Raw genomic sequence first — 144179 nt, 5'->3', positions numbered from 1 at the left:
CGTAGCAGAAGCATCTGAGCACGCAAATAAGCATTTTTGGTTTGCTATCCTCTATCTCCTTCTTGAATGACTAGACGCTCTTTGGTGTCACTAATGGAATTTATACACGACCAAAAGTTCTTTAAGTTTTGCGAAAGATCTTTAGAGAATATTCCGTTGTGGTAGGCACTGATGGCCCCACCCATCAGTCTCTTGACAAGCCAAACGCATTTCACTGAACATCTCTCTAACTGTAGTTCTCTGCTTTGATTTACAGCTATTATGTGGTGGTCTGTTTCTTTAAAAGTGTGTTCAGTGATTGCATACCATCTAGCTGTCCTTCGTCAGGAACGGTTCTACAAGGTACAAATCTTCGACGTTCTCAGACAGAAGGCATCCATTTCTAATCCAGAAACGTTGAGAATAGTAGTTCGAATTAACTTTCCTAGACAGAATTTTAGGCAGTAAATAACTATTGTAACAATGTTAAAACAGAACAATATTATGAAAATGAAAATAGAAATCCTAAATTGGCGCGGCAGACGATAATTTACATTCGCAAAAATAATGTACTAGATCAACAATTAAATTTTCAAGAATCTGCTTTCTTTTACAAGTACGCCACTGCTAAGTCACTTAAACAAGTAGATTTCCGAAACACACTTTTGCCAGTGTTCTCATTTTATATACCACAAACATTGCTATCGTGTACTGTACGCATGGTTCATGTTGTCGTAATCATAATGACTGTGTAGCCCAATCATTGTCTTGGGAGCTATCTGATTAACAACATTCTTCTTTCCTTGTCCTAGGTTTTATTCCGGAAATGTGAATAATAGTGACTACTAGAGATTTTATTCCGAAGTTTATTGACAGTACTCGGAAAACTCAACATCTTCCTCTGTGAAAATACACACGCTGGAGACTGAAATTTCATTTTGGATACATATGCTACACTGAAAGCATTGCTGTTTACATAGTTCAAATGGTTGTATGATATGCACTCTTAACGTGTTCTGGGATAACTCCTTCAGTATAGTACAATCTGTTTCTGCCCCATGTACAAGTAATGAGAGAAAAGCAGCTTCCTTTTACCATGAGAATTAATTCTGGACTTTGAGTCATGTTGTGCCAATGGGTTCTGCTGCCGTGGTTAATCAAAGGTGATCTGGCAGCAGAATGAGCAGAATTAAAAAAGTGGAGCTGTAGTCGGTAGCGGCAAAGTTAGCGTTTCATAATGGAGGCAATGTCTCGGGAACCATGAACTGTTATAATGAAAAACGCCGTGAGGGTCACTATTTCTTAATAACTACCGGTTTCGACCATACTAGCAGATCAACAGACTTCAAGCTGTAAGGTGCAGTCCGTCAGTAGTGGTAAGAATTCGTACCGCTACTGGCAGTCTCCACTTTGCACCACCAAATCTGAAGATGATCTGCTAGACCGAAGAAATTATTAACATTTAGTAATGGGAATAGCAGTCCAGACGATTTTCATCATTGTAAAGTTAGCAATGGGGTATACGACTGGACTGTGGTGAAACCTGATGGGTTGGGTGAAAGAGGTTAGAGATGCTGCAAGTCTGCTGGCCTCTGTTAAGACACAGAGTAGTAACAGGTAAGAAATTAAAAATTTTATTAACTTTGCCACAATCAGTATAAAATTAATCTAGAGACAGAGACTGAAGCAGCATGCATACCGGTCTCTACAGTTGTCATACCTTCTACACATTAATTCACAGTGTGCTGAGTAACACATATTCAGCAGCAAAGGAGACTGTGACAAAAACCAATGGAAGAGCCAATACGGGCCAACAGCTCTTTTGCAGGTACGTGTGGAGCACGCACGCAGCCCCGAGCCATTGTTGCCTTTCTTCTCTCCCAGGTTGCGTTCCCCTCCACGTACCTTCTCCTTCTCATCCTAGCTTCTCCCCCCTTCTGCGACCCTCTCTTTTTCCATCAGTGTCTCCTTATATGGCGACCCAGCCATTACTTCGGTTCCGCTGTTCCCTTTCGATCTTGTTTCCACTTCCCCTTTGTCTATTTTTTGTTTTTTTTTAGTTCCCCTTGGGATTTGATCTCCCTTCGTAAAATCTGTTTCTGTAGTGTGAGGCACTTTAGGAAGAACTCCGTCCATAGCATCTCTGGCATGGGTTACTCTCTCCCTCCCCCTCCCCCCTGTTAGTGGTGATTGCGACCGCAATTTCTATGTGGGAGAAGTCCTTGCACCATGCCGCTAAAGTGTGTGAACTGTTCTTGCCACATTCTCCTTGCTCATTTGATTGATCTAAAAAAAAGGAAAGGAATATTCAGGAATTAAAGAATTTCGATTATCTGTCCTACTCAGAGGTTCGACAGAAATTCGATCGTCACCAACCAGTGTATTTAATGTCTCTTTGCTTATGTTGCGTCCTTCATGGCTCCTACTTCCCCCTTATCTCCATCCTGCTCCAGAGAAAACCCTCTTCGCTGGGGCTCCCTTCCAGAATCCAGTCTCTTCCGTCTCCAGGACTAAAAGCCTGTTTGCTTAGTCAGACACGGTACCTGCCTTCTGTAGACCTCAGTGCTGCTCATTTCGGATCCTGTTATTGCTGACACTTGCTCCTCTCATCCTCCAAAGGAGAAGAAGAAAAAGCGTAAGTCTCGGAATGAGGCACCCAGACATCTGAAGGGATGACGCACTGTACATGTCAATTACAATCCCATCTTACACTCATAGATGTCCCTTCTGTCATCGCCGATTACAGACAATGATTCAGCACAATGACTGATTGCAGTATGTTCGATGTCCATCTGGTCTCTTGTACTATTCTCCTCCCATGGAACTGTAATGTTGACTATCGTTACCTTCCAGAATTGCAGGCTCTTCTTTCTCTCTATTCTGTGACTTGGGTTGCATTGCAGGAACCTCGGTTTGTTGGTACTCATTTGCTGACCTTTCCTAGTTGCCAAGCCTTCTGCTAGAACTGGGTCAGCCCTTCGCGAGCCGAAAGTGGTGTCTGTATGTTGGTTCATATGGAAATAGTTGGTTCCTGCGTTCCTCTTCGTACTGCACTGGAAGCAGTGGGCTCTGTGATGACGGCATGCAGTCTTTCTTTCTCCAGACTGACCTATTCTACCCGCTCTTCCTGTCATCTGTAGAGTGTTCAACCCCCCACCCCTCTCCTTCCTTCGTGTCGTCTCGTTGTCAGTGTAGGCTTGTACAATTGGAAGCAAGGAGAGAATGTTCTTTGGTGGCCGGTATCCTCTTTCTACAACACAACTGCAAGGATGTATTAACAGGTTTCTTTATTACCATAAACAGAGCTACTTATCTTAAAGCAAGCTATCGTGGTACAAGCTCTTCCATAGTAGACCATGTCAGCTTCACTGATGGTGAAGCACAAGTCCCACTATGTACACTACTCTGGTCGCTGTGTGCTGCCTGGAACTGAGACACTTTCTGTGATGCAAGTGACTGGGCTGCGACTGAGACTCGACTAGGTGACTCACTGGATAACTGTCTGTAACTGACTGGGCCCTTTGATTCGTGGCAGTGATATAAATCTAACGCTCCAGAGGTCGTTGGCGGTGCATTGCTTGAGTGTGTATTTGGCCTCTCTCCTGATAGGATCGCTTGCTCTGGTGCCTACTATCTACCTTCTCGCTACTCTTTGCCGCTTGGTGTGCTGGCAACAGCTTATGCTAGCACACCTTCCTTCACCTTGAGGATTTTAACGTTCATAACCTGCTGTGGCAGGTCGTACTGCGACCACTGACCAGGGCAGGATTGTTGAAGACCTGCTGGCACAGCATGATGTCTGCCTCCTCACACTGGAGTCCCCACACACTTTAGTATGACAAACTGCACTCTCTCGGCCATTGATCTTTATATCTGTAGCCCTGGATTCCTCCCTTAATGAATGGGGAGTTCATTATGATCTGTGCAACAGCGATCATTTTCCGGTCGTCTTGTCTTTTCTCCAGCATCACTTGACTGGATGCCCTTCCAGATGCACCGCTACTAATACAGATTGGGATGCCTTTTCCCTGGCTGCATCCCAAATAGGACTGTTGATATTTCAAAAAAATATCTAGAATCCGATATATCGGTATTAAAAAATCATTGCCTTCACACAGTGAAAAGAATATTATGTTCTACTACAGTTGCAAAAGAACAATATCAAATATTCACCAAAAAATGCGAAAAAATGTAAAATAAAATTATCGGCGTTCGATATTGCCATTTCGATATCGATGCATCAGTGAAAATAATACCGCCGATGTATATCGGCACCTTTTTGAAAAAATATCTATATCTTATCAACAGCACTAATCCCATCCACTCCACCACAGAATGTCATTAATGAGTCTGTACGGAGTTTGACCAACGCCATTCTTTTGGCAGCTGCTTCGGCGATTCGTTCTTCATTGAGTTCTCCTCGACAGAAGACTGTCCCTTGGTGGACCCTCAAAATTTCTGCGGCTATTAAAGATTGCCATTATGCTCTCCGATACTACAAATTGCACCCTCCTCCCGACGGCCTCCTAGCCTTCAAATGGCTTCTTAAACACTAGAAAGCTATTTTTTGGGAACGATATGTTTTTGCCATAGGGCTACATACTCACTCTTTGCAGGTATGGGAAAAAATAAGCAGCATTTTTGGCCGTCGTCCCTGACAGATGTCACCTCAGGGGCCTCAACATTTAGTTGCTGGGTATGGGCTTGGCGACCCCGGGGTCCCTGAGCTGGGGACTGGGAGGCGCCACCAGTCTTAAACACTGTCAGCTCTGAGCATGCTTCAATGATCACCGTAACGCGCGCCGATAGAACGTTGTACAGTACAGAGCCCGGGGATCTTGGATTAACTGCCTGGGTTGCGGGGATGGTATAAACCTTTATAAAAAAACCTCAATCTCAAGGTGTGCTGCATGCTGAGGAGACGCATGGCTGTTGAGGTAGAACAGTTGCTAGCAGGCGACCTCTGGGGAACCTGCTGCCCCCCAGTTGTATTAGGCTTACCCAGGCAAGTGGGGCTCTGTTTGGGTGGACATTCCTTTCCCTAGCTGCTTGTGGGACCACCATGAAAAGAAATACGAATAGTGTGCAAGCAAGAGTCTCTAAGAAAGGAAAGTTCAATGCTTTACAGTATGACGCCCAATCGTTCCCTTCCCTGCCCAACCAGGGGAGGAACGGCGGTCTAAATTACGTGGTGAGACATATTCTCCTCGATTTCTGGTTTGCAGTCGAACAGATGGGGACTCATTTCTAACCATAAAGCCTCAGTTTTTTGTGGAAAATTTAGGACGGGTTTGGAGAAGTTGAGGGCATGTCTAAAATGAGGTCTGGAGCAGTCCTCATACAGACAGCATCCCCAGCACAGTCACGGGCATTGCTTGCTTGTGACAAGCTCGGTGATGTTGCAGTCTTCATTATGCCTCATAAGAGCCTCAATATGGTTCAGGGACTTATTTTTCATTGTGACCTGTTGTTGCAGTCTGACGGCGAGCTCTGTGCAAATCTGGAACGCTGCAGTGTCCACTTTGTACGACGTGTTTTCACGGGACCTAAAGATAGTAGGGTCGGCACCGGCGCCTTCATCTTGGCTTTCGAGCGTGACACCCTGCCCGAGAAGGTCAAGGTGATGATACAATCATCGATGTGATGTTAAGCCTTAAGTCCCTCCTCCCATGCGCTGCTTTAAGTGCTGGAGGTTTGGGCATATGTCATCGAGATGTGACACCAACCCTACCTGTCGGGATTGTGGACGTGCCTCCCACCCCAACGTCCCATGTTCGCCGGCCCCTTTGTATCAACTGCAGACAAACATTCACCTTGCTCGTCAGACTGCGCGGTTTATCAAAAAGAACGGAAGATTATGGAGTACAAGACCTTGGACAAGCTCACTTACACACAGGCTAAACGCAAGTACGACCGACTTCACCCTGTTCGCATTTCATTGACATATGCTGCAACAGCTTAGATGTCGCCGTCCCTGGCTAGAAGCCCCCAAGCTCAGCCGCTTTTTGTGGGCCCTGCAGCCCGACCGTCTATTCCTGCCCCCTGATAGTTGGGGAACACCCTCTTCCATTGCTCCACTGTTTTCAACATCGGGAGTAACAACCCCTCCTTCTTTGGGGACTTCAGTCCCTACCTCTGCGCTGGATAACCCGCCTACTCCAGCTCCCCTCACGTGGAAGGGATCGCTTGATGCCCTCCCTTCCACGGTTACTGCACATCCAGATGTCAGTCAGTGGCTGAAAAAGCCACCACCTGAGGGCCGTAGGGCTTCCTGGTCTTCCTCGGTCCGTGAGACTGGGTCGGTAAAGCCCACCCAGCCTGATAAACCAAAGGACAAACGGGACCATACCAAAAAAAAAAGAAAAAGCAAAAGGAGGAGGACATAGACAGAAAAGGAGTTCACCACTGCATCTGAAGATGTGGAGCATCTAGCGTCCACTCAGGAGCTAGATGTTGCTCGACCCACAGTTCCTATGGAAGTTGATCAGGCTACTTCGCAATCGGTGGCGGCGAGTGCTTCTAAGGCGTGACCTATTCCCCCCCCCCCCACGGATTTTTCATGTCTTCAGTCAGATGCCATTATCCTTCAATGGAATTGCCGTGGTTTTTTTCCACCTCCTTGCTGCATTGAAACAGCTTTTGTGCCGCTTCCCTGCCACTTGTCTGGCCCTACAAGAAACTTGGTTTCCTGTTCGGCGGACCCCCTCCCTCTGTGGTTACCGGGGTTACTATAAGAACCGTGTAGAAAACGACATGGTGTCCGCCGGTATCTGTGTTTATGTTCTTGTCACTGTTCCTAGTGCCCCAGTGTCACTTCACACGGCTCACGACGCTGTGGCTGTTAGAATCTGGGCAGGAATGGAGCTTACCATCTGTTTACCTTCCCCTGGATGCGATTGTCCCTCTTGCTGACCTAGCTGCCTTGTTCGCCCAGCTCCCCCCACCAATCCTCCTTTTTGGGGGACTTCAATGCTAACCACACATTATGGTGTGGGGCCCAGATCTCGGACCAGGGTAGGAATGTTGAGGCTCTCTTGGCACAGCAGGACATTTGCCTCCTTAACACTGGTACTCCCACATATTTTAGCTTGACTCATGGTACATACTCGGCCATTGACTTCTCTCTTAGTAGCCCAGGTCTTCTTCCATACCTCTGTTGGAGGGCCCATGACGACCTCTGTGGTAGCAACCACTTTCCTATCCTGCTTTCTCTTCTTCAATCCTAACCCCCCTGACAAGCTGCCATGATGGTCTCTTCATGGAGCTGATTTTGCAGCCTACACCTCAACTACTATGGCCATTGCTCCACTTCCTGGTGACATTGATTTGGCAGTGGACGAGGTCACTATGGCCTTTGTTTCTGCTGCCGAGGCAACTGTCCCCTGTTTTTCAAGTGCCCTAAGGCGTAAGTCAGTCCCTTGGTGGACACCAGAGATTGCAGAAACTATCTGGGACCGCCGGCGAGCCCTGCAACGACACTGGCGTCATCCTTTCTTAGATAATCTGGTTGCCTTTAAATGGCTGCAGGCCCGGGCTCGGCGGTTAATCCAGCGGAGCAAACAGGACTCCTGGGGACGATACGTTGCCACCATAGGTTGTCACAACTCCCCATCTCAGGTGTGATCGCGGGTTCGGCGTATTTTTGGCTTTCGCCCTCATGCATCTGTCCCTTGCCTTTCTCTTTGGGGTACACTTTGTACTGACCCAATCACCGTCGCCGAACATCTGGCAGAGTACTTTGCTTGTAGTTCTGCGACATAAGGCTACAGCGCAGAATTCCGCGCCATTAAAGAGCAGGCTGAGCATACGCAGTTGTTTCGCACGCACCATTGGGAATGATACAACGCCCCATTTAGTTTATGGGAGTTCCAAAGTGCCCTTACGGCCCGCCCTGATACCTCTCCATGACCAGAACGAATTCACAACCAGTGTCTTTGCCATCTCTCGGCGCACTGTCAGGGTGAATTACTCGTCCTGTTTAACCGCATCTGGACCGTGGGAGTTTCCGCAACTCGTTGGCAGGATAGCATTACCACCCCGGTGCTCAAACCTGGTGCAAAACCGCTGGTGGTTGATAGTTATCGCCCTATCAGCCTTACCAACGTTATGTGCAAACTCCTGGAACGGATGGTGAGTCGGTGGCTCATGTGGATCCTCGAAGCTCAGGGCCTCCTGGCCCAGCAACAAGGGGGCTTCCGTCAGAGCCGCTCAGCGATCGACAATTTAGTCTCGCTGGAGTTGGCTATTCGTACAGCTTTTACTCTCCGAGAACATCTAGTTCTACGGGAGCGTGGTGTACGACTCAGCAGCACCTTCAACGTTGCAAATCCTCGACCCGATTCTCCATTGTGGCGTCAGACAGGCGGCAGGTGCCTTCCGCACTAGTCCGGTGACTAGCCTTCTTGTAGAAGCTGGAATCCCTCCCCTACGATTCCATCGACTATAGTTGCTTGCGTCATACATTGCCCGCGTCCATGCCTCGCCCGACCACGCAAACTGCAGGTTCCTTTTTCCATCTTCTGCACTCCCCTCCCAACGATGGCGGCCTAGGTCGGGTCTCCCGATCGTGGTCCGCGTTCGTTCCCTTCTCTCGTCACTCAAGCGCTTTCCCCTTTCTCCATCCTTCCGGCCCTCTTCTTCTACCCCTCCTTTGTCCCTCCCTCGCTTGCGGCTTCGGTTGGATTTGTTCTGCGATTCCAAGTCCTCTGTTCCACCTGCCAGTCTTCGTCACCAATTCATGGCTCTTCTAGCCTCGTTTGCCGATGCAGATGTTGTCTACACCGATGGACGCACTGGGTTTGCTTTCATCCACAGCGACTACGTTGAGCAGCATTCCCTGCCTTGAGGGAGCAGTGTTTTCACTGCGCACCTGGTTGCTCTTTATCGTGCACTCGCTCACCTTTCCACCTGCCCTGGGGAGTCATTTGTCATATACAGTGACTCCCTGAGTGGATTGCAAGCACTCGACCACTGTTTTTCTCGGGAACTTTTGGTGAGCGGTATTCAAGATGCTGTTTTTGCTCTCGCCGAGTGTGGTCGTTCAGCGACGTTTGTGTGGACCCCAGGCCACATTGGCATTCCAGGAAACGAACGTGTTGATCGGTTAGCCAAGCAGGCCACCACTTCGCCACCCCTGGAGCTTGGTCTCGTGGAAAGAGACCTCCGGTCAGCCCTACATCGCGAGGTCTGCGATGTCTGGAGCTCTGAATGGTCTGTCTTGAACACGCCAAATAAGCTTCGCATGGTAAAGTCGTCAACGGCCGTATGGAACTCATCCTTGAGAGACCCCCTGCGGGTCCAGGGATTAGAATAGGCCCGAGGTATTCCTGCCTGTCGTAAGAGGCGACTAAAAGGAGTCCATCCCCCTCACGGGGGTAGTTAGCGCCTGCGTCCGGAGACACACGGTTCCACGACCTATAATTGTGGTCTTTTTGGTTTTTCACTTCTCGTCTCTTCCTTCCTTTGTTGGTTCCTTTCTTTGCTCTTCTCCACCTCACTGTCTTCCTTACTCTTTCCCTTGACTTCTCATTGCCTTCTTCTCCTTGCCTTCTCCTTGCCTTCTTCTCCTTGCCTTCTCTGGTCTCCGCCTCGGCGTTTGAGACAGTCTGTCCTCTTTCTCCCTCTCTCTCTTCTATTTCCTCTTCTTCCTCCCTCCCTGTGCGTGCCTGAAGGCCGACCCACGCGTTCGCACGCGTAGCCGGTGACGGGGTAACGCGTAATTCCCCGCCCTGGGTAGGCATGTAAGGCACGCGCGTACCCCTGGTAAAGGCCAGGCCTGGGGAGGGGTGATTGCCTGAGCTGATACCTTCTGACCATGCCGATTGGTCCCTCCGTCTGTTTCTCGGGAGGTGTGACCTGAGGTGTAAACATTCACCTAAGGCGGGAGTGCCCTCTGAGAGGGTCCCCACAAGGAAGGAGCGCGCCATCGGAGACGCTGGCAATCATGGGGGATTCCTCCGCAATGGATTCTACTCCATCTCTCTCGACTTCTGCCCAAAAACGGAAACATGACCAGCCACCAGTGACAAACGTACTACCGCCTGCCCCACAGTTCCTCGTCGTTTCTCGATCTGAGGACGGAAAGGATTTTTCCTCTGTCAACCCTTTCGTTATCCAGAAGGGCGTAGATGCCATAGCCGGATCTGTCAAATCTTGTACCAGGTTGCGTAACGGTACCTTATTACTAGAAACTGAGAGTGCCTTTCAGGCACAAAAACTGCTTCGGGCCACACTCCTGTACACGTTCCCTGTCCGGGTGGAGGCCCACCGAACTTTGAATTCGTCTCGTGGTGTAGTCTATACTAGCTCCCTCGACGGATTGACTGACGAGGAGATTCAATCTTTCCTCGCTGAGCAGGGCGTGACGGCTGTCCATAGGGTCATGAAAAAGGTCAACAATGACCTTGTACCGACCCGGACACTTTTCTTGACCTTCGATAGTGTTAAGCTGCCATCGCGCATCAAGGCGGGCTACGAGGTTATTTCTGTTCGCCCCTATGTCCCGACACCTACGCGCTACTACCAGTGTCAGCGTTTCAATCACACTCGACAGTCTTGTTCCAATGCGGCTAAATGTGTCAATTGTGGCAGGGATGCCCATGAGGGTGACTGTCCACCTCCATCTCCTCGTTGTGTGAACTGTCAGGGTGACCATGCCGCATCCTCCCGCGACTGTCCTGTCTATAAGGAAGAACGCTGTATCCAAGAAATTCGGGTCAAAGAGAAAGTGTTCACCTCGGCTGCTCGCAAGCTATTGGCTAGTAGGAAGCCCGCGCTGCTCCCAGCAGGGAAATACAGTACTGTCTTCGCCTCTCCTCGGACTACCAGGGAGGTAGCAACCCAGACATGCGATCTGACCTTCAGCACCACGGTCGTCCGTTCGGCCAGTGCTAAGATCGCGCGGTCGACGTCTCCTCTTCCTCCCATCACCCCACAGACACCAGCCCCTTCATCAGCTTCTGCTAAGACGAAGACCCCGAAGTGAGATGCACGGGCCTTCAAGGAGGAACCATCCCGTGCAGACTTCCTACGTACCTCGACCTCCCAGCCTTCGACCGGTACTTCCACCAAACGTCCTTCCAAAAAGCCACATAGGAAGCACAGTTCTCCTTCTCCGCCACGGCGCATTTCTTCTCCTGCGCCACCCAGCGGTTGCCGCCCCAGGCCGTCATCCGTTTCGCCTGGCCGCACCGCTGGTAGCCGTACATCTGGCCGTTCACCGGCGGAGGAAGCTCCCCCTCCCGGCCATCCTCCCGAGATGGCCGATGAACCTATAGACCCAATGGACGATGACTGTCCGCCTACTGATAGCGGCGGCAGTGCTCGCTCGAAGCCAGGCCCTCAGCGGCCTTCGAGGTGACCCCTTCTTTCATCTTCCTTTTCTTACGATGGCACTTATTCACTGGAATATTCGCAGCATTCGCTCCAACCGAGAGGACTTGAAGTTGCTGCTCCGCTTGCACCGTCCGCTCGTCGTAGCCCTCCAGGAAACGAAGCTACGCCCATGCGATCAAATTGCCTTGGCACACTACACCTCTGTGCGTTTTGACCTACCCCCTGTGGTAGGTATCCCAGCTCATGGAGGGGTTATGTTGCTGGTCCGGGATGATATTTACTACGATCCCATCACGTTGCACACGGGCCTGCAGGCAGTTGCCATCCGCTTTACTCTCCCCACTTTTACGTTTTCCTTTTGTACCGTTTACACTCCATCGTCATCTGCCGTTACCAGGGCAGACATGATGCAACTTATTGCTCAGCTACCTGCACCATTTTTGTTAACTGGAGGCTTCAATGCCCACCATCCCTTTTGGGGCTCTCCAGCATCCTGCCCGAGGGGCTCCTTGTTAGCAGACCTTTCCAACCAGCTCAATCTTGTCTGCCTCAATACTGGCGCCCCTACTTTTCTTTCGGACACATCTCACACCTATTCCCATTTAGACCTCTCTATATGTACTCCCCAACTTGCACGCCAGTTTGAGTGGTATGCACTTTCTGATACATATTCGAGCGACCACTTCCCGTGTGTTATCCATCTCCTGCAGCATACCCCCTCTCCGTGCTCCTCTAGTTGGACCATCTCCAAGGCAGACTGGGGGCTCTTCTCTTCCAGGGCGACCTTTCAGGATCAAACCTTCACAAGCTGCGATCGTCAGGTCGCACACCTCACGGAAGTCATTCTCGCTGCTGCTGAATATTCCATCCCTCACCCTACTTCTTCTCCACGTCGCATACCGGTCCCCTGGTGGACCGCAGCATGTAGAGACGCTTTACGTGCTCGTCGACGTGCTTTACGCACATTTAAACGCCACCCTACAGAGGCGAATTGTATCAATTATAAACGATTACGTGCTCAGTGTCGTCGTATTATCAAAGAAAGCAAGAAAGCCAGCTGGGCTGCTTTCACAAGCACCTTCAACAGTTTTACTCCTTCTTCCGTTGTCCAGGGTAGCCTGCGCCGGCTATCTGGCACTAAGGTCCACTCACCAGTTTCTGGCTTGAAGGTCGCGAATGACGTCCTTGTGGCCCCTGAGGCTGTCTCCAATGCCTTCGGCCGCTTTTTCGCAGAGGTTTCGAGCTCCGCTCATTACCACCCTGCCTTCCTCCCCCGCAAACAGGCAGAGGAGGCTAGGCCACCTAACTTCCGCTCCTCGAATTGTGAAAGTTATAATGCCCCATTCACCATGCGGGAACTCGAAAACGCACTTGGCCGATCGCGGTCCTCCGCTCCAGTGCCTGATTCTATTCATATTCAGATGCTGAAGCACCTTTCTCCTGCGGGTAAAGGTTTTATTCTTCGTACATACAATCGCATCTGGATTGAGGGACATGTTCCCGCATGCTGGCGCGAGTCTGTTGTTGTCTGGATTCCTAAGCCGGGGAAGGACAAGCACTTGCCTTCCAGTTATCGACCTATCTCGCTTACCAGCTGTGTCTGTAAAGTGATGGAGCGAATGGTTAACTTTCGATTGGTTTGGCTGCTCGAGTCTCGACGCCTACTTACCAATGTACAATGTGGATTTCGTAGGCGCCGCTCTGCTGTTGACCATCTGGTTACCTTGTCGACCTTCATTATGAATAACTTCTTGCGGAAGCGCCCGACCGCGGCTGTGTTCTTTGATTTGGAGAAGTCTTACGACACCTGTTGGAGGGCGGGCATTCTCCGCACCATGCATACATGGGGCCTTCGCGGTCGCCTCCCTCTTTTTATTCGTTCCTTTTTAATGGATCGACAGTTCAGGGTACGTGTGGGTTCTGTCCTGTCCGACACCTTTCGCCAGGAGAATGGGGTGCCACAGGGCTCAGTTTTGAGCGTCGCTCTCTTCGCCATCGCGATCAATCCAATAATGGATTGCCTCCCAGCTGATGTATCAGGCTCCCTTTTCGTGGACGATTTTACCATCTATTGCAGCGCGCAGTGTACACGTGTCCTGGAGCGCTGTCTTCAGCGTTCTCTTGACCGTCTTTCCACCTGGAGTGTCGCCAATGGCTTCCGTTTTTCTGCCGAGAAGACGGTCTGTATTAACTTCTGGCGCTACAAAGAGTTTCTCCCACCGTCCTTACGACTCGGTCCCGTTGCTCTCCCAATCGTGGAGACAACCAAATTTTTAGGCCTTACATTTGACAGGAAACTTAGCTGGTCTCCACATGTCATATTTGGCCGCCCGTTGTACCCGTTCTTTAAATGTCCTCCGTGTTCTCAGTGGTATGTCGTGGGGGGCGGATCGAACCGTCCTACTTCGTCTATATCGGTCGATTGTCCGCTCCAAGCTGGATTATGGGAGCTTCGTATACTCCTCTGCACGGCCATCCATCTTACGCCGCCTCAACTCCATACAACATCGGGGTTTACGACTTGCGATCGGAGCATTTTATACTAGCCCCGTAGAGAGTCTTCATGCTGATGCTGGCGAATTGCCACTCACCTACCGGCGCGATATACTGCTTTGTCGGTATGCCTGTCGGCTACTGTCAATGCCCGACCATCCGTCTTATCGTTCCTTTTTTGACGACTCTCTCGACCGTCAATACGGGTTGTATGTCTCTGCCCTGCTACCCCCTGGAGTTCGCTTTCGTCGCCTCCTTCAACACCTTAATTTTTCACTCCCTGCAACCTTTCGAGTGGGCGAGAGCCACACGCCACCTTGGCTCCAGGCTCAGGTCCGCGTTCACCTTGACCTCAGCTCGCTCCCAAAAGAGGTTACCCCCGGTTCGGTCTACCACTCCCGTTTTTTGGAACTTTGTTCGAAGTTCATCAACATGACTTTCATTTATACAGATGGCTCTAAGACCAATGACGGGGTCGGGTGTTCCTTTATTGTCGGGGCACAAAGTTTCAAATACCGGCTCCATGGCCATTGTTCGGTCTTCACAGCTGAGCTCTTTGCCCTCTACCAGGCTGTTCTTTACATCTGCCGCCACCGACATTCTGCTTATGTCATCTGCTCCGACTCCCTGAGCGCCATCCAGAGCCTCAGTGATCCGTACCCGGTTCACCCTTTTGTACACCGGATCCAACGCTCTCTTCAGCAGCTAGTGGACGTCGGTTCTCCGGTTAGCTTTATGTGGGTTCCTGGCCATGTCGGTATCCCTGGGAACGAAGCTGCAGATGCCGCGGCCAAGGCTGCGGTCCTCCAGCCTCGGACAGCTTCTTGTTGTGTCCCTTCGTCCGATTTTAGCAGGGTCATTTGTCGGCACATTTTATCGCTGTGGCATGCCGATTGGGCTGCACTTACAGACAACAAGCTTCGGGCCTTAAAACCTCTTCCCGTGGCTTGGACGTCCTCCTCACGCCCTTCTCGGCGGGAGGAGGTAGTTTTGGCCCGGTTAAGAATTGGACACTGCCGGTTCAGCCATCGCCATCTGCTGACGGCTGCGCCGGCGCCGTTCTGCCCATGTGGGCACTTGCTGACGGTTCGACACATTTTAATGTCCTGTCCCGATTTTAACACACTGCGTCTAGATCTTAACTTGCCAAGTACTTTCGATGCCATTTTAGCGGATGACCCACGAGTAGCTGCTCGTGTTCTTCGTTTTATCAATTTGACAAACCTCTCTAAGGACATTTGATGATGCTGTTTTTTAATCCTATGCCTGTCAGTCTGTCTTTTATCGTGTTTTCCCTTTTAGTTGTTGTTGTCAACTTGTGCCTCGCGGTGCATTCTTAGAGTAGTCAGGGCGCTAATGACCATTGAAGTTGTGCGCCCTAAAACCACAAAAAAAATCATCCTTGAGGAGCACGTGTAGGGACTCAGTTGTTCTCTGCCATCGCCAACTTCAACGTACACAGTTGACCTACAGCTATCTCCTTCACCGTGAGAAGCGGCCCAAACGTCACTGTGATGCAGGGCTGACAGGGGTCCATCTTCTGATGGACTGGCCCCTAACCCCTTGCGGCAGTCCTTTAATTTACCAGCTGCACTTCCTTTAATTCTAGGTGACGATGCCTCTATAGCTGACTCAGTTTTATGTTTTATTCGTGCAGCTGGGTTTTATCACTCACTCTGAAAGGCCCCCTTAGAAAAATTAATGAATTCCTGTGCTTATAAATCTCTTACATTATTTGATTTTCAAACAGCTGAGCAGAACTGTACGTACTCAAACATTTCGCTCTTTACTTATTCTGATCAACACTAAACTGCCACACAATATTTTTAGCGCAACGCAGTCTGACTTTCAATAATCTCTACAAAAGAATGGCCCTGACTAACAATAACCTATACCTTTCACAAATCACTTACCTCACAAAAATCTTCGTTACTCGAACTACTGCAATACAGCGAGCGCCACTACTGCCAGCTAAATAAAAGATTCAAACTACTGAAGGCACTAACTACTGATGGGCATAGTTAGCAAATGACACATTTTCATAGAGAACAAAGAATGTATTTACCTTAATAGTGTTCAAAAGTCATAGTATATATATTATCAGTTCATGACATCCAGTCTCGCAAATTTACTGTCTCTGATGGACACACGTCCATATCATCCGCTATCAAAACTCCATTTCTCTCCACACATCCACCACTGCTGGCGGCTCACCTCCAACTGCGCAACACTATGTGCTGTTAACAGCTAACTGCCCAACACTACAATAGCAAATTCCAACAATGCCACCCAGCCACAGACTGCACACGGCACAGCCAGTGATTTTCATACAGAGCGCTACGTGGCGGTGGCGTTACCAACATAAGAACCTAAACAGCCTTACAACTCTAGTGTGGGTGCTCTCACATGATTTCTCAGGCTACACCCACTCCAGAGACTTTTAATTGTGACGTGAATCCCTAAATAGTGTCTTTTATGGTGACAAGTTGTGTTGGTACCTCTATCAACGCTTTCCAGCTGGAGGTTATTTGTTTGTAGTCGAGTGGTTGACCTTTTACCTGATCCATCAACCACTGTAGTCTGTTTTACTCTAGTCAACTACTTGCTCTGCTCCTTTTAAGTGTCCCCTATTTTGTGTTATTGCGGTGTTTATTTTAGCTCTGTACCCCCTGGTGTTCCCTCCCTCTGGGTGCAAAGGTTACGCTTTTACTGTATAGGCCTTTTACAAGTATGTCTGTTTCGAACAGGGGACTGATTTCCTCGATGTTTAGCCCCCATCAAACCCCAAAACCAACCAACCAACCTGACAGATGTCCCAGGAATTTCGGTGAATTGTTTTATCGCCACCAGCCTGGACTTTATGCCTGAAAATTTTGCTTAGAATTTCGCTCAGGCCTCACCGTCGGCCCACTATCAGCCCATATTCTGTCTTCTTAAATTATGTTTCGAATGAATCCTTTATCTTTCCTTCCCTGCTGCCTGGAGACTTAAAACACCAGTTTAGTGAGTGGGGATTCGCCAGTGCCCTTGATCTGTCCCATCATGTCTCCTGGACCGGATAGTCCACAACCAAATACTGCAACACTTACAAGTGGCTAGCCAACGTCGTATTCTTGTCCTTTCTTAATAGCCTCTGGCGTGAAGGAAATTCCCTTCCCAGTGGCGAGAAAGTGCCGTCATTCCTGTTCTGAAATTGGCATCCTTGGTCCTGACTATTCAGGACTCCCTTTTTGCCCTTGAACAATGAGGACACTTGGACTTCAACCCAACCATGGATCACTTTGGGATCCTACGGAATGAACTTGCTGACAGGTTGGCCAAATTGGCTGCCAGCAAGCCACTTCTTGAACAGGACCTATGATCAGTATTATGCCATGACATTCTAATGATCTGGAATTCGTAATAGCATACTCTGACTCTGGAAAACAAAGGGTGATAGAGGAGACAAAGAATTTGTGGAGGTCTTTCATGTGGATCTTTTGCAAGGACTTCATCATCCTCTTTGTTGGCTCTGCATCAGATATACTGGGCTGACTCGTGGATCTCCTCCATCACTAGGATAAACCCAATGTTGTTGTGACTTGTGTTTGATGGTGTTCCACGTTTTGCTAGACTGTCCTAACCTGGTCACCCTGCTGTAAGATCTTAATCTTCCTGACTTACTACCCCTGGTGTCAGTGGACGATGCTTCAGTGGCAGAGATAGTCTTAAAGTTTATTTGTGAAGAGGGTTTTTACCACTCTCTCTGATGGAGGGTACCTCATCATTGTTATCCCACTGAGAGGTTGACAGGGCGCCCTGTTGCGTTTTCTACCCGGAATATGGAGTGGCTAACTGGACTTGATGACCCACCCCATCCCTCGCCCTACCAGCTCTTTTGCTCTTAGTGTGTTCTGTTTGAGTTGGTATTCTTCCTCTCTTTTCCTGTGCTTCTCTTACCCTATCCATATTGCTCGTCTTTCCTGAGTATTGTCAAGTGGGGTGCATCTGATAAGTGGCAGGAGACACTTCCTCTACCACACTGTCTTTTAGGGACTCTGGGTGCTGCTGAGAAGGTGTACCTTGTTGTCTCCCTTTCTGTCTTTCCCCTTTTCTTCTTCCTCGGTCCCCTTTTCTTCTTCCTTGTTCCCTTCTCTAGACTATGCTGAAGTTTAGGTAGATCTTGAGATGTTCTTTCTTTGGATTTCGCGCACTAGGTCCTTCTTTGGTGTGTAGTTTTGTTGACTTGTCTGTTCCAGGCAGGAGGGACTGATGACCTCGTAGACCTTCTAGTTTAGTCCCTTTAATCATTAAACAAATAAACCAGCCGACCTACTAAACCCAAGGGAAGAGAGACAAGCTTGTAAGAAATGTCTACCTCTTTCACAAGAACACACAGTGAGGCCTGACACAGCAGTTATCAGCCTGTTAAGTGAATATGACAGAGTGAGGATACAAGCAGCCCTTATGAACAATCTCACGTCATAGCCTCATGCTAGCTTCCTTTAAATACTACAATTTCCAGCTCTCATCAGTCGATCATGGGGGTCGATGGCATTCACAGCGATGCCACTCTATTCTACGATTACGATACTGCAGTGAACCTATGTTCCGACAACACTACATTTCACAGCGTTGCCAGCACTGAACGTAAGTGCAGTAGGGCCTCTTGGGGTCCACATTCATGTTAAGCACTCAGCCGCCTCTAGATGCTGGAACCTCCCAGGTGGATAGGGAGGATATCAACCGACCATACGACTAAGACACCAGGTCATCGTAGAATTCTGAGTGGGACCGAGAACACTCCAACAGCCAGCGCGATACCAAATTCTCGTGCTAGGCACGGCCGCAGCCTGCCAGCCAGAAACACTCCGTGGCATCTTGGTAATTGACACCATCGCCTGGGCCTGCAGATGTTGAAATGACTAAACAGACGTCAGTTACAACCAACGTAGAGCTGAATGAAGCATCAGTTGAGGCTGATGCGGGACAGCAGTGAATGGTGAACACAGTGAACAAGTGACTGAACTTTAATAGCGTTTTACTAGCGTCGCGCCGGCCGAAGTGGCAGAGTGGTTCTAGGCGCTACAGTCTGGAACCGCGCGACCGCTACGGTCGCAGGTTCGAATCCTGCCTCGGGCATGGATGTATGTGATGTCCTTAGGTTAGTTAGGTTTAAGTAGTTCTAAGATCTAGGGGGCTGATAACCTCAGAATTTAAGTACCATGGTGCTCAGAGCCAATTGAACTAGCGTCGCAGGCGCTTCTCAACCTCTCAGCGGCCATCCATACCTCACACAGAGGTTTCTCGCCTCGGTGCTCTGGAACCTCGGTCTAGATGTCTCCAAAGGATCCACTGCTCTGGAGACGATGGACAAAAGTGTGCAGACAATCCAAAGAGTTGTACATTTCGACAAGACAAATAAAATAGTCCACGTTAAAATTAGTGGTTTCAGACAGATAGAGACGAAAAAGTTTCTTCTGTTAGTGAGTAGTCCTTGGAGGGGAATGTTTGAACTACGTTTTACAGAACTCCATGGGTGGGGAATACTAGGTAACTAGTATTTTAAAGACAAGTGTAGTTACAAAGAACTTCAGTAAAATGGGAATGACACTCCCGTCTCCAAAAGAATTAACATCCATCATAAAATCAAAATATTCTTTTGGTTATGATGCCATATCAATGAACTTGATGAAAGAGTTCTCATGTGAGTTGAGTTCTTAAGTTATCTCATCAGCGGAACATTTCCAGACTGGCAAAAATATGCTTCAGTTAAGCCTCTTCATAAGAATGGGGATAAAGAGGTACTGTCAAACTATCGATAAATTTCACCTTTCCTGCTTTTTCAAAAATACACTCCTGGAAATGGAAAAAAGAACACATTGACACCGGTGTGTCAGACCCACCATACTTGCTCCGGACACTGCGAGAGGGCTGTACAAGCAATGATCACAAGCACGGCACAGCGGACACACCAGGAACCGCGGTGTTGGCCGTCGAATGTCGCTAGCTGCGCAGCATTTGTGCACCGCCGCCGTCAGTGTCAGCCAGTTTGCCGTGGCATACGGAGCTACATCGCAGTCTTCAACACTGGTAGCATGCCGCGACAGCGTGGACGTGAACCGTACGTGCAGTTGACGGACTTTGAGCGAGGGCGTATAGTGGGCATGCGGGAGGCCGGGTGGACGTACCGCCGAATTGCTCAACACGTGGGGCGTGAGGTCTCCACAGTACATCGATGTTGTCGCCAGTGGTCGGCGGAAGGTGCACGTGCCCGTCGACCTGGGACCGGACCGCAGCGACGCACGGATGCACGCCAAGACCGTAGGTTCCTACGCAGTGCCGTAGGGGACCGCACCGCCACTTCCCAGCAAATTAGGGACACTGTTGCTCCTGGGGTATCGGCGAGGACCATTCGCAACCGTCTACATGAAGCTGGGCTACGGTCCCGCACACCGTTAGGCCGTCTTCCGCTCACGCCCCAACATCGTGCAGCCCGCCTCCAGTGGTGTCGCGACAGGCGTCAATGGAGGGACGAATGGAGACGTGTCGTCTTCAGCGATGAGAGTCGCTTCTGCCTTGGTGCCAATGATGGTCGTATGCGTGTTTGGCGCCGTGCAGGTGAGCGCCACAATCAGGACTGCATACGACCGAGGCACACAGGGCCAACACCCGGCATCATGGTGTGGGGAGCGATCTCCTACACTGGCCGTACACCACTGGTGATCGTCGAGGGGACACTGAATAGTGCACGGTACATCCAAACCGTCATCGAACCCATCGTTCTACCATTCCTAGACCGGCAAGGGAACTTGCTGTTCCAACAGGACAATGCACGTCCGCATGTATCCCGTGCCACCCAACGTGCTCTAGAAGGTGTAAGTCAACTACCCTGGCCAGCAAGATCTCCGGATCTGTCCCCCATTGAGCATGTTTGGGACTGGATGAAGCGGCGTCTCACGCGGTCTGCACGTCCAGCACGAACGCTGGTCCAACTGAGGCACCAGGTGGAAATGGCATGGCAAGCCGTTCCACAGGACTACATCCGGCATCTCTACGATCGTCTCCATTGGAGAATAGCAGCCTGCATTGCTGCGAAAGGTCGATATACACTGTACTAGTGCCGACATTGTGCATGCTCTGTTGCCTGTGTCTATGTGCCTGTGGTTCTGTCAGTGTGATCATGTGATGTATCTGACCCCAGGAATGTGTCAATAAAGTTTCCCCTTTCTGGGACAATGAATTCACGGTGTTCTTATTTCAATTTCCAGGAGTGTATTTGGAACAAATGTATTAAATAATCTTCTTAAGCACCTGACTGTGACTCATGTATAAACAGTCACAGTTTCCGTTCCATGAGGGTTCCAATACAGAGGTTATTTGCATGTACAGTGAGAATGTATTTAATTCATTAGATAACAAACTAGCGGATACCGGTATTTTCTCTGAGCTATCAAAAGCCTTTAATTGTGTGAATCCCAGCATTCTGTTAAGTAAATTAGAATATTATGTTATCGGCAGTGCTGCAAAATGGCTAGTCTTACTTAACAGGAAACAAAGGATATCGCTGCGAAATACCTGCGGAGTAACCAGTCACACTTCGAAATAATTACATGTGATGTTCCTCAAGGTTCCATCCTGGTTCTGTTGTTTTGCTTTTTGCTGTGTACCTTAATGACCTCTCGTCTCTTACATTGCAATGCTAAGTTTGATTTGTTTGCAGATTATACAAACATTGCAGTAAATAGCAAGCAAAGTACAGATTTAGAAATGACTGCTAATCAAACTTTCACTGCCCTTAATAAATAGCTTAAAGCTAACTCACTGTTATGGTTCAAATGGTTCAAATGGCTCTGAGCACTATGGGGCTTAATATCTGAGGTCATCAGTCCCCTAGAACTTTGAACTACTTAAACCTAACTAACCTAAGGACATCACACACATCCATGCCCGAGGCAGGATTCGAACCTGCGACCGTAGCGGTCGCGCGGTTCCAGACTGAAGCGCCCAGAACCGCTTGGCCACCCCGGCCGGCTAACTCACTGTTATTAAACTTGTAAATACCCACTCTATGCAGTTCAGAAACTGTAAGATTTCCTTCTAGCGTTTGTATAACTTACGAAGACATGCAGATAGAAGAAGTTGACAAAGTGAAATTTCTGAGGTTACAACTCGATAACAAATTCAGTTTGCAAGAGCATACGACATAATTGTTGAAGCACCTAAACAAGTTTGTATTTGCAATGCAAATGATATTAGATTTAGGAGATATTCATGTAAAAAATACCTTGCATATGTTGCTTGCTTTCATATTCTGGGGAAAATCGGCAGATCAAGCAAAAGCTTTGAGTGCAAAAGCGTGTAATAAGATTCATTTGTGGTGTAAATTCAAGATCATCATGTAGAAATCTGTTCAATGAACTTTGTATTCTAACCAATACTTCTCAGTGTATTTATTCCTTAATGAAATTTATTGCAAGTAATATATCCCTGTGCTGTTTGAGGCTTTCCTGCGCTGCATCTGCTTGATAGGTTCCCCGGAACTACGCCGGATAATATTGTAAAAACCGCACAATATTTCAGCGAGATAACTGCCCTCCATCTTCAGGTGCTACTGTTGCGTCGCTGAGAAGCTCGCCAATTTATATGTCGCTTCTCAGCGACGCGACAATAGCACCTAAAGATCGCGGGCAATTGTCTCGCTGAAATATTGTGCGGTTTTTACAAAATTATCCGGCGTAATTCCCGGGAACCTATCAAGCAATATATATCTATTTGCAACTAATAGCTCAATAGATAGTTTCAATACTAGGAATAAGAACAGTCTACATAAAGACCAAAAATGACTTACCTTAGTCCAAGAAAGGGGGAAAATATTCAGGAACAAATGTTTTCAATAAATTTTCAGCAACCATTAAAATTTGGTTTCACATACAGCACAGTTTCAACAGAGTTCGAAAGAATTTTTGATAGGTAACTGCTTCTTCTCTACAGATGAGTACCTTAACAGGGACTGTTAGACCGCTTAAGTAAAAATGTCTGTTAGATTTCAGTTTTTACAGAACTTCGTCATAACAATTCAAATGGTTCAAATGGCTCTAAGCACTATAGGACGTAACATCTGAGGTCATCAGTCCCTTAGAACTTAGAACTAATTAAACCTAACTAACCTAAGGACATCACACACATCCATGCCCGAGGCAGCATTCGAACCTGCGACCGTAGCAGCAGCGCGGTTCCGGACTGAAGCGCCTAGAACCGCTCGGCCACAGCTCATAACAGTGAAGATTAGGTATATTGTGTATGCATAACTAAGTTTCATTCTGACTGTATTAACTCTGTAAATAACAGCAGTTCCAGTTTACCGTAATGTAGTCACATATTTTGACAATATCCTGACAAATTATCGTGAAGTGAGTATCATATTCAAACGTTCTACGTTTGTCATGTAATACTCTGACTTGTCCCACATCCAAGAGAATCATCTTATTCTGGGCCTATGGAACGAAACCTGTATCTAATCTAGGATTAAGCAGTGTTGTGTGTTTTCGGCTCTCTGATGAAAGATATTGGCAAGGATCATGCAGTGGCTATTGGGGTAGGTTGGGTGTATTTGCTGTCCAATTGAGGATATCAGAAACACACCTGTTAATATTATTCACACACACATGATCTTACATCTCTTTGAGTGATATGACAAGCCCCGAACTACGTATGCTGTAGAATGTGTAAATGCACAGCTCCATGAGCCAAACTGGCGAAAAAAATGGTAGACTGGACAGCACAAAGGTTAACAATTTTGCATTAGGACTTTTCTATCGAAACATTAAAAGCTCGTTCTGTAAAAAGTTAGCTCATATCAATTCAAAGCAATGAAATATAAAGAAACTTTCTACAGATGTACTCTGTTAACAGATCATTTGGAAGCCAAAGAAATTGGACACTAATCGATGGGTAGCAGGTAGTGCCACATTACACGAGGACAGGGGGAGTAGCTGGATACAAAAAAGTAACAATTCAGAGCTATATACATTAGTGAATACTAGGCTCTCTGCCAGTCTGTAAGCCGCTCAACAGGAAACGTTAGCTTCATTGAGCAATTAGAGGATCTATTAAAAGATCAAGTAGAAATAATTGGGAAGTAATTGTTTGTGTAAATCTATATTTAGATTTTGTTTTCGATAGTTCTAATAGAGGGCTCTGCTTTATGATGAGATTTATGGGAATGGTTGGCTGACTGAGTGACCGACCGACTCACTCACTCCACCATATCCCCCCCCCCTCCCACAATTCTCTTTTTATTCTTTTTCCCCTCCGTTGGGGAACATGTCTGGAGTGTTATTGGGAGTGTTCTACATTCTGTCACTGACATAAGAACAGTGTCACCTTTGTTTTTCGCTCTCTTTACCTTTCTTTGTTTCCCTTCACCTCTGGTTCGTCCACTTCGGCGTTTGAGGTTACTCTTTTTCTTCTTCCTCCCTGTGTGCTCCTGGAGGCTGGCCCACAAGCCTGATGTGTAACAGATGAAAGGGTAACGAGTAATTCCCAGCCACAGGTCGAGAGATAGGATTCACATTTACCCTTGGTGCAGGCCAAGCCCAGGGAGGGATGATTGCCTGAGCTGCAACCTTCCCAAATTGCGGGTTGGTCCCTCGGTTCAGGTGGTGTGACCTGAGGTGTGAACAATCACCTAAGGTCGGTGGGCCCCCTTGTGAAGGGGGGCCCCCACTTCGAAGGGGCACACCATCACACACACAGGCAATCATGAGGATTTTTCTCACAATGAGTCAATCATCTTCCCATTAATTGTCTACAGAACGTAAACATAAGAGACTAACGATTCAAAGACCCTTCCCACTGCACCACTGTTCCTCATGGTCTCATGTACTGAAGACTGTCAGTCCTTTGCCACAGTAAATCCGTGTATTATTAAGAAAGGTGTTGATGCAATTGCTGACCCTGTGAAATCCAGCTCTCGTTTACAGAATGGCACTTTGCTTTTGGAGACTATTTCTGATTCTCAAGCACAACTGCTGCTTGCTCCCTCGCTTCTCCATGGTTACCTTGTTCACATCGAGGCCCATAGAACTTTGAATTCTTTCTGTGGTGTAATTTACACCAGGCTGCTCGACGGTCTGAGGCCGTAATCCAATCTTACCTCTGAGGGTGTCGTTGCCGTCCATCATGTAATGAGAAAGGTAGATTGCTCCTTAGTTCTTACCGTACTCTTTCTCACCTTTGATAGAGTGGTGCTTCCATCCAAGATCAAAGCAGGCTAGAAAATTATCACAGTTCGGTCGTTCATATCGAACCCGATGCGCTGCTACCACACTATAACGTCTTGCCGACACCTAGCCAGATGTGTAACCTGTGGTAGGATCCGCACGAGGGCGAATGTCAACTTCGTTCTCCCTGCTGTACCACTGCAATAGCGGCCATGCCGCTGCCTCTCGGGATTGTCCTATGCATCTTGATAAGCTGGCTGTTCAAGAGATCCAGGTAATGCAAAAAGTGCCTTACCCAGTCGCTCGCAAATTACTGGCTAATTGATAACCTTGCAGTCTCCCGTCTGATACATATAGTGCTGTTCTTGTTAACCTTGGCTCCATGAAGGACATCCCCCATCCAGCTGTGCAACAAGCCATCAAACCCTCGCGTCAAGGGGCAAGGCCACCAGCAACACAACCGGTAGGCCGGAAAGTACAGGAGTAGTATTCCCATGAAGACTTCCTCCGTCCCTCCAGCCAAACTACATCTGAGTCTTCATCTAACCGGAAAGGCTCGAAGAAGTCCATCAAAGGCAAACGGTCTCCTCCTTTGCCAACATGATACCTTAGCCCAGCCGGCCTCTGTGTCGTCGGTGCACACCAACAACCGTTTTCCAGGGGGGGACTTCAGACAGATCGCACAAGCAAGCTGATGGTTCTGTCGGCCCCCTGGAGCAGGATCCCCCTCCTGTGTCCTGCAGTAGCGACTCTTCCCTGGCTGTCATCGCCAGCCACCGAGGCTGCATCTCTTCATCATGACTGTCCTCCGGTGGAACGTTCGCGGCCTTGTGTCCCACAAAGAGGATTTGACTGTTTCTAGCATCGCAGCATACCCTAGTACTTTGCCTTCAGGTAACGAAATTGCGTCATCAGGAGGGTTGAGCTTTCACATTTCTTACCGGTGTGTCATGCTGCTCATACAGGATGACCTTCATAGTCAACCCATCTCCATGACTACCCATTCTCAACCTGTTGCAGTTCGCCTTTTCCTTCCTTCCTTCCTTCCCTGCCTGACTGTTTCCCTCTGTGCCATTTATGTCCATCAGTCATTCACTGTCACTAGGGTAGACTTCCTTCAGCTACCCCCTCCCGTTTTTGCTACTCAGTGACTTTAATGTGCATCATCCCCTTTGGGATTCTCCCAGGACCTGTCAGAGGTGCCCTCTTGTCTGACCTTTTAAATTAATTTAACCTCTTCTGCCTTAATACTGGAGCACTCACTTTCCTTTCCGACTCCTCGCACACATATTCCCATTTGAACCTATCCTTTTGCACTACCCAGCTTGCCCATCGTCTTGAGTGGTCCATTCTTTGACACAGCCACGAACTGCCATTTCCTGTGCTCTCCGTCTACTGACTCCTACCCCATCCGCATGCACGCCCAAATGGCAGCTTACTAAGGCTGACTGGCAGATTTACTCTCCCCTGGTGACCTTCGAAGAACAATATTTCCCTAGTTGTGATGACCAGGTGGACTATGTCACCAACGTTATAATTAATGCTACAGAACGTTCCATTCCCTGAACTTCCTGTTTACCACGTCGTGTCCCAGTCCCTTGGTGGAGGCATGCCGCGAAGCAATTCGCACATGAAGACGTGCACTCCGCGTTTTTAACCGCCGCCCTACGTTGGAAATCTGCATTCATTATAAACAGATGCGTGTAAAGTGTCATAGTTCTTTTGGATAGCAAAAGATCTAGCTGGATTTCAATCACTAGTTCTTTTAACAGTTACACACTTTCCTCTGTCGTGTGGGCCAACGTCTATTCCCTGGAACCTAGATCCATTCCCCAATTTCCGGCCTGACTGCAGCTGACGATGTCATCGTGGACCCTGTTGCTATCTCAAAGACCTTGGGCCGCCATTTTGCGGAAGTTTCGAGCTCTTCCCACGATCACCCTTCCTTCATCCATAGGAAACGAGTGGAGGAGGCTCTCGCGATACCCTTCTCTTCTCAGAATCGTGAGTGCTACAATGACGCCTATACTATGTGGGAACTAGATGATGCTCTCAGCCTCAGAGCCAGACGCTATCCACATTCAGGTGTAGCAGCACCTCTATCTTGTGAGCAAGCACTTTCTGCTTAACACATACAACCGCATCTGAGCTGAGGATACATTTCCTGGACGCTAGCGTGAAGCCATCGTCATACCCCTACATAAGCCCGGCAAGGGCAAAAAACTTCCTTCTAGCTATCACCCGATAGCTTTTACCAGCTGCGTGTTTGCAGGGTGATATAACGTATGATTCATGTGCGGCTGGTGTGGTGGCTCGAGTCTCGCCATTTACTAACTAATGCACAGTGTGGGTTTCGAGCGCGGCTTTCTGTAGTTGACCATCTCGTTACTTTGTCCACCATTGTCATAAACAATTTTCTGCGGATATCCCAAACTTTTGCCGTATTTTTCGATTTGGAGAAGGCCTAAGAAATCTGCTGGAGAACTGGTATTCTCCATACTCTTTGCACGTGGGGCTTCCATGGGCGCCTGCACTGTTTTCTTCAGACGTTTTTACAAGACTGACTTTTCAAGGCGTGTATGGGTTCTGTCTTGTCGGACATCTTTATCCAGGAAAAATTGTGTACCTCAGGGTTCCGTTCTGAGCGTCGTCTTCTTTGCTATCGTCATTAACCCAATAATAGCCTGTCTCCCACTGGGCATCTCCACCTCTCTTTCTGTCGATGATTTTGCCACCTATTGCAGTTCTCCACGGACCTGTCTCACTGAGCGGCGTCTTCAGCGCTGTCTTGATCGTCTCCACTTTTGGAGCATCGACAATGGCTTTCGCTTTTCCCCTGACAAAACCGTCTGTATGAATTTCTGGCTGCACAAATGGTTTCTCCCACCATCTCTCCATCTTGGGCCTGTTGCCCTTCCATTCATTGACACTACGAAATTCTTGGGGCTCCTGCTCGATAGGAAACTCTCTTGGTCCTCCTATGTATCTTACCTGGCAGCCTGCTGTACGAGGTACTCAGTGTCCTACGTGTCCTCAATGGTACTCCCTTGGGTGCCAGTCGAGCCACCCTTCTCCATTTGTACCAGTCCCTTCTCCGTTCGAAACTCGACTATGGGTGCTTTGTTTATGCGTTTGCACGCCCATCCCTCTTACGCCATCTTAACACTATCCACCATCATGGCATCCATTTGGCCACAGGCGCCTTTTACACCAGCCTGGTTGAGAGTTTGTATGCTGAAGCTGCTGAACTACCACTGTCCTAACACCATGAATCTCTCCTTAGCAGGTATGCATGCCGTTTGTCTGCCATGCATGGCCACATGCCGCCAACTTTGATGATTCCTTTGATCGTCGGTATGGGGCTCGACCCTCTTCTGTTGCCTCCTGGAGTCCTCTTTCGCCACTTGGTATGGCGGCTTAACTTCACGCTACTTGCAACCTTCCCAGTAGGTGTGAACCCTTCACCACCTTGACTTCGTGAAGTGGCCCATGTTGGCCTTGGACTTAATTTCGCTTCCTATTCCAGCCTCGGTCTATCGTCTTCAGTTTCACGACCTTCACATGGAATTTCGCGATAGTACCTTTGTATACGCTGATGGCTCTGACTGACCATGGAGTCGGGTGTGCCTTTCAATATCAAACTCTGGCACATTCCTCAGTATTTACAGCCGAGCTTTTCGCCTTGTATCAGGCCACAGAGTACATCCAGCGACACAGCCTTCCCAGTTGTCCTGTGCTCACTCTCACAGCGCCCTCCAAAGTCTCTGTGCTGTACACTGATCATCCCTTAGTGCAGTGGGTCCAGGAGAACTGTCACTTGCTCATTCTTGGTGGAGTCACTCATGTTTCTATGGGTCCCTGGTCATGTCGGTCTGCCAGGAAACGGGGCTGCTGACGCTGCTGCCAAGGCTGTAGTCCTTGTACCTCAGCATAAGAGTACCTATAGTCCCTCCAATCTCTGCGTTGCCATCTGTCAGGAGGTGGTGTCCCTTTGGCATCGCCAATGGTCCTCCCTTCACGGGAATAAGCTTCGGCTTATTAAGACTCTCCTGGCGCAATGGACGACCTTCTCTCGGCCCTCCTGAGGGGATTAGATTATTTTAACTTGGCAGCCTGTTGGGCACAGCCTTTTCAGCCATCGTCATTTGCTCAGTGGAGCTACCCCGCCGCTTTGTACGTATTTCGCCCAAATTTTAACTGTCCGGCTCTTCCTGCTGGAATGCCCTTTTTTTTTTTTTTTAAAAAACAATTTACGTTCCAGCTTGGGTTTGCCATCTGATTTATCAGCCGTTTTAGCGAATGACGAATGGGCTGTCGATAGCGTTTTACTTTTTATCCTCTAATCCAATATGGCAAATTCAATTTAATTTTTAGTTTCGGACCTACTTTTTTATGATTCTTAAGCCCTTGTTCCACGTGCCTGTTTTTAGCTGTCTCCTATTCTGTCCATTGCGACTGAGGTATAGTCATACCCGTCCTCTTTGTGTTCATGTTCGATTGTTTCGACTTGGGCGCATATGACCCCAGTTGTTTCTTGCGCCACAAAATAAAACAAACAAAATGGGGCCCCAGCAGTGCCCTCCCCCCCCCCAGGGGGTCCACAACTCTTTTGTGGATACGTGCGTGGCGAGCACGGGACCCCGAACTATTGCAGCCTTCTTTCTCTCCAGGGCTGCATTTCCTTCCCCTTCCCCTCCTTGCTCCTTTCCCGTTGCCCTCTCCTCTCCCTCTCTTGGTGTCCTTGCTTATGTTGGCCCCCGCTATCCTCCTGGTTCTGTTTGTTTTACAATCCGGCTTTGTTGCATAATCATCTCCTCCTTTTGGCATTCCTTGGTCCCCCTCTGGGGTTTGACCTCCATTACAAAATTTCTCCTCCGTAGTGTGAGCCATTTGGGGTAGAGCACCTTACCTAGTGTCTCTGATGTGCACCCTCCTAGTACATTCCACCTTTTCTTTCACGTCGTTGTCTGATGCTAGGGTGCATAGCCAGCAAGGTAGCCAGCCCATGTGGTGGGGTCGCTATGTACCCTTTTGGTTGAGCCCCCTGAACACACAGGGATCACACTTGATACCTGAGCTGTGACCTCCTCATACATGCCTTGGAGTGGTTGCTTGTCATCCTGGAGCATCGAAACTCCCGGCAATGGCCACCATGCCAGACAGCCCTTGCTGTGGCTGGGTGGCGCCCGTGAGGAGAGCCCCTGATCGGAGTGGGTGGTATCAGGGCAGACGCTATGCAAATGAAACGCATACGGGTCCAGAACTCTGGAACTGGAACTGATTCTTCAAGTGCTTCTTCTCTTGCCCCTTTGGCCTTCCCTTCCATGGCTACCCACTGGGAAGAGGGTCAGGCCCGTCGGCTAGGGGCGAAACCTTTCCCCCGTTATCTACTTTGCACCAGGACTGATGGAGATACTTTCACCAATACCAAACCTTCATTCTTTGTGGAACACATTGAAGACAAATGGTTCAAATGGCTCTGAGCACTATGGGACTTAACATCTATGGTCATCAGTCCCCTAGAACTTAGAATTACTTAAACCTAACTAACCTAAGAACAGCACACAACACCCAGCCATCACGAGGCAGAGAAAATCCCTGACCCCGCCGGGAATCGAACCCGGGAACCCGGGCGTGGGAAGCGAGAACGCTACCGCACGACCACGAGATGCGGGCTCATTGAAGACAAGTTTGGCGAAGTGAGCAAGATGCGATCGGGTTCGTTGCTGATCAAAACTGCTTCAGCTGCCCAATCTGCGGCCCTTCGTGCCTGTACCCACATTGGCACAATTCCTGTGTCCATTACCCCCCGCCAGTCTCTAAATATGGTACAAGGTGTGATTTTTCACAGGGACCTCATCCTTCAAACTGATGAGGAACTTCGAAACAATCTCGGATGGCGAGGTGTTCACTTTGTTTGGCGTATCCAGAAGGGTCCTAAAGACAATCGCATTGATACTGGTGCCTTTATCCTGGCCTTTGAAGGGGATACCCTCCCTGAGAAAGTTAAGATTATGGTCTATCGTTGTGATGTGAAGCCATACATCCCACCTCCTATGAGGTGTGTTTTAAGTGCTTGCGTTTTGGACACATGTCTTCCCACTGTTCACAGGCCCCTCTCTGTGGTGACTGTGGACGTCCACTCCATGAGGAGAGTCCCTGTGTTCCCCCTCCTGTGTGTGTAAATTGTCATGGTAGTCATTCTCCACGTTCACCAGATTGCCTCGATCGTTTAACCTACAGAGGCCCGTAAGAAATATACACGTCTTCACCCTGTGTCCAAGACATCTAGTTATGCCTTGGTTACATCTTCACCCCTTCCTCCACCTTCCTTACCCCATCCCAGACCCCTCTCCTCCCCCCTCCCCCTCCCCTGCGGCTCCCACACCTTCTCCTCTGAGCACTGCTCCCCCTCCTCAGCTGGAGAAGTGTCCCACTCCTTCGGCGTCTGCCGGTCAAGGGCGCCTCTCCCGGGATGCCCCTTCCTGGCACCTTCCAGGCCAAAGGTCTGCTGCCGCGCGACGACCACGGACCACGAGAGCCGCGGTCTGTCGGCCCCCAGGTCACCCAGTCTCTTTCTGTTCCTGATCTGGCTGCAGCTGGCTCCTTTATGCCACACAGCCCTCCTCGATCTAAGCCTGAAAAGAAGAAGAAACATAAGTCCCGGGACAAAGAGCCTCTGGTGTCACCAGAGGTCCCTTCCCCGACTTCACAACCGGATTCTGACCTGTCGTTCATGGATGTCGCCCCCCCTCCTTGTCGGTGACTGGTGGGGACCCGGCGGTATGACTGGCTTTAGTGTGTTCAGCCCCCATTTAAATCATCGTTCTGTGGTTCTGCAATGGAATTGTAATGGACACTATCGTCACCTTCTGGAATTGAAATACCTTCTTTCGTCTTACTCTGAAGCTTGTGTGGTTCTCCAGGAATCTCATTTTACTGATTCCCACTCACCGACCCTCCGTGGGTTCCGTGTTTTCTGTCGAAATCGGGTCTGACCCCTGTGGGCTTCTGGTGGTGTTTGTACGTTGGTCCGTACAGACATTCCTTACAGACACATGTGGATTCCTCTTCAAACTACATTGGAAGCGGTTGCTGTTAGGGTCCACCTAGACTCTGCAGTCACAGTTTGCAATCTTTATCTCCCTCCTGACAGGACTCTTACATCTGCTGCCTTAACTGCCCTTCTTCAGCAACTTCCTCCTCCCTTCCTCCTCCTTGAGGATTTTAATGCTCATCATCCCTTGTAGGGCAGTGCCTTTCCATCTAGACGAGGTCTTCTTATAGACCAGTTTATTGCAGACCACGACTTGTGCCTTCTCAATGATGGCTCCCCTACTCATTTCAGTGCCGGTCATGGTACTTTTTCTGCCATTTATCTTTCTCTTTCTTCTCTCTCTCTCCTCCCTTCATTACACTGGTCGCCACACGATGGCCTTTGTGATAGTGACCATTTCCCGTTGATTATCTCGCTCCCTTCCCGCTCCCCGATGGACAGGTTACCTCGTTGGTCTTTCAAACGCGCCGATTGGCCTCTATACACTGCACAGGTCGTGTTTTCTCCCTCTTTGTCGGGTTGTATTGATCACGTTGTACGTGACGTGTCTGACGCGATTGTTCGCGCTGCTAACCTTGCTGTCCCGCGCTCATCTGGACCATTTCGTCACCGGCAACTCCCATGGTGGAGTACGGCCATTGCCATTGCTATCCGTGAGCGCCGTCGAGCTGTGCAACACTTAGAGGCACCCATCCGTGGCCAGCCTTACTACCTTTAAACGCCTCCGCGCTAAAGCCAGTTATTTAATCAAACAGAGCAAGCGGATATGTTGGCAATGATTCGTTTCTTCCCTTGGTTCTACTGTCCCTCTGTCAGGGGTATGGGCTACACTTCGCTCTTTCCAAGGTTGCCATCGACAGTCCATCCTCCCAGGCCTTCATCTCCCAGATGGCCTTTGTACGAACCCATTAGTTTTTGCAGAACATCTTGCGACCCATTTTGCAGGGGGCTCAGCATCAGCCTCCTATCCAGCTGCTTTCCTTCACCTGAAACAGCGGGCTGAAGCTTCCACCTTATGTTTTACCCCTTGTGAGTCAGAATCTTACAACGAACCTGTTACTGAATGGGAATTTCTTTCTGCACTTTCTTCTTCTCATGATATGGCCCCCCGGCCCAGATTCCATTCATAACCAACTGCTTCAACATCTCAGTGCTCCACAGCGGCAACATCTTCTTCAGGTGTTCAACTGTATCTGGCTCCAGGATGGCTTCCCTTCTCAGTGGAGGGATAGCATCGTGTTTCCTGTCCTTAAGCCTGGTAAGAACCCCCTATCTGTTGACAGCTATCGGCCAATTAGTTTGACCAGTGTTGTTTGTAAGTTACTTGAATGGATGGTAGCCGTCGGCTCAATTGGGTCCTTGAATCTCGGGATCTATTGTCCCCTTACCAGTGTGGCTTTCGAGAGGGACGGTCTCCAATCGATCATTTACTTCGCTTGGAATCCGCAGTTCGGAAGGCATTTTCCCAGCGCCGCCATTTGGTTGCAGTGGTTTTTGACCTTCGCAAGGCCTATGACACGGCCTGGCGCCATCACATCTTACTTACCCTTCACCAGTGGGGTCTTCGGGGCCCACTCCCGATTTTTATCCGCCAGTTCCTGTTACATCGGTCATTCAGAGTTCGAGTTGGTACCGTTTTTAGTTCTCCACAGACCCAGGAGACGGGCATCCCTCTGGGTTCTGTCTTGAGTGTCCTTCTTTTCCTCATTGCTATCGATGGAGTTGTGGCCTATGTCGGTCCTTTGGTCGCCCCTGCCCTGTATGTGGATGATTTCTGCATTTGGGTTAGTTCCTCTTCGATGGCATCTGCAGAGCGGCAGCTCCAGGGAGCTATACGGCGTGCCTCTGCATGGACCCTCTCACATGGGTTCCAATTCTCTCCTCTAAAATCGCGGGTGGTCCACTTCTGTCGCTGTACTACGATCCACCCTGATCCAGAGCTCTATCTCGATGCCCACCGATTGCCTGTGGTCCCACAGTTTCGTTTCCTGGGTCTTCTTTTTGACAACAAGCTCACTTGGCTGCCCCATATCAGACATCTGAAGGTAGGATGTTTCTGTAAAATCAATGTCCTTCACTTCCTTGCCCACTCCTCTTGGCGTGTGGACCGTTCCCTCCTTCTCCGTCTTTATCGTGCTCTAGTTCTGTCTCGCTTGGACTATGGTTGTCAAGTTTATGGTTCAGCTGCTCCTTCCACGCTGCACGTGCTGGATCCAGGCCACCATCGAGGTATCCGTTTGGCCACCGGTGCCTTCCCTACTAGCCCTGTTGATAGTCTCCTGGTTGAAGCTGGGATCTCCCCCCCCCCCCTTTCTGTTCGGCGGTCCCAGCTTCTGGTGTCTTATGCACTCACTATCCGTTCCTCTCCCACTCATCCTTCCTATTGTATCCTGTTCCCAGACCATGGACGTCGCCCACCCGACTCCCGCCCTCGGACTGGTTTACCGGTTGGGCTCCGCCTTGCGTCTCTTTGCCGTGATTTTCAGCTTCCTTCTTTGTCCTGCCTTCCTTGCTCCGTCCCCTCCACCCCCCCTTGGTTAGTTCCTCAGCCTCGAATTCGGATGGATCTCTGCCGAGGTCCAAAAGATTCCATCACCCCGGTGGTGTTCCGTTCCTTTTTCCGCCAAATTTTATAGGATTTTTGGGATGCTGTTGTTTTTTACACTGAAGGCTCTAAATCTGCTGATAATGTGGGGTACGCCTTCACGTCCTCTGTCGGAACGGAAAATCATCTGCTGCCACCTACATGTGGGGTGTTTACTGCGGAATTGATGGCAATTTCTCAGGCCCTTACCTTTATTAAACAGTCCCAACACAACCACGTTTTGTTATGTACGGACTCGATGAGTGGCCTTCTTGCTATTGACCGGTGTTTTTCGCGCCATCCCTTGGTCTGTGCCATCCATGACCATCTCGCTGATATTCATCGTGCTGCTTGTTCCATTGACTTCCTTTGGGTTCCTGGCCATGTGGGTATCCCGGGTAATGAGCTCACTGATCGTTTGGCTGGGGGAGCAGTAACTTACCCCCCGTTTTCTGTAACCCCTCCTGCAGCGGATTTACGGCTTCACATCAAATCCCACTTCGCACAGTCATGGGCCAATTCTTGGGAGGCTACTCCCCTGTCTAACAAACTTCGTGCAATTAAGGTGACGCCAGGCCCGTGGCGTTCTTCCTTTCACCTCTCCCGAAAGGACTCGACCACACTGTGTCGTCTCCGCATTGGCCATAGCAGGCTGACCCATGGTTTTCTTTTGCGTGATGAGCCACCCCCACTTTGTGGTTGTGGAGCCTTCCAGTCGGTAACCCACATTTTGGTTGAATGCCCCCTTCTTTTGGCTCTGTGTGCTAAGTACAGACTCCCCCACACTTTACCTTTGATGTTGGCTGACGATTTACGGATGGTCTCTCTGGTTCTCGGTTTCCTCCGGGAAAGTGGTTTTTATTCTCAGTTTTAAGGTTTTTAATCTCTCTCTGATATTGGGGCAGGGCGGTGAGTGTTTGGGTGTCTCCCACTGTAAGCAGTGTTCAGAGATTCCCGATTCACCTCCCTGACCGAAATCCTCTTTTCTTCCCCTTTTACTCCGTTTTTACCCTTTTTTTAAGGCTTGGTTAGTTTCCTTTTCCCATACGTACTTTCTACATTCTAGCGGTTGTATCTTTTAAGTCACAGGTGGTCTTGCCTATGCTGCTTCTGCATAGCGTTGGGTTCATTCTCTTGCTGACTTCCCTCGTTTTGTTTTTACCATTGACAACATGACTGCCCCTTTACGTTTTTAGCCTTTTCCCTTTTATTGTCCTGACTTTCCTGAGATGTCACATTAGCAGAATGGACCACATGTGAAACAAGGGACTGATGACCTTGCTGTTTGGTCCCTTAAACCTCGAACAACCAACCAACCAATCCAGCCGTTGCAGCATCTTTTCCCTTCTGTGCTGCATGTCTGTCCTCCTGCTATTCTTTTCCCCTTCCCTACTGAATATGTCTACGGTGTTTTTGGAAAGTTGTTCTGCATTTTCACTCTTTTTCGTTCCTTTTTTGTTTCTTCAGTTGCCTTTTCATATCCTCCTCCTTCAGTGTTCACAGGTTTCTCTTTTTATTCTTCCTCCTCAGGCTCTCCTGACGGCCAGTCCACGCGTCTGACGCGTAACAGGCGACTGGGTAATGCATAATTTCCACCCTGAGGTAGACAGATAGGGTTCACACGGATCCTTGATACAGGCCAAGCTCAGGGAGCCCCCCAGGGGGTCCACAACTCTTTTGTGGATACGTGCGTAGTTAGCACGGGACCCCGAGCTAATGTGGCCCTCCTTCCTTTCCGGGCTGCATACCTTCCCTTTCCTCATCCTTCCCCCTTCCCCATCTTCGCCCCCCCCTCACCTCTGGCTCTTTCCTTCCCTTTCCCCCCCTCTGGGAGTATGGTTTGTGCCTATGTCCGGAGACGGACGCTCTAAACTGTTACAAATTCCTTGCTTTCTATACTTGCAAGTCTTCGTCCTTCCTCTCTCCTTCTCTTTTCCTTCCCGCTTCTCTCTGCACTTTTCTCCGCTGCGGCGTTTGAGACCCCTCTTCTTTCCTTTCTTTTTCTCTTTTTTCCTCCCTGTGCGTGTCTGAAGGCCGACCCACGCACTTCCATGCGTAGCCGGTGACGGGGTAACGCGTAATTCCCCGCCCCGGGTAGACAAGTAGGACACGTAGGACACGTACGTACCCCCTGGTTACGGCCAGGCCCAGGGAGGAGGGATTACCCGAGCTGATACCTTCCGAAAGTGCCGATTGGCCCCTCCGTCCGTTTGTCGGGAGGTGTGACCTGAGGTGTGAACAATCACCTAAGACGGGAGTGCCTTCAGTGAGGGCCCCCACAAGGGAGGAGCGCGCCATCGGAGACGCTGGTAATCATGGGGGATTCTTCCGCAATGGTTTCCTCACCTTCCACTATGTCTGCTCACAAACGTAAGTATACTGAGTCTCAGCCAAAGACAGTTCTTCCATCTTTGCCACAGTTCCTTGTTGTTTCTCGGTCTGACGAAGGTCACGACTTCTCCACGGTCAACCCTTTCATTATTCAGAAAGGTGTCGACGCAATTGCAGGTCCTGTAAAGTCTTGTTCCAGATTACGGAATGGCACCCTGTTGTTAGAAACTAACAGTGCCCTCCAGGCACAAAAATTGCTGCGTACTTCTCTGCTCCACACCTTCCCTGTCCGGGTGGAACCGCACCGTACCTTAAATTCCTCACGTCGAGTCGTTTATACACGCTCCCTCGATGGTTTGTCTGACGAAGAAATTCAGCACTACCTGTCTGACCAGGGCGTAACGGCTGTTCATAGAGTTATGAAAAGGGTTGACACGAACATAATTCCAACCCGCACTGTCTTCTTGACATTTGACAAAGTTCAACACCCATCGAAAATCAAAGCAGGCTATGAGATAATTTCCGTTCGCTCTTATGTCCCAAACCCTACGCGTTGCTATCGGTGTCAGCGGTTCAATCACACCAGCCAGTCCTGTTCCAATCCGGCTAAATGTGTTACGTGTGGCAAGGATGCCCATGAGGGTGCTTGTCCACCTCCATCCCCTCGCTGCATCAACTGTATGGGTGACCACGCTGCTTCCTCTCGAGATTGCCCCGTTTTTAAGGACGAAAAGCTCATCCAGGAAATAAGAGCGAAGGAAAAGGTGTCGACCTTTGCTGCTCGAAAATTATTCGCCAGTCGCAAGCCCACCGTGCCTCAGACAGGAAAATACAGCACTGTCCTTGCTTCTCCTCGGCCAATAAAGGAGGCGGCCACGCAGACTTGCGACCTCACCTTTAGTGCCACGGTCGTCAGATCGGCCAGCGCTAAGATCGCTCGTTCAACCTCACCACTTTCGCCTGCCCACTCTATGGCTCACCCATCGTCGGGTTCTGCTAAATCTCGAGCCCAAAAGTCAGACACCAAGCCTTCCAAAAAAGAGCATACTCGTGAAGAGTTTTTACGTACCGCACTTCCCAACCATCGGTTCCTCCTTCATCTAAACATCATACTTCTAAGAAGGCTACAAAGAAACCCAGTTCCTCTCCTTCTCCGCCAAGGCGTATCCCATCTACAGCACCACCTGGCGGAAATCGCCCTCGGCAGTCTTCTGTGTCGCCGAGGCGCACTGCTGGTGGCCGGTCAACCGGCCGATCGCTGGTGGCAGGAGCTGCTCCTGACCAACCTATGGATCAGGATCTTCTGCCTTCGGCTGAATGCCATTCCATGCTGTCGGTCGCTAGCTCCGAGCAGTCTTTGAGTTGACAGCAACTTTGGTCACATTCCTCCATTTTCTGTTCACCCCATGTCCATTATCCACTGGAATATCCGCGGCATTCGAGCCAATAGGGATGAATTGTCGATCCTCTTACGATCCTACTCGCTGGTCATCTTCTGTCTTCAGGAAACAAAGCTGCGTCTCCATGACCACTTTGTTCTCCCTAATTTTCAGTCCGTCCGATATGATCTCCCCTCTGTTGAAGGCACTCCAGCACATGGAGAACTCATGATTCTTCTCCATGATACTCTCTATTATCACCCAATCCCCTTAAACACTTCCTTCCAAGCTGTCGCCGTCCGTCTTTCCCTTTCCGGATACAGGTTCTCTCTTTGTAGTGTATACATTCCATCGTCCACACCAATGGCACGAGCTGATCTCCTTCATCTTCTTGGTCAGCTTCCACCCCCCTATTTGCTGGTTGGGGACTTCAATGCCCACCACCCGCTTTGGGGATCTCCACATCCTTCTCAACGTGGCTCTCTATTCCTAGACGTCTTCCACCAAGCGGATCTAGTTTGCCTCAACACTGGGATCTCTACATTTTTATCTGCCTCCACGACAAATTTATCTCATTTGGACCTTGCGGTCGGTACTGTTCCGCTAGCTCGGCGCTATGAATGGTTCGCCCTTGATGATACACACTCGAATGACCACTTTCCATGTGTCCTTAGACTGCAGCCTCAACTGCCATACATGCGCCCGCGACGATGGAAGTTTGCCCAAGCTGATTGGACACTTTTTTCGTCTCTAGCGACATTCGATGACCGTCACTTTCCCAGCGTCGACGATGAGGTCATACATATTACCGACGTTATTCTTACGGCTGTGGAACATTCAATACCACGCACCTCCGAATTGCCCCGGCGCCCCCAGTTCCTTGGTGGAACGAGGCATGCCGTGATGCACTACGTGAGCGGCGACGTGCTCTCCGCGTTTTCCGCCACCATCCTACTTTGGCCAACTGTATCCGCTATAAGCAGTTCCGTGCGCGTTGCCGTCGCGTCATCCGCGATAGCAAGAAGGCAAGCTGGAAATTCTTTATTAGCTCATTTAACACCTTCATTCCCTCCTCGGAAGTTTGGAGTCGGCTTCGACGGTTCTCAGGCGCGCCTAGTTTCTCCCCGGTCTCTGGGCTCACTGTCGCGCATGATACATTCGTGGACCCCGTCGCAATTTCTAACTCGTTGGGTCAGCACTTTGCTGAGATTTCGAGCTCTTCCAATTACCCGCCAGCGTTTCTCCCGAAGAAACGTGCAGCGGAAGTGCGACCTCTTGCTTTCTCCTCTCCAAATCGCGAAAGCTATAATACTGTTTTCTCCATGCGGGAACTCCAACATGCACTCTCTTCTTCTCGCTCCTCCGCCCCAGGACCGGATGGTATCCACGTCCAAATGTTGCTGCATTTATCAACCCATAGTCTGCATTACCTCCTTCGCCTTTATAATCGAATTTGGACCGACAGTACTTTTCCCAGACGATGGCGGGAAGCTATCGTCGTTCCCGTTCCGAAACCTGGAAAGGACAAACATCTCTCCTCTAGCTATCGCCCCATTTATCTCACGAGTAGTGTCTGTAAGGTTTTGGAGCGTATGGTGAATTACCGTCTAGCGTGGTGGCTGGAGTCCCGCAGTCTTTTAACACCTGCCCAATGCGGGTTCCGAAAGCATCGTTCTGCCGTTGACCATCTTGTTGTTCTCTCCACTTATATCATGAACAATTTTCTCCGGAAACGCCAAACAGTAGCAATATTTTTTGATCTGGAGAGAGCATACGATATCTGTTGGAAGACGGGCATCCTCCGCACACTGTTCTCTTGGTGCTTTCGAGGTCGGCTGCCCCTTTTTCTTCGCGAATTTATGGCAGAGCGCACATTTAGGGTGCGGATGAACACTACTCTCTCCCGTACTTTCTCCCAAGAAAACGGGGTACCCCAGGGCTCCGTGCTGAGTGTTGTACTGTTTGCCATTGCCATCAATCCAATTATGGATTGTCTCCTTCCTGATGTCTCGGGCTCCCTCTTCATGGACGATTTTGCGATCTACTACAGCCCTCAACGGACCAGCATTCTTGAACGGCGTCTTCAAGGATGTCTCGATCGCCTTCACTCTTGGAGCATCGAAACCGGCTTCCGTTTCTCTCCCAGTAAGACCGTTTGTGTTAATTTTTGGCGACGTAAGGAGTTTCTTCCACCCTACTTACATCTAGGACCTGTCAACCTTCCGTTTTCAGACGTCGCTAAATTCTTGGGTCTTATGTTTGACAGAAAACTATGCTGGTCCTCCCACATTTCGTATCTTTCGGCTCGCTGTCTGCGATCCCTCAACACCCTCCGTGTTCTGAATGGTACCTCCTGGGGAGCAGACCGAGTGGTCCTTCTCCGCCTCTATCGCGCCTTAGTGCGCTCGAAATTGGACTATGGAAGCATAGTCTACTCCTCTGCTCGGCCATCTATTCTTCGACGTGTCGACTCTATCCACCACCGTGGATTACGTTTAGTGTCTGGAGCTTTTTACACCAGCCCTGTGGAAAGCCTTTATGCTGAGACTGCTGAACCTCCGCTGTCCAATCGGCGAGCAGTCCTTCTGAGTCGTTATGCCAGCCATCTGTCTTCCATGCCTGCTAATCCAGCCCATGACATATTTTTCGACGCCTCCTTTGATGTAGGGTATGCAGGCCGCCCCTCCTCCCTACTACCACCGGGAGTCCGTTTCAGTCAACTGCTCCATTCTCTTTCCTTCCGCTTTCCAAAAACCTTCTTGACAACTTGGGGTACAGCACCGCCTTGGCTCCGTCCCCGGATCTGCCTGCTCCGTGACCTTTGTCGATTTCCCAAGGATGGTACCCCTTCACTTGTTTATCGTCGGGCATTTGCTGCTCTATGTGCACAAATGACGGACGCCACATTTATTTACACCGACGACTCGAAAACATCGTTAGGTGTAGGGAGTGCCTATGTTGTTGGCGACACCCCAAATCACTTTCGGCTTCCCGACCAGTGTTCGGTCTATACTGCGGAGCTTTACGCTGTTCTCCAGGCTGTCCACTACATCCGCCGCCATCAGCGGATGCAGTACGTTATCTGCTCCGATTCTCTCAGCTCTCTCCTCAGTCTCCAAGCTCTTTACCCCGTGCACCCTCTGGTCCACCGGATTCAGGACTGTCTGCGCTTGCTCCACCTGGGGGGCGTCTCGGTGGCGTTCTTCTGGCTCCCGGGACACGTTGGTATCTGCGGAAATGAGGCGGCCGATATTGCAGCCAATGCTGCAGTCTCTCTTCTTCGGCCAGCTATTCCATCGATTCCCGTCGCCGATCTACGGAGCGTCTTATGTCGTCATGTTGTTCATTTATGGCACGCGCACTGGTCGACACTTCCCCAAAATAAATTGCGGGACGTGAAAACTCTTCCTTGTGCTTGGACCTCTTCCTCCCGACCACGTCGTCGGGAGGAGGTAATTTTAACTAGACTCCGGATAGGGCACTGTCTTTTTAGCCATCGACATGTTTTAAGCGGCGATCCTCCCCCACTCTGTCCCCACTGCTCTCAGTTGTGGACGGTAAGACACATTTTAATTGAGTGCCCCTATTTTACTCCGTTACGCGCCCGTCTACAGCTGTCGCCTGATATATCGTCAATTTTAGCAGATGACACGCGATCGGCCGATCGTGTCCTAGAGTTCATTAGTGCCAGTGAAATGACGTCAGTCATTTGAAGTTTTTTTTTTTGGGATGACCAACACCTTTCTGTAGTGGATTTTTAAGCCTTCCTTCTGCTTTTAGTTTCTCCAATTTTATGCCTTTCATTCCCACTGCTGCTGGTTTCTATTTTAGGTTTTTTACTGTTTCTTAAGTCCCGGACCGGGCGCTAATGACCGTTGCAGTTTTGCGCCCTAAAACCACAACCAAAAAAAAAAGCTCAGGGAGGGGTGATTGTCTGAGTTACTACCTTCCCAAATCGCCCTCTGTCAGGTGTACAGGAGGTGTGACCTAAAGTGTGAATAATCACCTATGTCGGGTGCGCCCCCTATTAGACTGCAGCTGGAAAGAGCTCACCATCAGAGATGCTGGCAACATGGGGATTTTCTCGCCATGAGCCAGTCATCAGTCAGTGGCTTCGAAATGTAAACGGAATGAGGCTAACGATTAAGAGACCCTCTCAGCTGCACCACAGTTCCTTTTGGTTTCACGTACTGAATAGTCAGTCCTTTGCTATAGTAAATCCATTCACTATTCAGAAAGGTGTTGATGCATTGGTCTTGTGAAATCCTGCTCTCATTTGTGCAATGGCACTTTTCTTTTGGAGACAACTTCTGATTCTCAAGCGCAATAACTACTTGCAGCTTGGCTCCTCCAAGGCCATCCTGTTCAAGTCCATCGAATGCAGAATTCTTCCTGTGGTGTTCTTTACACTAGGTTTCTCGATGATCTTGATGAGGCAGGAATCCAAACGTACCTCTCCTCAGGGCATCATTGTAGTGCATTGAGTGACGAAAAAGATAGATGAGTCCTTCGTCAATTTTGATAGAATGTTGCTTCTCTCAAAAATCAAAGCAGATTATGAAGTTATCATGGTCTGGATCTATATTCCGAACCCAATGCGCTGCTAACTCGAATGTCCTGTCGACACAGTCCTGTGGTAGGGATGCTCACAAGGGCGATTATCCACCTCCTCCTCCCCGCTGTCAACTGCAATGTCGACCTTGCTGCCTTCTCCAGAGATTGCCCGGTGTATCTCGATGAGCAGGCTATCCAGAAAATAAAAGTGAAGGAAAAAGTACCTTACCCAGTCACTCGAAAGATGTCGGGTAGTTGGAAACGGTGCATTCTACCACCCGGCACTTACAGTATTGTTCTTGCTACTTTTGCTTTACGGAGGACATGGCAACGCAGACATGCTACATCAAATTCAGCATTGCAGTCGTGAAATTGCACAGTGTCATGGTACAGTCCCTATCTCCTCCTCCAGCAGTGCAACAAGGCACCAAGCTTTCGCCTCACATGGCCTAGTCACCTGCTAAACAAACTGGCGGGCCAGAAAGGAATGGTCCTGCGAAGACTTTCTATGTCCCTCCAGCCAAAAAGCATCTAAGTCTTCCGCTGACAACCGGAAAGGCTCGAAGTAGTCCAATAAAGGCAAACGGCCTTCTCCTTCGCTGACTAAGAGATCCTCTTCGGCGCTGTCGCCGTGTGATAACCTCACCTGGCTGACCTCAGTGTCGCAGGTGCGCACTGCTAACAATTTTTCTGCCCTGGACTCCCCAGACCAACAGAAGAATTCTGACCTCTCTGTAGATCTCATAGAGTACGATCCTCCAGCCTCTTCGCCCTGTAGCAGTCAGTCTTTCAAGGCTGGCACTCAGCAGCCACCTAGGTGACACTCCATCTGTCCCCTTCTACCCTTTCCTTATCATGATTCTGCTCCAATAGAACGTTTACGGCCTTGGATTCCACGGAGAGGACTTATGGCTGATCTTAGACTCACAGTGTTGATTTGTTCCCTGCCTCCAGGAAACAGAATTGCGTTCTCACGACCCCTTTGAGCTCTGCCCCATTTTCCAATCGAGTTTTTACACCCCCCCCCCCCAAGGATGGCATTCCATCTCATGGGAGAGTCATGCGGCTCACCCACGATGGTGATCATAGTCAGTCCATCTCCCTGACAACCTAGTTGCCACCTGTTGCAGTCCACATTTTCCTTCGTCACTTTATCTTTTCCCTTGGTACAGTTTACATCCCTTTGTTATTCGATGCCTCCAGGGCAGACCTCGGCCAGCTTATTGGACAACTCTCTCATCCCTTTCTGCTGCTCAGTGACTTTAATGCACACCATCCCCTTTGGAGTTCACCCAGAACCTGTCTGAGAGGTGACCTCTTGGCTGACCTTCTCTATCATCTTGACCTCATTTGTCTTAACACGTGAGTACCCATGTTCCTTATAGATTCCAAGCACATCTGTTCCCATTTGGACCTCGCCTTCTGCATTGCCCAGCATGCCCATCGTCTGGAGTGGTCCGTTCTCTCTGACACATAGTCGACCGACTATTTCCAGTGTGCTATTCGATTGCTGACTCCTACCCCACCTAACTGCACACCAAATGGCAGCTTTCTAAGGCTTTCCGGAGGCTTTAATCCTCCCTGGCGACTTTCGACAAACATTTCCCCAGGTAGAATATCATACTAACGTTACCGCCGCAGAACGTTCCATTCTTCGCATTTCTTCTTTACCACGTCCGCAGTACGTGGTCTCGCGGACCCGTTCTTGCTTCCCGAGCATGGGTTCTCGGGTTCGATTCCCGACGGGGTCAGCGATTTTTCATCTCTCTCGAGATGACTGGGTGTTTGAGTTTTCCTCATCATTTGATCATCATTCATGAATGTGGCGAGATTGGACTGAGCTAAGGTTGGGAATTTGTACGGGCGCTGATAACCGCGCAATTCAACGCCCCACAAACCAAACGTCGGCATCCTCTTTACCGCGTTGTGTCCCGGTCCCTTGGTGGACTGAGGCGTGCCGCGACGCAGTTCGCGCAGGGAGACGTGCCCTCTGCGTTTTCAACCATCATCCTACGATGTCTGATTACGTTCTTATAAGCAGTAGCGTGCACAGTGTCGTCGCGTTCTTCGGTGTAGCAGAGAAGCTAGTTGGATTTCCTTTACTAGTTCTTTTAACATTTCCTCTCCCTCTTCCGTCGTGTGGGCCAACCTCCGACGGCTCTCTGGGGCCAAGGTGTATTACTCAGTTTCCGGCGTGACAGTAGCAGATGTCGTAGTGTAATGTAGTCCCATCTCCAGAGCCTTGGGACGCTATTTTGGGGAGATTTCGAGCTCCATCCACAATCACCCTATCTTCCTCCATCGGAAACGAGTGGAGGCGGATCGGGCGAACCCTTCTCTTCTCAGAATTGCGTGTGCTTCAATTCCGCTTTTGCTATGGGGGGAGCTATATCATGCTCTCACTTCGTCCCGATCCTCCGCCCCAGGGCTGGACGACGTTAACATTCAGATGTTGCTGAATCCTGAGGGCAAGCTCTTTCTCCTTCATATGTACAATCGCATCAGTGCAGAGCGTATGTTTCCCAGACGCTGGCGTGAAGCCACTGTGATACCCATACCTAAGCCCAGCAAGGACAAACACATTCCTTCTAATTATCGCCCCATTTCTCTCACCTGCTGTGTTTACAAGCTAATGGAACTAGAGTCTCGCAATTTACTAACCACTGCAGAGTGTGGATTTCGGGTGCGCCTATCTGCATTTGACTGTCTCGTCAACCCATGGTTTTCTGCGGAAATACCAGACTGTGGCCATGTTCCTCGATTTGGAGGAAGCCTGTAACACCTGCTGGATGACTAGCTCCTTCGTACTCTCTACACATGGGGCTTCTGTTGCCACATGCCCTGTATCCTTCAGGAATTTTTAAATGACAGAGTTTCTAATGTACGTGTGGGTTCTGCCTTCTAGGACAACTTTAACCATGAAAATGGTTCCGTCCTGAGCGTCGTCCTCTTTCCTATCACCCTTAAACGTATAATCTCCTGTCTCCCGCCGGGCACGTATGGCTCCCTTTTCGTTGATTATCTACATCTACATCCATACTCCGCAAGCCACCTGACGGCGTGTGGCGGAGGATTTTGTGGCGGAGGATTTTGCTATCTATTGCCGTTCTCCACGGATTTGTCTCCTTGAGCGGCGTGTTCAGTGATGTCTCGATCGTCTTTACTCCCGGCGCATCGACAATGACTTTCACTTTTCCACTGATAAAACCGTTTCTATTAATTTCTGGCAGCGCAATGGGTTTCTGCCACCATCTTTACATCTTGAGCCTTGTGCTCTTCCGTTCCTTAAAACTTCAAACTACTGGGTCTCATGTTCGATAGGAAACTTTCTTCGTCCTCCCACGTGTTTACCTGTCCGCATGGCCGCGATTCCTCAGAGGTACTTCGTGGGGAGCGGATCGGAGCCCCCCCCCCTCCATTTTTACCGATCCCTTGTTTTTACGAAAGTAGACTATGGGTGCACATTTTATGCACTTGCCCGGCTGTCAATGTTATGCTGTCTCAATGCTATCCACCACTGTGGCATCTGTTTGTCCACTGGGGTCTTCTAGACTAGCCTGGTTGAGTGTCTGTATGCTGGGGATGCCGAACTACTACTGCCATGCTGCCATGACTTTCTCCTCAGCAGATGCGTATACCATATGTCTGCCATGCCTGCTTCTTCCTTCTTCTATGATGCTCTGATCGCCAGTATGGGGCGCGTCCCTCTTCAGTTGTCTCCTGGAGTTTGGGTTTGGCTCTCGCTCCGGCAACGTAGCTTCACGCTACGTGCCACTTCCCCGATGGGTGGTGAACCTTTTACCACCTTGGCTTTGTAGGGCTCTCCGTGTACATCTTGGCCTTCATTCGCTTCCTAAACACACTACTCCAGCCTCGCTCTATCGCTGTAAGTTTCACGACGTTCGCACAGAACTTCGTGATAGTACCTTTGTGTACACTGATGGCTCTCGGACTGACCGTGGTGTCGCATGTGCCTTCGTCATTTTCGGTATTGAAACGCTGCTCAGTATTTACAGCAGAGCTCTTCGCCCTGTATCATGCCACGGAATACATCCGGCGACAAAGGCTTTTCAATTGTGGCATCTGCTCAGAGTATCTCAGTGCCCTTCAGAGCCTCCGTGTGCTGCACACCTTCCATCCCATAGTGCAACGTGTCCGTGAAAACTGTCACTTGCTCATTCTTGATGGAGCCATTGTGATGTTTGCGTGTGTTCCTCGTCATGTTGGTCTGACGGGAAACGAGGCCGCTGACGCTGCTGCCAAGGCTAAAAGTCCTCGTACCTCGGCCCGCTAGTACTTCCATTTCTTCTTCTGACCTCCGTGTTTCCGTCCGTCAGCAGGTGCTGTCTCTTTGGCATCACCACTTCAGGGGAATTAAGCCTCTGTCAGCGGCTTTGGACGACCTCCTCTCGGCCCTCTCACCGCAAGATCATTTTAGCTAAGTTGCTTATTGGTCACTGTGTTTCTAGCCATCGCCATTCGGCGAATGATTTTTATTCCAGTCTTTGATCACAATAAAAAGGTCCTTCGACGATGACCGGTTTCAATCCGTAATGACCATTTTCAGATTAGTTCTATACCATGTTCTGATGTTATAACGCCGTTAAGGGATCGTCAAAACATACAAATACTCAGCAAAGCATCGTCACGTAGAACTAAAATATGGTGTAAAATAGGCCACATCGTCCAGTCATTTTACAACTGGCGTTACTGTACAAAACATGCTGAAGTCATTACTGACTAAAAAACGGTCGTCGTTGAAGGACTTCATCAAAGACTGGAATAAAAAACATTTGACATTATTGTGCAACAAATTCACTCAACTAGCGACTGGCACTCTTCCAAAATTCGGATCGTTTGAACATCCGTTGTTCATGCGTTTTACAAAATCACTGCCTAAGTAATAGACGAAATGATACATTACTCCCAGATGCTTGTTATTTAGCTAGCACCCACATGAATGTAACTGCCCGATAATAAGATTCCTATAATTTTCTTAATTTCCAGATGGAGAAATCAGAATCGACCCGTTTGGTTCGGTCTGTGACGTTAAGTGGATGCACAGTACAGGTAAGAACCACAGGCAGGTATGTGACTTATTTTGGATGTTTTGAGGTTAAAGCATTGTCAGAGATAACTGCCTATACAGGTTATAGTTGCTAATAGTCAATTGTGCCATAGATAAAACGTCATTGGGATAAAAATGAATCATTATTGTGATAAAATACTAAGTTCTGTTTATTTTTAACTATGACTCATTTTAATAAATCACTGCTCACTAATCGTCATGCAAGCTTATCCCAAAACCTGCTGCCACAACAGTCTTCCTGCACTCGCCACGCTGTACCAGCCATGCCAGATGAATTTCTGGAACAGGATGGGACTCGAAAGGGACCACCTGGATCTTCCAGTCAGTCATGGGCACAAACAGTTTCTCTCTATGTACAGAGATAGGTACATGAAATTTATTCGCAGTTGAGACTGTGGTCAACCATGAGTTATATCATAGAATGACAATGAAAATGTGAAATTAGTCACTGATTGAGGATGCATACTACTCAAGCCACAATACAGTGCGTGGTAGAGTGTATCTTCTACTGCTACAAATAATCCACCTCCCTGTTCCATTCGAAAATGGAAATATGAGAGAAACGAAAGGGCCCAACTTACTACACAGTGTGGTAAGTGTTGTACCAAAAGATGCCTATTGTCTGCGCACTGTCATACCGTCACCATTCCAAAGATTGGAGTAGACAAAATTTCCTAGAATCTTCCCAATAAACCGAAGTCCACCACTCGTATTGTCTACTACTGTTCCTAGTTACTCGTTCCATTTCATAACGCCTTGCAACGCTACAAACTAGATATTTTCTCGATAAGACTGTCACAGGCAGTACATCATTCGGTTGTTTTCAAATTTTAAGATTGTTTTTCCTACTCATTCGCATTAATTTATACATACATCAAAAAAGTTTTGCATCACCCCGGTTCCCAAAACTCCTGAAGATAGACGTTGACTGTGGATATTGTATCACAGACACAGTCCCTTTGACTGTTCAGAGTTGTCACTAAACCGTCCCAAAGCTATAAACTAAGATGCATGTGCAGCGCCTATTAGACGAAGGGGATTCGACATCCGATCAGTTCGTTATTCCACCAGGGAGGAGGTAACACGGCTCGTGTTGTCTGTAGTTCAACCATGCCTAGACGTTCAATACCGCGGTTCCATCGCGTCCTCTGTTACTTTGTACCAGGAAGGGCTCTCAACATGGGAAGTGTCCAGACGTCTCGGAGTGAACCACAACGATGTTCTTCGGTCATGGAGGAGATAGAGACAGGAACTGTCGATGACATGCCCCGCTCAGGCCGCCCAAGGTCTGCTACTGCAGTAGATGACCGCTACCTACGGATTATAGCTCGAATGAACCCTGACAGCAAAGCCACCATGTCGAATAATGCTTTTCGTGCAGCCACAGGATGTCTTGTTAAGACTCAAACTGTGCGCAATAGCCTGCATGATGTGCTCCTTCACTCCGATGTCAATGGCGAGGTCCGTCTTTGCAGCCACGACACCGTGCAGCGCTGTGGAAATGGGCCCAACAACATGCCGAATAGACCGCTCAGGATTGGCATCTTCACCGATGAGTGTCGGATATGCTTTCAACCAGACAACCCTCGGAGAAGTGTTTCAAGGCAACCCGGTCAGGATGAACGCCCTAGACACGCTGTCCAGTGTGTGCAGTAAGGTGGAGGTTCCCTACTGTTTTGGGGTGGCATTATGTGGGGCCGATATAAGCCGCTTGTGCTCATGGAAGTAGCCGTAACGGTTGTACGATACGTGAATGCCATCCTCCGACAGATTGTGCAACCATATCGGCAGCATATTGGCGAGGCATCCGTCTTCGAGGACAATAATTCGCGCCCCGATCGTCACATCTTGTGAATGACTTCCTTCAGAATAAAGACATACCTCGACTAGAGTGGCCAGAATGTTCTCCAGACATGAACCCTGTCGAACATTCCTGGAGGTTGAAAAGGGCTGTTTATGGACGACGTGATCCACCAACCACTCTGAGGGATCGACGCCAAATCGCCAGTGCCTTAATGAACTTGTGGTTGGTATGCCACGACGAATACAGGCATGCATCAATGCAAGAGGATGTGCTACTGGGTATTAGAGGTACGGCTGTGTACAACAATGTGGACCACCACCTCAGAAGGTCTCGCTCTATGGTGGTACAACATGCAATGTGTTGTTTTCATGAGCAATAAAAAGGGCTGAAATGATGTGTATGTTGATCTCTATTCCAATTTTCTGCACAGGTTCCGGAACTCTCGTAACCGAGATGATGCAGGACATTTTTTGGTGTGTATTTTTCTACACTTAGAGCAAGCTGCCATTCATCATAACAAATAGAAATTGTCATCAAATTACAGTCTCTCAATGACGGCATCACTTTCTCGTATATTGCAGTGTCATCACTTTGTCAGATGAGTTCTGTTTATAGATGACACGAGCGGTCCTATAGCATTACCCTCTGGCACTTGTGACCACACTCTGCTCTCTGATAAACACTCGCCGTCCAGGGACAACGTACTCGTATTAACGAAGTCTGCTACCCGACTCACGTATCTGGGAACCAATTCCTTACCCTCGGACTTTCGTTGACAGTATGCAATAGGCCGCCGCGTCGAACGCTTTCCGCAAATCTATAAATATGGTTCGTCCGATGTCGTGTTGAAAAAGGACGAACTGAATTTAGCACGAGCGACGCCTTCTGAAGGATACTGGTTTGCAATTTTTGGGGTCTGTTCTTCTACCCTTCTTATACACAGGAGTCACATGCACTTTTTCGAATCGGTGGGATTATGCGTTCGGTGAGCGATTCACGATATATGTAAGCTGAGGTGCAAGTGCCGTAGAATAATACCAGTAAAACCGAACTGCGATTACAATCGGACTTGGAATCTCTTTTGTTTCCATCTGTTCCTTGTCAGCACCAGAGGTGCATATTCGTAAGTCCTCCATAAAGGAATACGACTGACAAACGAGAGTAAAAGAGTACGACCGTCGTTGTGAATGATTTTTTTAAAAGCGAAGTTTGAGACTTTGCTTTCCTTTTGGTGCCAAACCAGACTGGTTCAGGAGTAATTGGACAGCAGCCTTCGAGGGACCAAAATTTTCTCGGTGGAAGCTGAACTTCATGTTGGGTTCTCCCGTCCTTAATCCAGTTACTCGGAACGAACTTCTCCTAAGCACGAAATACAATAGGTTTAAACCTTACACATAATTCCTGTACTTTCTTTTTGGGTCAGAAGTGTTCTGACTGGTTTGGTGTGCTCTATCACGAATCCTGCGCGGACCTCTTCATCTCAGAGTAGCACTTGTAACCTACGTCTTCAAGTATCTGTTGGATGTATTCCAACCTCTCTCTTCCTCTACAGCTCCCTCTAATACCACGGAAGTAATTCCCTGATGTCGTAACAAATGTCCTATTATCCTGTCCCTTCTCCTTGTTAGTGTTTTCTACATATTGCTTTCCTCTCCGATTCTACGCAGAACCTCCTCATTCCTTACCCTATCAGTCCACCTGATCTTCAACAATCGTCTGTAGCACCACATCTCAAATGCTTCGGTTCTCTTCCGTTCCGGTTTTCCCCACAGTCCATCCTTCACTACCATATAGTGCTTCGCTCCAAACTTACATTCTCAGAAATTTCTTCATCAAATTAAGGCTTCTTTTAGATACTAATAGACTTCTATTCGCCATGATTGCCCTTTATGCCAGTGCTAGTCTGCTTTTGATGTCCTCCTTGCACCGTCCGCCATTCGTTATTTTGCTATCCAGGTAGTAGATTTCTATGAATGTGTAGTGATTGTTCTTTCGGAAATGTCCGAAAAAACACACCACGTAAAATTCGCAGCTGTTATACAGAGTTATTACAAATGATTGAAGCGATTTCACAGCTCTACAATAACTTTATTATTTGAGATATTTTCACAATGCTTTGCACACATACAAAAACTCAGTTTTTTTAGGCATTCACAAATGTTCGATATGTGCCCCTTTAGTGATTCGGCAGACATCAAGCCGATAATGAAGTGCCTCCCACACTCAGCGCAGCATGTCCCCATCAATGAGTTCGAAAGCATCGTTGATGCGAGCTCGCAGTTCTGGCACGTTTCTTGGTAGAGGAGGTTTAAACACTGAATCTTTCACATAACCCCACAGAAAGAAATCACATGGGGTTAAGTCGCGAGAGCGTGGAGGCCATGACATGAATTGCTGATCATGATCTCCACCACGACCGATCCATCGGTTTTCCAATCTCCTGTTTAAGAAATGCCGAACATCATGATGGAAGTGCGGTGGAGCACCATCCTGTTGAAAGATGAAGTCGGCGCTGTCGGTCTCCAGTTGTGGCATGAGCCAATTTTCCAGCATGTCCAGATACATGTGTCCTGTAACGTTTTTTTCGCAGAAGAAAAAGGGGCCGTAAACTTTAAACCGTGAGATTGCACTTTTGGTGAATTGCGAATTTGCTGCACGAATGCGTGAGGATTCTCTACCGCCCAGATTCGCACATTGTCTGTTCACTTCACCATTAAGAAAAAATGTTGCTTCATCACTGAAAACAAGTTTCGCACTGAACGCATCCTCTTCCATGAGCTGTTGTAACCGCGCCGAAAATTCAAAGCGTTTGACTTTGTCATCGAGTGTCAGGGCTTGTAGCAATTGTAAACGGTAAGGCTTCTGCTTTAGCCTTTTCCGTAAGATTTTCCAAACCGTCGGCTGTGTTACGTTTAGCTCCCTGCTTGCTTTATTCGTCGACTTCCGTGGGCTACGCGTGAAACTTGCCCGCACGCGTTCAACCGTTTCTTCGCTCACTGCAGGCCGACCCGTTGATTTCCCCTTACAGAGGCATCCAGAAGCTTTAAACTGCGCATACCATCGCCGAATGGAGTTAGCAGTTGGTGGATCTTCGTTGAACTTCGTCCTGAAGTGTCGTTGCACTGTTATGACTGACTGATGTGAGTGCATTTCAAGCACGACATACGCTTTCTCGGCTCCTGTCGCCATTTTGTCTCACTGCGCTCTTGAGCGCTCTGGCAGCAGAAACCTGAAGTGCGGCTTCAGCTGAACAAAACTTTGAGTTTTTCTACGTATCTGTAGTGTGTCGTGACCATATGTCAATGAATGGAGCTACAGTGAATTTATGAAATCGCTTCAATCATTTGTAATAGCCCTGTACATTATATGTAAATTGAAGTACGAAAGGAAAGGGGAGGAATCACTGATTTCAGCTGCATTGGGAGATTACGTGGAATCGCCGGCGGAGAGTGAAAATGTGTACTGGACCGGGTTTCGAACCCGGAATCTTCCCCTTACTCGGCAGGTGCGGTAACCACTGCACCTTTTGGGACAGTGTTATCCCAACTGCACGGACTAACTCGCCTCACATCACGGCTGATGCACATTCCCATCGAAAGCCACCTGTCCCCAGCTACTGTCCATTTCCTCCACATTCGCTCTTCCATTCCCGCAGGAGGTCGGACGTGTTTGTGTATCCGCGCTGAAGAAGGTGGATTCGTTGCTCAGCTGGGTCTATAAAAAATTATGTAACTGTGTGGTGTCTGTTCTTTCGGACATGTCAAAAGCGGAAATCACCGTAAGTAAAAAACAACATTGTTAACGAACAGTTTTTCGATCTTGAAAAGACAAATCAAATTATACATATCTTTACTTACAGCCCACTAATGATGCTTACCTTCAATAAAACGAAACGTGTCTGGTGAAAAAAAAAAACACGCATTTTCTTGTGGTTGCAACGACAGAACGAAAATACCCTCAGGAACTGTAAAGCAGCTACGGACAATATGGCCCCACGAATGAATAACTTTATGTTCGTTTATTCTGTGGAATTTCGCAGGCCTCGTCTTCGAATTTTTCCACAAAAGTTTGCTACAATTGGACTCAGCAAGGACACACCAGCCACATTTAAGTCCACAAATCTCCTCCTGTTGTATCGCCGTGGTGTTGAGTTTACTAATAAAATGTGGCATGCTTGATGTAAGAGTCTGATCAGCGCAAATGCGGTCGTAATAGCGTTGTCAAGAACATTGTAGTCGCATAAGTGGGCGCACCAGTGGCACTTTAAGCGGAACTTCTCCTTCGTGAATTTTTGACGGCGCATATGCCTCAGTGGTAGTGCAGCTGAACGGAACAGACTTCTGCGTGTTCAAATCGAATGAAGAGTTTTTACGAAATTGTTACAGTTCCGAGGACTTTATCGGTAAGGTCTTTGTTCAGATTTTTAGATGTTTGCTGATGTAATAAGTACATGTTCTTAGTACCACAGTCGACCACTTTCATAACTACCGTTGCAGTGCCCTTGTCAGCGGGAAGTATAGCACCATCGTCGTCATAAAGGCATCACGTAGTGTTCATTCCACCCACACTCTTATCAGTTTTTTGTAAAATGTCAGGTGTCTTTATCCGAGGTAATACGGGGCGATCCTAACAAACCTGAAGTGCTTAAATGGATCGTAATTTCCATTCGAAAGTTCGTAGAGACGGGAAAGTTGTTTTACTCATCTCTGAGAGAATCAAAACTACCACCCATTGTTGGCAAGCTGATTGGAAGTCCACGTCACGTAGGAAGGCGGCCCAATTTTCGACCGTTCTGCGCATCCCGCTCTATTAACCACTGCAGCCAATAAGATTTATTCTGTTCCGAGCGGCTAGTCGCGAGTTAAAACTGGACAGCGAGAAACTCTCTCCTACGTGCTGCCGTACTTCGCGACAACCGAATTATTTATTCAACAATCAGTGCTTTTTTTTTCCTCCTTGCAGCAATCTGGTTTTAAATGCGTATCCGCAACTGTTTTAATGCGCTTACAAAATTTCAGGTATCGGCAATAAACGTGAAGTGCTTCACAAGTAAGCGAGGGGGATTATCAACCGCATTTATAACTTTTTCAAACGCAGAATTTCAAAGCGAGAATTCTGCTGTTGACATCTGAACACACAACAACGGACTGCAGAAATGTGTGGTGCTGGCAAGAAAACTATAAAGGAAACTGTAAACAGAAGTGTTAGAGTTTTAGGAACCTTACGAAAAGTTGTTTTGTGTGTCGTGGAAAGCATAGAAGTTGCAAGATACCTGTAATACAAATGGATGGTTTCGACTATGACGTTTTAAAGCGGCCTGTATGAATGCTACATACCCGACATCAAAAAATTTGTTACAGTTATGCATGGCTTCAAAGGTCACGCTTCGTCAGGGTAAAGAATTTTAAGATATTGGTTTCAAATAGTGTATGTTAAGAAGAGTTTCTGGTTGAAAAAAGGGACATGGGCGCAGCACGAACAATCTCCCACATAAAGATGCACGATATAAGAGAAGAACGTATTTAAACAGTGATGAAACATAGGTGAAATAGTCATTCTAAGAAAACGCGCTGGAAAATGTATGATGATACTGGCGGTTTAAACTCTTCTGAAATGATCGCTGTCTGTTTCGTGAAGTGGTTCACTGAACAATTCTTGCCAAACCTCGCTTCGAAGTCTGTCATTGTAATTACCATATCAGTTATCATTAAGCTGCTGTAGAGATAACGCCACGTACAAACAATAAGAAAACATGAAACTTCCTGGCGGATTAAAACTGTGTGCCCGACCGAGACTCGAACTCAGGACTTTTGCCTTTCGTGGGCAAGTGCTCTACCATCTGAGCTACCGAAGCACGACTCACGCCCGGTCCTCACAGCTTTACTTGCAGCGCACACTCCGCTGCAGAGTGAAAATCTCATTCTGGAAACATCTCCCAGGCTGTGGCTAAGCCACGTCTCCGCAGTATCCTTTCTTTCCGGAGTGCTAGTTCTGCAAGGTTCGCAGGAGAGCTTCTGTAAAGTTTGGAATGTAGGAGACGAGATACTGGAAGAAGTAAAGCTGTGAGGACCGGGCGTGAGTCGTGCTTCGGTAGCTCAGATGGTAGCCGGCACGGTAGCTCAGCGTGTTCGGTCAGAGAGCCGGTTGGCCTCTGTAATAAAAAACTGAGTGGAACGATCAACCACCGAACTTGAACAGGCTGTCTTGCGACGTCCGCAACGACCAAACACAACGATCAATAACGAACAATATGCAAAAAAAAAAAAAGAAAGAAAATGGTAGAGCACTTGCCCGTGAAAGGCAAAGGTCCCGAGTTCGAGTCTCGGTCGGGCACACAGTTTTAATCTGCCAGAAGTTTCATATCAGCGCACGCTCCGCTGCAGAGAGAGAAAAATCTCATTCCACTAAGAAAACAGATATTTTGCCCTGCCTTAAAAATAAAAATATTTCGCACAATACGAACCAGACTCTTATCGAACTCCTGCAGCTCGTTTATTTATATGGACAAACTTTACTCCTTTGCACGTGAATGTTGTCTCACAGTTTTGCGTTCACCCACATGTTACTGTCAGTATAATCCCATGGAATTGATTTGGGCAAAGGTGTAAGGCCATGAGTGAGGAAAATAATTATTCAGGCTAACTACACTAAATCGCTTGTGCATGAAGCAACAGACACCATTTCCCCCCGCCCCCCCTTTCCAGATAGGGCACATTGGGCACATTCTGTGCAGCATGCTAAGAAGCTACAGAGAGAAGACTTCGATAGGGGGAGGGGGGGGGGAGATGAAGATTGATATAGGTCCTGAGCGTATTATCGTAAACATCTTCAGGTGGTTCGGACTCACTCAGATAGCAGTGACGATGGTACAACGATCTAAATTTTAGAACAAAGTAATAATAGGTCTTAGGTTTAAAGACCCATGGTTTAGGAAATGGTTGTCAACATTTCAATCGCACACGTAGTATTCGAGAACTTACTAGCCTTCATTGATTAGGAATTTGTATCCCATGAAGTACTCAGACTATAATATTAAACATAAACCGACCAGCCAAGACATTACGACCACTGCCCACCGCCTGGTGACAGTGTGGGCATGTGATGCGGTGACAGCAGCATGTAAGCGGAGGAGACACGGACGGGCGATCGCCTTAGCCAAGATAAGGGCTGCAAATAGGTAAATCCATTGAGATAAGTGACTTTGACAAAGAGCAGATTATTATTACGCAGAGCCTGTTAATGAGTATGTCGAAAATGGCGAAGCTGGTCGAATGTTCACGTGCTACTGTCGTGAGCATCTACGGAAAGAGGTAAGACTGACACTATCAATAGACGCCAAATTATTGAACGTCCGCTACTCTTCATAGAATATGGGGCTGTGTAAAGTAGGGCAGATGGTGATCTGTGGCATCTCTGCCGACAGGGCACAATGCTAGTGCACACAAGTGTTTCGGAACACATCGTTCATCGTACATTGCTGAACATGGAGCACGGCAGCAGGCCACCAGTACATGTTCACACTTCGACCCAACGACATCGTCTGTTAAGATTGGAGTGGGCACGGGACCATCGGAATCAGACCGTCAATCAATAGAAATGTGTTAGCTCTTAGAGTGAACGAGATTTTTTGCTACACAAGGTCGATTTTCCTCTCCACAAAAGCCGCCAGAGGTGAATGGCAGCTCGAAACTTGCAGCCCGCCATGGACGCAGGTTGGTGGGAGCAGTATTACACTAAGATAGGCATTCTCCTGCGTTTACGTGGGACCTGTGGTAGTAATCGAAGACACGCTGATAGCAGCGAACCACTCACATTGATGTCTCGGCGGCCAGATTCGCCTGATGTGAATCCTAGGAAGTCATCTGGGTCGCTATCTGGCGCCATCACCGAGGATGTAAATCAGTCGCCGGCCGGGGTGGCCGAGCGGTTCTAGGTGCTACAGTCTGGAACCGCGCGACCGCTACGATCGCAGGTTCTAATCCTGTCTCGGGCGTGGGTGTGTGTGATGTCCTTAGGTTAGTTAGTTCTGAGTTCTAGGGCACTGATGACCTCAGAAGTGCCATAGTTCTCAGAGCCATTTGAACCATTTTGTAAATCAGCGACCCGTTATTTACGCGAATTACATTACCTTTGCGCAGACATCTAATGCCACATAACTTCTCAAACCTACCAACAAACTGCTGGATCATTGATACGCAGAATCAGTGATGTTTCGTTCCAAAGACGGACAAACAAGCTGTTAAGCAGGTGGCTGCAGTGTTTTGGCTCATTAGTGTATTGCCCAAGGAGAAGTTAAGCATTTTCCAGCATGTTGTATGCTGTAATAACTCGCGAGAATGCAGCCGTATAAATTCGTCAAAAACTCAGACATTTCCACAGGTAAACCCGTCATTTTCGAGGCACGAATTGGGAAATACATTAGAATGATAGGGACGATTAGCTGTCGAGATACGGGTGGTTTTCGATGTTATTGGGCATTTTCTGCAGACTGAGTACACTTAACTACACACACACACACACACACACACACACACACACTTTATACAAATTTGCAAATATTGTGTGAAGTAGCAGCAGTTGTCATCCAATTGTGACTCTGGTTGGTGTTTAAAGTTAATTTTGCTGTTTATCACGTTTTTATTTAAGACACAGTCTAAATAGCAAAAGCTGACAATTATAGCAAGCAGTTTAAATTATCTTCTCGTTAGGCAATAGTCATTTTGAGAAAATTGTACTTGGCGCCTTCACAAAGCTGTGTCAGTTGTTCTCGCCTTCCGACGTCACGTAGACTAAAGCTGTGGAGCAGTGGACGCAACGTCGTCAAGATCTGAAGTAAAACTTCTCTCATGACGACTGGTAGAAATGAATTTTAAAATTTATTGAGACACTCAGTGGGGCATTCCGGAGAGAATCACTGTGCGTGATGTTCCAACAACAATAATTTTTTCGATGATAAGGAAGTTGAAGACAACTGGTGTACCAAACAGTGACAGTGGTAAACAAGGACCATCAATGAGTCTACAGATTATCAATAATCTTCGAAGAGCTTCCATAACTGTCAAAGGAAATAGTTGCGTCGGTTGAGCAAGGAGACAGGCATTTCATATGACACACGTGTTAGAGCTATGATAAATCGGCATTGAGACCGTAATAGTGCACATGACGCAAGCAATGCAAGAAACTGATAACGAGATAAGAATGTGTTACTCTCGATGGCTTCAGGGGTTTCTTACTCAACATTCAGCCCTTCTCTCCATAACCTCGATTACAAATGAGATATGATTCCGAATGTCAGATTAAATCGACACGCAAAACAGTAGATACTGAGCTGATGTAAATCCCCTTGTCATCTGCGAAACACGACGACCTGACGCAAAGGTTGGAGTGTGATGCACCGTGTCACCTTCCAGGATTGTTGGCTCCATACAGTGAAACACAGTTGTTCATCGATGCTGGTGGAGGGCACTTCCAGCATTCGCTGTGAGGACTAGGTATGTACAGGGTGTTTCAAAAATGACCGGTATATTTGAAACGGCAATAAAAACTAAACGAGCAGCGATAGAAATACACCGTTTGTTGCAATATGCTTGGGACAACAGTACATTTTCAGGCAGACAAACTTTCGAAATTACAGTAGTTACAATTTTCAACAACAGATGGCGCTGCGGTCTGGGAAACTCTATAGTACGATATTTTCCACATATCCACCATGCGTAGCAATAATATGGCGTAGTCTCTGAATGAAATTACCCGAAACCTTTGACAACGTGTCTGGCGGAATGGCTTCACATGCAGATGAGATGTACTGCTTCGGCTGTTCAATTGTTTCTGGTCTTTCAAGTGTCCCCACAGAAAGAAGTCACAGGGGTTCATGTCTGGCGAATAGGGAGGCCAATCCACGCCGCCTCCTGTATGTTTCGGATAGCCCAAAGCAATCACACGATCACCGAAACATTCATTCAGGAAATTAAAGACGTCGGCCGTGCGATGTGGCCGGGCACCATCTTGCATAAACCACGAGGTGTTCGCAGTGTCGTCTAAGGCAGTTTGTACCGCCACAAATTCACGAAGAATGTCCAGATAGCGTGATGAAGTAATCGTTTCGGATCTGAAAAATGGGCCAATGATTCCTTTGGAAGAAATGGCGGCCCAGACCAGTACTTTTTGAGGATGCAGGGACGATGGGACTGCAACATGGGGCTTTTCGGTTCCCCATATGCGCCAGTTCTGTTTATTGACGAAGCCGTCCAGGTAAAAATAAGCTTCGTCAGTAAACCAAATGCTGCCCACATGCATATCGCCGTCATCAATCCTGTGCACTATATCGTTAGCGAATGTCTCTCGTGCAGCAATGGTAGCGGCGCTGAGGGGTTGCCGTGTTTGAATTTTGTATGGATAGAGGTGTAAACTCTGGTGCATGAGACGATACGTGGACGTTGGCGTCATTTGGACCGCAGCTGCAACACGGCGAACGGAAACCCGAGGCCGCTGTTGGATCACCTGCTGCACTAGCTGCGCGTTGCCCTCTGTGGTTGCCGTACGCGGTCGCCCTACTTTTCCAGCACGTTCATCCGTCACGTTCCCAGTCCATTGAAATTTTTCAAACAGATCCTTTATTGTATCGCTTTTCGGTCCTTTGGTTACATTAAACCTCCGTTGAAAACTTCGTCTTGTTGCAACAACACTGTGTTCTAGGCGGTGGAATTCCAACACCAGAAAAATCCTCTGTTCTAAGGAATAAACCATGTTGTCTACAGCACACTTGCACGTTGTGAACAGCACACGCTTACAGCAGAAAGACGACGTACAGAATGGCGCACCCACAGACTGCGTTGTCTTCTATATCTTTCACATCACTTGCAGCGCCATCTGTTGTTGAAAATTGTAACTACTGTAATTTCGAAAGTTTGCCCGCCTGAAAATGTACTGTTGTCCCAAGCATATTGCAACAAACGGTGTATTTCTATCGCTGCTCGTTTAGTTTTTATTGCCGTTTCAAATATACCGGTCATTTTTGAAACACCCTGTATGTATGTACATCTACATCTATACTTCGCTAGCCACCAAGCAGTGTGGTGGATGGTATTATTCGCGCCAAAGTCATACCCCACCCCACCCCTCTGTTCCACTCGCAGATCGCGCGAGGGAAAAACGACTTTCTGAACGCCTCAGTATGAGCTCTAATTTCCCTTACCATTGAATGGTGATCATTGCACGATTTGAAAGGTCGTGGTAATAATATATGCTCTACATCCTCGGCGAAGATCGGATTTTGGAATTCAGTGAGCAGCCTCTTCTGTTTAGCGCATCGTCTATCTGCAAGTGTGTCCCACTTCAAACTTTCTATGAGATTTGTAACGCTCTCGCGATGGCTAAATGTACAAGTCACGAATCTTACCGCTCTTCTTTGGACCTTCTCAATCGCTTGAATCAGATCCAACTGGTAAGGGTCCCAAACAGACGAACAGTACTCTAATACTGGACGAACTAAAGTATTGCAAGCAATTTGTTTTTTGAAGGACTGCATAGCTTCAGCATTCTACCAATAAACCGCAATCTAGAGTTCACCTTACCCGTTTCTTGTGTAATCTGATCGTTCCATTTGAGATCATTTCGAACAGTCACAAGCAGATACTTGACAGATTTACTGCTTCCAAAGACTGGGCATTTATTTTGTACTCTTACATTAATGGGATTTTCGCTTTGTTATACGCAGTAGGTTACACTTACAAATATTGATAGATAACTGCCAGTCATTACACCACGCATTTATTTTCTGCAAATCCTCATTCATTTGTTCACAACTTTCGTGTGATACTACTTTCTTGTAGACTAAAGCATCATCGGCAAACAGTCTAACGCCGCTGTCAATACCACCAACCAGATCGTTTATGTAAATCGTAAAAAGCAGAGGACCTATTAGGCTGCCCTGGGGCACACCTGATGTTATGCTTGTTTCTCTTGAAGTCTCCCCATTGACGACGACGTACAGCTCTCTGCCTGTTAGAAAACTTTCTATCCAATCGCATTTGTCATCGGATAGATCGTAAGCGCGCACTTTTTGGAGCAAGCGACAGTGCGGAACTGAGGCGAACGCCTTTCGAAAGTCGAGAAATATGGCATCAACCTGGGAGCCGGTATCTACAGCCTGTTGTATACCATGCACAAAGAGGGCCAGCTGTGTCTGGCATGACCGCTGTTTCCTAAAACAGTGCTGGTTTCTGCAGATGAGCTTCTCTGAGTCTAGAAAGGTCATTATGTCCTGAGCACAAAATGTTCCATGATTCTACAACAAATCGACATCAGTGAAATTGGCCGGTAGTTATGTGCATCCGATTTTCTACCCTTTTTATAAATTGCTATGACCTGGGCCTTCTTCCAGTCCCGTGGAGCTTTCCGCTGTTCCAGTGATCTGACAGTTGATGTATAAGAATGGTTCTATATTTGTAGTATAACCAACATAAAATCTGACGGGAATACTGTGAGCCACGTACCTTCCTGGCGTCTAAGGATCTTAACTGTTTTACAATCCCAGGTACTCTAAACAATATGTCAGCCATCCTTGCGTTTGTTAGATAGTTTAATGGGGTAATGGTGCTGCAGTCCTCTACCGTATACGAGGTTTTGAAAGCTAGGTTTAGAATTTTAGTCTCCTGTTCATCATCTGTTCCGTTACCCGTACTGTCAGCAGGACAAGGTATTGAATTATTTGTAGCGTTCATAGGTTTTACGTAGGACCAACATTTTATGGGATCATTTTTAGAATCTGCAGATAAAATATTGCGTTCAGATTCGTTAAAAGAATGTCATTGACCTTTTGGCAGCTGGTTTCATTTCGCATAATTTGTTTGTCCGCGTGTATTATCCTCTCCCAAATATGCATATGAGTCAGATTATTGGTACAAACGTTAAGACCCATTACAGTAGTTCAGGTTTATATGGCTAGCACTGTCCTCTTTCACTTACATACTGATTTCTTTACCTATCAATACGTCCGTACTATGAAAGCCTGCTTCGTACACAGGCTAAAATTTCCTCCGTAGGCTCAAGAAGTTAAGGGCAAAATTCCTGTTACTGGCAAGCAACGAACTTTCGTCATCATACCGGGTGATCAAAAAGTCAGTATAAATTTGAAAACTGAATAAATCACGGAATAATGTAGATAGATAGGTAGAAATTGACACACATGCTTGGAATGACATGGGGTTTTATTAGAACCAAAAAAATACAAACGTTCAAAAATTTCCGACAGATGGCGCTTTATCTGATCAGAATAGCAATAATTAGTATAACAAAGTAAGACTAAACAAAGATGATGCTCAATATGTCCACCATCATTTCTCAACAATAGCTGTAGTCGACGAATAATGTTGTGAATAGCATTGTAAAGCATGTCCGGAGTTATGGTGAGGCATTGGCGTCGGATGTTGTCTTTCAGCATCCCTAGAGATATCGGTCGATCACGATACACTTGAGACTTCAGGTAACCCCAAAGCCAATAATCGCATGGACTGAGGTTCGGGGGCCTGGGAGGCCAAGCATGACGAAAGTGGCGGCTGAGCACAAGATCATCACTAAACGACGCGCGCAAGAGATCTTTCACGCGTCTAGCAATATGGAGTGGAGCGCCATCCTGCATAAACATCGTATGTTCCAGCAGGTGTTTATCAGCCAGGCTGGGGATGATGCGATTCTGTCACACGATTGTCATACGCAGTCACTGACGTTTTGCTGTCCAGCGCCATCTGTCGGACATTTTGTGAACTTTTTTGTTCTAAGAAAACCCCATTGCATTCCAAGCATGTGTGTCAATTTTTACCTCTCTATCTACAATATTTCGTGGTTTATTAAGTTTTCTAATGTATACTGACTTTTTGATCACCCGGTATAATTAATATTCGGATAAAGCCGTAACAGTGCGAGAAACGGCTTAGTACTGTGTCGTCTGATCACACTGGAAATAACCAACATACGCTTCCCTTATAACCCCATGCAACAGCCTATCAATTTTATCCCTGTCATCAACACACAATTTATTAGTGGGTAGCAATCTGAAACAGACTACTTAGTGCTGTGCCTGCCAAGTTCTGATGGGTGCGCAGAACGCGCTTTGGTGCTAACACCGCCTCCATCTATTTGAAAATCCGCGGCACTTTGGCAGAGTCGAGTAGCCCAGAAACTTTGGAATAACGACTGCTCTGCAACGACACGTAGGTGTGAGGGGAGAGCACACAAAAGCTTCTTCTGCAGGTCTTCCAGCGTCGCTCAGCTCTTGACGTCTTCTCCTCGCAGAGGCGTATAATCGTAAAATGTAAACTTTCGCGGATGGAAATGTCAAACTTATTAAAAGTTTTGAAAACGTGTGATAGTACACCTCTGCGCAGTCAGTAGTGAGACACCAGACGTTCATAGAAGCTGCAAAAACCCCTTCAACAGGTTCTCTACAGATGAGGACGGAACGTTCCATTCGGCCACGGCAAATTTTAATAAGCGTGACATTTCCGCCCGCGAAAATTCACATTTTACAACTTGTATTACAGTAGATTGCTTTTGTATGTTCTAGACCACTAGACCACCCACTAGTGCAATATCGCAATTTCTGAGTAATTCAAACGATTTTTTTAAATTCAGTCTATTTAAATCATTCCAACCGATTTCTAAGCTTCAGCTCAATACCTCAATTTTTGAATAACACTACGATTTTAGCAATTTACCTCATTTTTTCCTTAACCAACGGATTTCTAAGTGCTTTATTTTCTTAAAAAAGGTGAACCTAAGAAAAATGTGCACCCCATTCTATAAAAGGTGAACATAAGAAAATAAATTAAATCAGTTAACGAAGGTAAATTATTTAAAATATTTATAAAATTTAATGTGAATTCACACAGAGAACTCTATCATGAAATTCACTATTTTTGTTTGTAAGTTTATTCATTCCTTTATATTTCAGTTTCATTTACACTTCTCCAATTATTTCAAAACCACAACCATAAATTAATTTGGAATATCTATTTGGTAAAGTGATTTTAAAATCATTATTAAGCTCCTTACAATTTTTTTTCCAAATCTAGTATTTAAATATTCACGGCCAGCAACATCATATAAAACATTTATCTTTAGCTCACCTATTTTTTAATCTCTTATGTGACACATCGAGCTTCTTGATTAGAATCTCCATTTATATAGAAAAATTTTTATTATATATAATGTGTGTATATATATGGTAATGTATCTACTCCATTTCCCAAGACACATCTCTTGTCATGTGGACTCAAAGCTTTCTTGTTTACCCCAACTGTGAAGATTTCATGTTTCTCACTTCGAATCAAATTAATTCTTCTGTATTGTTCTCTATTGTTAAACAAACAGTCTTTGTAATCTTGTAAACTTATTCTGTGTTTAACTATACATTTCTTAACTCCTTTAGATTTTTTCTCTATTTTGTTACCAACTTTATATGCATACATTTTAGCCCTTAATTTATCTTAAGATTTATTTCCATTGACAATCGCAACATCAGATTTTCCTTTCTGGTGCCCTTACCTTTCCGAAAGCAAAACGGAAACTAATAATCCCAATTTTCTTTCCCGTTATTCAAATCAAATGGCTCTGAGCACTATGGGACTTAACATCTGAGGTCATCAGTCCCCTAGAACTTAGAACTACTTAAACCTAACTAACCTAGGGACATCACACACATCCATGCCCGAGGCAGGATTCGAAGCTGCGACCGTAGCAGTCGCGCGGATCCGGACTGAAGCGCCTAGAACCGCTCGGTCATAACGGCCAGCTCCCGTTCTTCAGCACATTATTCTTGTCAGAAACTTGGATGCGTGAGCCTTTAACCTGATAGTGCGATACTTACCTGTTCTTGATGTTCTGTACTGTGCGGATGATATTTTTGAGAAAGTCTTCTTACTCATAGGTTCTACACGTTAAGCTGAATAGTCGCTCGGCTGCCACGTCACCAGTGATATCGACAGTTTCGAAAGTGTGTTCTCTCTGCCTTTTGCCTTATTCAGTCTGTCTTCCAAAGATCGGTTAAACTCTACAAGCGATCCCTTATGTTACCCATGCTGGCTCCTCTTTCTTCCTCAATCAGTTCATCATTAAAGACCTTTCCCGCGTAGCTGTCTTCAACCTATTTTACCTACCAGCTCTCTCCTACGCGCGTACCAGTGGGTTCTCATTGCACTCTTAATGTCGACACCGTAGGTTTATCTAGTGGCTAGCGCTGTTTCCTCTGAATCACGGGGTCCCGGGTAAGATTCCCGGCCGGGTTGGGGAATTTCTCTGTTCGGAGACTGTGTGCTTGTGTTTTCATCATCACTGTGTGTAAAAAAAAAAAAAAAAAATTGGGCTGTGTCAAAATTGGGACTTCGTACGGTCGCTGATGACCGCATAGTTGAGCGCCCCACAAACCAAACATCATCAACGTAGCTTTAAATTTCACTGAAAGTTTTTTGAATTTTCTGTATACTGTTTCGGTCCTTGAACGACCATTTATTTTTCGATTACTTAGTGTTTTTCCTTTAGGCATTTCACCTCTGCTTCCATGCACTTACATTTACTTCATTCCTGAGTGGTTTACATTTCTATATTCCTATCCACTTCTTGAACATTGTTGACCTTGTTTCTTTCGTCCAGCATTCAAAGTTTTCTTCCTTTACGCAAGGATCTTACGTAGTTACTTTCCTTAACCAGTGTTCCTGTCCAACTTCTGTGATTGGCCCTTTCGGCGCTGTCCATTCCTTTCCAACTGAGCTGCGTAGCGTGGTATTCATTAGCGCATTATTTATAGCCAGCCTTGTAAAACTTCAAACGCGTCTCATCATTCCTCAGTACGTCAGTATCCCACTTCTTAGTACACTGATCCCCCAGACGAATTTTTTGAACATCAGTGTACTCTTCATCATCAGTGATCAGTGACAAAGGTCTATATCTACTGTTGGGTGCGTCTTATAATCCAATATCGGATCTCAAAATCTCTGTCTATAATGGAATCCAGTGGCAATCTTCCCGCTTGCGACGCCTTTTCCAAATATACCACCGCCTCTTGTTATTTTTGAATAGCGTACTCGGTTTTACTAACTGAAATGTACTGCAGAACTCGTTAGGTTTTTCTCCGCTCTCGTTCCCACTACCAACCAACCATAATCTTCCGTAACTTCCTTCTGTTCCTTCCCCAGTCTCCCTACATGTATGTACACTCCTGGAAATTGAAATAAGAACACCGTGAATTCATTGTCCCAGGAAGGGGAAACTTTATTGACACATTCCTGGGGTCAGATACATCACATGATCACACTGACAGAACCACAGGCACATAGACACAGGCAACAGAGCATGCACAATGTCGGCACTAGTACAGTGTATATCCACCTTTCGCAGCAATGCAGGCTGCTATTCTCCCATGGAGACGATCGTAGAGATGCTGGATGTAGTCCTGTGGAACGGCTTGCCATGCCATTTCCACCTGGCGCCTCAGTTGGACCAGCGTTCGTGCTGGACGTGCAGACCGCGTGAGACGACGCTTCATCCAGTCCCAAACATGCTCAATGGGGGACAGATCCGGAGATCTTGCTGGCCAGGGTAGTTGACTTACACCTTCTAGAGCACGTTGGGTGGCACGGGATACATGCGGACGTGCATTGTCCTGTTGGAACAGCAACTTCCCTTGCCGGTCTAGGAATGGTAGAACGATGGGTTCGATGACGGTTTGGATGTACCGTGCACTATTCAGTGTCCCCTCGACGATCACCAGTGGTGTACGGCCAGTGTAGGAGATCGCTCCGCACACCATGATGCCGGCTGTTGGCCCTGTGTGACTCGGTCGTATGCAGTCCTGATTGTGGCGCTCACCTGCACGGCACCAAACACGCGTACGACCATCATTGGCACCAAGGCAGAAGCGACTCTCATCGCTTAAGACGACGTCTCCATTCGTCCCTCCATTCACGCCTGTCGCGACACCACTGGAGGCGGGCTGCACGATGTTGGGGCGTGAGCGGAAGACGGCCTAACGGTGTGCGGGACCGTAGCCCAGCTTCATGGAGACGGTTTCGAATGGTCCTCGCCGATACCCCAGGAGCAACAGTGTCCCTAATTTGCTGGGAAGTGGCGGTGCGGTCCCCTACGGCACTGCGAAGGATCCTACGGTCTTGGCGTGCATCCGTGCGTCGCTGCGGTCCGGTCCCAGGTCGACGGGCACGTCCACCTTCCGCCGACCACTGGCGACAACATCGATGTACTGTGGAGACCTCACGCCCCACGTGTTGAGCAATTCGGCGGTACGTCCACCCGGCCTCCCGCATGCCCACTATACGCCCTCGCTCAAAGTCCGTCAGCTGCACATACGGTTCACGTCCACGCTGTCGCGGCATGCTACCAGTGTTAAAGACTGCGATGGAGCTCCGTATGCCACGGCAAACTGGCTGACACTGACGGCGGCGGTGCACAAATGCTGCGCAGCTAGCGCCATTCGACGGCCAACACCGCGGTTCCTGGTGTGTCCCCTGTGCCGTGCGTGTGATCATTGCTTGTACAGCCCTCTCGCAGTGTCCGGAGCAAGTATGGTGGGTCTGACACACCGGTGTCAATGTGTTCTTTTTTCCATTTCCAGGAGTGTATGTGTGTGATTGAACTGGGGACCTAGAAATGTCGAAGAGGCGTCGTCCCCGCCGTAGCCCTCAGTGGTTCACAACCCCACAACAGACTACAGCAGTCCACTTCACCCCACCGCCGTCCCACATCGAACCCAGGGTTCTTGTGCGGTTCAGGCCCCAGTGGTCCTCCACCCCCCCCCCCCCTCCGGTAAGGTCTCACACTAGACGAGTGTAACCCCAATATTTGCATGGTAGAGTAATTATGGTGTTTGCGCAGCAATCGCAATCGCCGACGTAGTGTAACTAACTGAGGTGGAATAAGGGGAACCCGTCCGCATTCGCCAAGGCAGATGGAAAACCACCTTAAAAACCACCCACAGGCTGGCCGGCACACTGGACCTCGACACTAATCCGAGGTGCATAGACCGCACAGCTAGCCGGGCGGCCCTCCCAACATTATTCGGTTATCATATAGTTTTGCATACTGAACTACTCGTTTAGTAACCTGATACATTATCTGTCGCCTCAACTTTTTCTTGGAACTACGGCACGTGTACCTGAGCTGTTGTTGTTGGCGTCAATTTATCGTAGACTCTGAGAACAAACCTATCATGGAACTGTTCGCTGTAACTCTCTCTGTCTCTCCTGTCTCTCCTGTCTCTCCTGTCTCTCCTGTCTCTCCTGTCTCTCCTGTCTCTCCTGTCTCTCCTGTCTCTCCTGTCTCTCCTGTCTCTCCTGTCTCTCCTGTCTCTCCTGTCTCTCCTGTCTCTCCTGTCTCTCCTGTCTCTCCTGTCTCTCCTGTCTCTCCTGTCTCTCCTGTCTCTCCTGTCTCTCCTGTCTCTCCTGTCTCTCCTGTCTCTCCTGTCTCTCCTGTCTCTCCTGTCTCTCCTGTCTCTCCTGTCTCTCCTGTCTCTCCTGTCTCTCCTGTCTCTCCTGTCTCTCCTGTCTCTCCTGTCTCTCCTGTCTCTCCTGTCTCTCCTGTCTCTCCTGTCTCTCCTGTCTCTCCTGTCTCTCCTGTCTCTCCTGTCTCTCCTGTCTCTCCTGTCTCTCCTGTCTCTCCTGTCTCTCCTGTCTCTCCTGTCTCTCCTGTCTCTCCTGTCTCTCCTGTCTCTCCTGTCTCTCCTGTCTCTCCTGTCTCTCCTGTCTCTCCTGTCTCTCCTGTCTCTCCTGTCTCTCCTGTCTCTCCTGTCTCTCCTGTCTCTCCTGTCTCTCCTGTCTCTCCTGTCTCTCCTGTCTCTCCTGTCTCTCCTGTCTCTCCTGTCTCTCCTGTCTCTCCTGTCTCTCCTGTCTCTCCTGTCTCTCCTGTCTCTCCTGTCTCTCCTGTCTCTCCTGTCTCTCCTGTCTCTCCTGTCTCTCCTGTCTCTCCTGTCTCTCCTGTCTCTCCTGTCTCTCCTGTCTCTCCTGTCTCTCCTGTCTCTCCTGTCTCTCCTGTCTCTCCTGTCTCTCCTGTCTCTCCTGTCTCTCCTGTCTCTCCTGTCTCTCCTGTCTCTCCTGTCTCTCCTGTCTCTCCTGTCTCTCCTGTCTCTCCTGTCTCTCCTGTCTCTCCTGTCTCTCCTGTCTCTCCTGTCTCTCCTGTCTCTCCTGTCTCTCCTGTCTCTCCTGTCTCTCCTGTCTCTCCTGTCTCTCCTGTCTCTCCTGTCTCTCCTGTCTCTCCTGTCTCTCCTGTCTCTCCTGTCTCTCCTGTCTCTCCTGTCTCTCCTGTCTCTCCTGTCTCTCCTGTCTCTCCTGTCTCTCCTGTCTCTCCTGTCTCTCCTGTCTCTCCTGTCTCTCCTGTCTCTCCTGTCTCTCCTGTCTCTCCTGTCTCTCCTGTCTCTCCTGTCTCTCCTGTCTCTCCTGTCTCTCCTGTCTCTCCTGTCTCTCCTGTCTCTCCTGTCTCTCCTGTCTCTCCTGTCTCTCCTGTCTCTCCTGTCTCTCCTGTCTCTCCTGTCTCTCCTGTCTCTCCTGTCTCTCCTGTCTCTCCTGTCTCTCCTGTCTCTCCTGTCTCTCCTGTCTCTCCTGTCTCTCCTGTCTCTCCTGTCTCTCCTGTCTCTCCTGTCTCTCCTGTCTCTCCTGTCTCTCCTGTCTCTCCTGTCTCTCCTGTCTCTCCTGTCTCTCCTGTCTCTCCTGTCTCTCCTGTCTCTCCTGTCTCTCCTGTCTCTCCTGTCTCTCCTGTCTCTCCTGTCTCTCCTGTCTCTCCTGTCTCTCCTGTCTCTCCTGTCTCTCCTGTCTCTCCTGTCTCTCCTGTCTCTCCTGTCTCTCCTGTCTCTCCTGTCTCTCCTGTCTCTCCTGTCTCTCCTGTCTCTCCTGTCTCTCCTGTCTCTCCTGTCTCTCCTGTCTCTCCTGTCTCTCCTGTCTCTCCTGTCTCTCCTGTCTCTCCTGTCTCTCCTGTCTCTCCTGTCTCTCCTGTCTCTCCTGTCTCTCCTGTCTCTCCTGTCTCTCCTGTCTCTCCTGTCTCTCCTGTCTCTCCTGTCTCTCCTGTCTCTCCTGTCTCTCCTGTCTCTCCTGTCTCTCCTGTCTCTCCTGTCTCTCCTGTCTCTCCTGTCTCTCCTGTCTCTCCTGTCTCTCCTGTCTCTCCTGTCTCTCCTGTCTCTCCTGTCTCTCCTGTCTCTCCTGTCTCTCCTGTCTCTCCTGTCTCTCCTGTCTCTCCTGTCTCTCCTGTCTCTCCTGTCTCTCCTGTCTCTCCTGTCTCTCCTGTCTCTCCTGTCTCTCCTGTCTCTCCTGTCTCTCCTGTCTCTCCTGTCTCTCCTGTCTCTCCTGTCTCTCCTGTCTCTCCTGTCTCTCCTGTCTCTCCTGTCTCTCCTGTCTCTCCTGTCTCTCCTGTCTCTCCTGTCTCTCCTGTCTCTCCTGTCTCTCCTGTCTCTCCTGTCTCTCCTGTCTCTCCTGTCTCTCCTGTCTCTCCTGTCTCTCCTGTCTCTCCTGTCTCTCCTGTCTCTCCTGTCTCTCCTGTCTCTCCTGTCTCTCCTGTCTCTCCTGTCTCTCCTGTCTCTCCTGTCTCTCCTGTCTCTCCTGTCTCTCCTGTCTCTCCTGTCTCTCCTGTCTCTCCTGTCTCTCCTGTCTCTCCTGTCTCTCCTGTCTCTCCTGTCTCTCCTGTCTCTCCTGTCTCTCCTGTCTCTCCTGTCTCTCCTGTCTCTCCTGTCTCTCCTGTCTCTCCTGTCTCTCCTGTCTCTCCTGTCTCTCCTGTCTCTCCTGTCTCTCCTGTCTCTCCTGTCTCTCCTGTCTCTCCTGTCTCTCCTGTCTCTCCTGTCTCTCCCTCCTGTCTCTCCTGTCTCTCTCTCCTGTCTCTCCTGTCTCTCTCTCCTGTCTCTCCTGTCTCTCTCTCCTGTCTCTCCTGTCTCTCTCTCCTGTCTCTCCTGTCTCTCTCTCTCTCTCTGTCTCTCTCTCTCTCTCTGTCTCTCTCTCTCTCTCTGTCTCTCTCTCTCTCTCTGTCTCTCTCTCTCTCTCTGTCTCTCTCTCTCTCTCTGTCTCTCTCTCTCTCTGCGACTGAGATAAGCTGTGTGTCACTTGTGTAATTTATAAGCTTTTGTTGAATAATTATGTTAATTTGGTTTTAAGCAGCATTGTTACATTTGAAGATCCGTTTCTTTGCTACTCTTGTTACGTGCTCCTTTTATGCACCTTTTAAGTCCAATTTCAGGGTGCTTGAAGAGAAGTTGCTGGCACATTGTTTGGCGGTCATGGACGAACACTGTTCGAATAATTCATTCCCCATTTAATTCATCAAATTATAATTAATACGTTCCTGAGACAGTTTCTACCGCTCTTTCTCTCTCAAAATCCGGCCAGTGCTATTACGCAAACAGCGTAATATTTATATTGGTCATTGGCCTCCAACTATAATCGTCTACCAACGCACTCGCCTGTCTGATGTAACGACGACGCTGGAAGGCAGAGTTCAGCTTAATTAGAAAACGGAGTAAAATTTCTGTGACATATTTTCCCGTGTCAATAGTATTGCCTACAGCAAAGCAAGGCACTTTCACGTGGTGTTCTCAACCAGTACTTAAACATTAGTCAACGCTTTCTTACGTCATGTTTACTATCAGAAATAAAATCTATTAACATTCCATCTTAATTCATATCTATCTGACCAATGATGATACAAAATATCTTATTATTTTTTCCATTTTTAATTATTTATTGACAAACTCTACACATTGATTGCCATTTCCTTCTGCATGCTTATGCACTTTATCATTTCTGAATCTTCAGCCTTTTAGGAGCGTTGTCCCATTGAAACCTTCCCGTCTGCTCTATATATCTTTTGCTACGCTACCTTCCCTTCTACAATAATCTATAAAACCTTCCTTTAGGATTTCTATCTGTTGCTTAATAATAACAAATGAATTCTTCCCTTTGAAATTAATTCTCTATCCCAATCTTCGCATACAAATTTAAATGCTGCTTATTAAAAGAGATTTTCTGATTATTTCGACGAAACATAGAATGTGTCGTCGTCGTGGCCCTCAGTCGTTACCTGCAATAACCCAAAACTGTTCCTTACCTTTTTACTGTTACTGGATCGCCATCTGACTGCTACATCGAACTGCGACATGAATATACTTACTCTGTTTTACTATACCCTAGTAGCTGCTGGTGGGCTGTCATAAGTGGCTGTATTTATTACCAAAGCTGACATTATTCTTTAATTAATTTGACTGAAGTTACGTAATTCATAGTTAAACTTTTTCTTGACAACAATAAAATTTTGCGAAGTTTTACGTTGATGGTTTTTGGGATTCATTATAATCAGTAATGCAATATTGCTGGCAAAAATTATATTATATTCTGAATGAAATGATTTTGCAAACGTTCAAATGGTACTTTTTACAATAATCTTAAAACTAGCATTGCGCAAACATACCTTCAGTAGTCTTGAGTTTCTCAAAAAATAATTCAATAATATTAGTTCCTCTTATGATAATAGTTAGCTGATGTCTCTGTACATCCGTTTATAATCTCTTGTAAATCATAGCTGGTGGCTGGAAGGCACACCGCTCCTCTCAACCTCTCGCTTCAGACCTGCTACCGATTCGCTTCAATCTCGGTTACTACTGACTTCCTGCGACTAAAGTGCGGTCTCTCCTGCCAACAATGCTTTCTGGTGCAGACAATCCCAGTTACCATTACAAAATGTATCAATGCGCGGTCTTTCCGGCTCTTTTCTTAAAATATATCCATACGCTGTCTCTCCCGCCCTTTTTAAAATTATATCAATGTGCGGTCTCTCCAGCCAACAATACTTTGGTGCAGACATTCCCTGCTACCACAATTATTTCCAACATGACAAATATTAATTATTCCTACTTAATCCGATTAATAAAATATAAACATATTTCATAAATTGTGGTTTGACATTAGAAATATACACGTCTTACACCATCTTAAGGGCAAGAGGTTGCCCTGTAACTCTAGCCACTCTTCCGCCATCTTTAACAACGCTTTTCATGGAAAGTGGGCTACTCCTCACGCTGATGGCTTTCATTAAAAATTTAAGCAGTGGCTGGATTCCAATCTAGGACTCAGGACGTTTTGATTATAAATTAAAGGTTCTCCTTTTATGTCGTCCTTACGTAGGGGCTGTTGAACCTTTGTGGAAATTCCCTCTGTCTTTTGTGGGCTCAAATTTCACTTGGCGCAGTTTACAGGATATCTCTGGCACTGGAGGTAAGGCAGCTGGCGCCAGTAGCACAGCGTAACACCTCTCTCCCCGGTCTGTGACTGTAGGTGGAGGACGCTCCGCTGCCGGTGGAGCTGCCAGAGGATCACGTGGAGGTGCGCGTCTCACACTGTGGCCTCAACTTCACCGACAACTACCTGCGCCTGGGCATCATCCTCAACCTGGACTTCCACGTTCTCATGGGCAGCGAGTCTTCCGGGACAGTCACGCGCGTCGGAAGACGCGTCAACGACGTCCAGGTAACGCGAGCAGGCACTGGGATACGGGCATGACGGACGTGCTTTGCTCGATCTGTCTATTCAGTCCTAAAGCGATGGGCCTCATTATTGCAGCTCGGCTCAGAAGAGTCCGCATACAGTCACTTGCCGCATAGATTCCCAAATAGACGTAAGCATATGTGCGCCCTACTCTAGCTGTGTTCCATCAGATGATCAACACAAAACTCAGTGTTGTGCTTTCGTGTTTATACTGTAGCTGTTGATTTCATGTTTATGCAAGATATTTAGATACCGCACCAGTCTTCTCCTTTGGATACTGTGAGCTCAGTTGTTTGTTTAGTAACTAATCTATTCAACCTGACAAATTTATGGCTCACAAGCCCCCCCTCCCCTTAAATGTACGAGGGACATCAAATGAAAACCGAACACCCACCACAACGGGACCATGGAATGATTACATTTGGAAGTAATCACCTGACGTGCTAAGACATTTGTCCCACTGTTAGACGAGATGCTCAGTTCCTCTTTTGTACAACGCTGTCTGTTGATGGCGGATTAATATGTGCACCCACTCTTGGTCTGATTGAAAGGGACGTCTATGCATGTCTTCCTTCAGGTCACCAAATATGTGACCAATTGGTGAAAGATCGAGGCTGTACAGAGGGTGTTGCAGTATTTCCCAACCAAATCGCTGAAGCGTAGCATTCGTCCGATTGGCAGCGTGGTAGAGGGCTTTATCATGGAACAGAATGATTGTCTCACAGGGAAGCTAATAGTGGATAACACCCGCATCTCCCCTGCCCAAGAAATGCAATGATGTTCACCCAAGCCCTGGTAAGGTCACGATGACCACCTCATACTTCGAGGGGCTATCTGCTTCTCGAGATCCTAAAGTGTGGAACCGAAATCAGTGCTCAGCGCTATGAAGACACTTCGTAGAAATTCTGACCATAGTCATAACGCCCAAGGAAGCTTTGGGAGGAATTCATCATGTGGCACGATGACGCTCGTCCTCGCTCTGCCAATTGGATTGGACAAAGGTTACAATTCAGCGAAACACTTCAACATCCTCTGTACAGTCCATATCTTTCACCGTGTGATTTTCACACCTTTGACGACCTGAAGGAAGACGTGCTGGATGTCAGTTCGTTGAACGAGGGAGTGCAAGAGTGTGGACAGTCGAGGATACGTCAGCAAACGAGCGCGTTCTACGAAACCAGAATTGACCATCTCGTCTCCCAGTGGGATAAATGTCTTAAGGTGTGTGATGATTACTTTCAGCCGGCCTCGGTAGCCAAGCGGTTCTAGGAGCTTCAGTCTGGAATCGTGGTGCTGCTACGGTAGCAGGTTCGAATCCTGCCTCGGCATGGATATGTGTGATGTCCTTAGGTTATTTAGGTTTAAGTAGTTCTAAGTCTAGGGAACTGATGACCTCGGATGTTAAGTCCCATAGTGCTTAGCCATTTGAACCATTTTTTGATTACTTTCGAATGGAACCATTCCATGCCTCCGTCGTGGCCGATGTTCGGTTTCCATTTGACTACGCTTTATAACTAGGCATTCTAGATACTTTGCGTTAGAATCATTAGGGTAAGCATATTTTAAGTTAACATTCTGTAAGGTACAATATTACATAACATTTGGAAATTATTACAGTGAAAAGTAAAAGAAAAATCACAAGCTTATATTCATTTATAAAAAGCATATAAAATTACAGGCAAGCTGATTTTAAACTATCGGTAATCGTGACAGGTTTTCAATCGAAACGTAATAAAATGAAGACGGGGGAAATGGCATCACTGATTAAAAAACGAAAACAAACCTGCAAGAATAACTGGGAGAAGTTAGAGCAATTGCTGAATTGTTTGACGGAGGGAAATATGGCCTTACAGATTAATTTTGGGGAAACGTCACTGACGTGACAGAAGAAATTTTTAGTTGCTTCTAAAGACCAACAAGGTATTTAATTGGGTGCAGAGTGGATGATAGGTTGTTGCACAGTTGGACGGAGGAAGAGTTGGTGAAATGTTTTCTTTTACGGGTGGTTATAACTATGGTATATGAGAAGTGAAACATTCTTCCAATAGTATCGACATGACAGGTGCTTAAATCTGTGATGGAAGGTACTGGGGTGCATGTGCACAGAAAGGCCGATGTATCTGCAGTCTAGGATTCGTCTACATAACGTCATGGCTTGCGAAATCTGAAGGCAGAGACGACGACGACGACGACGACGACTGGGTTGGTCGTCGATATGTTGTGCGCAAGACAAGATGCGAACAGTTCCACAACACTTCATCACTCGTCCTGATAAAACCTGACAGATCAAAGAAGCACGCACCTCTATACAGAATAAAAAAGAAAGAGGATAGAGAGAACAATCATTTGCGTGACAGATTACTAAATTAAAAATTCCACAGGCTACAATTCAATCGAAGAAATAACAAAACAGGTTTTCGTGTCTTAGAGAATGAGTCAAGATAATTTTTTAATGTACTACTGGCCATTAAAATTGCTACACCAAGAAGAAATGCAGATGATAAACTGGTATTCATTGGACAAATATATACTAGAACTGACATGTGATTACAATTTCACGCAATTTGGGTGCGTAGATCCTGAGAAATCAGTACCCAGAACAACCAACTCTGGCCGTAATAGCGGCCTTGATACGCCTGGGCATTGAGTCAAACAGAGCTTGGATGGCGTGTACATGTACAGCTGCCCATGCAGCTTCAACACGATACCACAGTTTATCAAGTGTAGTGACTGGCGTATTGTGACGAACCAGTTGCTCGGCCACAATTGACCAGACGTTTTAAATTGGTGAGATATCTGGAGAATGTACTGGCCAGGGCAGCAGTCGAACATTTTCTGTATCCAGAAAGGCCTGTACAGGACCTGCAACATGCCGTCGTGCGTTATCCTGCTTAAATGTAGGGTTTCGCAGGGATCGAATGAAGGGTAGAGCCACGAGTCGTATAACATCTGAAATGTAGCGTCCACTGTTCAAAGTGCCGTCAATGTGAACAAGAGGTGAACGAGACGTGTAACCTATGGCACCCCATGCCATCATGCCGGTTGATACGCCAGTATGGCGATGACTAATACACACTTCCAATGTGCGATCACCGCGATATCGCCAAACACGGATGCGACCATGATGATGCTGTAAACAAAACCTGGATTCATCCGAAAAATTAAGTTTTGCCATTCGTGCACCCAGGTTCGTCGTTGAGTACACCATCGCAGGCGCTCCTGTCGGTGATGCAGCGTCAAGGGTAACCGCAGCCATGGTCTGAGCTGATAGTCCATTCTGCTGCAAACGTCGTCGAATTGTTCGTGCATATGGTGGTTGTTTTGCAAAGGTCTCCATCTGTTGACTCAGAGATCGAGACGTGGCTGCACGATCCGTTCTACATCTACATTTATACGCCGCAAGCCACCCAGCGGTGTGTGGCGGAGGGCACTTTACGTATCACTGTCATTACCTCCCTTTTCTGTTCCAGTCGCGTATGGTTCGCGGGAAGAAAGACTGTCTGAAAGCCTCCGCGCGCGCTAGAATCTATCTGATTTTACATTCGTGATCTCCTCGGGAGGTATAAGTAGGGGGAAGCAATATATTAGATACCTCATCCAGAAACGCACCCTCTCGAAACCTGGCGAGCAAGCTACACCGCGATGCAGCGCGCCTCTCTTGCTGAGTCTGCCACTTGAGTTTGCTAAACATGTCCGTAACGCTATCAAGGTTACCAAATAACTCTGTGACCGTTATAGTCATGCGGATGAGATGCCTGTCATCTCGACTGCTAGTGATACGAGGCCGTTGGGATCCAGCACGGCGTTACGTATTACCCTCCTGAATCCACCGATTCCATGTTCTGTTAAGTCATTGAATCTCGAACAACGCGAACAGCAATGTCGCGATAAGATAAACCGCAATCGCAATAGGTTACAATCCTACCTTTATCAAAGTCGGAAACGTGATGGTGCGCATTTTTCCTCCTTACACGAGGCATCGCAACAACGTTTCACCAGGTAACGCCGGTCAAATGATGTTTGTGTATGAGAAATCGGTTGGAAACTTTCCTCATGTCAGCACATTGTAGGTGTCTCCACCGGCGCCAACCTCTCGTGAATGCTCTGAAAAGCTAATCATTTGCATGTCAAAGCATCTTCTTCCTGTCAGTTAAATTTCGCGTCTGTAGAAAGTCATCTTCGTGGTGTAGCAATTTTAATAGCCAGTAGTGTAACTTCAGCACGTAATGGACTTCGCTGATGATGAGTTAAACTGAATGAATAGTATCTTCAAAAGAAACTGAAAGAGCAACAAAAATAAAAATGATTAATGTAATGTAGTCGAATTAAATCAATGATAATGGGGTAATTAGTTTAAAAAAGGTTATGACTTTCCTATTTGAGTAGCGAAAGAACTGACGATGTCTGAATTAAAATGGATATAAAAGAAGATTGGGTTTAGCTAGAAAAGCTTCTCTAAAGAGAATATTTGTTAATATCAGATATAAATTTGAACGATAGGATTCCTTACCTGAAGGTATTTACTAGGAGTGTAGCCTTTCTCGGAAGTGAAAAGTGGACGTTAGCATTAGACACAAGATGAGGACAGAAGCTTCTGAAATGTGGTGTTAAAGCAATTGCTGAAGATTAGATGAATAGAATGAATGATGATAAAATCGGTGCTGCATCGAAATGGAGAGAAACAGCTTTATGGTTTGTAAGTAGGCTGTTTAGGTTTTTATGTTGGTAACGCCATGTAGCGCTCTGTATGAAAATCACTGACTGTGCGGTGTGCAGTCCGTGGCTGGTTGGCATGGTTGGAATATTCGCTATTGTAGTGATGCGCAGTTGGCTGTTAACAGCGCGTAGTGTTGCGCAGTTGGAGGTGATCCGCCAGCAGTGGTGGATGTGGGGAGAGATGGCAGCGTTTTGAGAGCGTATGATCTGGACATGTGTCCATCAGAAAAAGGAAATTTGCAGGACAGGATGTCATATATATGAGTTTTGAGCACTATTAAGGTAAATATATTGTTTGTTCTCTACCAAAATCTTTCATTTGCTAACTGTGGCTATCAGTAGTTAAAATCTTTTATTTAGCTGGCAGTATTGGCGCTCGCTGTATTGCAGTAGTTAGAGTAACGAAGATTTTTGTGAGGCAAGTGATTCATGAAAAGTATAGGTTATTGTTAGTCAGGGACATTCTTTTGTAGGGATTATTGAAAGTCAGATTGCGCTGTGCTAAAAATATTGTGTGTCAGTTTAGTGTTGATCAGAATAAGTAAAGAGCGAAATGTCTGAGAATGTTCAGTTTTGCTCAGATGTTTGGAAATCAAATGACGTAAGAGGTTTACCAGCACTGTCATTTATAAATTTTTCTAAGGGGATGTTTCAGGTTCGCCTTTATTAAAAGAAAGAATAGGTTGATAAAGACACATTCCTAGGCATGAACCAGAAGTCAGCTTCGTTGTGGTTGGATGTAAGGGAGAAGGCGATCAAAAATAGTGTAGGATTATTAAGGCTTGAATACATTTAGCACTTCCTATGGATGTGGGTACCAATACTTACAACGTCCAGTAGGTAAGGAAATACTTGCATAGTACTGACTAACTTACACACCTTTAACAAAATCTTTAGAATGAAGAAAGGGAATGACAACCACACATTACTACTGCCCAGCAAAACTAACTGAAGACCTGGCCAGGGTGACATCACCGTTGTGTTTACACCCGAGAAACAGGGAGGGAATGTGCTAACAGCGTCATTCCGGTATTCTTAAGACGAGCATTGTCACATTCTACTTCTCTATACCCCAATGCCTTGCAAAGCACGAGCAATGAACACTGACAGTCACCATTGTTTGACGATACTCCTCTCACACTGTCAATATTCCTTTACACTGTAACCAGTTTTAAATGGTGTTTCGTTTAAATGAACCACTGGCCTCTATTATTCTCACTAATTTTTACGTAAAAATTTAATGTGTTGTACCTATGTCCAAACTATATGGTCTCTTTCGCAATCAAGACGTCTGGTTTATTCAGGTGTCAAGTTGCCATAAGCAGGATAGTTTTCTTAGAGCGCTCTTGCGAGATCTGAAGCCTCTTTATGTTCGACAAACTATGTTTTCACAAACTTGGCATTTCCTTGCATTTCTCATAATGCTGAAGAAATTTCTGCCCTGATGACGCATTAATCCACTTCGTCAGATGTTTGTCAGCAGTCTGCTTCTTAAACTAGACACCAACATTGCTCAGTGCCGTTTCCTCTCCGTGATTTACGCACCGTCGACTCCCTCAAATTTCATCTTCACGTTTTCCATCATAAGGTCACTCCTATCCTCAATTTACACTGGCAATAAATTTATGGAAGCCAACAGCAAGCGTCAGAGACTGCTTGCTCACGAAGGCATTTTCCGCGCGCGCGCGTGTGTGTGTGTGTGTGTGTGTGTGTGTGTGTGTGTGCAGTTTTCGGGAGCTAAACAGCGTGGTCATCAGCGCCCAGTTTTTCCGAAATAAATTTTGTGCTTGAACTGCGAGGTATCACCTCAGACTGCTTTCAACTGAAACTTGACTGTACCTAGTCACGTGGCAGCTGTCACTACCACAGGCAGTAATTTATTTTGTTTCCGGCAAAGTGTAATTCACCAGGTACAACTACGTCTTATGATGATAGAAACAGGACCATTTCTAAGTTTATTACAAAATTAGAAACACAACTGTGCGAGATAAATAAGTTCAAATGTCGAACGTTCTACTTGCCAAATCTCACATTTGTCAAGAGAATCAAAACAGTGTATCTCCTGTTCATAAATAATTTTAGTGCAAAAAATCGTGAAGGTATTTTGTTACCACAGAATTATGCTGTTCATCTCATCGCTGCAAAATGAGACAAATTTAAAAAAATATATTTTATTAGAAACTTTCTGGATGTCATACCAGTGAACTGTTTCTAATTGCCAGTAAGAAAGTTTCGATTAAAGTGCCAGTAACGTTGAGGCACTAAGCTCTGTGATATCACAAGTTCAGAAAGACGACAGTAACGTTTTAACTAGAAGAACTGTAGTCAATAAAACCCATTTCCAATGTCTTTTGAATTTTTTACGAGAGACTAACGAAAAAATCTGGGTACTGACTTCTGTCCTTTTTGCACATAGCTCCATTCTTGGGATCAGGTGATGAGAGTTTACTGTGGAACTCCCTGTGCTGTTCAGGAAGAATTGTCATCGTAAACATGTCTTTAATGTGTGAAATGTTTCGCAGTTATGAATATGGACAACCATCGGCTGTATAGTGGAATGACGGTGAGAATTTGTGCTCGAACCCGGATTTCCTGCGTATCGGAGCACGTTTCACAGCCAGATCCAAAATGCCATATGTGGTCAAACACGTGTCACAGCCTGCACTCGTACATCCATTACGTATATTGCTTTAAGGGCGAGACATTTTAATTGAAAGTCGCTTGCCCTGTGTAGACGGCTAAATGCCGTTATTGCACTGCCGTCTACGTCCAGCAAGTAACTTTAAATTTAGTCTCCCCTACACGGGAACGTAGACAATGAACGTAAAAGTGCGGGTTGTGCCACTTGATTTGACGACGTATGGAAGCTTGGGTTTGGCTGAAACGTTCTTGGATAGCCTAACTGTAAGGCGACCACTGGTAATAAGCGGAGAACTCGGATTAGAGTCCCGGTCCGGCATAAATTATCATTGTCTTCATTCCATTACACTGCATGCATGAATGTCCGAAGGTACATTCTGTTGTACTTCCGAACAACACAAGCACTGCTATATCGTATGTTTTACTGTTTTGTATCTTACAAACATGGCTGGTCTTCCCTATGAAGTACGATGTAGCGTAAATTAGCCATTGTCTCTTTCGACTAAATTACCATCTTGGCATTCTTCTGTTTCAGAATAAGAACTTAATAGCTATTTGAGGAGGATTACTGCGAGAAACTATCATTGTACTAAATTTGGAGATGTTACATGCCCACAGTAGACACGTGTTTCAACAGCATGTATAAAATCAAATGAGTCAACTGTATGCACTATAATTATATAGAATGGATTCATAGCTTTAGCAGGTTCAGAAGTCTTGTGTAAAACGTGCTGAACAAAGAATTTGAAACATAGCATTTGGAGCTAGAGGGAAGCACTGCTCGGCACAAATACTACGCACCATCTAGTGATGATGAATGTTTGACACATTATCTCCGTTATTTTTCACTAGGAAAAACTCTATACACATTGAAATGAGAAGGCACTAGCAAGGAAAAAGTGCTTTGCGAAAAAATGTCGCTTAGAACGTTTGACGTTTTCTTTCTTAAATTGGTCTACAATGTACATTAGAATGACTGAACCACCGTAAAAAAAAAAAGAAAAAAAAAGGCAGCCACAAAAGCGGATCAAACAAGTCTAATTTGCAGGGCTACATGTCCACGCTGTAGGGCGGATGTTCAAGCAGCTCCCATTTGAACTTGACCATTACACTTGGTCTGACCTCTCGGAGACATGTGGACATGCGTTACCATGGAGCAGAATCACTCCCCCCTTGAGCAGCCCAGACCGTTTGCTCTTGACGGACTTAAGTAGACTTCTCAGTGTGTCTCACAATACTGTCACCCTTAATCGTTTTCCTGTGTTCCAGGAATTCGATAAGAATTGGACGTCAGACGTCGAAAAAGACGGTGAGTGTCATTTTGCCTGTTGAGGGCACACCTCTGAAATTTTTAGGGAAAGTTGACGACGCTACATGGACATCCCTAGATATGACTACGTTATCCCAAAACTGAAAGTTTTACCCCGTTAATTGTTACGATGTATAGAACTTTCTCTCTAGATCACTCCTTATACTCTGATAAGCACGGGAGGGGTATCTCAGCCGATGCTGCACCCTTTCCGCCAGTTGGTCTGCGGATTACTTTTCCTAACAAGGTCCAGAATTCATTGCAGATGAATCAGTTGAAGCAGTTCTGTTGCGACTCTTCGCAGTATAATATGTCACAAGGGATTTGTAGTTTCTCCTTTGGCTGCTCTTGCGAGAAGCTGTAGGGCACTTATTGAGTCTTTAGAAACTAGCACTTAGTCAACTAGCTTGCAGACTATGTAAGAAATAGACTGATGAATAGTATAAAGTGTGTGTACGCTTTTGCTGGTGACACAAAATTCGTTTCAGCGAAGTCTGCGTCGTTGCCCACCTTTTCCGATCACGTGCATGTCGATGTGTTCAACTTGCTGTGTGCCCTAGTCCAAAATACCATTCGAAATGGGTGGGAATATATCTGACAGAAGAATTACCTCCTACTGATCTACAAATGTAATAGCAGCTGAGGAACTTGTACACAGATACATGGCAAGGAGAGATATGGCAGCAAACTATCACTGAAGTGTAGGGAGGCCAACACACGCTATCACAACTGACAGAAAATGTTTTCAATCTGTCTTTGGGCCATTGTCCCACTTCAACCCATGGTCGGCCATGTTACTATTGACTTGGCAGTGTTAGTTGCAGAGGGAGGCCAAATGCCCTTCCTGCCGCCACCCCGAGCCCCCCACGATGGAATTAGTGTACCCCAACTGTCTGCATCTAGTGTAAGCCATGAAATAGCACGAACGTTTTCAAATGTCTGTGATTCGTGTAACTGTGGCGGAACTTATGGACCAGCTCGATATTCACGTAGCGGGATGTAGAAAACCGCCTAAAAACCGCATCCAGGCTGGCCAGCATACCGGCGCATTAGCGCTCTTGGCTACCCTGGCGGGTTAACTGACAAACTGCTTCAGTGCTCTAATTACACAGCTAAATTGTCGTGAAAGATCTACCGCTCACAAACAATGCATTATAATGACACACACACACACACACACACACACACACACACACACACACACACACACACACACACTCTTAAGAACCTTACGTATTTCTCGGAAAGACTGGCCCCCTGGAACGATAGCGAAATTCCTAACAGTCAGTCGAAGATGAAGAACTGGTCAACAGTGGCATGCTTCCAAACGTTCTAGACGTGCTGGAACTGTCTGAAAGTGATCTTCGGCTAGGTAAGATCAGTATGAAGTAGGAAAAACATTAATATCATGTGTGCTGCATAAATTAGATACACATGAGTCCTCATGCTGTTCATCTCACTGTTTGCCAATTCTCCTGCTCTACCCCCCAAACAGGTGGAGAGCAGCAGGGCCTACAGTCACTTGTCTCCACCGCTGCATGCAATTGTCTATCATCGCTCTCGTTTATCCTACTTCTTCAGGTAAACTGTCTGAAGGATGTCTGGTAGAGGTTTCAGACGCTCCACTGTATCGAATAACAGAACTGCGCACGTGCCTGCATAGGCACACGCCTGCTTCCTTATAAACTGTGGAAGGATGCGATGCCTGTTGTACAGATGCCAGAGGAACAGACGGTGGAGGAATTTTACACAGGTCACGTCCTCCTTCTGGAGTAACACACTGCGTGTCTGCATAAAGACAGACTGACTGCTGTAATATCACCTCTTTCGTTCAAAAAAAAGTGATTAAATAGACATGGATACTCACTCGCTGCATGAAATATTACCATCGAGTATTAACCAGATGCGGTTCTAATGCTTGCTGTAACGAATTTTGCACCAACAGACTTCACCGCACGTCATCCCCCCTGCGGGTCCGGGGTAAGAATAAGCCCGAGGTATTCCTGCCTGTCGTAAGAGGCGACTAAAAGGAGTTTCAACCGTTTCGGCCTTCCATGTGATGGTCCCCCTTGGGGTTTGACCTCCATTTTTCAAAATTCTACAGAAGTACGAACCTTTTGGGGAAGGACGCCTTACGTGGTGTCTCACTGGTCCTCAGTGCACTAAGACCTTGTCACTCAGCATTGTAACGTTGTAACCACACCCACTATTCCTCAAATTGGGCCTAAACGCCTGATGGGTTGCACAAGTTACGCCCATAGTGCGTCCCCAACTGCACCTACGATCATGATGGACTTTCCATGGCACCCGAAATCCAGCATGATAGCCAGCCCATTGTGGAGGGGTCATCGTGTACCCTCTAGGTTGTAGCCCCCTGACAACACAGGGATCGTACTGCCGATACCTGAGCTGCACCCTCCCCACGTCGGCCAAGGAGTAGATGCCCGTCTCCTTGGGGCATCAGGACTCCCGGCAACGGTCATCCTGCCAGGTGGCCCTTGCTGAGGCTGGGTGGCGCCCGTGGGGAGAGCCCCTGGTCGGAGTGGGTGGTATCGGGGCGGACGTTTCGCAGATGAACCGTCAACATGTATCAGGTCGATCTGCGGACGAGTCTTTTAAAAAGAAAGGTACTGTCTCTGGTTCTGGTTCTCCTGCCCTTTCCCCCTTGGCCACTCCCTGGGAGGAAGGACAGGCCCGCCGGCTTGGGGCGACGTACTTCCCCCGCTATTTAGTCTGTTCTCGGACCGATGGGGGGACGTTCGCCACCTCCAAGCCCATGTTCCTTGTCCAGCACATAGAGGACATCTTTGGGGAAATAGAGGCTCTCAGTAAAATGCGTTCGGGGTCCGTTCTTATAAAGACTGCCTCCAACATACAGTCGGCGGCGCTCCAGGCGTGCGACCGACTAGGGGACATCCCAGTGTCCATTGTCCCACATCTGGCACTGAATAGGACGCAGGGGGTTATTTTTCATCGGGACCTCCTGCTGCAATCTGATGAGGAGCTCAGGGCCAACCTGGAGCGCCGAGGCGTGCATTTTGTCCAGCGGGTCCAGCGCGGCCCCAAAGACCGTCGCATCGACACCGGGGCCTTTACCCTCGCTTTCGAGGGGGACATTCTCCTGGAGAAGGTAAAGGTGATGTGGTACCGGTGCGACGTGCAACCTTATGTCCCACCTCCTATGCGCTGCTTTTGGTGTTTGTGCTTTGGGCACATGTCGTCACGGTGTGAGGCTGAGCCCGTTTGTGGCGATTGTGGACATCCTCTTCGTGAGGAACATACAAGAACCCCACCACCTCGGTGCGTCAATTGTCTTGGCATAAACTCGCCTAGATCTTTAGACTGCCCCGCGTATCAGATGGAGAAGAAGATTGAAGAATTAAAAACTTTGGATCGTCTCTCTTATTCTGAGGCCAGGAAGAAGTATGACCGCCTCCATCCCATGACGTTGACAACTTCGTTTGCCTCAGTCGTGTCCACTCCTTCCACAGTATCCTCACCCCTATCCTGTCCCCCCTCCATCCTCACCCTCCGCCTCCCAAATCCCTCCTTTCCAAAGCCACGCCTCCCAAATCCCTCCCTTCCAAAGCCTCCTCCCTCGCGGCCCCTGTCCCCTCTGCCCCAGGGGCCACCCTTCTCCTCCTCCTCCTCCTCCTCCTCCTCCTCTTCCCCCTCCGCTGCCTGAGAAGAGATCCTCTTCTCAGGCGTCCATTGGGGAAATGTCCCGGACCCCGGCTTCCGAGGTCCAGCGTTCCAAAACGGACCCCGCGCGTGAGGACCTTCTTCGGGTCCAGCCCACCATCCCCGTGCCTCATCAAACTTCCAAGAAGGCCTCCAAGAAGTAGTCTTTATTCCCTCTCCACCCCGGCGCGTTTCGTCTGACGCTCCATCCGTGAGTCGCTGCTCCCAGCCGTACTCAGTTTCGCCGGGACACTCTGCTGCCAGGCGCTCAGCTGGCCTCTCGTCGGCGAATGATGCTGCCCCTCCTACGCAACCCGGGAAAGCGGCCGCAGCTGGCGACGACTCGATGGAACAGGATCCGCCTCCCGCTGGTTGTAGCGTTGTTCCCTTGAAACCTGGCCCTCCGCAGCCGTCGAGGTGACATGCTCTTCACCGGTTTCATTCCCCCTTTTTTCTGACTAGCGATGACTTTGTTACATTGGAACATAAGAGGTATTTGATCAAATCAGGAGGAATTACAACTATGCCTCCGCCTGCACTGTCCGCTCGTCCTTGGTCTCCAGGAAACCAAGTTGCGCCCAACTGACCATATTGCTTTTACCCACTATATCTCGGAGCGGTCTGACCTCACCCCTATGACAGTATTCCAGCTCATGGTGGGGTCATGTTGCTCGTTCGGGACGATGTCTATTACCATCCCATCCCATTGACCACCCCACTCCAAGCAATAGCTGTCCATATTACTCTTTCTGCCTTTACTTTTTCTGTTTGTACCATCTACACCCCATCGTCATCCGCAGTTAGTCGGGCTGACATGATGCACTTGATTGTTCAGCTTCTTCCGCCGTTTTTATTGTTTGGCGACTTCAATGCCCATCATCCCCTTTGGGGCTCTCCTGCATCCTGTCCAAGAGGCTCACTCTTGGCAGATGTCTTCAACCATCTCAATCTTGTCTGCCTCAATACTGGCGCCCCGACTTTCCTCTCGGACTCTACTCATACCTACTCCCACTTGGACCTCTCGATCTGTTCTACCACTCTTGCCCGTCGGTTCGAGTGGTATGTCCTTTCTGACACCTATTCGAGCGACCACTTCCCCTGTGTCGTTCATCTCCTGCACCACATCCCATCCCGACGTCCTTCGAGCTGGGACATACCGACAGCTCACTGGGGACTTTACTCCTCCCTGGCGATCTTTCCGGACCACGATTTTCTCAGTTGTGAAAGTCATGTCGAATACCTCATGGCTGTTATCATCAATGCTGCCGAACGTTCCATTCCTCTACTACCTCTTCTTCACGTCACGTTTCTGTCCCCTGGTGGAATGAGGCTTGTAGAGACGCTCTCCGTGCTCGACGACGTGCTTTACGCACCTTTCGCCGCCATCCTACGTTGGCGAATTGTATTGGATACAAACGACTCCGAGCGCAATGCCGTAGAGTCATCAAAGACAACAAAAAAGCTTGTTGGGCCTCTTTGACCAGCTCCTTTAAGAGTTTTACTCCGTCTTCTGTCTGGGGTGGCCTGCACCGGCTGTCAGGCATTAAGGCCCACTCCTCAGTACCTGGCCTGACTTCAGGTAATGAGGTCCTTGTTGATCCTGTGGATGTCTCCAACGCCTTCGGCCGCTTTTTCACGGAGGTTTCAAGCTCCGCCCATTACCACCCTGCCTTCCTTCCCAGGAAAGAGGCAGAAGAGACTCGGCGACCTTCCTTCCACTCGCTGAATCTGGAAAATTATAATGCCCCCTTTACTATGCGGGAACTCGAACGTGCACTTGCACTCTCCCAGTCCTCTGCTCCGGGGCCAGATGCCATTCACGTTCAGATGCTGGCACATCCTTCTCCGGCAGGCAAAAGCTTCCTTCTTTGCACCTACAATTGCATCTGGACCCAAGGTCAAGTTCCCATGCGTTGGCGTGACGCCATCGTTGTTCCTATACCCAAACCCGGGAAGCATAGACACCTTCCTTCTAGTTACCGCCCCATTTCTCTTACAAGCTGTGTCTGTAAGGTGATGGAGCGCATGGTTAACGCTCGGTAGTTTGGATTCTTGAATCTTGACGGCTACTTACCAATGTTCAATGCGGCTTTCGTCGCCGCCGCTCCGCTGTTGACCACCTTGTGACCTTGTCGACATTCATCATGACCAACTTTTTGTGAAAGCGCCAAACGGTAGCCGTGTTCTTCGATTTGGAGAAGGCTTATGATACCTGTTGGAGAGGAGGTATCCTCCGCACTATGCACAGGTGGGGTCTACGCGGTCGGCTGCCCCTTTTTATTGATTCCTTTTTAACAGATCGAAAGCTTAGGGTACGTGTGGGTTCCGTATTGTCCGACGTCTTCCTCCAGCAGAACGGAGTGCCTCAGGGCTCCGTCTTGAGCGTAGCCCTTTTTGCCATAGCGATCAATCCAATTATGGATTGCATTCCACCTAATGTCTCAGGCTGTCTTTTTGTCAATGACTTCGCGATCTACTGCAGTGGCCAAAGAACATGCCTCCTGGAGAGCTTCCTTCAGCGTTGTCTAGACAGCCTATACTCCTGGAGTGTGGCAAATGGCTTCCGGTTCTCTGAAGAGAAGACGGTTTGCATCAACTTTTGGTGATATAAAGCGTTCCTTCCGCCATCCTTACATCTCGGTCCCGTTGTTCTCCCATTCGTGGAAACAACAAAGTTTCTAGGGCTCACACTGGACAGGAAACTTTGTTGGTCTCCACATGTCTCTTATTTGGCTGCCCGTTGTACACGTTCCCTTAATGTCCCCAGAGTTCTTAGTGGTTCATCTCGGGGAGCAGATCGCACTGTCCTGCTTCGCTTGTATCGGTCCATAGTCCGATCGAAGCTGGATTATGGGAGCCTCGTCTACTCGTCTACTCGTCTGCTCGGCCATCCCTCTTACGCCGTCTCAACTCCATCCACCATTGGGGGTTACGTCCTGCGACCGGAGCATTCTACACTAGTTCCGTCGAGTCTTTATGCTGAAGCTGCCGAATTACCATTGACCTACCGGCGCGACGTACTGCTTTGTCAGTATGCCTGCCGGCTGTTGTCAATGCCCGACCACCCCTCTTATCAGTCCTTCTTCGCCGATTCTCTCGACCGTCAGTATGGGTTGTATGTGTCTGCCCTGCTGCCCTCTGGAGTCCGCTTTCGTCGCCTGCTTCGACAATTGGATTTTGCCCTCCCTACCACCTTCAGAGAGGGTGAGAGCCCTACACCACCTTGGCTCCAGGCTCCGGTTCGTATTTATTTCGACCTCATCTCGCTCCTGAAGGAGGGTACTCCGGCTGCAGTGTATTGCTCACGGTTTGTCGAACTTCGTGCGCGACTTGCCAGTCACACCTTTATTTAAACTGATGGCTCCAAAACTGACGATGGTGTCGGCTGTGCCTTTGTCGTCGGGGCCGTCACCTTTAAATACCGGCTCCTCGACCAGTGTTCCAGCTTTACGGCCGAGTTTTTTGCTCTCCATCAGGCTGTTCAGTATGCCCGCCGCCACCGCCATTCAGAGCCTTGGACTCCATATCCGGTCCATCCCTTGGTGCAACGGATCCAGCAGTCCCTCCATTCTTTTGCTGATGATGGCTCTCCTGTCAGCTTTCTGTGGGTTCCCAGCCATGTAGGAGTGCCTGGGAATGAGGCTGCTGTTGCTGCAGCCAAGGCTGCAGTCCTCCTGCCTCGGCCAGCCTCCCATTGTGTCCCGTCATCTGACATTAGTGGGGTTGTTTGTACGAGGCTTGTGTCATTGTGGTGGGATACTCGGTCATCACTTCAAGGAAACAAGCTCTGGGCAGTAAAACCATTCCCAACTGCTTGGACAACCTCCTCCCGACCATCTCGGCGAGAAGAGGTCCTTCTGACCAGGTTGCGGATTGGGCATTGTCGGTTTAGCCACCTCTACCTGCTCTCCGGTGACCCAGCCCCACAGTGCCCTTGTGGTCATGCCTTGACAGTGCGCCATGTTTTATTGTCGTGTCCCCGTTTTAGTCAATCTTGTGCTGTCCTGTCTCTGCCATCTACTTTACAGGATATTTTAGCTGATGACGCTCGAGCAGTTGCTCGTGTTCTTCGTTTTATTACTTTGACTGGCTTGTCCAAAGACGTCTAACCCTTTCACTTATTTTATCTGCATCTTTGTAAGAACTTTCTGGTGTCCCCCCCCCCCTTGAGTTTTACTAGATTGTATGTGCTCTAACAATTGTGACTGGGCGCTAATGACCTCAGTAGTTGAGCGTCCTTAACCCCCCCCCCCCCCCCAAGAAAACCGCACGTCATGTAAAATGAGTTGTGGGGTAAAATGCATCGAAACTACGGAAAACGATGGAAAATAGATAAAACAAGGAAAGTAAGACAAACATGATTGTTATAGAGCTCTGACCCCGACAGTTTGCTCGTCCGTCATCGACAACAGTATCGTAGACGGAGTTCATAGTTCTATTCGGTTGGATGTTGCGAAATAACAAAGAGGGGAGGGATGTGAATTATAACGTGCTGTTGGCTATAAAAATGATCTTTTTCCCGACAAATGAATAGCTATTATAGTGTGTAAGGCGCTGTCCTGTACGCAACTACTCACACTTTCAAAATGAATACTGTGATAGCAACAGTGCAAACAGCTGATGTAGTAGCAAAATCAATGAAATCTTCAGCTAAATAAGTGTAAACTCGCTCTTGTGGTATGAACTTACGCCTGATACAATGAATATTGAACCGAAAACACCTAATATTGCATTGAATATACTACAAATTAAGCATTAACGCCTTACATTAGTCCAACATACATTCAGCTATGAAGTTCCACACACTATGTTGTGTAGAAGACTTCAGAATGACATAATTCTGGTAGGACCAAACAATAGTATGAGAACCGATAGAGTGAACATTCTGGGATGGATAAACGATTTTCTTGTGAATGGTACCAGTGTGTCTTACGAGGAGACAGATGTAATCATCTTATAAGCAGGCAACTATTAAAAAAAGCGCAACAGCAACCATTCCGTCACACTAAGAATGTGTCCTGGGATTGATTCTATGGGAATATGGGGCATTGTAATGATGTCATACAACAACTGAACAAAAAAAAAAGTTCCAGTAGAACAGTGTCTGTGTCTTCACCTCGATATGTGGTTACAGACTAAGCAGCTTAGAACCAGTCCTACCTCCCCTCATACATACCTCTCCTCCCCCCCTCCCCGCTCTCCCCCCCCCCTCCCGCTCTTTCGTAGAGATATTGGTTTTGCAGGTCTGTTCCAACCTGTTGGTTTGGTCTCCTTTGGTCGGTGTTGGGTTGACAAACATCTATTGTTTCAGGACTGCAAGAATCCAACGTATTTTAAGGAAATGCCAAATCTTGGAGCAATAGCGATTTACGTGGTGAATCGTCACGGATGGGGCAAAGGCAAATACCTGGGAGAACAACAGCCACCAGCATGCTACGACTCTCGGGCACGTGTTGTGGTGGACGGAGTCAGCTTCAGGTGTTGCACTGGCCAGAGGGGAGGGCGCTGTGACCAGTGCCCGTTGAGGTCACAGCAGGCGATTGCCATTCAGTACACTGGCTGCTTCCAGAAGCTCCCAAAACAAGCGCTCTCTCCTAGCCTCTAAGCACTCGAAATTAGTGTCTGTGGATATTTTCTAAATAGTATTGTACATGTGGGTATTAATACATTTCAGATGACAATTATCAGTACAGAAGAGCGGCTTACACACTATAATAATTCATTTGTCGAAAAAAAACAATCATTTTTACACCCAACAACATGTTATAATTCACATCCCCTCCCTCTTCGTTATCCCCCCTGCGGGTCCGGGGTAAGAATAGGCCCGAGGTATTCCTGCCTGTCGTACGAGGCGACTAAAAGGAGTTTCAACTGTTTCGGCCTTCCATGTGATGGTTCCCCTTGGGGTTTGACCTCCATTTTTCTAAATTTCTACAGAAGTACGAGCCTTTTGGGGAAGGACACCTTACGTGGTGTACCACTGGTCCTAAGTGCACTCAGACCTTGGCACTCAGCATTGCACCGGCGTTGTAATCATACCCACTATTACTCAAATTGGGCCTAAACGCCTTTTGGGTTGTCCCAGTTACGCCCATAGTGCGTCTCCATCTGCACCAGCGATCATGATGTACTTTCCATGGCACCAGAAATCCAGCACGGTAGCCAGCCCGTTGTGGTGGGGTCGTCATGTACCCTCTAGGTTGTAGCCCCCTGACAACACAGGGATCGTACTGCCGATACCTGAGCTGCACCCTCCCCACGTCGGCCAAGGAGTAGATGCCCGTCTCCTTGGGGCATCAGGACTCCCGGCAATGGTCATCCTGCCAGGTGGCCCTTGCTGCGGCTGGGTGGCGCCCGTGGGGAGAGCCCCTGGTCGGAGTGGGTGGTATCGGGGCGGACGTTTCGCAGATGAAACGTCACCACGTATCGGGTCGCTCTGCGGCCGAGTCTTTCAAGAGAAAAAGTACCGTTTCTGGTTCTGGTTCTCCTGCCCCTTCCCCCTTGGCCACTCCATGGGAGGAGGGACAGGCCCGCCCGCTTGGAGCGAAGTACTTCCCCTGCTATTTGGTCTGTTCTCGAACCGATAGGGGGACATTCGCCACCTCCAAGCCCATGTTCTTTGTTCAGCACATTGAGGACATCTTCGGGGAAATCGAGGCTCTCAGCAAGATGCGTTCAGGGTCCGTACTTATCAAGACCACGTCCGCCACACAGTCGGCGGCGCTCCAGGCGTGCGACCGCCTAGGGGACATCCCAGTCTCCATTGTCCCACATCTGGCACTCAATAGGACGCAGGGGGTTATTTTTCATCGTGACCTCCTGCTACAATCTGATGAGGAGCTCAGGGCCAACCTGGAGCGCTGAGGCGTGCATTTCGTCCGGCGAGTCCACCGCGGCCCCAAAGACCGTCGCATCGACACTGGGGCCTTTATCCTCGCCTTCGAGGGGGACGTTCTCCCAGAGAAGGTCAAGGTAATGTGCTACCGGTGTGACGTGCGACCCTACGTTCCGCCTCCTATGCGCTGTTTTAGGTGTTTGCGCTTTGGGCACATGTCGTCACGGTGTGAGGCTGAGCCCCTCTGTGGCGATTGTGGCCGTCCTCTTCGTGAGGAACATACATGCACCCCACCACCTCGGTGCGTTAATTGTCCTGGCGTCCACTCGCCTAGATCCTCAGACTGCCCCGCATATCAGAAGGAGAAGAAGATACAAGAAATCAAAACATTGGATCGGCTGTCTTATTCTGAGGCCAGGAAGAAGTACGACCGCCTCCATCCCGTGCCATTGACCACTTCATTTGCCTCAGTTGTGTCCACTCCTTCCGCAGTATCCTCACCCCTCTCCTGTCCCCCCTCCGCCTCCTCCGCCCATCAGGTGGCTCTGCCTCCGCCTCCCAAATCCCTCCCTTCCAAATCCTCCTCCCCCGTGGCCCCCACCCCCTCTGCCCCAGGGGCCATCCTTCCTCCTCCTTCTCCCCACACGCCGCCTGAGAAGCGATCCTCTTCTCAGGCATCCATCGGGGACACGTTCCGGACCCCGGCTTCCGAGGTCCGGCGTTCCAAAACGGACCCCGCGGGTGAGGACCTTCTTCGGGTCCAGCCCACCATCCCTGTGCCTCCTCGGCCTTCCAAGAAGGCCTCCAAGAAGTAGTCTCTATCCCCCTCTCCACCCCGGCGCGTTTCGACTGACGCTCCATCCGTGAGTCGCCGCTCCCGGCCGTCCTCAGTTTCGCCGGGACGCTCTGCTGCCAGGCGCTCAGCTGGCCTTTCGTCGGCAAATCATGCTGCCCCTCCTACACAACCAGGGACAGCGGCCGCAGCTGGCGACCAGTCGATGGAACCGGATCCGCCTCCCGTCGGTTGTAGCGTTGTTCCCTCGCAACCTGGCCCTCCGCGGCCGTCGAGGTGACCAGCTCTTCCCCCGTCTCGTTCCCCCAACTTTTTGACTAGCGATGGCGTTGTTTCATTGGAACATAAGAGGTATTCGATCTCATCGGGAGGAATTACAACTGCTCCTCCGCCTGCACTGTCCGCTCGTCCTTGGACTCCAGGAAACCAAGTTGCGCCCGACTGACCGTATTGCCTTTACCCACTATACCTCGGAGCGGTATGACCTTACCCCTGTGGACGGTGTCCCAGCTCATGGTGGGGTCATGTTGCTCATCCTGGACGACGTCTATTACCATCCCATCCCATTGACCACCCCACTCCAAGCAATAGCTGTCCGCATTACTCTTTCTGCTTTTACTTTTTCAGTTTGTACCATCTACACCCCACCGTCGTCTGCTGTTAGTCGGGCTGACATGATGCACCTGATCGTTCAGCTTCCCTCGCCGTTTTTATTGTTTGGCGACTTCAATGCCCATCATCCCCTTTGGGGCTCTCCTGCATCCTGTCCAAGAGGCTCACTCTTGGCAGATGTCTTCAACCATCTCAATCTTGTCTGCCTCAATACCGGCACCCCGACTTTCCTCTCGGACTCCACTCATACCTTCTCCCACTTGTACCTCTCGATATGTTCTACCACTCTTGCCCGTCGGTTCGAGTGGTATGTCCTTTCTGACACCTATTCGAGCGACCACTTCCCCTGTGTCGTTCGTCTCCTGCACCACACCCCATCCCCATGTCCTTCGAGCTGGAACATACTGAAAGCTGACTGGGGACTTTACTCATCCCTGGCGACCTTTCCGGACCACGATTTTCCCAGTTGTGACAGTCAGGTCGAATACCTCACGGCTGTTATCATCCATGCTGCCGAACGTTCCATTCCTCGTACTACTTCTTCACGTCGCGTTTCCGTCCCCTGGTGGAACGAGGCTTGTAGGGACGCTATCCGTGCTCGACGACGTGCTTTACGCACCTTTCGCCGCCATCCTACGTTGGCGAATTGTATTGAATACAAACGACTCCGAGCGCAATGCCGTAGAGTCATCAAAGACAGCAAAAAAGCTTGTTGGGCCTCTTTCACCGGCTCCTTTAACAGTTTTACTCCATCTTCCGTCGTTTGGGGTAGCCTGCGCCGGCTGTCGGGTATTAAGGCCCACTCCTCGGTACCTGGCCTGACCTCAGGTAATGCAGTCCTTGTTGATCCGGTGGCTGTCGCCAACGCCTTTGGCCGCTTTTTCGAGGTGGTTTCAAGCTCCGCCCATTACCATCCTGCCTTCCTTCCCAGGAAAGAGGCAGAAGAGGCTCGGCGACCTTCCTTCCACTCGCTGAATCTGGAAACCTATAATGCCCCCTTTACTATGCGGGAACTCGAACGTGCGCTTGCCCTGTCCCGGTCCTCTGCTCCGGGGCCGGATGCCATTCACGTTCAGATGCTGGCACACCTTTCTCCGGCGGGCAAAAGCTTCCTTCTCCGTACCTACAATCGCGTCTGGACCGAAGGTCAAGTCCCCATGCGTTGGCGTGACGCCGTTGTTGTTCCTATACCCAAACCCGGGAAGGATAGTCACCTTCCTTCTAGTTACCGCCCCATTTCTCTTACAAGCTGTGTCTGTAAGGTGATGGAGCGCATGGTTAATGCTCGGTTAGTCTGGATTCTTGAATCTCGACAGCTACTTACTAATGTCCAATGCGGCTTTCGTCGCCGCCGCTCCGCTGTTGACCACCTCGTGACCTTGTCGACATTTATCATGAACAACTTTTTGCGAAGGCGCCAAACGGTAGCCGTGTTCTTCGACTTGGAGAAGGCTTATGACACCTGTTGGAGAGGAGGTATCCTCCGCACTATGCACAGGTGAGGCCTACGCGGTCGCCTGCCCCTTTTTATTGATTCCTTTTTAACGGATCGAAAGTTTAGGGTACGTGTGGGCTCCGTATTGTCCGACGTCTTCCTCCAGGAGAACGGAGTGCCTCAGGGCTCCGTCTTGAGCGTAGCCCTTTTTGCCATCGCGATCAATCCCATTATGGATTGCATTCCACCTAATGTCTCAGGCTCTCTCTTTGTCGATGACTTCGCGATCTACTGCAGTGCCCAGAGAACATGCCTCCTGGAGCGCTGCCTTCAGCGTTGTCTAGACAGCCTCTACTCATGGAGCGTGGCAAATGGCTTCCGGTTCTCTGAAGAAAAGACGGTTTGTATCAACTTTTGGCGATATAAAGCGTTCCTTCCGCCATCCTTACATCTCGGTCCCGTTGTTCTCCCATTCGTGGACACAACTAAGTTTCTAGGGCTCACGTTGGACAGGAAACTGTGTTGGTCTCCACACGTCTCTTATTTGGCGGCCCGTTGTACACGTTCCCTTAATGTCCTCAGAGTTCTTAGCGGTTCATCTTGGGGAGCGGATCGCACTGTCCTGCTTCGCTTGTATCGGTCCATAGTCCGATCGAAGCTGGATTATGGGAGCTTCGTCTACTCGTCCGCTCGGCCGTCCCTCTTACGCCGGCTCAACTCCATCCACCATCGGGGGTTACGTCTTGCGACCGGAGCCTTCTACACTAGTCCTGTCGAGAATCTTTATGCTGAAGCTGCCGAGTTACCGTTGACCTACCGGCGCGACGTACTGCTGTGTCGGTATGCCTGCCGGCTGTCGTCTATGCCCGACCACCCCTCTTACAAGTCCTTCTTCGCCGATTCTCTCGACCGTTAGTACGGGTTGTATGTGTCTGCCCTGCTGCCCCCCGGAGTCCGCTTCAGTCGCCTGCTTCGACAATTGGATTTTGCCCTCCCTACCACCTTCAGAGAGGGTGAGAGCCCGACACCACCTTGGCTCCAGGCTCCGGTTCATATTTATCTCGACCTCAGCTCACTCCCGAAGGATGGTACACCGGCTGCAATGTATTGCTCACGGTTTGCCGAACTTCGTGCTCGACTTGCCGGTCACACCTTTATTTACACCGATGGCTCCAAAACTGACGATGGTGTCGGCTGTGCCTTTGTCGTCGGGGCCGCCACATTCAAATACAGGCTCCTCGACCAATGTTCCAGCTTTACGGCCGAGCTTTTTGCTCTCCATCAGGCCGTTCAGTATGCCCGCCGCCACCACCATTCATCATATGTACTCTGCTCTGACTCACTCAGTGCTCTTCAGAGCCTTGGAGCTCCCTATCCGGTCCATCCCTTGATACAACGGATACAGCAGTCCCTCCATTCTTTGGCTGATAACGGTGGTTCTGTCAGCTTTCTGTGGGTTCCCGGACATGTAGGAGTGCCTGGGAATGAGGCTGCGGATGCTGCAGCCAAGGCTGCAGTCCTCCTGCCTCGGCCAGCCTCCCATTGTGTCCCGTCATCCGACGTTCGTGGGGATGTCTGTAAGAGGCTTGTGTCGTTGTGGTGGGATGCTTGGTCATCCCTCCAAGGAAACAAGCTCCGGGCAGTAAAACCGCTACCAACTGCTTGGACAACATCCTCCCGACCATCTCGGCGCGAGGAGGTCCTTCTGACCAGGTTGCGGATTGGGCATTGCCGGTTTAGCCACCGCTACCTGCTCTCCGGTGACCCAGCCCTGCAGTGCCCTTGTGGTCAGGCATTAACAGTGCGCCATGTTTTATTGTCGTGTCCCCGTTTTAGTCAATTTCGTGTTGTCCTGTCCCTGCCATCTACTTTACCGGATGTTTTAGCTGATGACGCTCGAGCAGCTGCTCGTATTCTGCGTTTTATAACTTTAACTGGCTTGTCCAAGGACATTTAATCTTTTTACTTATTTTGTCTGCATCTTTGTCGGGTCCTTCTGGTGTCCCCTCCATCCCCTTGAGTTTTACCAGATTCCATGTGCTCAAACAACAGTGACTGGGCGCTAATGACCTCAGCAGTTGAGCGCCCTTAAACCCAACAAAAAAAAAAAAAAAAAAAAAAAACTCTTCGTTATTTCGCAACATCCAATCGAATAGAACTATGAACTCAGTCTACGATACTGCTGTCGATGACGGACGAGCAAACTGTTGGTCAGAGCTCCGTAAAAATCATTTTTTGTTTTATTTTCCTCAGTTTTACCTATTTTCCATCGATTTTCGCAATTTTACCACGTTTTCTGTAGCTTCAATGCATTTTACGCAACTACTCGAGTTCCAAGCCACTACTCCCGGCGACTTGTCACGTCAACAAAATTTCTTATCGCATTGCAGCGTGGTTCTAAATTTCTTTGCTAACCAACCCCTCCATTACTTTGCGAGTGCACTATGTATGTTGACATATTATGAACCCCGTTACACTGCGTACATCACGTGACACAAATACTATTTCATATCGTGGGAAATAGCCGGCAGCAGAGAGGAGGTGCAGGCACTACGTTCCTTAGCTGAAACATTTTCTAAATTTGGTGAGATGTTGTTATGATCGGCCATATCTCCTTATGTTGATGTAAGTCACAAAGTATCCTCGCATTTGTAAGACAGTCGGAGATCTTTCTGATCTCAACACATTTTACGATTACTACCCCAACAAACGAATCACGTCCATACCAACACTCTGCGCTCTATCTCGAAACGAGCTGCCTCTTCGCTGAAACTATTGACTAAGGATCCTGAACAAAACTCCAGATAGTCTCCCTACATATTTTTCTTAATGTTCCTCTGTCTTTAACCAACCCTCCCTATAATACTGGCTTAAACTGTCTCCACTTTAATTTTGAATTCACCAGAAGTAATAAGGCACTATACACTCCACATTAGATTGCTCATGAAGGAACAGAACGAGCCGAGTTCCATGTAATAAAAACAATTGATATTTTTGTTCCGGCAAGAGCGTAACACATTGTTCCGAAAATGTGCAACTGACCGAAGTTTGTTCTATAGGCCAGTATTTTCATTTAATACCATAAATTCCATTCTGCGAACGTACGAGTCTTAATCATCATCTCTGTAGATGTATGCATACTGAGGTGGTTAGGACTAGTAACTGCTGTATAGTAGATACAATCCTGAAACATTTGAGTGTGTTCTGATACATCAGACGGTTAAGGAGGAGGAGAAGAAGAAGAAGAAACGTGTGGTTTATGTGCGATGGAGCTGTAGGTAGGAGGACTTTGAAACGTTTTACATAAATCAGTTCTCGTACCAGTTCTGGCATATTGTTCTAGCATTTAGAATCGATACGATAAAGATATTGTAAAGAGAAACGATCATAGAACATAAAAAACGCTTCTAAGGCTACATGGCCTTTCACTTGAACATGCTATAATGTCAAAGCAATGTGGTTAGTCATGGAATGCAACGCTGTTAATGCTCCGATGCAGGAAGTATGTTTCCAACACATATCACTCTGCAAATTTTCTATCGCACTCACTGTGGTGACAAACTTGAAGATGATGAAACTACTGCCTTGTATACCAAAGGAAAGGTTCTTTGTGGTACATGCACTATGGAGGTTTTCACAGGCGTCCGATTATGGCTTGTAAATTATACTATGCTCGCATCAGTCCTATAAAATGATCGTCATCAACGGAGAATGCTGGATTGCCTCCCAGCTGATGTATCAGGCTCCCTTTTCGTGGACGATTTTACCATCTATTGCAGCGCGCAGTGTACACGTGTCCTTGAGCGCTGTCTTCAGCGTTCTCTTGACCGTCTTTACTCCTGGAGTTTCGCCAATGGCTTCCGTTTTTCTGCCGAGAAGACGGTCTGTATTAACTTCTGGCGCTACAAAGAGTTTCTCCCACCGTCCTTACGACTCGGTCCCGTTGCTCTCCCAATCGTGGAGACAACCAAATTTTTAGGCCTTACCTTTGACAGGAAACTTAGCTGGTCTCCACATGTGTCATATTTGGCCGCCCGTTGTACCCGTTCTTTAAATGTCCTCCGTGTTCTCAGTGGTATGTCGTGGGGAGCGGATCGAACCGTCCTACTTCGCCTATGTCGGTCGATCGTCCGCTCCAAGCTGGATTATGGGAGCTTCGTATACTCTTCTGCACGGCCATCCATCTTACGCCGCCTCAACTCCATACAACTTCGGGGTTTACGACTTGCGATCGGAGCATTTTATACCAGTCCCGTAGAGAGTCTTCATGCTGACGCTGGCGAATTGCCACTCACCTACCGGCGCGATATACTGCTTTGTCGGTATGCCTGTCGGCTACTGTCAATGCCCGACCATCCGTCTTATCGTTCCTTTTTTGACGACTCTCTTGACCGTGAATACGGGTTGTATGTCTCTGCCCTGCTACCCCCTGGAGTTCGCTTTCGTCGCCTCCTTCAACACCTTAGTTTTTCACTCCCTGCAACCTTTCGAGTGGGCGAGAGCCACACGCCACCTTGGCTCCAGGCTCAGGTCCGCGTTCACATTGACCTCAGCTCGCTCCCAAAAGAGGTCACCCCCGGTTCGGTCTACCACTCCCGTTTTTTGGAACTTCGTTCGAAGTTCATCAACATGACTTTCATTTATACAGATGGCTCTAAGACCAATGACGGGGTCGGGTGTTCCTTTATTGTCGGGGCACAAAGTTTCAAATACCGGCTCCATGGCCATTGTTCGGTCTTCACAGCTGAGCTCTTTGCCCTCTACCAGGCTGTTCTTTACATCTGCCACCACCGACATTCTGCTTATGTCATCTGCTCAGATTCCCTGAGCGCCATACAGAGCCTCAGTGATCCGTACCCGGTTCACCCTTTCGTACACCGGATCCAACGCTCTCTTCAGCAGCTGGTGGATGTCGGTTCTCCGGTTAGCTTTATGTGGGTTCCTGGCCATGTCGGTATCCCTGGGAACGAAGCTGCAGATGCCGCGGCCAAGGCTGCGGTCCTCCAGCCTCGGACAGCTTCTTGTTGTCTCCCTTCGTCCGATTTTAGCAGGGTCATTTGTCGGCGCATTGTGTCGCTGTGGCATGCCGATTGGGCTGCACTTACCGACAACAAGCTTCGGGCCTTAAAACCTCTTCCCGTGGCTTGGACGTCCTCCTCACGCCCTTCTCGGCGGGAGGAGGTCGTTTTACCCCGGTTAAGAATTGGACACTGCCGGTTCAGCCATCGCCATCTGCTGACGGCTGCGGCGGCGCCGTTCTGCCCATGTGGGCACTTGCTGACGGTTAGACACATTTTAATGTCCTGTCCAGATCTTAACACACTGCGCCTCGATCTTAGCCTGCCAAATACTTTCGATGCCATTTTAGCGGATGACCCACGAGCAGCTGCTCGTGTTCTTCGTTTTATCAATTTGACAAACCTCGCTAAGGACATTTGATGATGCTGTTTTTTAATCCTATGCCTGTCAGTCTGTCTTTTATCGTGTTTTCCCTTTTAGTTGTTGTTTTCAACTTGTGCCTCGCGGTGCATTCTTAGCGTAGTCAGGGCGCTAATGACCATTGAAGTTGTGCGCCCTAAAACCACAAAAAAAAAAAAACGGAGAATGCATGAAACATCTTACGAGGAAATAGACAAACGCATGGCAACAGTGTTCGATATGTGAAATTACATATCATGCTGCACTAACTCCATGAACAGAAGTCTCTTCCACACATGACAACTGTCGAGGAAATGCATACACAGGGACTGCAGTACCACTCAAACTTTTGCCAGTGACTTAGTCACTGCAGTTATGAAACTGAAGACTCTACTTACGTCCAAGATGAGATGGCTGAAAGTGGCCGACAGGTGTCAGAATCTTATGGACTACGAAATTGAACTACTTAATTAGTTTGAGAAACAAAACTGTGTTTATAGCTATTACTGTGATTTTCATTAATTATTGGTAATTTAATTATTAATGTGAATGATTGTGTGAGGGCGAAGTATTAAATAAATGAATATTGTTATGTCTGTTAACTGAGTATGCGTTAGCTTGAGAATTGTGAGCTGAGAGTGTGAATCATACTGGCAACTAGCCAGTTTATGGGACCGAAAAAACAAGATACATTTTACGGTAAATTTGTTATTTAAAGGGGGTAGTATTCCGATAGTGTTTCATAAATTTGTTTTTTGATCTCTTTTTCATAAAAGCTATTAAGTTTTAATTAGCCAAAAGTAAAAGCTGCGAAATTGGGTAGTTTAATACTAATATTGGATTGGTGACGATGTATATCAGCCAATCAGAAGAGTGCATTCGCGCGTATTTAGTGGGGTATGAGAACTGCTTTGCGAAGATTAAGTTCAGTTCGAATCTCAACTGTGATCGCGTTCCCACGTGGATATAAGGAGCTTTGAAAAAAAGTGAAAGTTTTCGGAATAATCGTTTAAACTTTACCGTGAAGTGCTACAAGGTGGATGCGAACGTGTGAAAGACGAACACATGAAATACCGAATCTAGTAAATAAACAGTGGATTTTGAATAAACAAAAACAGTGTGTTAAGACGTGACCGCAAACTGAACATTCTTAGTGGTCACTCTGTAGAATATTTGAACGAACATTCTGTCACAGATAATCCTTTAGTTAATCCTTTTGGTAGCCACTACAGCGAATAAATGTGATACTATGTAAATGTCGAAACTATAACTTTGTATTATCACGGTCCTGGCAGTGTTTTGTGTCAAAATATGGCAATATATTGAAGTTTTCACTCTCAAACTACCTTACAGTTAATGGCTCAACTAATCTGATCCCGAAAAACATTTGTTCTACCCGTTGGACTCGTGTAATGCTACTGGTTCTACTACAGCTTCCCAGTAGAAGAAAGATATTCGTTTCTAACAGACAAAGAGCGTGGATCGTACTGCAGAAGAAGAAACCACCGCAAGGTGAGTGGACGTTATTCCTGTAGAACGACATGCAGATAACCGCGCCGTTGCATGTGGTTCACCGCGTCTGGGAATTAAAAGCTGTAGAAGTTGGTAGCGTCGGTCGGGAAGTTTTGGAAGTGGACGGTGCAGCGTAGTGAGAAGGTGACAAAATTATACAGTGCGTGAAACTGGTATTGCTGAGAAACGAGATCATAAAAGTACACAAAATAAGTCGCGACTAAGCACACAACTGTGTGCTTGTATTAAGACTTGTAATGATGGAAGTGTGTGACAGTTCTGTCATTATGAGAGAAACTAACAAGGATCAGTTCTGTGTGTGTGTGTGTGTGTGTGTGTGTGTGTGTGTGTGTGTGTGTGTGTTCACCCACTGTGCCGGAAGAAATTGAAAATATTTTAACAAATGCAACTTCGGGTGACAGTTCAAATTTTGAGGGTAAAATAAGCTTTTGATGTTAGTCCTTGTAACGTAAAGGAACAACAGTGTGTGGAAACAGATGCCCATCTGGATCTGCTGCCTGTCGAAAGTAGAAAAAAGAATAGCGTCTCTAGAAAGCAGAGTAGGAAGTATGCAGGAAACGTTTGTTGCACTGATTGGCACTACGAAAACCATTTAATTGTGGTAAATAACTGTTTTACTGAGGTCAACAAAAATTTTACCGACATAAATAAAAATATATAACAGACGAGACGAGCAACATGGATAAGAAAACAGAACAGTCTAATGAGCCTAAACAACAGACAGAAGCACAGATTATTTTGTCTAACGAGCTTAAACAGCAGTCTAGTAGTGTTACAGGATGGCTGGTAAGCTTAATCAGTTTAAATCTGAAATTAATGTGAAACTGTAAAACCAGGTTGCTGAGTGAAGTAAAATGTGGAAAAAGATTTACATCTGTTAGATAGCAAGGTTGATGAAAAAATTTCTCAGGTTGAGAAAGATTGTAAGAAGTAGTCACAAAATCTTAAGTCAGTTAAGAGGTTGCTATAGTAAGCAAGCAAAGTGTAGATCAAGTTAAGGAGGAGGTGCGTAACACTAAGCAAAGAATTGCTGCTGTAGAGTTTGTGTGGAAAATGACCACGAAGCTTTAGACATTAAAATTAATGCCGAAAGCGCAAATTGTTTAAAATCTGTGAGGATGCGTCTGATAGTGTAGAAGTGGTTGAATCTAATGAAGATCAGTTGAATAATAAAGTTGAAACAGTACAAACTAAACTGTAAGAGCATAACAATAGATTATCTACAGAAAAACATAACATTAGAACTGATCGTAGTTTGGTGACAGAATCATCTCAAGTTGTTTATATTAAAAATAGTTTTTGCGTTTGACCCGTCTGGAAATATGCATCCAAAAGTTCTATGGAAAGACTTTGAAAATGTCACTTTGTGGCCTGGTAGAGGAAAGGTTGGTTTCTTACGTCGAATTTGATGGAGGGAGCTAGGACAGTGTGACACATTAGAAAAGTCAAAAGAAGCGTTTTTCAGAGAATATTGGGGTACGTAGAAGTGTATGTAGTTACAAAATAGTTTCTAGGCTAGGGAAACGTTCAATTCTAGAAAAGAAAGTGTAAAAATCCAAAACGAGATTTTCACTACGCAGTGGAGTTTGCGCTGATACAAAACTTCCTGGCAGATTAAAACTGTGTGTCGGACCGAGACTCTAACTCGGAACCTTTGCCTTTCACGGGCAAGTGCCCTACCATTCTTTTTTTCCATTGTGTTCGTTAATGGTCGTTGTATTTGGTCGTAGCGGACATCACATGACAGTTGGTGATGCCTTCACACTTTTTTTTTTTTTTTGTGACACAGACAAGTCAGGTCTCTGACCCAACACGCTGAGCTACCGTACCGGCATACCATCTGAGCTACCCAAGCACGACACATAACCCGTCCTCACAGCCTTAATTGCGCCAGTACCTCGTCTCCTACCTTCCAAACTTCACAGAAGCTCTCCTGCAGGCACTTTCCCTCCAAATGCAAAGGTCCCGATATCGAGTCTTGGTCCGCCACAGTTTTAATCTGCCAGGAAGTTTAAAGTGCAGCATTACAGTGGTTTACTGATCTGTCGTATTTGACGAATGAATTAGAGCGTGAGCAGATTATTATGGGTTTAGATTGGAAGCTGCCTATGAATTGATTATTTCTGCTTCCATATACGATATCTAAAAGTTAATTAACTACTTGAAAGAGGTAGAAAAACTATTACAGGAAGGGCAGCACGTAAACATGAACTTTAGGCCTCAGGGAACCTAGAAACACGTCACACCGTTAATGAGGACAGAATGAGCATGTTTTGTAACAATAACAGGAAAGAAGCCGGGAGCTGGCGCCATACAACGGCAAATACCTCGTAGATCAGGCAATAGATAGCTTGGATCTATGTATGGGTAGCGCTCTCAGAGAAGTGGCAGTGAAGATTTTCAAAACAGACAACACTTAGGGATAAGAGTAGGAAATGAACTAGAAACACAGATTATGGAAAAATTAGATCCCTTCTGTGAAGTGGCTAGCATTTGCGGAATGGGTACCAGCAATTTGAATCCATTAACCATTCGCTTTGCATATAATGAGAACAAGGTATTGGAAATTAGAAATGACAGGAGTAATACAGCTGAAGCTAATGAAACTAATGAAATTGGAATACCCGTATTCAATGGTTGCTTGGAAGAATTTCTTAATAGGAAGGAACGATGTGAACACAACAGTACAGTCTCTGTGTCTCTGTGTGTGTGTCTCTGTGTGTGTGTCTCTGTGTGTGTGTCTCTGTGTGTGTGTCTCTGTGTGTGTGTCTCTGTGTGTGTGTCTCTGTGTGTGTGTCTCTGTGTGTGTGTCTCTGTGTGTGTGTCTCTGTGTGTGTGTCTCTGTGTGTGTGTCTCTGTGTGTGTGTCTCTGTGTGTGTGTCTCTGTGTGTGTGTCTCTGTGTGTGTGTCTCTGTGTGTGTGTCTCTGTGTGTGTGTCTCTGTGTGTGTGTCTCTGTGTGTGTGTCTCTGTGTGTGTGTCTCTGTGTGTGTGTCTCTGTGTGTGTGTCTCTGTGTGTGTGTCTCTGTGTGTGTGTCTCTGTGTGTGTGTCTCTGTGTGTGTGTCTCTGTGTGTGTGTCTCTGTGTGTGTGTCTCTGTGTGTGTGTCTCTGTGTGTGTGTCTCTGTGTGTGTGTCTCTGTGTGTGTGTCTCTGTGTGTGTGTGTGTCTCTGTGTGTGTGTGTGTGTGTGTCTCTGTGTGTGTGTGTGTGTGTGTCTCTGTGTGTGTGTGTGTGTGTCTCTGTGTGTGTGTGTGTGTGTCTCTGTGTGTGTGTGTGTGTGTGTCTCTGTGTGTGTGTGTGTGTCTCTGTGTGTGTGTGTGTGTCTCTGTGTGTGTGTGTGTGTCTCTGTGTGTGTGTGTGTGTGTCTCTGTGTGTGTGTGTGTGTGTCTCTGTGTGTGTGTGTGTCTCTCTGTGTGTGTGTGTGTCTCTCTGTGTGTGTGTGTGTCTCTGTGTGTGTGTGTGTGTCTCTGTGTGTGTGTGTGTGTGTCTCTGTGTGTGTGTGTGTGTCTCTCTGTGTGTGTGTGTGTGTGTGTGTCTCTCTGTGTGTGTGTGTGTGTCTCTGTGTGTGTGTGTGTGTGTCTCTGTGTGTGTGTGTGTGTCTCTGTGTGTGTGTGTGTGTGTGTGTGTGTGTGTGTCTCTGTGTGTGTGTGTGTGTGTGTGTGTGTGTCTCTGTGTGTGTGTGTGTGTGTGTGTGTGTGTCTCTGTGTGTGTGTGTGTGTGTGTGTGTGTGTCTCTGTGTGTGTGTGCGTGTGTGTGTGTGTGTCTCTGTGTGTGTGTGTGTGTGTGTGTGTGTGTGTGTGTCTCTGTGTGTGTGTGTGTGTGTGTGTGTGTGTGTGTGTGTCTCTGTGTGTGTGTGTGTCTCTGTGTGTGTCTCTCTCTGTGTGTGTGTGTGTGTGTGTGTGTCTCTCTCTCTGTGTGTGTGTGTGTGTGTGTGTGTGTGTGTGTCTCTCTCTCTGTGTGTGTGTGTGTGTGTGTGTGTGTGTGTGTGTGTGTGTCTCTCTGTGTGTGTGTGTGTGTGTGTGTGTGTGTGTGTGTGTCTCTCTCTCTGTGTGTGTGTGTGTGTGTGTGTGTGTGTGTGTGTGTGTGTGTCTCTCTGTGTGTGTGTGTGTGTGTGTGTGTGTGTGTGTGTGTGTCTCTCTGTGTGTGTGTGTGTGTGTGTGTGTGTGTGTGTGTGTGTCTCTCTGTGTGTGTGTGTGTGTGTGTGTGTGTGTGTGTGTGTGTGTCTCTCTGTGTGTGTGTGTGTGTGTGTGTGTGTGTGTCTCTCTGTGTGTGTGTGTGTGTGTGTGTGTGTGTGTGTGTGTGTTTGACGTTATAGCACGTTTAAGTCAAGGACTTTCTAGCCTTAAGAGTGCATCTTTATGTTGTACTGTTATTTCTGTTTCCAGTACCTTCTTGGTATAGACTCCGAACACAAGACTAACACTCCAGAACTAGTACCAAAAGTGACTTACGTAAAATGTTTCAAACTCCTTCCATCTGTAGCTCTATGATGCATAAACCATACATTTCATTTTCTTAACTGTTATATCTTAACAACACAATCAAATGTTACAGGTTCATGTGTACTACACACCAGTAACCAGTGCTAACCACCTCAGCAAGCACGCACGTAGAGAGATGATGAATAAGCCTGGAATGGAACAGTCTTCGCAGTACAGAATGTATGGTATTAAAATGAGAATACTAGTCTGTATCACCAACGTCGGTCGGTTCTGAAAGTTAGCAACAAGTGTTATGCCCTTTCTGAAAAAAAAGTCAAAACTGATTGATTACGTAGAACTCGGCTAATTCTCTTGCTTAAAGAGACGTCGAATGTACAGAGCCTAGTGCCCTCCTACTTCTGGTCAGTTCAAAATTAAAGTGAAGACACGTTTACAGGGAGGGCTGGCTAAAGACAGAGGAACAGTTTAAAGAAGCGTAGAGGGACCATCTAGGGTTTTTTTCCAGATCGTTTTTGGTAGGTTCAAGGAAGGTGCAGCTGGTTTCGAGGTAGAGGGCAGAGTGCTGATGTGGATATGATTCATTTTTTGAGATGGTAATCGTGAAAGTTGTTGGTGAGATCTTTGTCTCCAATTTTATCCTACAGATACGAGAATACTTCGTGACTCCCAACCACATAAGAAAATAGGCCAATAACAATATCTCACAAAATTTGTAAAGAGTTTTGAATAAGGAACTTATTGTTGGCACCCACCCCTCACCCTCTGCTGCTGGTATTTTCCACACTATGAAACAGTATTTGTCACGTCATGCAGGCGATGTAGCAGGCCTCACAATATGTCCACATTCATATAGCACTCGCAAAGTAGGGGAGGGGGTGGTTTAACAATGAGACAGAAATTGAGAACCACGCTGCAATATCATTAGCATCACGAGATACACACAATGAGAAGTTCTGTTGACATGACAAGTCAGCGAGAGCACTGGTGCGGAACTCTAGTAGTTGGTTAAAATGCGTTAAAATTATGGAAGACGTGGTAAAACTGCGAGAATCAATGGAGAATACGTAAAAGTGAGGAAAATATAACAAATGTTACTGACAAGAGCCCCGACGTCGACAATTTGCTCATTCGTCATCGACAACAGTAGCGTAGAGATAATTCGTAGTTTTACTGAGTTGGTTGTTAGGAAACAACGAAGAGGGAGGGAATGCGAATTATAACTTGCTGCTCAGTATAAAAATGACTGTCTTTTTCCGACACACGAATATTTAGCATAAAAGCTGCTGTTCCATATTGATATTTTTCGTCTGAAATGTATTAACACTCATATGTATAATAATTTATTTACAAGACTTACACACACTAATTTTGAGCGCTTGGAGGCTAAGATAGCACGACACAGATTGAGTTTGCTGGAAGTGGTCAGTGCCGGCATATTGCTTGCAGCAACCTCAACGGCTGCTGGTGAAGGCGCCCGACCCTCAACCCCCGTCTGGCGATTGCACGCCCTGGAGCTGCCCCTTTCCACCATGACCCGTAGCCGAGGGCATTGGAATGCTGTTTGCTGTTCTTTTCCCAGATAGTCACTTTTGCCCCACTCATGGCGAATAATAAAGTACTTCCTATTGTTCCAGGGGTCGGCACATCCTTGAAATACATTTGATATCTGGAGACCTCAAACAGTATATCGTTGTCAACCCAGCACCAACCAAAGCGTAGCACCTGCAGTGGATGGACCTCTTTGTGTACCATCAGCGACAGGCTAGAACAGACATGGAAAACCAGTCTCTCTCTCTCTCTCTCTCTCTCTCTCTCTCTCTCTCTCTCTCTCTGCAAAGGAGGAGAGATTAGGAGGAGGGGAGGAAAGATTGGCCCTAAGCTGCTTACTCTGTAGCCACACATCGATGTTAAGACATGTACAGCTGTCGCCACTTCCTCCTGGCGAGATCTTTTGCAGGCAGTTGTGTTATTACAATAATTATTCTAAATTCCCAGTGCGTATGCTGCAGTGTCATGTGTTGTTTATGAGCTTTTTTCATGACAATTTTGATGTGTAATTAGAGCAATGAGGCATTTTCCATCATTTGCGGTGGTGTGTGTTGGTCTTCCTACACTGCTGTCACTGTTACTCTATCCCTCCTTACCATTTATCTGTGTAAAAGTTCCTCAGCAACTATACATTTGTAGATCCGTAGGAGGCCACTTTTCCTACACCTCAGTGATACTTCACTAGCCGGCCGGTGTGGCCGTGCGGTTCTAGGCGCTTCAGTCTGGAACCGCGTGACCGATACGGTCGCAGGTTCGAATCCTGCCTCGGGCATGGATGTGTGTGATGTCCTTACGTTAGTTAGGTTTAAATAGTTCTAAGTTCTAGAGGACTGATGACCATAGATGTTAAGTCCCATAGTGCTCAGAGCCATTTGAACCATTTGATACTTCACTGCCCTATCCCTTCATACCACATACCTGCGTAAACTTCCTCAGCGGCTGTACACTTGTAGAACGGCAGGAGATAAGTCTTCTGGCAATGGCTACAGCACAGTTTCCCACCACTTTAGAGTGGTGTTGCGGCACACAACACGGTGAACATATACACATAAACACAATCAGCAACAGAATGGAGCCGGCCGGAGTGGCCGAGCGGTTAAAGGCGCTACAGTCTGGAACCGCACGAGCGCTACGGTCGCAGGTTCGAATCCTGCCTCGGGCATGGATGTGTGTGATGTCCTTAGGTTAGTTAGGTTTAAGTAGTTCTAAGTTCTAGGGGACTTATGACCACAGCAGTTGAGTCCCATAGTGCTCAGAGCCAACAGAATGGATGTGGGGGGAGGTGACTGTAGGACGGTTTTGAGAAGCCTCTGGTGGAGTATTGTTTACTGGAGTAGTCAGTCTTCAAACTTCAAGCCTAACATATACAAACACAATCAAAAAAGTGTTGGCTTCGGAGTGGCGGAATGTGGACAACCCAGCATCAGGTTAACACTCTCAAAAATAAATTGAATAAATAAAGGCAATATCTTATGTCCTTCCTCTCCAGCAGCTCAGCACGGACTTAGCCTTTTTCCGCCAATTCACATGTGGGGGAGGGGAGAGGAGGAGTGGGGTGTGTAAAGAAACTGGTTCTCTACTTCTTAAAAAAAAACCTTTTAAACAATAAAACATAACCTATACAAGGAATCTGATTACCCCTTTTAGTCATGAACGAAAAAAATAAATCAGGTAATTCAGTACAATTATTATATAGATGCGACAAATTAAATCACTTTAACGGGGGCCAAATGGGCACTTAGTCAACAGAATTCCAGTAAACCTGCAAAAGTAAAAACAAATTATTGTAGGGGCGTACACAGACATCGCGCATCTGCTAGATGCCCACGAAATACGTAATTTTGTTTTGAAGTTGACAGCCAATGAGAAAATAGGTGGTTTTCAAGCAGTAATGGCGGACAGCATCAGCTGGTAATATATGTAATTTTATGGTAGCTAATTTTACTACACAAAAACTATGTACTCCCTCCAAAAGAAGTTACAAACAAACATCAAAATAAAATTATGAGCAGCCAAATGTCTGAGAAGAATTTTGAAAGAAAATTATTAATATAACTTTAATTTGGCGGGTTTTCAACACTGTCAACAAGACGAAATAATGGAAAGAATATTTATTGGGACTAAACAAAATTGAGATATTGTGACAGTATTTTTAAAATAGTTAATTTAACTGCAATTGTCTTTCAATTTTGAAATGAGAGAGAGCGTAATAATTTTCTTTTAATGTCTTAACTGTTGCTGCAGGTAGTGCGATGACGTCAGCGGTGGTCCGCGCGGACGATGTGTGAGCTTAATCCTGGTTCGTGGCGCGAAGATAATGATGGATCCTCCTGTTTCATTAATATTCCAGTTACGGCGGTGGTCCACGTCTCCGTTGTAGTCGAATCAGCTGACAGCACTGGCTCGATAATAATAGTTCCAGTGTGTGCGTTGTCGTTACGCGCGCGACGTTTTATTATTAAAAGTTTATTAACCACACGGTGCCGGTAGGTCGGAATTATGCAATGTCTTTAGTATTTACCATATATATCCAGTTAATTCCAAATCTTCGCACAGTTCTTTCACCGTGTTGCTACAGGAAAAGTCACATGTGTTTATCGCTATAACAGTCCGTTAAACATCAGTTCAATTTACGTCGTCGTCTTTAAGACAGTTTGGACGATATAATAAATGTTTCTTGATCAAATCACAGCACTGTTCTTTTACTTAACATTATGGTTTGTTCCACTTTCACGCAGTTCTAACAATGTCTCCGCACGACCACAGTGTTTGATTCATGGTTCATTGTCACAAGTTCACACAGTTTGTAAAATCGTCACCGCACACATTCGATATACTTTTCAGGTTTTACTGTTCACTTAATAATGTACGATCTCCTATTAACACAGCGGACGCACTGTAATTGTTCCTCCGCGTATCACCGTCTTTAACACCGAACTTTTTCACGTTTTTTTTTTTTTTACCGGCCGCGTACAACAACAACAACAACAACAACAACAACAACTCGCACGCTCTCTATCGATAGTCGTTCGTTCGCTCTCTCGATGACACAGTACTTCTCCTAGCCTAACCAAAGATATACAAATCATATAAAACCAGAACATTCATATTAGTACAATATAAAATATAAAACAGTAGTAAAATGAATGATGAAACAGTGTGACATATTAACAAATAAAGAATAGTTGAAATAAAGGACACATACTTACTATGACAAGGTAGTGCACAAAAGAAAAAAAAAATTATCGACTTTCGGAGAAAGCAATGTCTTCACAGGTGGTGATATTAACACTGCGATCTTGCCACACACAGCACTACAGATAAGGTGGGCGTCCACTCAAGGACAGCCACAATCTTGAATAAATTTGGCAACAATGCAGATTTCACTAAAACGAACTTTGTCCCTCTGCTCTCATCCTATTTGGTCATATAAATGTGACCCCTGCAGAGACACACACCCTGGAAGCATCTGTGTACAATTTGTACCAGTCGTGCCAGCTAAGATAGATTTTCGACAGTGTAGCAGCGCTCAATTCACTCTTACATCACTGGCCGTATAAAGCACAAAGAATTTAAGAACAGAGATCGTTTTATTGAAGCAACATAACCTCTGTGAAAAGTGGTGGAATATTCTGGTGTCGAATGTTCAAGGATTTCACCATACTATTTGATAATTGTGTAGTGGTTTGGATGTATTCATCCAGTACGACTTACTCTGTCCGATTTAGTAACTGAGGCAATTCCCAATATAATGGATCATTGCTAGACGATTTGACGCCCAACATGTATCGGTGACGGAAGAGCTTTCGTCTCATGACGAGTGGGGAAATTTCCAGTTCTCTGTAGTGTTCGCCTTTATACGAGCAGCTGGTCTGCACACACACAGTCGCGACACACAATGTATATGCTCTCCATAACCGGGTGAAAAATTGTTACTTTACGGTAAATAAAATGTCTGCAATACCTTAAATTACTTCAAATAATGCAACTGATTTATTACACTCACTGAAAATTGCGCAGAATCCCTCATAACGCTTTGTTGGGAAGGACCGTAATTTGTGATGTAGGTTGTTTTCTACACTCTCAATATAATAAAATTCGTATGGCTGGCGAAACTTCCCGCCAATCTGAGAGCTTCTACGAAGGCAGCAGCCTCTAATTCTGATAACTCGTCTCAACGTGCGCGCGCGCGCGCGCGCGCGCACACACACACACACACACACACACACACACACACACACACACATCAGTAGAGTAGGTACGCCTGCCAGTGGAACGCAGTGTTACTTAAACATATCTGTGGAACTGTTTGGTCGCAGGTCAGTCAAAAGGCAGACAACGGAATTCCATGATTTTCTTAGAGACCCACGTCCTTTCTCTCGAGCAGCTATGACATACAGCAAACATGACATACAGCAAACATAAAAAATTTAGTTACAAATAAAGATCAGTTTAAAAGGAGCCTGAAAGACTTACTAGTGGCCAACTCCTTCTACTCCATCGACGAATTTTTTAATAGAAACAATGATTTATTGTATATATTCATACTATTAGTATTGTTATTTCAGCTTTAAAAAAAATTACATGTTCCACATCCACGAGGATCTCCTCAGCACGGATCTATGGAACGAAAAAACTAATCTAATCTAATCTCTAATCTGAATACAGACTATGAACAACTCAGTAGTGCTGCATTTACCTCGTTCAGTTATTAGACTAAAATAATTTTTATTGATGCACCTCGCCTAACAGTATCATGACAAGTTTTTCAATCATGGATTTGTCCCAGGTGGGACAAAAAGTTCTTTGTTTGCAGATGCAAGGTGGTCTTTTCCGTCACACCATCAAAGTTCCACGAAGAAACTGTTATCTGCTGCCGGAATATATTAGTCCCAAAACCGCTGTGGGTCTCGGACTTAACTACTTGGTGGCACACTTGTGTTTGTTCGAATTTGGACACCTCAAGACTAAACAGGTCATTTTCATGCAATCCATAGGAGGTACGTACACAATGTTTAATATTATCATGTTTGTATTACATAGTGATTGCAAGAAGTTAATCTGCTACGTAGTAGAATCGTGATGAGGATTAAGCAAACCAACCAAGGCTGGTACCAATGTCCTAATGTTCATGTGTTAGTAAAAATACAGTAAAAAGCTACTATCCCTTTATCGGGAACAAACTTGTGTCCGTTGCTCACCTACTTACTCTGAAGTCAGTAAATCCAAAAGTGTCTCGGCCAAATGTTTTTAAGGAAACCCAATGGCTGGAACGACAAGGAAAGAAGTGAAGAGTATTTAATATAAACTATTTAGCGAACTTCAATATAGAAAACACTCACTGCTTGCATTACTTTCATAGGCAAACTCTCCAACACTAACAAACTGCAACACACACTGAGACATAATACATACATCAAAAAAGTTTTGCCTCACCCCGGTTCCCAGAACTCCTGAAGATAGACGTTAACTCTGGATATTGTATCACAGACACAGTTTCTTTGATTAGTCAGAGGTGTCACTAAACCCGCTCAAAGATGTAAGGGCGTCGTATTTCACCAATAATTTTAATTTGTATTTAGATGACGTTGTGAGGGTATGGAGACAACGAATTATGATATTTAGTATATAGAACAGCTTCAAAGGGAGACATTTTATCAAAAATCTTACGCTTGCTTAGTTCTGGATAACAAAGAAAACTTGCACAGAGCACCATATGAACTTTATTTAATAAGAAAGCAAGATAATTTAAGCATATTGAGAAATAGAGCGAAGATCATAGAGTTTCATGATTCAAAACCCTTTAGACTCAAATACATATTGGAAAATAAAACTATTGAATTAGTTAACACCTTCAGATTCTTGGGCTGTGACATATGTCGGTGAAGTGACTGTTGAAGAACAGATTGAAAAGGGAAAGTAAAAAACGCTAAAATTTTATAAATTTGCAGCAGTTGAATGTGGACTATGGAAGTGAAAACTACAGTTAACTTCAGAACACAGAGTAGTCCAAGTAGCCGAGATTCATGAGAATGGTCCAGGGAGGAACATGAAGAGGCAGATTAAAATATGAGACCATCCGGAAGAATATAGGGATATGCCACTTGGATGGAAAAGTTAAGGAATACAAGAGTGAATGAAAGGAATGTATAAAAAGTGCGATGGACTTACTCCAAAACAGCTGCTACAGTACATACCTAAATTGGTAGATCCAAGAGATTAGTGTATCAAGCAGTCGCAGCATACCAACTGGTCTAATGCTTGAGGGAGAAGAAAAGAAAGACTTAAATCAAATGTGTCAAGTAGGAAGACGGGTTATGTGGAAGCCTTCCTGTAATGATGTTGGTGTATAGGATGGCGAACTGAAGACGGGCGACCATAAGCTGTAAATCTTAGATGAGTCATTACTCAAAGTAAGTTCGTTCCTGGAACTAATGGTACCAACGCGACAAGCAGACGAACAAATAGTTATCAATCAAAACCGTCACAGCGAAGCTTCCTGGTAAGTTCCAGTGTAATTTACGTGGAAAATAATGAAATAGACATAGCTACTAAAAACACCTTCATACCATTGTCTTACTTTATAAATAGCGTAATGAGCCAATCACAAAAAGTTGCTCTACTTTCAGTAAGATTGTTCGTAGAACTCGTACATTTCATTTTCTATTTTCAACCATTATGTAGGTGACGTTCAACCTACACTGACGGAAAAAAAACCGCAACACCAAGGAGTTGTGCGACATAAGCGAAAGTTGGAAGGCGTATTTCTGCATCTGAGAGGTGATGTCTACTCAGATTTTGCGACGGTCGCCTAAGTAGCGCCACTGTACGGTTGCATATCAGGTTTGCCTTTAATGCTCGTTGTAATTGTCGTGAGCGTTGGTTACCTTTGAAGTTGGACATGGTGAGTTGATGTAAAGGTACGTTTACACTGGGATACATGTATCGCGACATGTATGAGCGACATGTCAATTTGACATGTCGCGATACATCACCTCATACAAAAATTCACGGAACTTGTATGCGGACCCTCGAGCTCATACAAGTCGCGTATACATTTTGTATATCGCTTTTTGGCCATATACGCGACATGTATGAGCGACATTTGAACTCGCGCATGCGCAGTACTATCATTTCCTGTCGTCTTGTCGCCTGCCGCTTATTTTGACGATTAGTGCATGCGTAGTACCACGCTCTTTGGCGGCTGTTTGAGTTTTGGAGGTGCCGACTATCGTTTCGACGTTAATGTATCTGCCTAGAACATCAAAAAGTGCCATATGCAACATTATTCTTCGTGTTTGCGAGGCCATTGTGCAAGTTTTATTCCAAGAAGTGAAGGTAAAAGTTTTGTATATATATCAGAGTATGTAATACATTCTATAATTTTTTCATGCATCTGGCACGTATACCAATTTTTTGCTATTATTCCGGCGGCCTCGCGTGATAATGTTGACAACAGATGCCGACAATCGTGTGTGAGACGTCGGCATTAACAATCGCGCGACAATGCAAATGTTTTGCAATGAAATCTTCGTTTAAAGAGGAATCCCCAGTTGCCAAAAAACGGAGTGTTACTGCCAACTGATCTTCTGGTGGAATCGCTTCCCGAAAGTTTGTGTTGGTTTTGGACACAAGAGGAGCCACAAGTGATAACAAACCGCGGAAATCCTCCATACTCATCCTAACATAATTTCTAAAATATGCGCCATCCTTTAGCGTTAATTCGCGAGAAACTCTCTCTGCCACCATCTACGCTTCCTCCGCCTTTTCTTCCTATCATCATCCAAAAGAGCAAGTGTACCAGCACATAAAAATGGGAAATCTTCCAAATCGTCGTCGAAAGCTATCGCACAGTGATACATATCAACCAGTGTAAACGCACGCTCATACATGTATGAGGTAGATACTTGTCAACTCATACAAGTTGCGATACATGTCGCAAAGTCGCATATACATGTATCTCATACATGTGCCGATACAAATGGCAGTGTAAACGCACCTTTAGTCAAGAATACGTTTAAGTCGACAAAGACGCCATTTTTAACAGCTCACTGTGTTTAAACAAGGCCGTGTAATAGGGCTACGAGAATCTAGATGTTCCTTCTGCGATACTGCAGAAACCCTTGGCGGAAATAGAGCCATTGTACGTGATAGTTGGCAGCGGTTGTCACGAGAATGTGCGGTCGCAAGAAGACACGGCTCCCGACGGCCACGTGGCACTGCGGAGAGGGATGGCCATTGTGTTCAGAGTGGAGCTGTGGCGCATCTTACCGCAACGGCAGCAGCAATCTGAGCAGCAGTTCCCACCAAAGTGACACAACGTACTGTAACAAATCACACACTTCAAGGACAACTCCCAGCCAGGAGTCATGTAGCTTGCATTCCACTGACTACGAAGTGTCGTAGTGTTTAATAAAAAAGAAAAGAGAAGAGACGAAAAGAGATTGAAAACGTGGGAAGAAATGGTGAATAAAAAGGGGGTTTTAAAATCGTTAATGACCGTGAAAAAGGGAACGAATGAAATACAAATCGGACTTCGTATTACAGAAAGGTTATCGGACTTCGTGATTCGGAAAAGCTATTGTTGGGGTGGTCCTTGTGGCGTTTCTGAGCAAAAGTCAAACCAATTTCCACTACAATAATTATTCGACAGAGAACAGAAAATAACAAAATGTGATTAACAGGGGAAAATGGCGTAGATAAGAGTTCATGCTTTACCATGTTAACATCTCTTCTTTCGTGCGGCGTCCAGGTCTTTAAAAATCTCCTACTTCGTTTCTGCGTGAAAAGTAGTAGCTGCTCCGAAATCTTGCAATCGTCCAGGAATCACTAATTTATACAAATCAAAATCGTCTTGAGATTAAATGCAATGTGTTTTATGTTGCTGCTTCCATCCTCTGAATTTCATAGAAATTTCCACAATACGTCTGCACATCAATAAGTTGTTTTTCGTATTAATCAGACCAAGACTAGCTAATAAGTTTTTACGTCTGCATTAAGCTTCCGCTCTCGAGAGACAAAAGACGGATAGAAAACAAAAAAGTTACATTTTTAGTACTTTCCTTTTCTTATATATATTTTCTCTGCCGTCGCGCGCTCATACAGCTGCGACGGTATAATTTATATCTGAGGGAACGAGTGTAGCGCGGCGAAATTCAAAGTCCCGCTGCAACTACAAATCATCACCATTTGCGTATTAAGTGGTGACAAGCGAGAGTTCATTGGAGAGAAGGGCGGAGGTCTGTTGCCTTTCCTGATGGAAGTCTGTTCTGCCTCATTGCAATTTATGGCCATGTGTTAGTTACGAGGCGGCCAATTGACCTGCATCCAACCTGTCTGCTAGAAATACTGGACTTAAACCTAACACTTATAGTCCGGCGTGCGATTTCGTATGACTGCAGGATCACTCCTTTGTCATCCCACACAGCCGGACTGCAAAATTGTACGTCAGTCTAGAGATTTGACCTCTGGTACTGCCATTCACTAACAGCGTTGTTGGTGTTTTCCAATAGTATAAAGCTAGCCCAACTCTTCTGTCGCATCATACTATACGTTGTCTCGGCATGGCTTAGTCTGCTCGATCACCAGATCTGTCTCCAATCGGGCACGTGTGAGACATCAGCGGACAATTCCAGCGTCATCCACAAACGTTCTCCGTCCGTGCATAGACTGACCAGGTGCCCAGGCATGGAACGCCATTCCACTGACTGACTTACGCTTGCATGCAACATTCTGGCGGTTACACAGGTTATTTATGTAACAGCATTCCACGTTTGGAGTGGCTTATCTCGCGCTTAGATTAACCTAGGATCTTGGAATGTTAATCACTAACATACGTTAGCTAGACAAATGTATTCCCGAAATTTCGTTACTCTACATTATACACTCCTGGAAATGGAAAAAAGAACACATCGACACCGGTGTGTCAGACCCACCATACTTGCTCCAGACACTGCGAGAGGGCTGTACAAGCAATGATCACACGCACGGCACAGCGGACACATCAGGAACCGCGGTGTTGGCCGTCGAATGGCGCTAGCTGCGCAGCATTTGTGCACCGCCGCCGTCAGTGTCAGCCAGTTTGCCGTGGCATACGGAGCTCCATCGCAGTCTTTAACACTGGTAGCATGCCGCGACAGCGTGGACGTGAACCGTATGTGCAGTTGACGGACTTTGAGCGAGGGCGTATAGTGGGCATGCGGGAGGCCGGGTGGACGTACCGCCGAATTGCTCAACACGTGTGGCGTGAGGTCTCCACAGTACATCGATGTTGTCGCCAGTGGTCGGCGGAAGGTGCACGTGCCCGTCGACCTGGGACCGGACCGCAGCGACGCACGGATGCACGCCAAGACCGTAGGATCCTACGCAGTGCCGTAGGGGACCGCACCGCCACTTCCCAGCAAATTAGGGACACTGTTGCTCCTGGGGTATCGGCGAGGACCATTCGCAACCGTCTCCATGAAGCTGGGCTACGGTCCCGCACACCGTTAGGCCGTCTTCCGCTCACGCCCCAACATCGTGCAGCCCGCCTCCAGTGGTGTCGCGACAGGCGTGAATGGAGGGACGAATGGAGACGTGTCGTCTTCAGCGATGAGAGTCGCTTCTGCCTTGGTGCCAATGATGGTCGTATGCGTGTTTGGCGCCGTGCAGGTGAGCGCCACAATCAGGACTGCATACGACCGAGGCACACAGGGCCAACACCCGGCATCATGGTGTGGGGAGCGATCTCCTACACTGACCGTACACCACTGGTGATCGTCGAGGGGACACTGAATAGTGCACGGTACATCCAAACCGTCATCGAACCCATCGTTCTACCATTCCTAGACCGGCAAGGGACCTTGCTGTTCCAACAGGACAATGCACGTTCGCATGTATCCCGTGCCACCCAACGTGCTCTAGAAGGTGTAAGTCAACTACCCTGGCCAGCAAGATCTCCGGATCTGTCCCCCATTGAGCATGTTTGGGACTGGATGAAGCGTCGTCTCACGCGGTCTGCACGTCCAGCACGAACGCTGGTCCAACTGAGGCGCCAGGTGGAAATGGCATGGCAAGCCGTTCCACAGGACTACATCCAGCATCTCTACGATCGTCTCCATGGGAGAATAGCAGCCTGCATTGCTGCGAAACGTGGATATACACTGTACTAGTGCCGACATTGTGCATGCTCTGTTGCCTGTGTCTATGTGCCTGTGGTTCTGTCAGTGTGATCATGTGATGTATCTGACCCCAGGAATGTGTCAATAAAGTTTCCCCTTCCTGGGACAATGAATTCACGGTGTTCTTATTTCAATTTCCAGGAGTGTATTTTGATGTTGCCATTTTTTTCGTCAGAGTGTAATCGTAGCGTACATATCAGTGAGAAAGAAAGGGAATACACGTTTGTATATGAAAAAGTATTGAAAATGGCATTAGCCACGAATACTAATGGTCACCACTAAGCTTCACTGCACGGGGGTATGATAATTATGTGGAGTGTGGCGTACTGCTCACCAATGCAATTTCTGTATTCTATAATGAAGTTGGTGTAGGTACACATGGACTGGTGTGCATACCAAAACCGAGCGAGGTGGCGCAGTGGTTAGCACACTGGACTCGCATTCGGGAGGACGACGGTTCAATCCCGTCTCCGGCCATCCTGATTTAGGTTTTCCGTGATTTCCCTAAATAGTTTCGGGCAAATGCCGGGATGGTTCCTTTGAAAGGGCACGGCCGATTTCCTTCCCAATCCTTCCCTAACCCGAGCTTGCGCTCCGTCTCTCATGACCTCGTTGTCGACGGGACGTTAAACACTAACCACCACCACCACCTGCATACCAAATAATTTTCGTAACAATAGTTTAAGGGCTATCTGAAGTATTGTCCAGTAAGAGGAAATGTGGCTGCCTGTTAAGTCTGGGCTGGTTTCATCTCAAGTTCCTTTGATCCAGTTTGCGCTTGACTGTAGTCAGACTAAAAAGTAGTTGGCAGCTGACATTTACGCCCTGATATTAAGGCGTTGTCGCAACAGGTATGATTACAAAATGGTTCAAATGGCTCTGAGCACTAAGGGACTTAACTTGTGAGGTCATCAGTCGCCTAGAACTTAGAACTACGTAAACCTAACTAACCTAAGGACATCACACACATCCATGCCCGAGGCAGGATTCGAACCTGCGACCGTAGCGGTCGCGCGGTTCCAGACTGTAGCGCCTAGAACCGCTCGGCCACTCTGGCCGGCCTAGGATTACAACCTCAAGGGAGACACCTAAGCTCACTGCTCTCCAGAGCGACAGAAAATCACTTTAAAGTACAGGGTTATTACAAATGATTGAAGCGATTTCACAGCTCTACAATAACTTTATTATTTGAGATATTTTCACAATGCATACAAAAACTCAGTTTTTTTAGGCATTCACAAATGTTCGATATGTGCCCCTTTAGTGACTCGGCAGACATCAAGCCGATAATCAGCTTCCCCCCACACTCGGCGCAGCATGTCCCCATCAATGAGTTCGAAAGCATCGTTGATGCGAGCTCGCAGTTCTGGCACGTTTCTTGGTAGAGGAGGTTTAAACACTGAATCTTTCACATAACCCCACAGAAATAAATCGCATGGGGTTAAGTCGGGAGAGCGTGGAGGCCATGACATGAATTGCTGATCATGATCTCCACCACGACCGATCCATCGGTTTTCCAATCTCCTGCCTAAGAAATGCCGAACATCATGATGGAAGTGGGGTGGAGCACCATCCTGTTGAAAGATGAAGTCGGCGCTGTCGGTCTCCAGTTGTGGCATGAGCCAATTTTCCAGCATGTCCAGATACACGTGTCCTGTAACGTTTTTTTCGCAGAAGAAAAAGGGGCCGTAAACTTTAAACCGTGAGATTGCACAAAACACGTAAACTTTTGATGAATTGCGAATTGCTGGAGGTAGCAGTTGGTGGATCTTTGTTGAACTTCGTCCTGAAGTGTCGTTGCACTGTTATGACTGACTGATGTGAGTGCATTTCAAGCACGACATACGCTTTCTCGGCTCCTGTCGCCATTTTGTCTCACTGCGCTCTCGAGCGCTCTGGCGGCAGAAACCTGAAGTGCGCCTTCAGCCGAACAAAACTTTGAGTTTTTCTACGTATCTGTAGTGTGTCGTGACCATATGTCAATGAATGGAGCTACAGTGAATTTATGAAATCGCTTCAATCATTTGTAATAGCCCTGTATCTGTCACTTAGACATGTTAGGTATAAAGTGGATGAAATTCTTTTACGATGTAGATCTCTCTAGCGTTTCTAAGGATGTCAAAAATCAAATCTCGATTTTCAGTGCGATAGGGTCCGCACTTGCGATGAATTTTTTTGAAAGGTTTCTTGAAGCCTTCAGCTGCCATTCTCTTTATTTCATGTACGATTGTACACTTTCGGCCTTAGGCCATTTTCAAGTATCTAAAACGGAAGTATCATACATTGGATACATTAGTGACACTTGTGACTTTGATGTAGGAACAAGTCATATCTTAAGATATACTAGGTAATTATAACTTACTTTATGGATGATTTTTTTAGTAGTAGCTTATGTCATATGCGTCGTTGATCCTGTGACATCATGTTATGCTCATAAAATAAATCCGAGATATTCACGCCATTTTAGGACCACGTCACTTTCGAGCAGTTCTTGCAGGTTTCTTATACGTATCGTACTTAACACCAGGAAGACTTTAGTTATTTTACAGAAATTTTTCTGCTTAACCTTTCTCATTTATATTTATGTATCGTTCATCATTGGTGTAAATATGACTGTGTGTAATTTCTTTAAAATAGCTTGTAAATATTTGTTCAGTTATTGTGCGAGCATGCCATTTGTGAATAGTTGGTACAAAGATCTTGTATATGAAATCTGTCCCAATACTCTAATGGAAACAGTACTGAAAACTGAGAGTCGAGTAAAAGCTGCTTTATGGTTCAGTGGTGTTTCGCATTAGTCATATTTATTAATGAGTGTAGCGACAATTTTAAATTCTATGCTGCTGTAATGCTTCACCATAAGACTGGTAGAGTGTTGTCTAGGAATTTCCCATTTCGCAGGACTTTTTGCTCACTTAATACTGTCTGACTGATCTTTTAGATGGATGTAAATTTAAATTTCTTTCGTAACATCCTTGATTTTTCCTTTCTGTAACTTACGTAATCTTTGAAGTGATCCATCTATGTCAGGTATTTGTGGTTGGTGTCTTAAGTGTGCAGCAAATGTGGATGGGTTAGTGTCGCTTATTGTCGTATGTTCTTTATATCGTATACTAACACACGCCGTGCAGCCTTGTATTCTTGGAATAAACGTCCATAAATTAAAAGTACTTCTTCACTGCGGCTGCTTTTCTTAGAATTAAGCAGTATGTAATGAGCTATTCAATTAATATTATAATTAATTCATTAAAACTAACTTTACCATTGACACGCTTTAAATTTTGTGTGGTGTAATAACTAGCTTACTGACCATTTCCAGGTGGCGTCGGTACAGCTGTAATTCAACTTGCACGAACAGTTCCCCAAGTCACAATTTTGGGGACGGCGTCATTTTCTAAACATGCGAATCTGAGATACCTTGGCGTGAAGCGTGTATTTCGCCACGAACAAGATTATGTAAGCAAAATTAGGGAAGCGTACCCAGACGGCGTAGACCTAGTGATAAACAGCGCCGGTGGAGCAGATATTATGAAGTGTTTAAGTCTGCTTAAACCGTGTGGAAGGTTGGTTACCATTGGTGAGTGTACTGTCCGTAAGAAAATTAAGCTGTTAAAATAAAAATAGGACTATTGTCTTTAATAGATGGTAGATTTGCGACTATTATTGTTTAAAAACGTGATTTCCACGAAATTACAAGGAGCCAGTCTTGGCGGTAGGAAATCCAGCAGAATCAGCTAGTATTACGTACTTTCCATTCCACCTTCTAGATATAGTTACATCCTGTCAAACGTTGTGGATTAAATATACGTTCATTTTGGTCCTGGAGCTCTAATAAGGTATTGGTATTGTGCAGCAGATTTCTGGCATTACTTGAGAGTTGCATGACTCTCCGTTAACAATGGCGATGTTTATCTAGCCATTGATCGCTTGGTGGATGTGTTTAACAACGGTATTTTACAATAATATAGACACTGTCTCTTCGTAAATAATTTCTTAGCCAAGCCAGACATACAGGGTGTCACAGAAAGGGACTTGCACTGGCTGAAATTTAATAACTGAAGAAGTATTAATGATAACCTGATCCAAAAATTGTGATTACATTGTGACTACCTCGTGACCTGTTGACTGGTGTGAGTAGCCATTTATTTGTTTTTCGTGTTCAGTTGCCAGTAACTATACTAAATAAGATAGCTGGAACCTTGTCTTCCGAGCAAGTGTAGTGGATTTCAATGTTTTATTGGAAATATGCAAACGTGAAAGTGCAGAGACAATGCCTGGCGGAGTTTGGTACTGCGCCACCGTCACGTGTAACAGTAACAAAATTACGTGATAAGAAGAAAGAACTGTAGGGCAGGAAGAAATCAGCGGACGAAAGAGTGGTGCACGCAATGGTAAAAGTTCACAACATCCGCAGAGAAGTCCATAGGGCGAGTTGCGTGCGTATCAGTGTAAGCCCATAGTGTTCACCGCATTTTAAGACAAGCAATGTGTTAACCGTACACTCCCAGTTTTTCCATTCGAGGATGATCCAGAGAGGCGCTTCGAATTCCGTGAATGAATTTGCGATGATGAAAAGCTGACTTACATCATTCTTTGGTCTGACGAGGCGACGTTTAAATGGAATGGAACCATAGATTACTGTGTGTACTGGCAAAGAGATACTGCCCATTTTACGGAATAACAAACTGTTAATACTCTTCAAGGGTTGTCAGTGTGGCGCGGCATGTCTGTCAGAGAACTTATGGACCTTTCTTTTGTGAAAGAATAGTGACGGGTGAGAGTACTTCGCCGTGATGCAGGAACGGATTGCACCAGCTGTAACGAGAAGGTATTTTTCCAAACAAGACAGTGCACCGTCACATTATCGTCGATACGTGTGGCAATTCTCGGATGAAATATTTTTCGAAAAGCTGATAGGCCGACGAGGCAGTGTAGAGTTTCCAAGCAGATTTCCCTGTGTAACGCCATTGGATTTCTTTCTGTGGGGAGCTCCGAAGAACAGTCTACTTCAGAGATCCACGTACGCTGATCACAGGGCAGATGAGACTATGGTTGCCTGTGAATCTATTCTAGTGACAACCATAACGTGTGTGTGTTGTCGATCTGTTCCGCAGCGTTGCAGATACTATTGCTGCCGATGGAGGACATTTTGAACAACAGTAAAAAATCAGTAATGTCTTGACCATCTATGTAACTTATAAATTCATAGTTCTTATTATTTTTGTTAGAGTTATTAAAGTTTAAACAGTGAAAACCCCTTTGTAACGTGAAGCTGAAATGACTTACGTAATGACGATCATGTCTGATTCAAACTGCAGAAGAGTAAGGTACAACCTTTGGTAGTTATCTTAGTGTTCTTATATCTCGTTTAGAGCTGGATATCTGTTTTTTCCAAGAATAGAGCCAGCATGATTTAGTCCTCTCGGAGTAACTAGCTGAATATTGTTGCAGTACAATACTTGTGATTGGTATTCCTGCTTTGATTAATGCCGTGTTTAGTTCGTTCAGCTGTCTTTATAATGATGAGCATTCCATTACCTCACGACTGAGGCGTAGAAGTTCATTTGGGTGAGCTCCAGAGTATAGAGGTACTTTCATTCCGCACAGATGTGGCGGGTAAAATCGGTATCCCAAGCTGACAGTTATTGTAGATGTATAGGTCTGAGAAAACCATGGCTTCCTAGGGATATGGGACTGTGCGTGTAGTGGTTAGTGGGAGCACTGCCAGATTGTCTTTTCATTCCTGTAGGATCTGACTGTTGAAGATACAAAGTCAGATCCAGAAAATTAGGGAGACAAAACATCACACCCTGCTTCTATAGTTAGTCTTCAAATTCATTCCAGAGTAAGAGTTATTCTTGTTGGTCTGACAAATATATGAACTAGTGTGGTAAACTTTCTCCAGGCCGAACCAACCAAATCATGGAACCTGCAAGTAATCTTAGATGTAGATAAAAGTTGTGTTATGACCTGTGTCGTGGTGGGTTGATTCATTGCTGGTACATTGGGATGGAGTGCCATTTCCCTCACGTAGACGTGGTGGTGGTGGTGGTGGTGGTGGTGGTGGTGGTCTGGAACTGAATGGCGAACTAATTATGACAGTTGCAGAGTAGTGATTGTCGATGGTAATCCGGTTGCTGCCCTCAGTTACGTCAACCAAGGTCGCTGGAGCGTACCAGCTTCAGCGGTAATCCGTCAGAGCTGGCGGCACATGTTGTGGGGTGGGTTGCGTTGGTTTCAGTGCAGACGGAGATAGCTGACGTAAAGTGGTGCGTACTGCAATTTGCTGCTCCTCCTTCCACTCCTCTCGGAAGGAGTCCACTGCCTTACGCTGCCTACGCATCGGTCATATTAGTCTCACCCATTGGTTTTTCTTGCGGATCAAACCACCCCCACAATGTGGCTGGAGTGCCAGAATGATGGTATGTCATATATTGGTGAAATTTCCCGTTCTTTCGGCTCTTAGCAGTAAGTATAGCTTTCCAGATTACTCCTCATTAATACTAGCAGAAGATTTACTGATGGTTGACCTGGTCCTCAGTTTCCTGCGTGAAACTGGTTTTCATTTTCAGTTATAAGGTTTCATTTTATACCTGGTGCAGGAGCAGGGTGACTTTGGTTGGGTTCTCTCTTCGTGTTTTCTAGATCTGGGAACCGTGACCACTTCCTCTGCTTCAGTTTTTTCGTTTGGAATACCCTTTTATGCCTGACCATGTAGTCCCATAATCCCCATCAGCCGATCAATGTCAGTCAGTCAACTGAGAAGTCTTGCAGACGCAATTAAAGAACAGCGACAAGGAAGACTGCGTGAAGTGATGCTACTCCACGATAACGCCCGCCTTCAGGCTGCTAGACTGAAAAAATAAACACTATAAAGGAGTTGGGTTGTGAAGACATTCTGCACCCACCATGGTCACCTGATCCTCCGCCCTCAGATTTCACATTTCCCGCTTTCTATCGAACAACCTACAAGGAACTTCCTTTACGGGTGAAAATGCGCTCCGAACATGGCTCGACGACTTCTACGCCTGAAAACCAAATGTTTTCTGCAGTCGCGGAATCGAAAAATCACCCCGGCGTTGGCGAGCTGTTGTAAATAGTAAAGGGAAAAAAATGGTTCAAATGGCTCTAAGCACTATGGAACTTATCATCTGAGGTCATCAGTCCGCTAGAAGTTAGAACTACTTAAACCTGACTAACCTAAGGACATCACACACATCCATGCCCGAGGCAGGATTTGAACCTGCGACCATAGCAGCAGCGTGGTCCCGGACTGAAGCGCCTAGAACCGCTCGGCTACAGAGGCAGTGTAAATAGTGAAGAGGAATATATTATTAATGATTAAGGTCTTTGTTACATGCATAAATTCGTAACTAATATTTACATTGTTCCAGGTACAAATAGCTCAGCGAAGTACCCGAAAACTACCTTATGGGGACTACGATCAACGTGGAATACGAAACGAATACCATCTTCAGACATAATCGGCAGGAATCACGCAGTATCAGGGCTAAACGTTGGTCACTATCTCGAAAACAACCAGAAGAAAGTGCGCTCCATACTCGACCACGTCTTCCAGCTGCGGGCCGAGCTCACCATTAGACCTCGTATTCACTCCGTTTTAGATTTTGAAAGGGTGAGTTTTTCACGCAACAGCGGCTAATGTGAAAGTGGAAACGTTACCTGCAACTTCTGCACATTATTGCAGGTTGGTGAGGCGCTGGCGCAGCTGTGGAGGAGGGAGAACTTGGGGAAGGTGCTGCTCGTCGTTCAGCAGGACTCTCCCGAACTGCGAGTGCGAGGAGGAGACGCGCTTGCAAGCGTCGCTGGCGTGGGCCGGGGCGTCGCCCCGCGGTGACCCAAGGGCGGGGGCTGCATGAAAAGTGCAGCCTGAGGTGCGAACGAAGGTAGCAGCCATGCGAGGTTGTATAAAAGACACACAGCTGAATTGTTGACCAAGAATCTACGAGGAATCGCCGTTGAAACCTGCGAAATAAGTGACACTCATTGAAACGTTAACAACGTTAAAACAAGTGGAGTGTCTTCGTTGTTGCAACAACTGCGCCAAAAGAGGCACTGTAAAGATGTCGATGAACTTTAAAAATATATTCTGTCGCTTTTAAATGCATGCAATAAACTTGCTGTACTCAAATGGCCTAGTGTATAATAATACTCAGTCCTTCCCATCACTCTTATTTTTCCGCTGCAACATTCCTCTTCCCTCCTCCTCCCCCCCCCCCCCTTTTTTTGCCTTAAGACTTTACACCCGCTTGCTATGTTAGTGTGGCAAGCACTGCTATGCACTTTGTTTTTATAAAATAGCACCTGCGGCTCTTACATTTATAAAATAAAATATCTGAAGCTTGTATTTTGTAACTACATTGGCCCTAAATGCCATGAATTGTATTATAGTTAGAAGAAAAGGAATGCGTTACTCGAGAGAAAAGACATGTTAGTAATAACGAACATCTTGGTTACGTAAGAAAACTGGTGCATAGTTTTGTCTTACTACTAAATTGAAACTTCCTGGCAGATTAAAACTGTGTCCTGGGCCGAGACTCGAACCCGGGAAGTTTCATATCAGCTCACACTCCGCTGTAGAGTGAAAATCTGGCTTATTAGTAAATTCATAAACTAACAGAAACGTGCCATGTCGCTGTAATATAGTAACGTAAAAGAAGGAAAACATACTACTTGTATCCGCAATGTGTTCACATCATGATAAAAATAGTTAAGAAAAGAGACATTGCCGTCGCTATACGTTAACGTAGCTCTACTCTACCATTTTTCTGATATAAGTTTTATTGTATATCTAAAATGGTTATATCTAATATCCGAGTCTGGAGTATTAGATTGTAGCTCTGTAAGAGCGTGTTACGAACGTGTTTTACAACATTTAGTCAAATATCCATCTTACCTTTCCTGGTAATGCCTCTGGTGATAAAAAGATAGTGATTCGCAGTGCTAATGATTTGTTACTATATCTACAGCTCTTTTGACAAATGTTAACATCAGTTGGTGCGCCGTGTCACGGATGCAGGTCACAGCAACGTATTTGCTGTTAAAGGCTCCATACTGTGTGTTAAACCCTGTGTAATGGCGACGGTTCAAACCCGCGTCCGGCCATCCTAATTTAGGTTTTCCGTGATTTCCCTAAATCGCTTCAGGCAAATGCCAAGATGGTTCCTTCGAAAGGGCACGGCCGACTTCCTTGGCCACGCTTCCCCAATCTGATGGGACCGATGACCTCGAGGTTTGATCCCTTCCCCCGAATCAACCACCCAACCAGCTGTGTCTTAATGGTTATTCAATGTGCACACTGTCAGACGTAATATGTATCTTTGACATGCCGTCATACCTTGTAATTGACAACTAGTTGATCAGACCAGAAATACGGTGTTTTTTTCCGAAGATGACATGCCATTCTATGCCCTGCCATGCAGGCAGGTCAGATATATTGTAACATGCAAGTCAATACAAGTCATGTTTTCAAATACATAATGACGTCTTGTTCCTATGCCCTGCACTGTAGGACATATAGGCTTTAATAATATGCAGTGCAGCATGCATTTGAGAACAGCTATAAAGCCAAAAGCATGATTGTGTGAAATAAATGAACAATTAACACATAGCGGAAATTCCTTTTAAAACTGTAGTAAGTTTGAGATACAACTTTTTCCATCAAACTAATCTACCAATGTGGTAACAATTCTACTGATACAGCTAGTGAAACAAAACATGTACTGAAGAAACACGTGAGTCAGTACTGACCTACGATTTATATTAAAAGATACACTGAACAAATGGGAGCTGAACATGAACAGGCTGCATTTTTACGACTCACTCCGTGAGCATTAGTCTTGATTTACAGTGCAGAGGAAATCGCAATTTTGTGCCAACAGTGAATGGCATTAACTAAACCTCTAGAAGTAAATTTATTTAATTATCTGTTATAGTTTAAGAATTAGAACATTTTGCCTAATAAAGAATTTTATAATACTCATTCCCATGTTGGTACCATTTTCTGGTGCATCATCCGTCTAATAGCCTTAAAATTATTGTATGCAGCTTTCAACACTCATAGGAACACATTATGCCTCTCGTTTTATAATTTGTAGTATGTCTGAGGAATCAAGAAACTCTTATTATACCACATAATTATTTTGTTTCAAAATTGCGGCTAAAACTAAGTGCAGAATCACAAACACAGAAAATTTCTGCCATGTGTTGGGCATAATACGGAGACTATCCCATTTTTCACTTTGGAGAAATCTGGTGATAATAGCTCATACCATTCATATCAGCGCACACTCCGCTGCTGAGTGAAAATCTCATTCTGGAAACATCCCCCAGGCTGTGGCTAAGCCATGTCTCCGCAGTATCCTTTCTTTCAGGAGTGCTAGTTCTGCAAGGTTCGCAGGAGAGCTGTAAGGTTTGGAAGGTAGGAGACGAGATACTGGCAGAAGTAAAGCTGTGAGGACGGGGCGTGAGTCGTGCTTCGGTAGCTCAGATGGTAGAGCACTTGCCCGCGAAAGGCAAAGGTTCCGAGTACGAGTCTCGGTCGGGCACACAGTTTTAATCTGCCAGGAAGTTTCAGCTATAAAAGTTATTGGTAAGTAATTTATTCGTGTGATTCGCAGTTATACTTGTGAACGTTCAATCATTTAACCCGTGTCAGCGTTTCTGAACAGTGTACACCAGCAGGCTCTCATTAGTTCAGTAGTGGCGCGGTTACTAGGCAGCGCTCTCACTACCCAGTGAAGTTAAGTTAGACCAGCGATATTCGCTGCTATAGGAAATGATTTACTGTGGTTCAGTGGACTAATTCAATGAGTAACACGTTCTTAGAAGGCATTTAAAGTTATTGCACACACATTCGTTGAAATTTTACAGATTTGTGGAAATTTCATCACGCACTCTCAGGTATGCCTACTTATTTCCAGTGGGAGGCAGTGACTGAGGTAGTGCTGTGGAGAGTCCCCGAATTTTCATCCAGGAGTAAGACTGTGCAAATCTCGTCCGGTAATTTAGGTTACCCGAATCTCCCTTAAGTCGCTTTGGAGCATTCAGTACTGTTCCTTTGAAAATGTCACTGCCGAGTAGGTCCTTAGCGCTTCTCAACCATAGTTTGCTCCAGCCTTTACGACCCATCGACGACAAGATCATCAAGCCGTAATCTTCCAGTTGCACACTTTCAAACAAGCACATGACATTCCTAATAGTCACCATCCAAGAACTAAAGTAATACTACTACCGAACGTATGGTGTCTGTTAATGGAGATGAATATGTAGGAACAATAATATCACTGACCAGCGAGAGCGACGACTCGGAACTCTGAGCAGTTCGGTCTGAAACTTCGTAGCGTACCTTAAGCATATTGAAATACTAGCTGACAAACCAGGCATTGTTCGGGTATTCACTTCGCCACTTTTCTATTATAAACGAAAACAAAAAGAGCCATATGTTTTGGGGAATATGTTGGACAGTTTTTGTACGTTGGGCACAGCTGTTGCGCGCGTCTACGAAGCGATTTTTTAAATAGCTCTTCATAGCTCTATACACAGAAGTTTTTGCTATAATTGATTGCGCTTCACAACTGAAAGCTGCCAAACTCGCTGCCATGTGTCAGCGATTTCATTAGCTGAATCAGTGTGTCTTATTAGTGAAGAATAAATGTATTAATGGTTCATGCATGATGCGGTACTTTTCCGCATGTCTCAGTGTTTATGACTTCATATCTCTTAAAGTACATGCCGTACAATAATATATTTATGTAGGTACATCCAACGACATATGTGGATACTGTCTGCAAAACGTATTGCGAACAGAGATAGTAGCAAAGAAGTAATAAATTTAAACATCACGCACAGTGCAGCAGTTATTCATATATATCTCATTATGACGTCATATCTCGAACTATAGTAGGTAGGTGCTTCTGCACCTACCCACAGAGATTGTTGCCCGACAGTAGGGATGCATGTTCAAAGTTAGATTGAAATCGGTTCAGTGGTTTAGGAGGATATGAGGAACACACACACACACACACACACACACACACACACACACACACGTTTTTATAATATTTATGAATATATCATGTTGTGCTCAGTAAAACGTTTTCGAACGCAGTACCTCTGGCGTTCTTCAGCACCTGACAGTGCCGGAGTTCCCCAAATACAACGAAAAATCAAAGGTCTTTGAGTATATTCCAGTCACTGTACCACAGAATTGCAGCGAACTCATTTTATGCTTCATATCACACAAAATGCTTAATTTATTCACATACGTATTATTAACAACTGGGTTTGTAACGTAAATTATAATTAAAAATTTAAGTATTTACGTTTATACTCACAACTTTATTCAATGAAAACCGTAAACTGCTTTTGATTCTATAGACTAGTGGCTTCCAACCTGGAGGGCGTGCCCCCTGGGGGAGCGTAAGAGATTTATAGGAGAGCGCAGACAGCTCAAACGAAAACAAATATACGGCCAAACAAGTCAAAAATTTTATCCTTGCTTAGGGAGTGCATTTTTTGTAGCGTTGTAGCCTCGCCTTTGCCTCGCGCGTTACCTTTAGCACTAGCGCTCCTATATAACTCGCTGATCGTCCACCATGTTTTCCTCACCTCTGAGGATTCAGTAGTGTTTACGTCGTGGGTGGCTCTATATTTTACAATATTGCTTATAACATATTTAATATTGCCTGTATGAAGTGAACCAAACAGTATTTCATTTTATAAAGATTTTTAGAATGTCCATTTCGTATAATAGAAAAATTGAAGTGTAATATTAAACAGCTCGAAACTGGTTTGATAATTTGTAAATAGTAAATGTAGTGAGTTAAGAACTCTGTACCAATGCCTTCAAATCTGCCTATACCTATTTTTTAGTTTCGCCTGTATACAGCCGCGTGTAAAAGTGGTGTTTATTTTTTATTCAAAATGAGGTACTTTAAGAAATACCAAATTTTTATTGTACAGAGGTGGAGGGAAAGTGCAGTTCCATCTTACAGTGAAACGAATTTTTATTGTAAGTTTCATCTATCATTTAAGCAGTATTCATTTTATGTACTTCATGATAGGTTTGTAGCTTGTTGAGTTGTGGTAAAGATTTTATTCTTTAAAGGTAAAATTACTTAAGCAGGTTTCCTCACAATTACCAATCAGTTATAAAAATACTTGAATCATCACTCGTTCTGCCGTTCCTATATAAGAAATGGGGTTTAGTATTATTCAATTTGTTTATGTATGTTTATGATAAAACGTACAAATACATCAAAAATATTCTCTCCACTTTTCCAATTGCGAAAATATCTTAGGAGTCGAAAAATTTTGAGACGAACTGCTTCAGTACAGTTTTCGACTGGGAAGAAACGCAGTTTCATACAACTGGTTTCCTGTTTATAGCTGCTTTCATTAACGCAAATTTACAATACACAAGTAAGCGCCGGGTGGTTCCTAGTTCTCTCTCCGGCAGCCTATGGAAATCTAAACATGCAAAAACCATTTTTTGCAGTAGTTAGTGCAGTTCACAGCTGAGCAGCCATATTTACTACGAATTCAATACATTTAATTTGAAATCTCCACTCGCATAGTGACTCGTATGTAAACAAATAAGAATATCCTATACTTTGCCGGAAAACATGGCGGACTGTTCAGCTCATGTTATAGGAGTCGTAGTTGTACCGAAACAACACATTCTTCAGCCTGCGCTCTGCATACTTAACGCAGTATTACACTGCAGTCGCCTTGACGAGTGACGGTAGATATACTCTAACTAATTTGAAATCAAACATTCAGAGGCCGTTCAAGAAAAACAATTTGAATTGTCTCGATGATAGTCTCAATTCTTCTTTTGACTATCATCGCATAAAGAAATGTTAGATGTGAAATGTTGTTCACGTGTAAACATCATCATTAGGTGTTAAAGTAAGAAATAAAGACATTCCTTCTCCGCCTACCAAGTCCTTTGAAATGTTAGAGTTTTGATTTAATCTGCGTTTGATAACCTTATTTTTACTAAAATTGTGGATTACAGATTATCAGTTTTTCTAAAGAAACAATAAATTAATAAATACAACCAACATAGGGGCATGGGAAATTATGGAACGCAAAGGATGTAACAGATAGAAAAGGTTGGAAACTACTACTACGTATATACGATCCAACGCGTATGGGCGTGGTATCATTCCTTCCTCAAAATAAACAATTTTATTCGTGCTAACATCTATAGAAATATTAATTCCTACGTGAATCCGTTACATGAAAGAAAAAGGCGCTCATCTGAATCGACCCAAGTACGATGCGTCTAGACAATTTGTAACATACAGAACACAGTGAACTCAGATTTCAAAAAAAAAAAAAAAGTTCAAATGGCTCTGAGCACTATAGGACAACATCTGAGGCCATCAGTACCCTAGAACTCACAACTACCTGAACATAACTAACCTAAGGACATCACACACATCCATGCCCGAGGTAGAATTCGAACCTGCGACCGCAACAGTCGCGCAGTTCCAGACTTAAGCGCCTAGAACCGCTCGGTCACAGTGGTCGGCTTTATGTGCACAACTCCCAAATTGTATTCTTGTAAAGCCAAGTCTTCGCGCGATAGACGAGCGTGGTTTGCATTGTTGCAAGAATGTGAAGAGCTTGATGATCGCAGTACAAGGTAGTGCGTGCTCCAAACAAGTAAAGTGGGATTTTCGGAACGTCCACACAACCGCCAAAGCTTTGAATTCTGTGGTTGTGTCGGAGCTCTCACAACACGATAACACGCGACCTGCGTAAGCTATGGGACAGAACGTTGGCTTCAGAATGAGATTTTCACTCTGCAGCGGAGAGTGCACTGATATGAAACTTCCTAGTAGATTAAAACTGTGTGCCGGACCGAGACTCGAACTTCAGATCTTTGCCTTTCGCGGGGAAGTGCTCTATCAACTGCGCTACCCAAGACACGAGTCACGACCCCTCCTCACAGCCTTACTTCCGCCAGTTGGTAGAGCACTTGCCCGTGAAAGGCAAGGGTACCGAGTTCGAGTGTCGGTCTGACACACAGTTTTAATCAGACAGGAAGTTTCAGAATGTTGGCTGATTATTGATGTCCTTGATTTGAAACAAACAGCAACTTAAACCAACGCTCGATGAATCAGTCATCAAACCAAACTCCAAAGTCATATGCAGGTTGTGTAACAACTTTGCATCCGCAAGAGTGTCTTTTATAAGCTTGAATGTAACCATAGTTATTTGTCCACCTTCACGGTACGTTTTTCGTAGAAACTGGTGTAAGGGCCCTGAATTCATCACCTGTTTGTTTAAAAGTCGCGATATAAGGTGGTCATTCCTGTGAAAGATTTTAACTACTTCTTGTTTCATAGTGTGGGAAAATTCTTGATGGCGCTCGCCTTTGCTGAAATCGGCATTATTCCCTTATTATCTATTGTACGCCCGAGTAAACTGATCCGTTAGAGTGAAAAATGAGATTTTTGCAGGTTAACTATCACACCTGCTTTACTAAATGGATTTATGACTCTGGTCAAGAGGTTGATGTGTCCTTCCCAAGAGGATATAGCAATGAGAATATCATCGACAAAAAGCGTAAGTTGACTATGCAGTTCAGGTCCAAAAACAGCATCCAATGCCTGGAGAAACACACCAGAGCTAACATTTAGAACCTTAAAATGATAGTTGCTCCTTGCATAAACAAATGCTGTGTATTCAGGACTTAGCATTATCTGCCAGTAAGAACTTCTAAGGTCACAAGTTGTAAAGAATTTCTTGCCATGAAACTTCTGTATACGCTCGTCAGTATTCTCTGGATGAGTTGTGGACAGGAACTATAATCTTATTTATCTGTCTTGCGTCAAAAACTAGTCAAACCTAGCCCTCTGGTTTAGGTACAATCAATAAAGGACTACAATATGCGCTTGTCGATAGCTCAATCAACTTCCTAACCAACATTCGTTGCAACTCTTCATCGACAGATCGTCGAAGTCGCCAAGGTACAGTATAAAAACTTTGGTAATATTTACTATGTGGGTACACTTCTAAATTACACACATAGCCTTTCACTATACCCGGTTTTTCGCTAAAGACATTGATACTCTGCTGCAATAATTCTGCCGATTGTTTACGCTGCCGATCGTCCAATCAATTAGATTCAGACGTCTTTTGAGATATAACATCAGTTAACATGCATACTTGATAAACCTGTTTTGCATCTGATCTCCGACTCTTCTTGAAACACCTTACAAGCTTAATTGTTGAACCCCGACAATATCTTTCGTAGCTACAGTCTTCTCTGATCAGGTCCACACACAATTCTCATCATCAATCTTAAGAGGCATAGCTCACAGAGAAGTCGAATTTTACGTCCTTCTCCCGGATACTCTCAATACCCAAAATACAGTCCTCTATTAATTTATTTATTACTAGGAACGTGCATAAAGTCGCTACATTTTCTGTTCTTAATTCAATGAAAGTCTGTGTCTTTACCTTCTGTGTCCTGGTACCGATTGCACCTATAACTTCAGTTACTCGCAGGAAAGACTGGTAGCTTCAAGTGTCGTGTCAACCTCTCAAACAGTGCTGCAGAGATTGTATTCACATTTGCACCTGTATCAAGAATTACTTTAATGGTATGGCCACATACGTCTGCATTTATCGCCGTATAGGAACGGTCATACGCTTGGCTGTACAATGCTGGAAGTCATGCGTAAGTTCATCTTTTAGTCTCTGTCCGTCATCGCATTGCATTGGACATAACAACTCTCTTGCTGTCTCCAGTCATTTATATTCGGAGATTGCTGGTTAATATTTTGTGGTTGCCAGTTCGGATTATTCCCGTGGAATTGCCGATTATTCTGTGTATGTTGGATGTGGTTATTTCGATTCGTGGTTTTCGTGTTGGATCTTCGGTCGTTAGGTTTATTTTTCACCCAGCGAGGTTGGAACTGCACCGCATTGGCATTCAATCGTTGGCCGCCGTTCAGCTGTTGTTTGTTATGCTGAGCTTGGAAGGCTGAGCTCTGCTCCGCTCTACTATTATTATTGCTGCTCGGTCCTGGGTTGTATGTAAAGCTCTTGTTTACACTAGTAGACAACCCTTTCCCATGATCTGTAGCTCTTAAGTCTTCGTTTAATAGGTCGATGGTGTCGACGACAGAGATAAAGTCTTCGTCATTGTGTTGGGAACACACATGAGTTTTTCACATATTTCGGCAGGTGACTTTGCCGTAATAATCTTCAAAATATCTGTGTGACTGGAGTATCCCAATATTTACTTTTATTCAAGTACTTCTCAAAGAACCTAACCAAGTTCCCACTCTTGACTGAAAATGGTTCTGGATTATAAACCTCTTTTTTAAGTCGTTGTTGAATTCCCTTTGACCAATACCTACTCAAGAACGCTCACTGAAAATCCTCTTAGGTGCCACAGGTTTCCATAATATCCATGTACCATATACTACCTTCCCCTTGTACGTAGCCAGCGACAAAAGAAATCTTTTGCGCGTCAGCCCTTGCATGGGGTGAAACACCTCTGAACACGCGAATGAAAACGACTGGGTTGACAGTTTCGTTTTCCAGACAGAAGGCTTGGAACTGCCGGTGCTTTAGGAGCTTCTCCTCCACTAACATTTGGGCGTATAAGTTGTTGGGTGGTATATTGCCATAAATAGGGTCACACAGCACGTGTGCACTTTTTGTCATAGGCGTCTGGCTACTCATCACATTTTGCTTCTGTTCGTCGGAAAATGTGACGTGTGTCAGAACCACTCGCTCTTATTTCCTTTATTGAATTGGAACACTCTTCAGTCGATTTGGTTATATTCTCTTTCCACTCTTCACCAAACTGTTGTCTTATTACATCACTATGAACTTGGATCCTTGTGGAATCCGACACATTAGCCAGTTGACCGTTTTGCACAGCTTGTTGCAGTTATTCATTAACACATTGTGTCACCCTCTCTTCTATAACTGCCAATTTGGACATAAGAGAATCTACGGTTGCGGTAACATCTTTTACTTCAGTTTGTATTTTAGAGATTTCCTGAGGAACTTTCTCCTGGGACAGCTTAAGATTGTCGCAAAGAATGGCCGCGTGGTTTTAGGAGCCACGTCTCTAATTGCGTGGCCCCTCCCACCGGAGGTTCTAGTCATGCCTAAGTTAGTTTAAGTAGTGTATAAGTCTAGGGACCGATGACCTCAGTAGTTTGGTCCCTTAGGAATTCACACATTTGAACATTTTTAGCCTAAGATTTGCCATTTCCGTAGCAACATCACTTTGCTGAATGCTTAAATGATACACTTCGCTTTTCAAACTCTAAAAATCCTGTTTGGTTGGCAATGACTCAAGCATAGCAATAATATCTTGCATAGTTTGCCTGATATTTGTTTGTTCAGTTACTAATGCCTCCTGCAGCTTAACGAGACCGTCTTGTTTAGCAGATAAACTTGCCTGTTCTACTGCTACAGTATGAACTATAGTGGAAATTTTGTGTTGTTCCGCTGCCACTGACTCTTGTGCGGAAGCTATCCTAGACTGATTAGTTGCTACAGACGACACTTCAGCAGACATAGATTGTTGATTTGCAGATCTTTAATGTTAAACTGCTCAGTCCTAGCTGTGGTCATTACAGGTACTGGACTATCAGTGGAAGGGACATGCTCAACTGATTGAAAATTGTCCGTTCTATTCTGTTCCCGTTCCATTCTTGACTGGGCGCGTGTCCTAAACATAAATCTCTAAACAAAAGAATCTTTACACGACCCACATAGTTTTAAAATACTCGCATAAAATCAGTACAAATCTACACACAATTATTTGAAATATACATCTATAACTAATAGAAATAGGAAGACTGTACAGTAAAGGACAGTATTAGATTCCAGACGGGTAAACTTGCCGCTGCTTGCCTGCAGCCTGGACGTTCAGACGACCTGTTGAGATGAACAGTACAGCATCAGTCTGCCGGCCCCTCTGTACCTGTTGTGGTCTCAAACAAAGACAGGGTGTGCAACGCAGAAACGCACGTTACAGTAAATTTCTTAACAATAGCATATGTAAATGAAAATGATACAAAATCCCAGCAAGTTCCCTAACTTTGCAAGCTGTCCTGTCAATTGGTCGTCCTCTGAAATGAGAACTGCTACGTCGTAAAGGAAAAGAAATAATTAACTAGATTGACCTTTGACTTTGACACAGATAAGACAGGTACTGCATTTAAAACGCTCTTTTGATGTTTTGCCTAGATGCGCATATTTTAAAAATTTTTACCTGTCTAATACAAACAGTCTGTGAAAGAATTTGACTGTAGGTGAATGTTTCCTTCGTGGCTGCTGTAAGGAGAGAACGGGTTAGGTACACGATGAGTTGGCGGTCGGAGGTTTATGTTTCTCCGGTTCTCACATAAACGCCAGGCAAAGCCGGAGAAAACTGCTACAAATCGTGTTGAAGACTCCGTCTCGCGTGGCAGCCAAAAATACTCAGTCACCGTAAGATTTTCTGGAAACACTTTCAGAATGAGAAGGTACAACAACAGTGGCACTATGATACCTTATGACTAACAAACTGATCGCTTAGGGAACGTCTTGAACATACAAACCGACGGCGAAATATTGCGCGTCGTTCGGACTGTGACAGTAGTAGATTCGCCCAGTATTGTTAATTTGTGAAGAAATCGCTTTACACTGTATTGCTAAACACACTAATAGTTTTTTAAGGTCCGAGGATCTAACATCGAAAAAAAATCGTATACAATACTTACCTTCCTTTTCATAAGTTAAATTTTTCATTCTAGCTAATTGCAATTACAAGTTGTATCTCTTTTGCACTTCAAAATTACTTCTACATGCAAAATTATCTGACCTCAAAGAAACACAATGTCCAGTCCGTATTTCTTATCTCCAACAATTGCAAAAAAAAAATTAGATGCTTTTTTTTACTCCTACAGCAAAGAGCGTTGTCGTCTCGATTACGGTAACGCATCATGGCTGGTACTCGCAACCGGAATATTACAATAATATTACTTTACGCAGGGACATTACAACAGAGTAACATGCACCGTCCCAATACCACGTGACTTGAGCTGTAGGAGATGTTGCGGACAGATTTCTCGTTCTGCGCATCTGAATGCTCACTCCATAAATATTTATACTCCATGGGCTACACCACAGGACGCCATTCGCCGCCTATACACGTCAACACCATCATACATAGAACAAGTTATCAGGGCCCACGCCAGACCCTCTGCCTACTCTATGGGCTACACCACAGGACGCCATTCGCCGCCTATACACGTCAACACCATCATACATAGAACAAGTTATCAGGGCCCACGCCAGACCCTCTGCCTACTAGGCAACGGGACACATGCTGAACCGAGGTGATAAAATACTAATCATTTCTGATTTCTGCAGAAGATACTAACGTACATGTCATGTGAATATGAGCGTCTTATCTATAGTCGTTCAATGTGTTTCGTTTCTTCTGAATATGAGTGTACCTAATGGAGCGCCATATTATAATAAATAAACACTTATTTAATATACACACGTCACATAAAGTTTTGCAGCACCCCGGTTCCCAAAATTCCTGGAGACAGACGTTGACTGTGGATATTATATCACAAACACAGTCCCTTTGACTGTACAGAGATGTCACTAAACCCGCCCAAAGATGTAAAAAAAACCATGCATAAGCATCGCCTATTAGATTAGGTGGTCCGACAGCCGATCACTTCGAGTCATTCCACCACGAAGGAGGTACATGGCTCGTGTTGTCTGTAGTTCAACCATGCCTAGACGGTCGATACCGCTGTTCGAGCGCATCCGCATGGTTACCTTGTGCCAGGAGGGGCTCTCTACAGGGGAAGTGTCCAGGCGTCTCGGAGTGAACCAAAGCGATGTTGTTCGGACATGGAGGAGATACAGAGAGACAGGAACTGTCGATGGCATGCCTCGCTCAGGCCGCCCAAGGGCTACTACTGCAGTGGATGACCGCTACCTACGGATTATGGCTCGGAGGAACCATGACAGCAACGCCGCCATGTTGAATAATGCATTTCGTGCAACCACAGGACGTCGTGTTACGAATCAAACTGTGCGCAACACGCTGCATGATGAGCAACTTCACTCCCGACGTCCACAGCGAGGTCCGTCTTCATGCAACGCTGTAAAGATGGGCCCAAAAACATGCCGAAGGGACCGCTCAGCATTGGCATTACGTTCTCTTCACCCATGAGTGCCGCATATGCCTTCAACCAGACAGTCGTGGAGACTGGTTTGGAGGCAACCCGGTCAGGCTGAACGCGTTAGAGACTGTCCAACGAGTGCAGCAAAGGACACGTTCCCTGCTGTTTTGGGGTGACATTATGTGGGGCCGACGTACGCCGCTGGTGGTCATGGAAGGCGCTGTAACGGCTGTACGATACGTGAATGCCATCCTAAGACCGATAGTGCAACCATACTGGCAGCATATTGGCGAGGCATACGTCTTCATGGACAATTCGCGCCCCCATCGTGCATATCTTGTGAATGACTTCCTTCAGGATAACGACATCGCTCGACTAGAGTGGTCAGCGTGTTCTCCAGACATGAACCTTATCGAATATGCCTAGGATAGATTGAAAAGGGCCTTTCATGGACGACTTGACCCACCAACCACTGTGAGGGATCTACACCAAGTCGCCGTTGAGGAATGGGATAATCTGGACCAACAGTGCCTTGATGAACTTGTGGAAAGTATGGCACGACGAATACAGGCATGCATCAATGCAAGAGGACGTACTTCTGGGTATTAGAGATACCGGTGTGTACAGCAATCTTAACCACCACCTCTGAAGGTCTCGCTGTATGGTGGGACAAGATGCAATGTCGGTTTTCATGAGCAATAAAGAGGGCGGAAATGATGTTTATGTTGATCTCTATTCCAATTTTCTAAACAGGAACTCTCGGAACCGAGGTGATGCAAAACTTTTTTTGGTGTGTGTATTATGTCTTCAGAGCACCAAAAATAATTAAATAATACTGAAAATTTGTTTTGTTTGTTATCTGTGTTGTTGAGAAATGTGAAACACAGAATCTACCTCTACCTCTACCTCTACATCTACATACACACTCCGCAATCCACCATACAGTGCCTGACGGAGGGTACCTCGTACCACAGCTAGCATCTTCTCTTCCTGTTCCACTCCCAAACAGAACAAGGGAAAATTGACTGCCTATATGCCTCTGTACGAGCCCTAATCTCTTATCTTACCTTTGTGGTCTTTCCGCGAAATATAAGTTGGCGGCAGTAAAAGTGTACTGCAGTCAGCCTCAGATGCTGGTTCTCTAAATTTCCTCAGTAGCGATTCACGAAAAGAACGCCTCCTTTCCTCCAGAGACTACCACCCGAGTTCCTGAAGCATTTCCGTAACACTCGCGTGATTATCAAACCTACCAGTAACAAATCTAGCAGCCCGCCTCTGAATTGCTTCTGTGTCCTCCCTCCATCCGAACTGATAGGGATCACAAACGCTCGAGCAGTACTCAAGAATAGGTCGTATTAGTGTTTTATAAGCGGTCTCCTTTACAGATGAATGACATCTTTCCAAAATTCTATCAATGAACCGAAGACGACTATCCGCCTTCCCCACAGCAGCCATTAGATGCTTGTCCCACTTCATATCGCTCTGCAATGTGTAAGTAGGCTGTTTATGTTTTCTTTATGTAAGTTTGATGTTTATGTTTTCTTATTGGCAACGTTACGTAGCGCTCTCTGTATGAAAATCACTGGCTGTGCTGTGTGCAGTATGTGGCTAGTTTGCATTGTTGCCTGCCATTGTTGTCATGAACTGCTATAGCTGGATGTGAACAGCAGATTGCGTTGGGCAGTTGGAGGGGAGCCGCCAGCAGTGGTGGATGTGAGGACAGAGATGGCGGAGTTTGAAATTTGTAAAAATTGATGTCATGAGCTGCTGTATATATTATGACTATTGATGACTATTAAGGTAAATACAGTGTTTGTTCTCTATTAAAATCTTTCATTTGCTAACTATGCCTATCAGTAGTTAGTGCCTTCCGTAGTTTGTATCTTTTATTTAGCTGGCAGTAGTGGCACTCGCTGTATTGCAGTAGTTCGAGCAACGAAGATTTTTGTGAGGTAAGTGATTTGTAAAAGGTATAGGTTAAAGTTAGTCAGGGCCATTCTTTTGCAGGGATTTTTGATAGTCAGATTGCGTTGCGCTAAAATTATTGTGTGTCAGGTTAAGCACAGTCTTGTACAATTGTTCTAAGTGGACATTTCATATGTACAATTGTTCTAAGGGGACGTTTCATATGTCGACCCTTAGCCTAGGATACCTCACTGGAATCTTCTGATTTTTTTCTTGTAGTTTGTGTAATTAGTGTAGATTTTGTTTATTGCTAGCGCGTAATTGTAGAGAGAATCTCCTTTGTAGTTGCAGTCTTTCATTGTTGTAATGTAAAACAGTTGTGGCATGCATGTAGATTTGCAACAAGTATTTCGCAGCTGCGCTTGTAATTAACTACATATTATTTTCAGTGCTATGTTAATGTGTTCTCTTATTTTTTGCTCTTCAAATTGTGTTTTTGTGTGTTATCGTGTGAAACATTGTCTCAATAATGGCGTGTGAAAAACGTAACACTCGGCTCCAAAGTAAAATGAGAAACGACAGTGAAGACAAAAGCAATGTGTTAGCGCCACTGTGTAATGAGTTAACTAATGTTC

General features: G+C 46.4%; 1 protein-coding gene across 1 annotated transcript; it reads left to right on the top strand.

The window, feature by feature from the left end:
• Nucleotides 1-47922: 47922 nt before the first annotated feature.
• Nucleotides 47923-128303, top strand: LOC126188466 (synaptic vesicle membrane protein VAT-1 homolog). The gene is made up of 6 exons (XM_049930069.1): nt 47923-47985; nt 74117-74308; nt 114076-114286; nt 123765-124022; nt 127840-128081; nt 128154-128303. The coding sequence occupies exons 1-6, from the start codon at nt 47923-47925 to the stop codon at nt 128301-128303; spliced, it is 1116 nt and encodes a 371-aa protein (XP_049786026.1).
• Nucleotides 128304-144179: the final 15876 nt, after the last annotated feature.

This window comes from Schistocerca cancellata, chromosome 5 (genome assembly GCF_023864275.1).
Source record: "Schistocerca cancellata isolate TAMUIC-IGC-003103 chromosome 5, iqSchCanc2.1, whole genome shotgun sequence".
Lineage (NCBI taxonomy): Eukaryota > Metazoa > Arthropoda > Insecta > Orthoptera > Acrididae > Schistocerca > Schistocerca cancellata.
This window is presented reverse-complemented; position numbering and strand designations above follow the sequence as displayed.

Coding starts and splice junctions, on each gene's coding strand:
- LOC126188466 (XM_049930069.1), top strand. CDS start 47,923: ATGGAGAAATCAGAATCGACCCGTTTGGTTCGGTCTGTGACGTTAAGT. Junction 124,023..127,839: donor TGGAAGGTTGGTTACCATTG/GTGAGTGTACTG, acceptor ACATTGTTCCAG/GTACAAATAGCTCAGCGAAG. Junction 128,082..128,153: donor CCGTTTTAGATTTTGAAAGG/GTGAGTTTTTCA, acceptor ACATTATTGCAG/GTTGGTGAGGCGCTGGCGCA.